Here is a 121,316-nt window from a genome sequence, read left to right as displayed (position 1 = left end):
TTGCACACTTACAGTTTCTTCATGGCTTCATAATGTGTCCCCAGTTTCAATTCCTACCACTCCTCAGACATCAACAAAAACTCCTAATGAGTCACAAAACAGCAACACAAGAAGGGTAATTCCTAACAGGAAACCAAAGAGAAAATCAGTTTCGATTCCCTGAGTTGTTTAATTGCAATCTAACCACAAATATTTCTTGAGGCTATATCTTAGTACATTTGAGATGTTGTGACCTATTATTAAGATAGTGCTTATATGTAAAGAGCTAGCAGCTTTTTGGCATTCTCTGCAGGGTTATTAACAGCCTTTTAACTTTGACTCTAGAAAGCTGAGCTGTAGTAAACATGGAAGATCTAAATCCACTTTAAGGAGCATTAAGGAGATGATATTTTCATTTGAAGAATTGGTGAAATCCCTCACCCGTTCAGCAACCAGGATGGTTTGCAGGTCTGGAATGCAAGAGCCTAATTTCTGTGTTCAGGCTGCTCATGATGCTGTCCCCCACTGGCAGGCTTACCTGCAAAGGAAGTTTACAAAGACAAAAATCAAAAGCCATCCAGATTTCACAGCTACAACCCTCTTCATTCCCTTGCCTGGTAACTAATCCTTGAGTAAGATTAAGGGACAAACAAACAAAGCTGGTGACTACCATGGGGCACATAGCCAGGACCATGACACTGAGGAACATCTGTAAATCAACCACCCTTGTCAGTGTCCGACTTCAACTTGCCAGATGTTAACTGGGAATGCCACATAGCTGGTACAAACTAGTCCAGAAAATTCCTAGAACACTTGGATAACAACTTCATGGTACAAGTAACTAAGGGAGCCAACCAGGAAAGGTGCCCTCCATGATTTGTTGCTAGCAGAGAGGGTCTTGTAAGGGGTGATCAGTGGCTGCCTTGGCCAGTTTTAAATAACTGGAGGAAAAGTGTCAGTAAAACTTCCACCCTGGCAATGAGGAGAGCAGAGTTCAGGCCACTCTAGGAGTTAAGTCAATAAGGTTCTCAGGGGAAATGCTTTTGAAGGTGCTGGGGTCAGTAATTTTTTAAGCACCACGGGTGCTGGAAGGGAAGGGGAGGGGAAGGGAAGGGAAGGGAAGGGAAGGGAAGGGAAGGGAAGGGAAGGGAAGGAAGAAGGACTTCCCTCATTTCCTTGTTCCTAAGGGCACAGGAACAGGCAGTTCCCACACACCTGAAGTCAAGAGGTAAGGCAGAAGGCCAGCTTGGCCAAGCAGGGAATTTCCTCTGGAGATAAGGCAGAAAAAAAATATGGTCAGGGTGAGCAAACTTGGTGACATGGGAGTGTTCTGCCAATTGGCAGGGGCAATTTAAAGAACACAAACACAAATGAAAATAATGGTCTTATTTTAGTATGAATATTAAGGTAACACAAAAGTAAAATTATACATTCAATAAAACTACATGCTTAGCTTTAGCAATAGGCAAAAATAAGCAAGGTAATGCACCTAATAATTGCTATTCGAGACAAAGGATAGTGACTGAGGAAAATACATCACAAATTGCCTGAGTACTCCGCCACCAGCCAGAGTCCACATTTGCTGGAGAGCCCTGGTTTGCAGCAAGGACCTGGAGAACCCTTCCCAGCAATTGGGGAAATCCTACCTGCTGTGTCCACCTGTAGCTGAGCTCTCTAAATTTGCCCCAAAATTGGATCCAGCTTTTAGGCCCAAGTTGGCAAGTCAAAATGACTTGATTATATTTTTAGCCCAGAAACACCTGGATCAGATGGCACACTTCACGACCAGCAGGGGCCAGAGCCCAGGCCTTGGAAAACCCAGGGAGGGTTTTTCCCTGGAATAGCCTACAAACAAGCCTCTGTTCATTTCAGTTGGGAAAGTTTCTTCAAATGATACATTTCTTACAGATAGCTACACAAGGTTATGTGAAAGTTTCTAAGGCAGCTGGTTTGGTGTTAAACTGCCTGCATAAGCATCTCACTCATCTATTTTTAGCTAAATAATACATATGGTTTTAGTCACATAGTGCCCAGAATTCAACTTTTAAGTCAACTCTGGCTGAGGCCTGCTGCTCAGACCCAAACACATCAGGGTGGAACACAAAGAGACAGGCAATCACCAACCACATGAAATTTTACAAAGGATAGTGCCAGCTTCTGCACCTGGGACTGGACAACACTGGGTGTGTTGTGAGGTGCCTCAGGGAGGCAAGGAGTTAGTTTCAGATAAGCATTGTTAATGTGAGAGGCATGGCTGTAAGCCATGTGTGTGAATTTTGACTCCCTGTGTTTGGGGATGGGCATGTGAGCCCTGGATGAAGTTGTCCCACTCCAAACCCCTTGTGAAGGGCGCCCCAGGAGTTCTGATTTGGTTTGAGTCCCTGGGGGTTTCTCCCTTGCTGTGTTTCTAGTGGTCCCTAACCCTGAACTCCACCCTCAAAGGTGGAGACCCTCAAAACCCCTGCCCTGCTTTTGTTTGGGGCTCTCTGTTCTGGATCTGAGTTGTTCTCATGCTGAATAAATGGTTTCATGAACAGAGGCACATCTCATTGTATTACATGCTGGTTCCCAGAAAATAACACCCCTGGAGCTGATCCTGCAGTTGTGGACTACAACAAAGGGTGTGCAGACAGATTGGGGAATAAAAGGCTGGAGAGCAGCAGTGGTGAGACCTGGGAGTTTGGGCTGGGGGCAAGTGGAACAGGAGCCAGCAGTGCCCTGGCAGCCCCAAGGGCCAGTCCTGTCCTGGGGGACATCAGGCCCAGCATTGCCAGCTGAGCAAGGGGGTGACTGTCTTGCTCTGCTCTGCACTGGGGTGGCCTCACCTCAAGTCCTGGGGGCAGTTTGGTTGCCTCCAGGTGTGGATATAAAGCTATTAAAGAGCACATACAGAGGCCTACAAAGACAGTCAATGGCACAGAGGGGCCATATGAAGTTCCTTGGTTTGGTCAGCCTGGAGGAGACTGAGGTCAGCCCTCATCAGGTCTGCAGCTTCCTCCCAAGGGGCAGCTCTGATCTCTGCTCCCTGTGACAGGACCTGAAGGAACCGAGCTGTGCCAGGGAAGGGTTTAGGTTGGATCTCAGGGAAAGGTTCCTCATCGAGAGGGTGCTGGCACTGCCCAGGCTCCCCAGGGAATGGGCACAGCCCCAAGACTGCCAGAGCTCCAGGAGCACTTGGTGAATGCTCCCAGGCCCAGGGTGAGGAACACGATGATGTTCAAGGTGCTCTCCAAACCAAGCCATTCCATCATTCTATGATTGTTGGGGTGTCTTGTGCAGGGCAAGGAGTTGGACTTTGACGATCCTTGTGGGTCCCTTCCAACTTAGAATATTCCATAATCCTGTGATTCTACAAACTACAGATTAGTCTTTTAAAATAAAAGCTCTGACAACAAAGGCATTACAGCAGAATCTGCACAATTTGGCCTCTTTTTTCCTTGTAGAGCAGATAAACAGCAGTTATTTGAAAAGCTGAGTTCATGCCAGCTTTATGCTTGCCTCGAGTGACAAAACAGCACGACACCAGCTGGTACAGATCTGAACCTGTCCAAGGCTGGTTCTAAAACGTATTTGGGAGGGACACAGGCAGGAAGAGCACCTGCAGTTCATGCCTGCACTGCTCAGAGATTAATCAGGAGACAACAGCTCAGCTGTTGGAGTCACACCTGCCTGTGTGGGAGCATCACCTGTCACTGCAGGGTTCTCTCCCTTTTGGTGCTTTTTGGTGACTCCATGCAATTTATTACTCACCTTCTCCCAGAATCCACACCTGACTGAAGCACAAACTGTAAAGAAACCTCTGGAGGAAACTTCACACAAAACACATGAAATACACCATGAATTCAAACAGAAAAAAAGTCCCAATGAAATCTGAGCATAAAAATTATGAAGGTCTTTGGTATTACAGAAAATGCAGATAGAAGGCATTGTTTAATTAATTAGCACAGCAAAACAACAGGAAATACAGCAACACAGGTTCAAATACTTTTAGTAGTTTATTATAAAATACAGATTTACATGTGAAGGCACTTTGAAACTGTTACAAAACTTCCATGTAAGCTATTGTTTTCGCTGTTCAACAAGCCTAAAATAGTTTTTAGATCACCTAAAAAAGGTGAAGAATTTTGAACTGGATCCAGTTGTAGTACATTCATTTTCCTAATATGAAAATGAAGAGAACTATGAAGAATGAAGAGACACTAATGAAGAGACACTACACCTAACAACAGTTAATAAGGATTTTGGCTCCATGAGTTGTCTGCTGTCAGAGAAGGCACTGACAGTGTGGGGAGCAGAGACGCCAGGAGATTTGCACGGCATTGAATTAAAACCATGTTAACTAAACTCTCATCATACCATACTGTGGAAAGACTGATGCTGTCATGCCTAACCATACATTTCCTATCCAGAAAGGTTGCAATCCTCCACTTTTTATCTCAAAATCTGAAGACAAACATTAAAACTTGAATAAAATTAAAGGAAATCAAATATCTACATGACTCCTCCTCCACTGTATGGCCATTTCTTCATACTGCAGCTCTCCATGGGCAAGCACCTTTTTTTTTAAAGTAAAAAAGTTTTTAAAAAAAAAACAACAAATATTCAAGTAACTAACAACTCAAAACCAAGTTTGTAAACTTTCTACTCCTTGCTGAGTAGCATCCCTGCACACCTACACGTTGTAATAAATTTGTCCTTCATCACTGCTGGCTAGATTCATTAGCTGAGGCTGTTCAAAACCATGGCAGTGTTCTGCCCTAGAGCTGTGGATCTCACAGCACATACTAACCCAACCATCCAATGAAGGGAACAGAGATCCTCAAGTAAGTCCTATGTAATCGTTCCTTTTTTTTTTCAGTTCAGTTACACAGAAACTGAAAATTACAGTGCTGAGAAGTTTCTCTATGGCTCTAACCTTAAATACAATTACAAAATAAAATCAAACTATTGATTTACAGTAAAGAGTAAACACTGACTTTTCTCCATTTTGGTAAAACAGACCCTACCAAATCCTCAGCATTAAAAATTCAGTCACAAGAACTAGATGCTGGAATTTATACATTTCCAGTGAATCCAAGCCTTCAACAGCTATAAACCCTCACACATACACACCTCCTTATGTGATGGGCTTACATTCAGTGTAGATACTACACAAGAGGCTAAAGGTCTTCAGGAAAAAATAAAAGAGATACAATTTGTTAAATGAATTTGTGCATTTGAACAGCTTTGAGACAGCCAAGCCCCAGCTGCTGATTTCAGCTTTAACTGTATTTCCTCATGGGTGAGCTGCCATCCATATGAACAGCACCTAGGGCAGGCTGCTCTGTGGCTTCCAACGTGGAGCACCACTGGCTCAAGAGAAAGGGAACTGAGGCTCACAGAACTGTACCTCAGTGCTTTACCAGAGTCCAACCTAAGTCACCACTATTTGTATTAGATTATTGTCTTTGTTACTGCAAAAGCTGTCAGATACATGTCATGACCTACACTTTAATGGAAGTTCTGACAGTTCAAAACTGCTCAGTTCTTCTTGAGGTTAAACAATTATTTTCTCCTCCCTCCAGTTACTCCAAAGTAAAATAATGTGTAAAATTCCATATTCTTTTCAAATAAGGCACTTTGCAAGTTTCTTCTCCAAATACTAAAAGCTTGAGGAAACTTCACTGATTTAACTCATTTCTTTATCACTCTTATTCCAACAATAAAACTGGTCTTACAAGCTGAGTTACACTCAGAACTCATGATGCTCTCAATGAGGCAACATCCAATATGGCTTTCACAGAACACTCTTTTGCTAAAACAGCACAGAGTAAGTCATAGCACAGTGTGGTCTTTGGGAATGAAGACCACTGGTATTTCCTACATAACTCTTACTTTTTGCATCCTGTGGAAGTCAGGTGAAAGTTCAGTGTTGAAGGAACTTGGCATAACTTAAGAGATCCCACAGAAAACAGAAGTTTTTTTAGTGATTTGCTCTTTCACTGACAACATCCTGCAGACGTTTTAGCAGAACATCATCATTTTCCTGGCAGAGTCTCTTCATGGGAGATTCAGTGTCACTGTCAATTGTTATTGCTCGCTTCTTACTCCTCTGTTCACCTTGTTTTATCATATTATTGATGTCCTTCAAACTCTGCGATCAAGACAAAAATAATGAGTTACTCTGTCTCCATTTCAAACTTTCTCTATGTCTGAAATATCAGAGAACAGGTTATTGTCCACCTCTCAGTGATGGACTCTACACACAGAATTCTACCTTTCAGTGCAAAGTGAGAGACTCCTCATTACAACACATCAGAACTGCACTAGACCACATCCCAAGACTAATTAACCCTTCCTCAAACTGATCACTTTCAGCCTTGTTTTTCTCTCTACCTTGGAAGGACTGCCATTGAACTTGTAGAGCAGAGCAGTTCGAGGTGTGAGGCAGGTGCTGTTCTTGTGAGGTGACACGTACACGGAGTGCTGCTGGGAGATGCGCCGCGGAGACACCGGCTGCTGCCGGATGCTGGGGAACGGCGACAGTGGAGGCGCTTCCATCTGCAAGAGAGGACATGTGTGCACAGCAGCTCAACTGGAACATCCTGAGAACAGGAACTTCACAGAAGAGAAGATTAATATGCTTCCAGGTCTTCAGAATATTTTATCTTGTGACAGTGGAACAACAGATCAAGTAACAATCAAGTAACAGAATTAATCTGCCAGATGTCTTACACAGACAGTCCACAGGCATTTGGACAAGTAGGTATAGACTCGATGCAAAGAAGCTGGAACTGGGTACACAAACTGAGCAGCATCTGCATTTGTCCTCTTGAAATGCTGTTAAAGCAAGTGCTCATACCATTACCTCCAACTATCAGACTTGACCCACACCAGGTGACAAGACAAAGGTATTGACATATGTTTAACTGCCAGGAAAAATGACTTTGTGAGTATTAATTCTAAAATAATTTACTTACCACATGATCCTGGTTTGTGACATCGTACTTCAGTGCAAACGACTTTACTCTTCCTACGTAGACTGCATTGTAAAATTTAATAAGATCTCCTCTCTCCTCTGTTTCTGACTCACTCGAGTTCTTCGCTGCAGATTGTCCCGAGGAGCCGCCAGCTTTCACAGATGAGTCTAACAATAAGAGAGCTTCAGATTTCAAAACTACAGCATTGGCAAACCAGGAACTTCAGAGTTGGACTTACGATGTCCAGCTGGCATGAACTTGCCCATAAATTGACCAGTCAATGAGAGGAATTCAAGAAAAGTGCTTGAGCCAGGAGCAGAGAGTGCTGCAGGTGCTTAAGAACATCAGGAGGAGCTACCAATTGAACAGGCTTGTGAGTTATGACTAAAAAGGCCAGTATCAACCTTTATTCCCAACCTGGAAATAGCTGTAGCAAGAAACTGTAGCACAACTGACCCCCTCTTCCATGCTTATTTTGGGGAGTGGTACAAAGCCACTACTTGCTCTTGAAACAAGTTTAAAGCAGTCTGATAGCTCCTAGCTTTTGGCTTCTCTGAGTCTTGTGATCAGTTAGTGAAGAAAAACTTGATGCTCAACTCAGATCTGCACCAAAGAAGTCATGACACCATTTGTTCAGGCATGTTCTGTAAAGTGGGAAAAGCTGCAGCCATACAGCAAGTGGATTTCTGCTGATGTTTGCTCTCCCTTAACTAAGCTGAAGTGCTATTGAATACAACTTTCTATGTCTCCATAGAAGGACAAATGCCCATCTGCCTTCCTTCTCTCGCAACACAAGCACAGCTCCTGTGAACTGGTGTCAAAAGCACAAGAGTTAAATAATCCTATGTAAAGGAGGCATGAGTCCATAAACTGAAGGAAGTCTGGTAGGAAAAGCCACTGAAGAATTCTGTAACCAGGTTTATCACTTCAGATACTCCAAATCATCCAGTAACTGTGGAGGTGTCTGACAGGATTTAAATGAGATCAGCACTTTCCATGACCCTGGTAGAATCCTCAACAGGCCTTTAAAAATTGCTCTAATACTCATTAAGGCAAATGAATCCCACTCGGAGGGAATTTGCCACAAAGAACTAAATTCCATGTATGTCCTGGCTACAGATCTGTTCATGGGTTCAGATGTGATCTGCTCTGCTCATGGGTTCACACACAGGCTTGTGATTTCTCACTTTCCTGATGTGTCACTCAAAAGAGGCATGGCACAGTTCTCAAGCTTTTCTCCAATACCACTCTTATCCCTTTTCTTCTCTAACCTAGAGCAAAGAAAGCATTACCTATTTAAAAGAAACTTGAATATAAGAAAATTGTGGTCCTGGAGAGTTAGCATTTTTATTTTCAGAAGCAAGTTTTCCCTACTTCAGTCTTCAGAATAGGTGATATTAAAAAATCCCCACAATAATATTCCAGGTACTATTTATCCTATTCTTTGTTATCAGTGCTGCCATCCAAGAAGAAACTACAGTATCATTGACACACTAAGAAAGTACTTCCACCCTGAGCAACCAAATTCAAGTAAATGAAATGAAACACTCTTTCCAACTAGGAAGTGTATTTCCCATGTCTAATACACAGGAGAGCTACTTACAAGATGGTTTCTTTTTCAACAATGCAATTATTTTTCTTTAATATATGTAAAACCATAAAACTTGTTCCATTTCTTATTACTTGACAGTCCAGTTCTTTAAAAGCCCCAAATATGTTATTGAAGAGAGCAGATTCCTTTTCTGTACTCACCTTCTGTCATCTCCATATCTGGGTTTGCATTTTTGTCCAATGGGACATCATCAGAAGTATTTCTCAACAAGACACTCCTATAAACCTACAAGACACCAGGGAAAAACACTCTTGTCAAGGAAAGCAAGGAAGTCAGGAGATGAAATCCAACTGAACAGGGACAAGTATTACACTGCAGAGGATTTGACTTCTTTTATGAGCACAAAGACTTCAAAAGCCACCTCTGAGTTTTAAAGAAAGTAAAGGAAATGCTATTGACTTACATGGCTGTTTGCTTGTGGCTGATTTCTGTAACTTTTCATTATGTCCTGAAAAGTTCTTTCCTCTTTGGTTACCTGGAAAACAAAAGACTGTTGAAGAACAAGTGCAAGCACGAAGCTGCTCAGGTCCAGTATGTAGCTTTTTGAGGAGTATTAATTACTATGAATACATAATTTTAAAATTTATCTCTGGTGATGAAAGCATGAAAACAATAAAGGTTTTTCTTGTTCAGGAATTCCTTGTTTCTTAGTTACTAAAGCTTTTTGTTGCTTATAATGCTTAGGCATTACTCCTTTCCAGACTTTTCTTCCAGTGACACTTAAAATTAAGGAAAGGAAATATTATAAAGTCAAAAATGTGTTTTGTGAATTTGGAAACTGGATCCCTTAACTTTTTCTAAACAGAAAGTGGGGAAATCCTGAACAAGACATTAGGCAGGTATGTACACACATGCAATTTCACCTTGATTTTTTGTTTCAAAAAAGCTCATTTGTTGAAGTGCTTTGTTTTTCAGCCATACATTTGTAATTTTAAGAGCAGACAAGCAACAGTTTTTGTAATAGGATCCAGGAGACAATGTATGAATGTCTCTGGCTAAACTGTCAGGTCTCACACTGCACTGGAGACAGCATTCAAAAGCCTGTATTATAAATAACCCCAAAGCACCTGAAAAATTACACGATAAAATTGTAATTGAGCATTGACTATTACATGGCTTTGCTATCAGGATTGACATCAGGTGAGCCTAACCCATGCTGCAGCAAAGAGCACAGGTAGTTACAACTTTGTAGTGGTTTAGATTTGCCAATTTCGTTTTCTCGGCCAATGCACTAAATAAATGTTGTGGTTTTAAAGCAGTAACTAAAAAAATTACTTATTTCTTGCTGTGAGATATGGATTAGAACAAGAGCAAAACAGGCTTAAAACTTAAAAGGAAATAATGAAAGTTTATTAACAAAACTGCAAGAATAAGAACACCAGAATAAACTTCCAGAAAACCCCTTTTATCCCCCATTACCCACCATTCCGTCGTTTGCATGACAACATAGAGACAAAAAACTTTGGTGTTTAAAACAGTCCCAATTCCTTGCTAGAGTCTTTTCATCAGCCTTTGTAGAGAAACAGCTTCTTCTGCTAATCTATGGAGTTTCTCACAAGAAAACTAGTTCTGTTACAGTTTTCTATTTCTCTGATGCCAGCTGCCTGGAAATCTGCCATCAGTTCACTCCTCCCATTTCACATCACTCTGAGGTGTGTATGGGCCATGAGTCTAGGGATGGCATTTTTTAAGCATGAGTTATTCAAAGGCAAAAGTTCTCTTCATCTGTTTCTGTGAGCTTCACTGGAAAACAGTTTTCTCATTGCCCTCAAGGCCTCAAATCTTCACTTCACTCTGTTCCAGCACCTCACTGTATCACAATTACTCTACTTTTTGCTCAAAATCCACACTTTGAACACTCCATTCCTCCCAATATACTCTGTCATGAATTAAAGGAGTTTTTTTTCAGAACACTATTGTCCATCTCCATACCTTTAACAGAAAAATATTTCAGCTTATTAAAGCATCTCCTTATTCTCTCTTCTCCATCTAAAACTTAACTCTTTTCTTCACTGTCTTCTTCATGTTGACTGTCTCTCTCTCTCTCTCTCTGTCTCACTGGGAAAAAGGAGTAATCTCTACGTTTTATCCAGGTAGTAAAAGAATTAAAGTCTTGGAAAGCTGCAGATGTTGATGGTGTCAGGTTTCAGTCCAGCAGCAGAAATTACAAACCAAGCCAGGCCGGCCGGCTCCGTTTCTCCCCCCGCCCTCCACCTGAGGCCTTGTCCGGCCTGGAGGAGGGGGAAGGCCAAGACAGAGCCTGTTACCTTGTCAGAAGCCAGAAACCCAAAAAATACCAAGAGAACTCTGGCTTTACATCTTAAGGTGGTGTTCACAAGTTGATCTCACTTTTCAATGGTCAAAACTGCTGTCAATTCTTAGAAATGACCGATAATTGGTCAGGAGAAAAGACTCCCGCCAGTCACCAGCAGCTTCAACTTCCTTAGCCCCTAAAGCTATCTTAAAGGTAAAGTCACCCAAGACAAACTTAAATATCAGTTTCCCTCCACACATAGTTCTCCCCTTCATTTGTCCTCAAAAAAAGGTAATCCAGCCTCCTGCATTTTGTGTCTGAATTAGGGTTAATGGACACTGTAACCACCAGCTCAAGTTTGAGTCAAACCAATAGTCCAGTTTCATAATACAATTTAACACCACCTAAAATTAAAGCTGACAAATGGAATAAGAAATGAAGTACAACAGGCAACCACCTCAATTCCTCAGCCTGAATCATCAAAAGCTAAGAGGATTTTTGGGAATAGAAACCATCTTACATAAATTTACTCCTGCAAATTTCTGCACCTGCCTAATTCTGTAATTTTAATGGAATTTTTTACTGTCAAGGTGACAAATGGGACAGCAACAAATACAGGGCAGTAAGACCACACAGTGCTTTGTCTGTGTCAACCAGTGCTCACCGTGAATGCACTTGAGAAGAAAAACTGTCAAGAATTTCCATCAACAAGCTAGTGAGCTAAGATAATATGCAAAACAAAGAAAAAAACATACTAGGACTTCATCCACTTCTTGGAAGGATCTTCCCCTTCCCTCCAATAATAGGACGTGAATGAATCAAACCGTAAATGCTGAACCTGATGTTTTCAACTGAACATAAAAAAGTCCACTAATTTATTAAAACTACATGTTACCTTGGCCATAATGTAAAAAGCACAGAGAAGGAGCTGGTCCAAATGTCTGTCTTTCATAAGATCAGCACAATGAACCAACGTGAATTCAAAACATGTCCAGATCTTCCTGCGCAAGTCATTGGAAACGTCCAGTTTTAAGCACAGATCACGCAAGCGCACACTTGCCAGATGATACACCTGGAAGGAAAAGACACACAGTAAAGAGTGAAGCCAAACAAGCTTATCCTGGCCTGCAGAAATAAAAGACCTCAAAGCAGAGCTATTCTGTAAGGGCCACCAAGATGATTAGAGGGAAGACCTCTCCCATAAGAGCAGTCTGGAGAGGGTGGAGGTTGTTCAGCCTGGAGAAGAAAAAGCTCTGGAGAGGCCTCAGAGCCTCTTCCACTGCCTAAGGGGCTCTAGGAGAGCTGGAGAGGGACTTGGAACAAGGGCCTGGAGTGCCAATGGCTTCCCACTGGCAGAGGGCAGGGTTAGATGGGATATTGAGAGGGAACTCTTCCCTGTGAGAGTGGTGAGGCGCTGGAACAGGCTGCACAGAGAAGCTCTGGCTGCCCCATCCCTGAAGTGTTCAAGACCAGACTGGATCTAGTGGAAAGTGTCCCTGCCCATGGCAGGGGGAGGAATTATTTTATCTTTTAGGTCCTTTCCAACCAAAACCATTCTGGAATTCTGGGATTCAAAGACTAAGCAGTCCACTCTTCAGCTGTTGAATCTCTAATACTTACAGAAAATCCACCTAAAAACATTATGCCTATAGTTTCTCTACTGTATCCCTCCCTAACTATGTGCATTTCTTTCAAAGAAGGAAGGGGTAGTGTCATTTTCACTTGCTCTACTGAACAGGAGCAATAAATGAAAGTAGGGCAAAACTATTATTTTGAGTATGATGATCACTGTAAATGAAAGGTCAGAATTTAATGACAAATATAAGTCAAGGCTTTAGTTCTTCTTCACAACTAAGAGGAATTATATTGTCTATGAGGTTAGTCAAAGACATGGCTACTTCTGAAGTACTTCCCAGCCGAGAGTAAAGCTTCCAAAATGCAGCATTCCCAGCTGGCAGGTGGCTGATCAATTCTTAATCCTTTCCCAGAGAAACTGCCCATCACTGGCAAAATTTAACAATAAATGGTTCAGACAAAGGATATGGCTTACAAGTGTTTCAAGAATTCTTTTTTTGTATTAAGATGTACCTCAAAGATTGTTCATGGTAGAACTTAAGTTCTATTGTATCTATACAGATACCCTCAAAGGGGAAAACCTCTGAAAATAACTTACCTAGGAAAAAAGCAACAGCAAAAAAAAAATCTAATATTTTTGAGAGAGACTTATTTAGGGATATATTCTTTGTAGTCACCTAGACCAAGTTACCCCCCCTTCCTCCCAAGACCCCTCACAAAATTTACACTGAAAATGAAATCAACTAGAATTAAGTCACCTGAAGTTTCCCTGAAGTACATGAAGTTCTTAATTTTATCTTTAAATCCTGCATTATTTCAAACTTATTCTTTCTAGAAACTTTTAGCTACTGTGTTATTCACCACTGCTTTCTGAGCCCCCAGCCCAGCAAGACCAGCACTACTGGGCAGACTTAAAAGTGGCAAAGGAGCATCTCCAGATGCTGGATCCACAGCAGTGCACCTTTGAACGAGTGAGACACAGGAAAATCATCTCATGTCAGATCTGTCTAACCCTTGCAAATGTGGAGGCAATCAAAAGAGCCAAGAGAATCAAGAGAAGTAAAATCTGAAGTAAACTATGCTTTTGATATTTATTTATAGAAGCTCCTAATTAAAAAGAAAAAAAAAAATCTCACAAGTGGAAAGGGGAAAACTGGACTCTCTGCAACACTCAATATCTTTTCCCTTCTTCTTCAAGGTATACAAGAACTGCATATGCCAAGGGAAAGGCACATGAAGGTAATGGGAGCTGCAGAGGGAGGCAGGCTCCAGCATGGCTATGAGCACAAGTACAGCATCACTCCTGAGTAAGAACACTCACCTTCCTGTAGAACAGTGCCAAGGAGCCTGTTCTCTTGGGTTTGCTGGCTGCTGGCAGCTGCACTTCTTGTGCTTGGTTCCCAGGAGGGTGGCAGGGAGCCTGCACATCCACTTTACATGGCTGGCCTAAATTAATCGAAATGGGGATCAAGGTGATTCCACCCATGTCATTTGTAATACCTGCAGAGGATACACATATCCAGAAATAAACCAGTTGCTCTCCTTCTGATGCAGTCAAACAGCAAATCAAACTAATTTATGAACATTTGATACTAAAGACATCCTCTGTACTACAGTCTAAAAAGACTCTGTCCCTCAGACTCTTCAGAAATGGTAAAAATTACATTTCTGGTAAGCTTTAAAAGACAAATCTGAATGTGAATGTTCTTTTCTAAAGCTAGTCTGCAAGTACAAAGTTCACAACCAATCACAATTTTTGTACTTGGTTTTTCACTCTTTTAGGGAAGGTGAGCATTTTTTTATTATTATTCTTATTCTGCAAAACTGGCAGCATATCCTATACAGTCCTCATTAATTTCCTCAGTAATCAAATTCTCTTGCTGAAAACCTCCTTAAACATAGTAGTGCAGAATTTTTCTTTTCATCTTGTTATAGATGGGTAATGCGATGGTTGACTCTTGCAATTAAGGGATGAATTATTATGTGTATGCTAAGAGAAGTTACATTGATGTATAGTTATGTTACTGTGATTTGTTGTTTAGACATCCTCTGTTTTCTCCATGCTCCTCTTTCCCCCTGTATGGCTGCCAAGGGACAGTGGGGACATGTGGAGGGAGGGCTGTACCTGTGCCCCTGGTACATCTGGGAGGGCAGGCCTGTTACTCAGAGGCTTGGCATGAAAACACCTCACGTCCAAACAAGCTGCAAGAAAGCAGTCTCTACCACTGGACAGCGAAGAAGAGTTGATTAGCAGACTTTGGGAGGGGACAGGGTTACCTGATGCCATGCCAGGGGTATAAAAGGTGGGGCAGCCACTTTGGGGGTGAGCACGTGGCTGCTGGTCACAGAGACTCCCAGCACTGCTCCTTCTGCTTATTCAGTCTTTTGTTGTATTTTATTAAGGTTTTTAATAAACCTTAGAAATTTTTTACAAGTGGGTATTGTTTTTCACAATCTTTAACTATAGACCCAATTTTTAAATTAAGAAATGGCTATAAACTCATGGCTCATGTATCATTTTCAGAAATATTCAAGTATCACCCAACTTCCACAAAACAGAAGTCTCACAGTGTTTTGCTAATGTTAACACATAACCCTTATCCAGAAGTTCCAGAACCTTTGAGATTATAACAGACCAAAGTAAGACAAATTGCAGTAAACCATTAATGGAGCTGAGAACCAAAGTACTGCCTAATGTGTGAGGTATAACTGTGTCTTGGAGTGACTTTATGATACTGGTATCCACAATCACCTGATTTATGTTATATCTTAAGTTCTGTACCTTTAAGGCTTTGAGAGCTAGGGAAGTTGAAACTGCTGGAGGCTGATGAGAGTTTTTCTCCTGGCCAATAACTGGCCATTTCTGAGAACTGACAGTGGTTTTAACCATTGAAAAGGGAGATCAACCTGTGAACACCACTTTAAGACCTAAGCCCGAGACGTTCTTGCTCTCTTTGGTTTCTGGCTTCTGAGGAGGTAACGGGGCTCTGGTTCAGCCTCCTCCCCCCTCACCAGGCCGGACAAGGCTGCAGAGGGTGGGGGGGAGCAGGCCCAGACCGGTCTCTGGCTCCGTTTGCAGCTTCTGCCACTGCTGAGTTTCACCAGAGACTGCTGAGTAAGGAGAGAGAAAAGCCATTGCCCTGCGGCGGGCTGAGACAGTGACCACACTGTCCAGAGCAGCCATGAAGAATCTTCCATCGCAGACAGCTCCAGCCACTGCTCCAACAGAGATCACAGAACCATCTACAAGGCCTGGGCAAGATTTGAACCTTTTCACTACCCAGATGAGACTTGCAGATTAATCCTTTTTTCCAGAGAGAGGGGAAGAGAGAGAGCATGATCAACATGTAGAGACACCATAAACTATCAAAAATAGTGAAGAAAATAATTAAGCTTCAGAGTGGGAAGAGAAATAAGGAGATGCTTTAATAAGCTGAAATATTTTTCTGTTAAAGCTATGGAGATGGACAATAGTGTTCTGAAAAAACTCCTTTAATTCATGACAGAGTATTTGGGGGGGAATGGAGTATTTCAAAGTGTAGATTTAAGCAAATAGTGAAGCAGTTGTGATCCTGTGAGATGCTGGAACAGAAAAAGAAAAGTAATAGTTGAAGATTTGTAGCCTTTAAGAGGCAAAGAAAAACTTCTGTTTCCAGAGAAGCTCATAAAAACAGATGAAGAGAACTTTTGCCTTTGAATAACTCATCCTTAAAAACGACACTCCATCTTGACTCATTGACCCATACACACCTCAGAGTAGTGTGAAATGGGAGGAGAGAACTGATGGCAGAATTTCCGGGCAGCTGGCATCAGAGAAATAGAAGGCCATGAAGAAAATGGTTTCCTTGTAAAAAAACTCCATAGATTTGCAGAAGAGGAACTCTTTTTCTCTACAAAGACTGATGAAAAGACTATAGCAAAACTGAGACTGTTTTAACCACCAAGTTTTTTGTCTCTATGTTGTCATATGAACAAAAGAATGGTTGAGTAGTAGGGAAAAAAGCTTCTGGAAGTATTATTCTGGTTTCTTATTCTTGTAGTTTTTGTTAATAAACTTTCTTTGTTCCTTTTAAGATTTAAGCCTGTTTTGCTCTTGTTCTAATCCATATCTCACAGCAAGAAATAAGTAAGCTTTCTAGTGATTTCTTTAGTTACGGCTTTTAAACCATGACAAACTGGAAAGAGGATGAACTCCATGACCTTTTCTTCAAGAGGAGAAATCCTCAAGTGTGTTTGCAGGGATCAGATGTCTCCAAAGAGATGATGTCAATATAAACTTAAACTTTTAAGTTGTTGATGGAGCTTAGGATTGCTCCTTTTGTTTTCTTTCTCTCAGGGAATTTCCTCCCAAATGTTGCTGAGACAAAAACGACCTTTACTTACGAAATACAAAAGAAGTTGCCAAGGCTCAGGGGAAGGGTGGGAAAGGGTTTGGCTGGCTACTGTCTTTACCTGGGGGGGTTTTTTCTTTGGAAAGGAAAAGATACCTCGAGATTTTGGCAGGGTGGTGAAGGGCTGGGCTCAGCTCCTTGCCTTCTCTTGCAGTGGCTTCAGAGGAGGATGGTGCAGCTGCTGTTTACAGAGGGGGTGGCGAGTTCACTGCTGACACCGGAGCCCAGCTCTGTCCTGCTTCTCCTGACATGGGTGAGCCTTTGCTCATGAGAGCAATCGCTGAACTGGGACTTACTGGCACCCTGCCTCATTGGAAAGGACACTTGCCATCTCTTCAGGTACCTCAAGGGAAAAGACCAGGACCCTGAACCCCTTCCCTGAGGGCCCATTTACCCAGCTGTGTGAGGCAGCTGCTGCAGAGGAGCAGTCGCTGCTGTTCTTTTACTGTTCTCTGAGTTTTCACTACATCATAGCCCCAGTGCCTGCCAGGACACCCCCTGCAGCAATCTGCTCCTGTCTGCCGTTCCAGCCCGCTGCTCCGAGGTTCCTGCTGCAGTCCATTCAGCTTCCCGGCTGCTTGCCGTGAGTTTCCAAAGGAAGCCCCTTGTCCATCCCTTCCGCCAGCCCGCCCGCCATTCCCGTGTGGAGAGAGGCGGCCGAGCTGGCGCCACAGCGCCCCCTGCAGGCGCGGGGGAATCATCGCGCCCGCCCTGCCCGGCCGGGAGCCAGCAGCGCCCCTGCCGGCTGTGCCCGGAACTGCAGCAGAGGGGAAGGTGCCTGCAGCCGGGAGGAGGCTGGGACTGGCTCTCTGGGGCTGTTCCTTGCTGCTGCCGGGGCTGTTGTTTGTTTGCCTTCTTACACACACACACGTGTAAAGAACTGCTATTCCTTTGCCCATATCTGTGCCTGAAAGCCCTGTAATCTCAAAGTTACAATAATTTGGAGGAAAGGGGGCAATATCCTCCATTCCAAGGGAGGTTCCCACTTTCCTTAGCAGACACCCGTCTTTGACACCAAGACAGGTGCTGTTGACAAAATAACTGATTTTTTAGAAAGAAAAAGCAATATACTTTCAAGATGCATGGTTGGTCTAAGCATATCTTAAGAGCAAAGAAAACATCCTAGTAGAGAAGAAAAACAGCAGTAATTCCTACCGTGCAGTGGTATAGTGACCTTCTGTCCTGCTTTTCCAGGACCTGTAGTGGTTGTCATGGTTAGCACTGTCTGGGCAGGAGATGCTGATGTGTTTTCAGCACCAATGCTTGACGCTGGAGCAATTGTCAGCTTAGTTCCTTTTGTTAAGACTTTTTCCATCTGCATTTCTTTGGGGCTGTCTTCTCCAAAGAGCCTTCTCTTAGCACTTCCAGCAGTAGGAGAACTGTAGCGCTCATGAACGGAGATTGGAGACAATGGCTGCATGTCTGGCATGTCAAGGAAATAAAAATAAACCCAACAAAACCTTAACAGCAGCAGCTTAATGGAAATAATTCTGCAGAGAAGGAGAAAGGATACCTTCAAACTACACCAGTAGAGATCACTTGTAGTTCATGCCTGCTCTCAGAGTTCACCATTCTGAGGTGGTTAGAACAAGATCTACAGTCTGACTGACTCCTTTTGCAGTCACCCCAGAGCACAGTTCTGCCATCAGGTATTACAAGGAAGTTGAGCAGCCACTCTGATCCAGAGACTCAGGAACACACAGGATCATAGGTACTTACTCCAGTCAGCCTAGCAATTAGTAATATTTCCAAGTGTTACTCCTGTGAACACATTCCTCTACAGGAACCCTGACCACATTCCTTGGACATGATGTCTTCCCTATGTTCTGGCTTTCCAAGTCTCTCTAAACTGTCCCCTGTGGGGACACCTCCCACTGTGAGGTGACTCCACCCTCACACAGCCCCAGTTCCTCTCAGGCTTTTCTGTTGCTTTCAAATATTTACTCCAGTAGTAAACCTGACGTACACAGCACTAAGGTAACAAGCTTCTGTTCATGGGCTTTTTGCATTTCTGCTGCAGTCTGTGACAATAAGGGTGACAACAGTTTCCTATTTCCCATGAATCAGAAATTGTCTGGATAACTGGCCAGGTAAGATTGACTTGAGACCTTACTTTTAACTCTGACAAGACGGTTCCCTTGGTACCAGATATAAATAAACATTTCCTATCCCCACCATTCTCTAACTGAATTTAGGAGAAGCCTCTAGTATCAGATTCTCATATTCAAAGCTGTGTCTCACACAGCCTTCCCCATATATAAGATACCATCTCCAGTCTGGTTCCTCTTCTATCAGCGAGCCCTAACACTTACAGCAATTGCTTGTACACCTCCTTCCTAAGGAGTATTAAAAAAAAAGACCAGTCTTGTTTGTTGGCAGACAAACACCGAAGGGGACATTACACAACCCACCAGTCCATGGTACACCTGCAAGAACATATGGACCAGTGTCTGGGATACAATGAATGCAGCAATTCCTAACTAGAGAAGCATGCAAAGGAAACAGCAGTGCTGGCACTGCTTCTGCACCCTCACTGTCAGGAGGGTTCTGTGTGTGTGAGATGCAGGAATCTGCCAAGAGCAGTTCTTCAGAGGACAGAACACTGTAGGCAAAGCATTGTCCTCCACCCCTGCACAAAAACAGTGTAGGAAGCAGGAATAAATGTAGCTCTGTCATTACATTAAAGTCACCTAAAATCCAGTCAAACTCACTAAGCATAAACTAACAGAAAGCAAAATAAAAAAACTGGAAAATCTGAACATGAGTGGACAATAAATGATTAGATGACAACCCACCTCAGAGTAAGGTCACCCTGGCATCAAACCAGGAGCAAAATCTGCTCCAGACCTGACAATGCAAAATCTGCATTGTCACAACTCTGCTGCCAGCGAGTGACAGCACTGGTTTGAGTGCATCTAGACCTTTCCCTGATAAAATAAATTTCACAATTCTGAATGCTCAATTCAGATTCAAGGTTGCTTTTTGCAATTACAAAGAAGTTTAAAACCCCTCTCCCCAAAATCACTCATTCAAATATCAGAAGCCTTGAACATACCTCGTCTTAAACTCCCACCAAGATCTGTCCGAACCTCTTTCACTCGAGGATGAATTATGGGAGATAATGGCATCATGGGCAAGTGCCCAAACCCACTTCCTCCATTGCTGGCCTCAAAATTACTGGGAAATATTACCTGAGAAATAAGGAATGTCAGTGTAAGGTAACAAATTAACTTCCCTTCTTTGTGACAATCTATTAAAAGAAGATTTTCTCCAGTAATGGTCTCATTTGAACAGTTTTCTGTATAAAACAAGTAATAAAAAGAATATGCATTTTCTAGTAACAGGAATGAGATCACATACTTCTTCACAGGTTGGGACTTTGTTATCTGAGGCCTCAAGTGCATTCCAGAGTGCTGAGTTCCGAGTCCAGGCCAGACTCTCCAGAATCTGTTCCTCAATGCTATTGAGGTGCTTCACCATGTCTCTGGAAAGTCCTTCCTCAGACCTAATCAGCACTTCTATAACCTGATGGCAATGACACAAACACAGAACAATGTCACACTGCTCATGTTTAACACCATCAAACTGTTATTTATTTCAGGCTCCTGTTCAAAATATCAACACAGAGTGCTCCAGCCTCCTCCTCACATCTTCATCTTCCCCAACTCTCTTCTGATCCCTCTTTTTTAGCCCCCTTTCCCAAACAACCCTGGAGCTGGAAGAAGACAGCAGATAGGCAATCAGTGCAGAACAATCCACTCCAGGGGCTTTTATGGCCCTCTCTCACCACAGCTAACTGTGCACAAGTGAAAGCACTGGGCACATGCAGCACTGACCTGGGAGATGTGGTCAGGTGCAGCTGCCCAGCAGGGGATGTGACAGCCCCAGCATTTCAGCTCCCCTTCCTCACAAACAAAGAGCCCATGACATGAGGAGCTGAAAACCACTGATTTAAAGTTTGATTTAAGAAGCACTCAGAACCCTTAATGCGAATAAATGGGTCTGACTGATCAGAGCTGACTGATCCCCTGCAGTATCATACTCCAACACAAGACCCACCCTGTGTTATTCCTGTGAGAGGAGCATTCAGCCTGTTTTCCTAAAGCTCCAGAGATGGAAATGCCATAAAAGCTTCCCGGAAGCCCTATTGATATGTTTAGTTATTCCTACAGAAGCTAAACCCAGAGAACAAAGTTACAAATATCACAAGTCTCTCTAGTGTGAGACCTTTGCAATGGTAATTTTTGTTCAAATAAGAGTGCTGCAAGAATATACACTGAATGGCTGAGAAAATTGAAATCAAACATAAATCTGTTCCACAAAGTTGGATGTGCACCAGTTTTGATGCAGGCCACAACAATATTGACCATCAGCCACAGCAATATTGACACATTTGTTACAGCACCAGTACTGCCCTGCAGCTGAGGAGTAAAGGAAAAAGGAAGGATAGAATACAAACCAGCTTTCCCAAAGGTTTCAATTTTTTGGTTGCTGTCATCTAAACAGAACTACTTGATTTATTCAGAACTAACCCCAGTAAGCTGCAAGGCATCCAGCAAAAACTGGAGGCACATGGATAGGTGAAAAAAAGATTGAAGTAGTAAAGAATCAAGTTACACTGGAAGTGGGGAAAATATGGTTAAATAAAGAGCAAAACCAGAGAACACCCTGGAAAAGATACTCTGTTACATACAGGAAAAACCCCCAAACTTAGCAAAGCCAGCCTGTGATAAGTAGTAGCGGCCAAAGGCAACATTTCAGATCTGTATCTGCTATTTCAGAACTGCATTGCATTCAATAAATATAAATATCAACAAAATATATGCTTGAAGGCTTTAGTCTAGTAAAAGTTGATCAGCAGTATGTTACAGATCAGTACCATTTACAAAATGTGACTTTTTCTTTATATTTCAGTTTCATCTCTGGCATTACACCTTCCAAACAATACATTTAAGGAGCACCAGAATTTAGAATAGGCCTAATGCAATTAGTATCAGTCCTTGTCTTTCCCTGACTCCCTAGGGAGGAAGAACATCATCCTCTATGACCCTCAATCCAGTTACATGCCATTTTTTAATACAGACCCTGTCCTAAGCCAATGTTTATTTACCTTATAGAAATAGAATGGCCTGAGGTCAAGCACTTCAATGATCCAGGGGAAGGTGCGAGGGGAGCTGTAAGCGAAGAGCACAATTTCCAAGCAGCACGCCAGGAGGGAGCGGTGAAAGAGATCCTGTTCCAGGAGAGCCTGGAGAGACCACAGAAAATGGCACTGGCCTCAGATTTGGCAAACAGAAGTTGGAATTTTGTGGCACTAACACTACACAGCTTATTGTTGGAAAGAAGCTGGCTTCTTCTCCCATCCACAACCTCCTTTTCACAAGAAAGTTGAGGAGACAAAAGTAGAGTAACACCACCAAAATGATCATATTTTGCATGCTACGGACAAATGAACTGGCATCCTTTGCATCACAAAGCAGAGCAAATGCAGTGCTGTCTAACATAAAGTATTGATATACTGTTCATTGGATAAAGAAGAGAATAAAGGTTATCTGTCCATAAAGTTGTGATTCTAGAAGGCAACACAAATTCAGATGTTTAATTATGATAGTTGTACTGGTTTAAATAGTAGAAGAAAAATACATTTTGGCAGCTCCCATGTATTTCCCCTTTTTAGTATTAACAATATACAGAGTGCTTTACAGTGCTTTGTTCTGGAACTGCCTGAAGATAAACTCCAAGAACAGTTAAAAAAAGTGTTCTAATGTTTCACTGATTCTTTACTTACAGTCAGATCCTTCCCATGCAGTCTCCGTGTTTCTTGCACCATTATAGTCTCCAAGATTTTATAGTACAAGATCTCTGCCAGTTTTAATCTGTTTACAGCAAAATCTGAAATTTAAAATCAACAGAGATTAAATCCAATGCCACTGACACAAACAGGGTTAAGACTAAACTGACCAGCACCTGTCCTCATCCAAAATAATAGTTATGTCTGGTAAATACAGACTTTGCAAACAGAAAAAAAAAAAAAAGTTCATAAATACACTAATACAAATGAAATTCCACAAATGTTTTAAAGGATTATTTATTGTAATATTTCTTGTGATCTTAATTTTCAATAATTGTTTTCTTACTTGCTTTCAGTTTCCTTTAAATTTTAAAGCTAACAAGAATGCAAGTATAAACTTGTTAAGAGTTGCTTTTCCATGACTTCTTGGTTATCCCAGTTTGAACTGCAGCCTTGGGATTACTCTGCCATAAATTTTTACTCTTTACAGTGTACTGTTTGACAGCAGCAGTTTTCTGCTTGGGTGTATCCTGGGACAAAACCAGCTCCACTATATTAAATACAGAAAACAGTAGAGGTATGCATTCTGTTTGCCCTGGTTTAGTATTTTGAAACACCCCATGCCTTTCACTCCATACCTATGTGAGATCCTGGCTGCTCATCCGTTGACTGAGTGTAGCTGCAACAGAAGGTCTCACCAATTTCCTTCACTCTGCTCATGATGCTTTCCAAGGGACTATGGGCACAAGACCTGAAGCCAAAGGCAAATAAAGCCTTGTTTGTATAAATTAATATCCAGCTTAAAAAAATAAATATCAAGAAACAACAACCATAAAACCAAAATAAAAAGAAAAGCCGATTATACTGAGCATTCCTTATCAGCAAGAACCTGTATTACACAAACAGAGGAAAACATAAAACACATACAAGAATCATGTCCTCTCTTTCTAACAGGGCCAGGGAGGATATGCAGATCTTGGAACAAACTCAGGAGAAAGCAAGAACCATAGCAGCACAGTGAGGAGAAAGATGAACCTGCCAGGAGTAAGGATGCTACAACAGGCACCCATGACACCACACAGGCCAGGCTGTTTGAGGGAGCACAGAAAAGCTTAAAGGAAGCTGCAGCAGCATTTTCCCATTTCCTACCAAGACTGGGAGAACTGATGAACTTCATGTTGTCACTGCCATAAAAAAGGGCCATAGTATCTCTGGCTGGAGATGCCCTTTCTGAATGCTTCTGAATTTTCCAGCAGCTCTGTTTTAGAGGACAGTGGCCTGTGGCTGGTGTCAAATTAAGACACTAAACTACTCTGAAAAGCTAGAATTAAAATCAGCTAAGGTTTCTCTTTGAACAAAGCCTTCTAATTAACTTCAAAGCTTTCTTCATGGAATTTTAATTTGAAAAAGAAAATCCTGAAAAACATAGATATTACACAGTCCAAACTACAGTTCCTCCACCTCTTTCAGGGACACAGTATATATACTCCAGTGCTTGCTGAACTCATATCCAAGATGAGCAGAGCACTCATCACAGGTCTTGCAAAGGTTTACTCAATTCTTGTTCCCATTTTAATTTTTACCTCTCTCTTGACAGTCTGGTTTATTATTTGAAACAAACACATGTTTTATTAGAGATTACAGACACATTAATGTCTTAATTGTATAGTATAAACAGTATCAGTCCTTATAAAAACAAAGAAACATTCAACACAAATGCATCCCATAAAGCACAGCTGCAAATTTTTAAGAACTAGTGCTAGCAAAACTTTCAAATATATATAACTCCAAAGATGAGAATGGTAAGTAATATTTTTCACCTGTTTATGATGGTTATTTTAAAAAAACATTGCTTCTTGCACTTCAAATATTAAGTGCTAATACTAAACATCCATTCTGATTTGTGAAAATACACCTGGAGACATTATTACATTGTAATACAGCAGGACTTTAACTTGGTAAGATATTAGGCAAACACACAGCATCTTTACAGGTATTTACTATTCAATTACTGCTTTTTATGAGCTATGCCCAGGGAGGAAGGCAGAAATCTGAAATGTGCTCAGGGAACAGCCACCAGAATACCCTGAGTGGGAAACATGACTGCTGCTATTCCAGGTCAGCACTGACAGTGACAACGCTCACAGTGAGGCTCATCCTTGTGCCATGGGGTTAGACCAACACACCCTGAAGTAGTGTGAAGGAAAAATGGGCAAGGTGTAAGCTGCTTTTAGTTTTATCTTCCCAGCTGAGGGCAAAGACTGCAGCTTGTTCACCTGACAGTTTCCACCCTCCTCCAAAACCTCTGCCAACATGGTTACCACCACATCTTTTAATTGAGAAGTACTTATTTAAAATGTAAACAAATAAAAAAGCAGACAAACAAATTTCAAGCAGACAGACAAATCAACATCAGCAAAAGCTGAAGCCCCATTAACACAATGGTGGTGACAAGTCAGATGGGTGGGTGTGTGTGTGTTCAGCCATCCTTCTCCAGATGAGATCATCTAGAAAACAGAAGATCCTTCAACAAGAAATAATACAGAAACAGACCAAAATATTCTCCCCTGAAAGGAAAAAAAAAACCCAAAAGATGAGTTTCTGTGTCAATGAGAGCAGCTGAAGTGGGCATACTCACTCAAAAATAGCTGTAAGTTGTTCACTTGGTGCATTTTTCAACCCAGCCACCATGCTCTGCAAGCGGCTCACGCTCTGTGTGGCTGAAGCCACGGGAGTGATGGCAGCTTCCTTTTCTCTCAGGTATCTTCTGCCAGTCAGTGGAGTTGAAGGTGCAAATGACCTTTTCTGTCAGATGAAAATAATAAATAGAAATCAGCCAACAAAACTGTTTCAATTACCTTCCAAATGAGCATCTCCTGCAAAATTCCTTCAAGAATTAAAATGACATCACTAATACAACCACATGAAGGCTTCATCAAACCTGTGAGCTCAGAAGTGACTGAAAACAAGCCAAAGTTTTCCCAGGACTCCATAAATATAAAATATAATGAATCTTTGTGCAGCCAAAAGTTAACTCAAAGGGATTTTACAACTAAAACACAGTAAAACAAGACCTAAAATCTTAAAACCTATAAAATTTTAGACTCATTTGAACATTGAAAATACAGGGTAAGGAAGAGGAAGCACATGCTTCCATTCTCAATCCCTGACTGCATTAGCTGACACAAGGAGTGGGTGGTAGAGCTGCCCAGAAGAGATTCACAGGAGAACATTCCTTGGGAAATGGGCCTCCCTTCATCCAAAGGATGAAGCAGCAGTGAGCAGATGGAGCTGTGTGGACTGCACTTATCTATTTATATCCTGCTCTCTGGAAGTGAAACAATAAAGTTTTTGGATTTATTTATCTGAACTGACAACATTCTGAAGATACAACGCAAATAATGAGAAAAGGTTAAGCCTGCACAGACATTATGCATATTCATATACTACAGAAACTGAAGCTCAAAATGAATAAAACCCATTCAGATTGCCTGAATATGAAATACACTTATATTTGTGAGAAAAAGATAAGACATATGATTCATTTACACTAGCACCAGCATCTTAAAATAAGAATTCTTATTTTTTAATTGACATGTAAATCAAACAGCATATAGTTCTTTCACATAGCCAGTACTATCTCTCCCCTTATCCAAGAATAAAAAGTAATCAAGCAACTGTTTTCCTGCATGTCAACTTCATTAAATACATTTTACATTTTTAAACATAATGAAACATTAACTCTGTTTATAGATTATTTTTTTAATGAAGAGAGATTTTGTTGAGGTTTTTGCATGAATCTTATTTTCCATAGAAGAGTAGGAAAGTTGACTTTTCCTTTCCTAAGAAAGGAAACAGTGGGAAAACAAATGAATTCAGTGTCAAGGTTTTGTGGTATGATTATGGCATATAAATGAAGCTTGACCAAAACTAAGTCCTACATATTTGGGTATTAATTACTTACTGATTTTTCTTGCACAAAACCAGACAATACACATGAAGTGCACTCATTCTGTTTAAGGAATAGTTATTTTAAAAATTCCACAGGAAAGGAGATAGCACCTTTTCTCCTTAGCAACACAGCACTGAAGCCTGTGTTCACCATCTTCCTCCCAGCAAGAAGAAATTTCAAGTCAACCCAATGATTCAAAGAGTGTATAAAGATGGGAAAACTTGAAGGAGAACTTCAAGTGAGCTTGCCATTTTAAATTAATCACCTTTTCAAAATGCTGCTGCAGATGACACTCCATGTGAGCTCTTGCTGCTGTTTTCTCTCCTGGCACATCTGCAGGGAATTTTCGAGTGCCAATTTCTTCTTCAGCATCAGCTCCCAGGAAAACTCTCTCATCAAAGTCACCCACAGTCAGAACATACTCTTCATACTCTTTATTCAGTGCTTTGCTGAAAGAGAGGCCCAGGTTTGATAACAAAGGTTTAACTGCTGAACAAAGAAAGAAGGTGCCCCAGGAGTGCTGGTACAACCCCAAACCAGCACAGGGTCAGAGTTTCATGCTCTGGACAGCAGTGCTGCTCCCACCTCCCTGAGCAGCCTGGCCCCAGCCATCCCTGCCTGCCCTTGGACCCAAAACCTCTCTAGGATCACTGCAGGAATCACTCTTCCACCAGCATTTGGATCTCAGTAAGAAAAGGGAAAAAACAACTTTGCTTTCACACCAGTTGTAAATAAACCAGTCTGGAAGTGCTCAGCTGCTCAGAGGTTAAGTCTGTGCACACACAAGGAGAACTGCACCCAACTCACTCTGCTGGATTTCTGGGTTTGCCACTCTGTAGCCCATAATTTTCCTAATGGTACAGAGGAGAGGAAAGTGAGGAGTTATTTCTGGGTTTTATTTCTAAAACCATCACTGACATGTGACTCCAAACAAATCCTTCATTTTCTTTATTCCAGCAAACCCATCTGGAAAAAAGGAATGTTTAATCCCACCAGGGTTGCAAAGCTTTAAGTGTATACTTGGGAAGTAGAATGGAACTTCTGGATGAAAATCAGAAATGGCTTGAATCAATAATCCTGGCTGCAGTTGGGCCAGGAATGCAGTTCCAGCATATATAATAACGGAATAAAACAATGTATTCATGACACAATCAACTCTGTGATCCCACAAGAAACCTGATTGTATCACAGGTTCAGCTGCCCCATGTCTTTTAGGAAAAAGTAAAGGTCTGTGGAAAGTTGGACAAAAAACCCCCCAGAGACGCTTACAAGTGTCTTTGAGGTGTCAGACTACTTGCAAAATAACAGGGACTACTGAATCATTCCACATGACAGTATTACTGAAGGAACACTATTAAAGTAGAAATACTAAGAGAAATTCAAAGTTCAATTATCAAATAAATGAGTTTGTATCTAAATTGAGGTGTTATCTGCATTGTTAAAACAACTGAGTCCTTGCTCAAAATTCCCAAAGCAAACCAACAAGTTAAAAGCTCACAAAAGCCAAAAACAAATTAATAGGTATTTTTCCAAAAGGCAAAAAAAGCCTGACAAGGATTTTTTATAGTTTGCATTTAAAGTAGCTTTCAGAGGTGAATTCAGACTTTCTGAAACAACTACACTTGCCTCCCAAAGAAATTGTTCACCTCTTTTTTGTGGTTTTGCAATTGTTCTTTGCTTCTTTTTCTTTTGAGTCCATCTGCTGCCTCCACAGATTTATACACTCAATTAGAAACAGAGAAATAAATTTAAGAGATTTCCCTACTTGAGCATAATACGTGTATAGAAACACATCTGTGACCTTCAGAGCCAAGGTTTTGATTTGCATTACATTATTCAAAGGTTACAGTTGCCAGAAAATCAGAGCAAGTACCAAAAAAACTGACATCAAGAAGAATCTCTGCAGCTTGAACCCCTGACATTGGGGTTTCAGCCAGAGAGCAGCTTTGATGGACAAATAATCAAAACCCACTAGTTATGGCAAGACAAAGGAATAGGAAAACAGATTTAGTACAGAAAGGTCTGTGCTTGACATGAACAAAGTCCTATGATTAAGAACAAAAGCTGTTACTTACCTATTTTCTGTAAAGTTGCAAAGATCCAACAGACAATCTCCTTTTAAGATCTAAGAAAAAAAAGCAGAAATATCTTAGATAATAAAATCAAAATTGCTTCAAGTCTGAGGGCATGATGGTTTTAGTCAAAAAGGAAATGAGATTTAGGTGCATAACTGGACTCTTTTTTTGCCTAGATCAAAGGGCTACAGTGCCATTACCAAGACAAAGAACAAAGCCCAGCTGGATCCAAGCTCCATACAAACTCACTGCTCAGAGCCAGCCCTGCAATGTGGCATCTGTTCACTGCTGGGTTAGGGACTGGCTCGATGAGCAACTACAAAGAAGCTTCTGCAGAGCTTGCAAAACGTTTCCAGGATCAGAACTGGACACGACAATTTGTATATCTGCAACCTCAACCTCTCCTTCCAATTCATTCTGCTCAACTTCAAGACAAGCAGCAGGACCCACACTCCCAGGACACATATCCCATACAATTATTTCACAAGGAGATAACTTTTTTTTGTTTGAAGAAAACACCATCCTTCATGATTCAGTTTCACACTGCCAAGAAAGGAAAGCAAAGATTCTTCACTGACATAAAAAGGTGAAAGAGAGACCTTACAGCACCCAGCATTAGAAGTGTGAGGGAATTCTGCTCCTGCTAAAATGCAAAGAAAACTGGAGCCAGCCTGAGTTCCTTTGCTCACGAACAAGTTCCTTTGCTCATTTCCTTTGCTCTCCCCTGTGGAATGTGCAGCACTTAAAAGGTCTCAAGACCACCATGAAGCACCACCAAGTGCTCATAAAACTCACAAGTTATACCTTCCTATCAAACAGCTTTGCAATGTATGGTTTGAAGTAGTGCTCCTTTATGCCTTTCGCTTCCACGAGGAGCCCGTCGTGCAGCTCGCAGAGCATGGCCACGATGCAGGGAGGATCCTCAGAGGCTTTGGTCTCCAGAGTGTAGAATTCCACTGGTAAACCTGGGAACCAGGAGGAGGGGGAAAACAACCAACCTTCAACTTCATTTCAAACGAGCCAAGAGAACAAAGCACACTTGATTGTAAATAAGCTGTCCCCACCATACCTTTAAATGATGGATTTAGCAAATCTCTTCTGTTTGGACACAGAAGGGCATTGGCAAAAACCAGGTCCAAGCAGCACAGAAGTAAATGATAGGAATTTACTAAATCATCTCCAATCATATGGAAATTACCTTTAAGAGACAGCACATCACGTCAAGCAACACAACAGAAGATCACAGCTGGGAATGTATACAAACCACGAAGGCAAATCAAGCAGCCTACCCTTAGTGTACACAAAAAGAGTCCAGCAGAAGTTGAAGAGATCTTTGACACTACATGGCACCCGCCTGTCAACAAGAAAAATGGGGGGAGAAATTACTCTTCAGTTCCAGGAAGCCAAACCTTGTTCTACAGCACAAATTCCATTCCATTTCCCTGCTCAAAACAATGGCTGGAGCTGCTGTCTCAATTCCACATTAAGGCACAGTCTAAGCTACATGTCAGTCCAGTCAGTTCAGCTCTCACTGCCTGACAGACAGTGCCCAACCTGGCTCCATGGAGTGTCCTGCACACATCCACAACTTCCCAACCCTGTTCCCAAGCCAAAGGCTGCCTCTGGCCTCTGACCCTACCACATTCTTCTCCTGGTGTCAAACCTCCCACAGAACCCTCCAGCAGCCACAGGTGGGGAGGTGACAAAGGCTATATATATTCCAATGAGGGTTTTCCCAAAATATTTTACTAAAGCATCAGCCTTCAGAGCAGGCAATTTTAGCTTGTACTACAGCTCAGCTGCTGACTCCTGTTTGGAGCAGAACTATCCAAGCCCATGGAGCTGGAAGACCAAGGAAGACATGACTCAGCCCACAGAGCAGCCAAAGCCACGGTGGCACCAACCAACACTGCTCTGAGAAAGGAACATGAACAGAGCACTTGACAGAGCACCTCCTCTGCACTCTGCCTGTGGATGTGGAGTTACACAGGAGCATTGTACCACAACAATTATCTCCCCTCACATCCAGAGAACCCACACGAACTAACAAAAACACCTTGCAGATCCACATCTTGGCTGCCTCATCCCCAAGGTTACATTCTCTCTACAAAACTGTCACAGTCACATATTCTTGCAGGGAATATGGACACACTCCTTTCAATAAGGCAGATGTTTCATGTGTGTGTGGAAAATGACACCACACATTTCCAAATTTGTCATAAAAATGTGCACATCAGCTGTAACTTCCTCCCATTTGGTGTTTCCATTCATCTGGCAACCACGGCAAACACCTGGCAGCATGGAGGCCACAGGGATGTGACAGCCCCAAGCAGAAGGATCATGGCATGATCCCAAACCCCTGCCACCACTGCCAAGACAAAACACTCTTGTGCTACTTCAGCTATTTCTGCTAAACATTTAAAGTGTACCTTGGAGCTAACCCACCTCATGGTACCTCTCCCCACCACACCCTGACAATCTCACAGCAGGACAGTTCCTGTGCTACAGCAGCTGGTTGTGAAGCCCAGATGACGTGAGCTGCACCCACCAGGGTGACTGGCTGCATTTCAGAGTCAAAGAGACCCCATCACTTGGGAAATTAATTTTCATAAACTTATACTGGGTATAACTCTTTTCAGGGAAAAGTCACATCAAATCTAAAAAATACCTCTGCTTCCTGCTTCGATGTGGTTTGGAAGTTTCTTCATAAGGGTTTTGAAATATATCAAAAAATATTGGTTCAAACTTTTTGAAAATCACAGTTGACACTTCAAAATTTCTCTCCAGTCTCTCAACTCGCTCTCGGAATTCCTGGGGCAGGTTTGACATGTCCATCCACTTCTTCATTTTGCTAAAAAACTGAATTAAACTTAAAAGAAAAAAGAAAAATCTGCTTTGAGCTTTAACTAACTTTCATTATAAAATTTTAAAAAGCCAAAATGCTTTTAATGGTTTTTTTTTTATTTACTTCTTTAATGACTGACATGATTACTATGTAGGTTTACAACTCATTTTGGTAAGACTCCCAAACTGTATATGTTATCAGATTTTTGCCTTTTATCACTCTGGGGTTTCTTTAAGGCATTGGAACATTAATTTGATGTGGAGGCTGCCGGCATGGCCGTGTGGAGCAGGACAGTGGTGGACATCAAAGTGCAAGCACAGCTCTGCATGTGCTGAGGTGGAGGCAGGACAGGCAACAAAACAAGCCAAGAGCTGATGCCTGTCAAAGTTACCTGTACAGAAACCTGTCAGCTGGGGATGTAAACAACTGACAACCACTCCAGCAGCTCAGCGAGGATTGGGGCTTTTAAATGTAACGAGCGAGATTCCAGGCTCCTGTTCCCAGGTCACAGCCACAGTGACAGGGGAGCTGCTGCCAGGGTCGTGCAGAAGGTGAGTTTTGTTATCACCAGCGCTGTGTTCCCAGAAGAACCAGCAGCTGCCAGCTCTCCATCGGGATTTGGCCTGAATCCTGAGTCAAACACACGATGTAGCGGGATGGCACGCGCCGAGGTGTTTGTGGTAAAATTAACTACAGAGAGAAACAACCGGCGCGTGTAGAACAGCTGCTGGTCCGACAAGAGGCCGTTTCCTAAAGGCTTGAAGTTGGAAATCACGTATTTGCATCTCATTTCCATCTGTAATAACAGCGGATTTACTGCTTTTACCCCGCCGCAGCCGGCAGGGCTGGGAGCGAAGGAGCGGCACTGGGATCAGCGGCTGTGGCAGAGCAGGGCAGGGCACTCCCGGCGCTGAGCGCTCGGCCCCGGCAGGGCCCAACCCGGCCCGGCGGGCGGGGCGCTCACCTGAGGCGTGCGGAGCGCAGGATGCGGGTCAGGGAGACGCCGTTCCCCTCCATCGGGCTGCTCCCCACCGTGGGCACGCGGCTCCGGCGGCAGGCGACGTACAGCGCGCAGGCCAACCAGTGCAGCGCCTCGCCCTGAGGGCACGGGAGCCGCGGTCACCGGGGCAGCGCCGCGCCCCGCGGGCTCGGCCGGGGCGGGACCGTCCCCACCCCCGCCCCCGCCCGCCCGGCCCCGCTCACCTCCAGGCTGTAGGTGCCCCGCAGCGCCGTGAAGTCGCGCAGCGCCTCGGCCGCGCTCGCCGCGTCCAAGTTGAGCTCCCGGCAGAGCCGCTCCACGGCGGCCCCGGGATCGGCGGCCCCCGGGCGGGACATGGCGGCGGAGCGCGCGCCAAAACCGCCGGAAGGGCGGGGCCGCTTCCGCCGCGGGGAGAGAGCGGGGCGGGGACAGGGACGGGGACAGGGACACGGACAGGGATAGGGACAGGGATAGGGACAGGGATGGGACAGGGACTGGGACAAGGGACTGGGACAAGGGACAGGGACACGGACAGGGACACGGACAGGGATAGGGACAGGGACTGGGACAAGGGACAGGGATAGGGACAGGGATAGGGACAGGGAGGGGACAGGGACTGGGACAAGGGACAGGGACACGGACACGGACAGGGATAGGGACACGGACCGGGACAGGGACACGGACAGGGATAGGGACGAGCGCGGGGGGGGCGGTGGAGGCCAGCCCGAGGTCACCCGGGGTCACCCCTGTGTCGGCCGGCGCTCGGGGCTGGCCGGTCCTCGCGGCTCATTTCCCCGCACGGCTCCGGCAGGAGCGGCTTTTCCTTGTCCCGCGGCGCCCTGGGACACGCGTGGCTGCAGCATCCTCTCGGCAGCCCCGGGCCCCGCTCCCGTCACGCGTGGCACGACCCCGCATCCATCCCCATCGTGGCGGGGCTCAGAGCGCTCCCTGGGGCCGGTTCCACTGGAAGCGGCGCTGGTGAACGGAGCCCCCTTGGGAGCACTACGTGTCGGGAGCCGTGGCCGTGGGGACACCGCCCGGCCCCGTGGGCAGAGGAGCGGCTCCCGGACCTCTGGAAGGGGCTCGAGTCAGGCAGCTGGTTCGGGGATAGGGAGCAGGGCTCTGGAGCCGCCTGTCACTGGAGGATACCTCAACCACCTCCCTCTGCTGGGAGGGGTGCGTGGCACGGAGCACTCGCGGAGCTCGCCCGGAGCGGGCGCGGCGGATCCCCCTCCCCGGTACCCGCGGGGATGCTCAGGACCCGGCCCCGCTCACTCGGCAGCTCTGCCCTGCCCCGACCTCCGGCACCACTCACAGAGCCCGGGGTTGGTTTTCTTGAAAATGCCCTTTTGCAAAGCGCAGGGATCAGTTCGTGGGATCTGCAGGCTGGTGTGGCTGGTCCCTCTCCGAGAACCAGATCAGCTCCGTGCTTTCCAAAATGCTACTTTCCATAAAAAACAGCCTTAATCCAACATCTAAATCTATTTGGAAATATTTGACATAAGAGAATGGAAAACTGCCTGTCATCAGCAGACAAGAAATGTGTTTCATATGGGGTAATGAGGCTATGAGTCCCACAGGCTTATTTATTCCTTCTGGGTCAAAGATGTACCTTCCTCTGGATGAGCTGAGCTTTTCTTTCTTGTGCATCTCTTCCTCTATTAGAAATCTCTGTCCTTTTCTGGAGGGAAAAGTCACTGCGAGGTTTTCCTTTAAAATTTTGTTTTCCCAAAGAGTGCAGGCAATTCCTGTATAATGTCTCCCAATGCTATAGCACAGCCAGCTGAAAAACTTGACAAGCAATGCTAGGCAGGAGCCCAGAGGGAGGAGAGGCTGGAGCATCTGTCATGGCTCACACCCCCCTCAGCTGCTCCTGCAACATGTCCAGGACATTGCTATTTCTTGAAACCCTCTGAAGGCTCACACTGAGCTTGCCTGAACTGATGTGTTCGGACAGGCTGGGATTGTGTTCCAAGTTAAACCAGTAATGTCACATCCCATCCAGACCACTGACAAATGGAGCCAGGTAGTCGTGCTGTACAGCTGTTCATGAATGAAAATCCCACTGGAGGGAGAACAAGAGCCACATGGGGAGTGGGACTGATCTGCTGGGCTGTAAGATCTTGCATTGTTTTACACCTTTTGAGGTGAAATCTTGCTCTTTTGGTAATTAATGCCACCTCTGGCACTGCACTGATGGTCTCCAGCCACCCCTGGGAGCACTTTCCGAGCAAGGGAAAGGGAACAGACCAGAAGCAGTCCTGGAATGCAACATGGCCAACTTGGGTTCATCCCATTCTGCCTGGATTTCACAACAAAGCCATTTCCAACATGGACATCCCTAGTGTCAAAGTCAAAATGCTGAACACAGGGAATTCTGCATAAATATATAAGCTGCCTTTTTTCTAATTACTTATTTTCTTTCTTTCTGCACATAGTACCTCTGAGGACATATCCTTGACTGAAAAATATATTTAGTTAAAATTTGTTTAGTTAAAATTTGTTTTTATTTAAATAGGTTTTTTTTTGCATTTTTGTTTAGTTAAAATTTGGTTTTAGTTAAAATTGGTTTTTAGTTAAAATTTTTTTTGCATCCCAAAAAGCCACATGGGAGGGTGAGGATGATGTTCTTAGGCCTGCTGTCCAAATGTACCTGGCACACTGCACACATTGATGGGAAGGGGATTGAGAGACAAGCTGGATTTCTCTTCACTTTTCCAGAGCTGCTGCTGTGCAGGTGGCTGGGCTGATTCCTGTTCTGGCAGAACTGCTCGTCTGTCACAGCCCCCACAGCCTGTGAGGTATTTGGGGACTTCACCTGGAGTGTAGTGTAGTGCTTTGAGGTTGTAAAACGTGAGGAGATTCCTATCTCATGACTCAGCCCATGCTCCAGAGTCCTGGGGCAGAAATGGCTCCTGAAGAGGTGAGGAGTAAAACTGCACTGAAAAGCTCAAGTTTTAATCGATGCAAACCAGGATGTCATTAGAGAAATTGCCTTCTCCTCACTGCCAGCCAAGATTTCCAACACCAAATCCTTTCTTGCAACTGTCAAGAGCCCAGAGGGACATCTGCACTTGGGGTAGGTAAAGCTCCCCCAACCATGGCCCAGTGCTGAGGAAAATTCTTCCCCCTTTTTGTGACTATAAAGGGAATTAGAGATCCTGTTTAAAAGTGTGATGAGACTTCTCTGTGTCCCATCAGATCAAAACCAGACAGGAACAGCAGTGGGGATGTGCAGCTGTACCCGTCTTACTCTCTCACAGTCTGGGTAAGGGCACCTGTATCCTGCAAAACACAACAGGGAGCAAGCTGTGCCCATGGTGCCCATCCTCCACCACATCCATTCACTGCCACCAGCAGGTAGCACATCTTGTCTGGAGACAAAGACCCTGCAGCCACCACTGATGTGACAGCCCAAAGCCAGCACATGCTCCTCCATGGCCCTCTTTCTGCAGATTCTGCCAGCAAATATCCTGCATTATGGATGCTGAGGTGCAAGGCTGCAGTGTGTGGAGCCAGAATTTAAAGGGAGACTCTGGAACTGGAAATTCATAGTTCATGCTATCATTTTGCCAGTCTTTCTTCCTGAAACACAATCTTTTTGTGTTTTTTTCTTTTCCAAAGCAGCAACAAAATATCAGGACAAGGTGCTTACACAAGGCAGGGCAGGTGGACAGTAAAAGCATTCATTTTATCTTTTTTTCCTGGATCTTGGAAGAATGGAGCTGCTCCTGCACATCATTCCAATGAAACAAGGACAAATGCTGTGCTAAAGCCTGAGATCCTTACACAGAGATTTAGGACAAGCACTTCAAAAAACTGAGAGGTGCAGGGAGAGGAGCCCACCACCCCCAGGACCCCAGCTGCTGCGAGGGGCTGTGTGAGTGCCAAGGGGTGTAACTGCCTGGAGGGTGGGCGTGTGTGTGATGACTGTGGAGGTCTCAGGGCTTCCACTCTTGTGGAAAAAGCTCATCAGCAGAGAGCCCTTGTGCATCCTCTGTGCTTAAACTGGCCCTGGAGCTTGGGCTGCTCCTGGCATCTTACAACCCATGTGGGACATGAATTCCCCCACTCATTTCACCCCACTCATGTTCACCCCAGGACGCTGTGAGAGCTTGGATTCGGCCCCTCACAGGAGCAGCCCGACTCAGAGTAACACACAGGGCATCAGGAGCAAGCCTAGAGCAGCGACCAGGCCACTGTTTTCAACAGCTTCTCAATAATTCATGCTGAGAAAAAGGCAAGTCACGTTTATCACTGAGTCAGGTGAATTAAACATTCACATATATTTGCTGAAAAAAATTATATACATCTGTAGCAAGGCTCTCCCAAGTCTGAAAGATAAGCATTATCTAGTCACTAAATTAAAAAAATAAAAATCTGACTTTTAAATCTTTTTCTTTTTATCCATGTTCAAGAGCACAGACAGTTTATTTTGTTAGCACATTTGGTGAAGGATGTATGTGTGTGAATAGCCATGAAAACCGGAGAAAATTTGGCGTTTGTTTGGGATACGATGGAAAAGAAGAAGCAGCCACTTAATGCCTTACAGTCTAAATAATCCACAGAGTATATCGGGTTGCAAAAGGGTCACAAAGTAGCAAAGAGAAGCCTAAACACCCAGAGACGTAGCATACATGTCAGCTAAGGAAGAACAAGGTATAGAGCATGCTGGCTTATTAAATAAATTTCATTTTAAACCCTGTTCCTTACGCGTGTAACCCTGGAAAAACCATCCCATAACAAGAAATGGACTCGGAAGAGATTTCTGTATCCATTCACAGTAAGGCTTTGAAGATATATGAAGTTTTATAGCATTTGTATTTTAAGGATTTAGGGCAAGTACATGTTCTTCCACTGAATAAAAACAAAGTTAGTACTTAAAAGGTTCAAAAATATATCAATCGTGACTTTTTTTTTTACATAAATAAATTATATTGATTTTGGATTTAACAGCTGAAAAAACCCTTTCTGCTTCCACTGGAGGCAAAAACTGAACAAAATGTTAGTTAAATAGAGATAGCAGCATTTCTAAGAAATCTGTTGATAGTGATACAGTATCTATGCTACAAGAATGTTATTAAATAGAACACAATTATTGGGGGGGAGGAGGATTGCATTATGATTGGCTACATACTTAAAAAAAAATCATCCAATCCAGTAAACTGGGAATAAATTCTGTGAAAATATAAACCAACTGTGTTTTTGACCACGGGTAACAGACTTCTTTGAGATGCTAATTTTAACATGTACATAATTTATAATCCCAAATGTATAAAAGACAATGACAAAAAGCATCATAAATAAATAATGCAAACTGAAATAGTTATGTCAAAACATTTGGACCATCTGATAAATTAGCAAAAACTGCAACAGAAAAAAAAAAGTAAAAAATACAGTAAATTGTGACAACCAAGTGTGAAACTGATGAATAGCACACTCCAACTCCCTCCCAGCCTGCCCTTCGCTCACAGCTGCACCACTGTGGCTTTATTCAATTCTCAGACCATGAGCTGCAAGTAAGAACAACCCCAAGTGAAAGAAGAATTAAAGAAGTGAGGGGAAGGAGAAATCAGAAGAGTTGCCTGTGGAGGAGTCTCAGTACCCAGAGCTGGAGCAGGGGGCTGGCAGCATTAAAACCCATCCATTTGAAATGCAGATGCTGAAATCATTTGGAGGACTGGAAATACTGTTCAACAGCAAACGGAATGGGAAGAAGCCAAAGTCATCTCTTCACAGTCCACCACTAGAAAGTAAGAAATTCAGGCTCTGAAAGTCTCAAGGGTCCTTCTCAGAGGACGCCCCAAGGAGGGAAGCTGGCCTACAGCCTTCTCCGTGTTTGCTGAAAGAACATCACTTCTGGGGTAAGGAATGGGAAATATAAAAACTCAGAAAGCCTCAGTGTTCATATAAGAGCATTAAAGTCAGTATGGTCTGTTCATGGCTGGAAAAAAAATACCTTTAGAGCACCTATAATGCCATAGCTGAGAACTAACGCCAGAGAGGGGAACTGAAGACAAGCAGAATGATGAAGGAACTGGTTGCTACAGATACAGTAACCCCAGAAAAGTCATGCAAGTGTGCAAAACCCTTCCAGCTCAAGCTGGAAAGTCTTGTAACTACCAAGGAAAGGGCAACTAAACTCCACATAACATAAAACCAAACATTGGTTTTAAAAAATACAAAAGAATGTCTACATCGTTTTTCACTCTCTGCAGTTTGTCTCCAAACCTTTGAGGTGGGGGTGATCAAGAAATTATATCACTACCAGTTATGCATTTCCTTTCAAAAAAAATGAATATATGCATTTTCAGTCATTAGTTATATACTTCTGTCTATACTACTATTCTAGTAACCATGATAAAATAGGGAAATACTTTAAATCAAAAATACACATTAGCACTTACTACAGCTGTGCTTTTAGCCCAAATATAGGCTTTTTCGTTCAGTATCGCTGTAGACAGAAATACCTTTGTCTGTTAGACCAAGAGATAAACACTTCTGCTCTTGTTTTTTGCTGCTTTTTCTTCTCAAAGGAGTGAGCAATTTGCGGGGGGTGACCAAGTACTGGATTTGCTATTGTTGGCTGGGATGATCGACTGGAAAAACAGAATGAGAATTCGGTGCCTCCCATACTAGCTAGACAACACTGTTTATCTAATAAAGTGGCAAGACCCTGCAACTATTAACATGTAGTATGTCACCAGTTTTTTCCGACAGGGAATTAGGTAGATAATATTACTCATGGAAACACAGGTTTATGAAGGTGGAGCGGGGTGGGAGGGGAAGTAACAAAGAGTTTATGGGATAAGAAACTCACAAGCCACAATCTTTTTGTGTTTTTCTTTCAATGAAACAAAAGTTCTAATCGGTATTGTGAGCTGCTTGGCGCTCCTTCTCTGCTGGTCCGTCCTGCTCCTTCTCTGCCGCCGCTGGTGGGCTCTGCTCCACACAGTTTTGACTGTTTGCATCTTCTTTTTCCGGCAGTGAGACAGTTTCTGGCTCTGGATTTGCCAATTCCCCTTTTGCTTTCTTCCTCTTGCGCTTCTGGCTCTCCAGATTTGCCACATCTGAGTGCCTGGTTTGCTGGATGCCAGGCAGCGCCATGCCGATGCCAGGGGAAAGGAACATGGAGGGATAGATCAGTCCAGGAGACATCCCTGGGATAAGAAATGGGTTAAAAGCTACAGGACTACTGGTAGTTATTGCGGATTCTGTCTGATTAGAAAATGAACTAGGACCAGGCTTATCTTCGGTGAGAGGTTCTTTTTTCCCATCCTGGCTGCCCTGTTTCTCCTCGTTGGCCTTCTCGGCGCTGGCTGTGCCACCTTTCGTTGTGCTTGTTAACGAAGTCGGAGCAGTTGCGGTGCAAGTTGTTGTCATCGGGGAGTTGAGGAGTCCTCCCACCCCGAACATCTGGGGTACGGTCGCCATGCCCGGCAGCATCATGGGCAACATGCTCAGGGTGCTCTTCACATCCTCACCAGCGGGCACTGCTGCAAAACCAGCAGGAAACCCGACCAGCCCGGTCAGAGGGATCCCTTGCATATTTCTCATGTTCTGAAGTCCCACTAGATCCATCCCAGCAATTAGTCCGTTCATGAACAATGGTCCCATTCCAGAAGAAGAATCTGCTACAACACCAGGGCCTTTAAGGAGTTCACTCCGGGGCCTCCTCCCTCTCCGTCGTGGCCCAGCGTCCCGGAGCACAGGCTCGCTGAGGATGCGATTGAATTTGTTTTCGGGTAAGTAGCCCTGAAAATGAGACATAACAGAGAACACCCGACAGTTACTACTGCAGCAAAGGGAATCTGGCTTGTCTGTGCCCACATCTGCGTCCCAGATGGTGCTGGCACAGAAATATTTGCCTACATGATATGGAATTTGAGAGGTACACACAACTTTTCCCCAAGGGATGCTGCCAAATGCAAAACACCCTTGCTCTGCCCTGGCAGGATCCTGTACTCTCAAATGATCAGGAGGGGAGGAGGAAGCATGTTTTTTACCCTGTTTTTCACCCTGGCCCTCAGCACCAGCTGCTCACAGCACAAGAAGAGCCAGGGCAGCGTGGTGTCAGCTGCCCACTCAGCTCCCTGCCCAGCCCTAATTGTGCCTTCAGCATCAGGTGAAAAATCCTGAGATGGGAAGGGCCAAATTTTCCCTGCTCTGCAGGACAGCAAAGCTCATGGGATGACACAAGAGAGTGGGTATGCTGTCTGTGGAGTTCCTGGCCAGAGCTTCACAGAGATGCCAGGGAGCATTCAGAAAGCTCTTCTAACAGAAGAGACATGGGACCAAAACCCAGCAGCCAGAAGTGGGCGAGACCATCTGGTTACACAGAGCAGTGCAGGGGGATCCACAGCACAGCTTAACATTCCGTTTTTCAGCATCCTCAACACAGACATTTAAACATTTCCCTTCGTAGTTTCCTTGGATTTCAGTATCACCACACTTTGAACCATTTTGAATAATAAATTTAGGTAGGAAAAGTATTTCCTGTTGACACCTGTAGTGCAGAAATGTGAATTAGATGTGCCTGGCAGTCTGCTCAGCACAGTACCTGCCCAAGGAGGGACAAGCTTCTGGAAGCATCTCCCACTGGCATGTGGGAGAAGCTACATGGGCCCATGACTGCCCCTGGGCTCTGTGGGGCATCCAGCCACAGCTCCTGCTGGCCTGAGAGCTTGGAGCAGCCAGCCATCCTTCTGCATCTCTCCCCTACCAGGACAGGTATGCATTCGCCAAAAGCTCAGTGTCCATGGGGTGGGAATGATCACGGGATGCAGCCACTGGAGCAGGGCACAGGAGAGGTGCCCAGGCAGTGCCAGGCACACAGTGGTTTCTGTGGCAAAGAGACAAAAATTCCTTCAAATCAAGGGAAGCAAGAGCTGTCAGCTCGCCTGGGACTGGCTGCCTGGATGGGGCCCTGATGCCAGCCTGGACATGGAGCTGTTTCCTGGGCAGGGGGACAGACCATGCCAAATCTCCAGCGCTAAGGAAAAACCAATCTGAGAGCAGTACAAACCTCTAAGCCAAAGGATTCACCCACCAGCCCTCTGCAAGGGTGTCATACAAACCACTGCAGCCCGAAACCAGGCAGGGAGAGGGACTGTAGGGAGAAGTGTGGATCAGGCCAGCCCACGGGGCAGGGCAAGGTGATCTGGCAGTGCCATGTGTGCCGGAGAGGAAAGTGCTCCTTCTCCACAGGCTCTTCCACACACCAGGGCAGGGACTGGTGGATGGACAGGGTGGATGAACCTGGCACAGGAGGCTCCATCCTGCCCCTCTCCATGCCTGTGCCTGACCCTTCAGGCCTGGTGACCCGTGGGACCTTTGGTGGGCCTGCGGCTGTGCAGGCAGAGCTCACAGGAGCTGATGAAAAGCATCAACTAGAGGTGTTTTTGAAAATTTGACCCATAAGAAAGTTTTGTCCACACCCTGCCATCCAGCTCCTAGGGCATTCCTCTTGCCCCTGCTACCCTAAGCATCCCAAGGCTCTCCAGCCAGGCATGCTGAGCCCCACTCCCGGGGTGCTCACCCCTCTCTCTGTGGCCTGGCCACAGGGCTGGTGGTGGCACAGCCCAACCTCCCGCTCTGCCCCAGGGCTGCAGCCATCCCCTCCCACATGCCCAGCCCAGGGCCTGCCTCACAGCTCCCAGATCCTCACTGGAGAAAGGTTGTGGGGATGGGGAGGGAAAAAGAAAAGATGACATGATACAGATTTCTCCGAAAGCTCTAACTTACTGAAAGCTTAACAATGTCAGCCCAGTCAGCTGCAACAGCATACTCCAAGTTTGCATCAAGCCACCTTGGCAATTCCTTCAATGCTGGTGCCGTGGCTCCCCCTAACTATAAAACACAGCAGAAGGATGACCTCTATTGCAGAGAGAGTTATGTAAAATAATACAAAAAATATGATTACACTTCCCCTAGCTTCTTGCTTTGGACTGCAGTTTGTCTGGAGTGGAGACTCTTGCCTTGCTACACTTGCCGTTCTGCAGGATTTGGTGTGTGCCTGCTGCCTCCAGACACACAGCTCAGGGAGAAAAGGCAGGTTCAGCCTCTGTGGCCCAGCCCATTGCCCTCCCAGGTACCAGTGATGGGGACAGAGCTTCTGTAAAAGCCATATTTAGAACTGGCGAAGTCCCCAGCCCACAGGAAAGGCCAACATGGGGGAAACAAAAGGGAACACAGATGTGGCTGAAACAACCTTTCTGCCTCACCCTCTAGTTTTGTTTTTAGATGTAATTAATGTCACATCACCTTCTGACCTTGTAAAGTCCTGGGTGTGTTTAAGAACTAAATTTTGTTGCAAAATACTCATGAATACCCCTTCTTGTTCAGAGAGGTGAACAAGTGCCCTGGAGATTAAACTGCAGACAAGTAACTCCAAGCTCCTTGCTCAGAAAGCAAGAATAAGCTGTTCCAACCCTTGACTTTCTACAAGCCCAGCAGTGGGATGGGTATTGGTGTGCTCTGGCCCGTACCTCATAAGGAGGAACTCACCAAAGGCATTTGCATGACAATGTTACAATTTGTGGCATATTGCAATGAACTCAAGGGGAACAATCCACATGATAGGGCTGTGCTGAGGGTGGCTTTAAAGCCAAAGGCTGTATCCCATTGCCACTGAGGGGTCTGTGCCCCCTGGCAAGGGATGACACTCCCACATCCCTTACTTCACACAGTCACTTATTTCATAGGTCTGCATGTTCCTGGGCACACATGTGTCACAGGATAATGTAGATTGGAGACCTATTCCAGACTTTTGTCTCATCCATAGGCTTCTCTGGATTAAATCTCTCCCACAGGTGAGCTCAAGGTCTGCTAAGCATTTTGGGACACTATTGGCAGAGCACAGAACAGGCCTTCGCTTACCCGCCGTCCGGTACCCTTATGTACCACCGGCACCCGCTCCTCTCCCGTCAGAGAGCTAATGTCCAGTTTGTTGGGGTCCTTGCAGCGCTGCCTCCTCTGCTTGGGCTTGTCTGAAAAATTCTGGAGTGCAAACAAGACAATGTTAATGAGACTAGATGGCTTAATGAGCCTGGCTGGCTACAAGCCCTGCAGGAGAGCAGCATGGATGGGCTCCCAAGGGACAGGGAATCCCTGCAGGCTGGACCAGGAGCAGCACCAGCAGCACAAACTGGTCCCTGCCACAGGAGCAGCTCTCAAATGTCCAAAATTTATTTTTGTAGATAGAAAGGGGTCTCCAGTGTACCCCACTCAGAGTGCTCTAGCCCCTTCTAACTCCCCTCCACTCCTGATGCTGCAGGTTCTTATAAATGCATCTGTGAACAGGACACTGCACACAGCCAGTAAAGAGAGAACAGGTCTGTGTGTGCCACCTGTGTCACTCTCACACAGCCACCTGCTTCTCACCAGCTCAGCTGTGCTGTGTTTCCTTCCTCTTTCAGCTGTTTTCACCACATGCTGCACCGTGTTTCTTTGGGATCAGAGCCCTCTGGAACTGCAACCTACAGAATTACAGCCAAGTCACTGCACACCCACTGCACACACCAAGCCCCACTGTTGATGTGCCCACAGGGATGGAGCATTATAATGAACAATTCGGATAGCGCGGACTCCTGGGAGTCAGAAAAAGACCCTGAGCGCAGTTCATCCTTTGAACTGAGCTACTGCAGTACCCCAAAGCCTCTCTCAATCCATCCTACTTGGAGAGAAGAGATACTGCAGGGCTGGCCTGAGGCTTGCTGGGAGTAAGAGCTTCATCAGAGGCATGGTCAGGACTGGGCAAGCTTCGGTACCTTCCTGGAAGGCAAGGGTGCTGGGAAGGAGTGGGAAGGCACCTCCACACCTGCTCCTGCGAGTCTGGCCCTGGGCATACAGCTGGATGTGTCTCTGGACTTTGAAAAGCAAAGGCCATCTTGCTGAGCAAATGTTGGGGTCCTCACCTCTCATCTCTAGCAAGCTTCAAACCGCTAATGTCTTGCCTGTACTCCAAGCTTCAGGAATCTCCGCCTCAGGCACATGATCCTCCAGGACCAAGATGCTGTCTTTTCCGTTTTACCACCACATTTCTTCCTGCTCTGTTTCATGGCCTGTGCTCTGCCTACCACATGGTCTAACAGGCTAAATAAGCTGAAACCTGTAGCAAACCAACCTGTGAAACCAAGAGGTGGAGGTTTATGAGACAGCAGGAAGAATCAGACAGACTGTGCACCTCACTCTGAGCCACTGCTTTCTGAGAGCATCCACGGCCACATGGCCATAGCCTGTCAGCCTGCAGCACAACCTCTTGGTCTGGCTCTTAAAGACAGCAGGTTTCCTCTTGCCTGGAAACCTTATTTAGTACAAGAGCGCTGCCTAAAATGACTCCATGTGAAAAAGAACAACATAGACAGACCTTGAGCACCTCAAATTCATTTTCTCATTTCTGTCCCCATCCATCCCTGGCACTTCTGGAAGACATTGTGCATTGGGCAGATGGATATATTGCAGCTGAAGAACTGATCTTGGGCAACAGAGCTCAGCTCCTGAAGGATGCCAGACAGGTCCATTCCCAGGGAGCCCTGAGGGTACTGACAGTACACTGTCCAGGGCATGTTTGTGTTCTGGGGAAAGGAGTTCTCCAGCAGCAAATGCTTTTTGTTGCTGTACAGAGGAACAGTGCTCACCTCTTAAACATGTCATGAATCCCTGAATAGCCCCAATGAACACCACAAACCATGTTACAAGAAAAAACCCAACACAAAGGGCAACACACAAGGCAGGCACACACACACACACACACACACACACACACGCCACTGAAGGCCACCCTTACTGTGCCAAAGCTGGGAACATCTAGTGTGTAGTCAGACTGCTGCCGGAGCCAGTCAAGGAGACTCTTATTCGGGACAGCCTTCTCTTGGCTGCCTGCAGCTGGGACTGGCTGTGGAGTTGAGGTAGCAGCAACTGACCCATCAGGGAGCGGACTGTTCTGAGGGGGCTGTGGCTGGTCATCCTGAACATCCTGCCATGGAAGGAGAAGCAGGGAAAGCTCATCAGCAGCATGCACTCTGAGAAGCACAGCTCCCAGAGCAGGTCAACTGCTACCATCACACAGACTAATCCACGTACTCCCAGTGCCTCTTCCTTAAATCACCACCCACCACCACATTACGTTTCCACTCCATCCCCAGCACTGGTGGTCAGAGGGCAGAGAGCTGGGAGATGCTTCTGAACTCACAAGGAAACACTCTAATCACCAGGAAGATCAACTTCTGCTCAGATCACTCCTAAAAGTGGTCTAGGGGCACTGTTCTTGCTCCATTCTTTGCGTGGTTCCAGAAGGAGAAAGGATGCAGTAGGATCTTGTCTTCCTCATCTTCCCAAAACTTAAACATTCCCTGAGGTAGGATAGTTGCTTTTGATAATGCTAAGAAGTATTCAAACACTCTGGAGCGCTGTAAACCAGAGGGATAACCTCCCTTCCTCCCTGCAGCATCTGCTCCTGCCTGGTCCTGCACAAACCAAGCTGTCCTGGAGGAAGCTGTGCAGTGTCATGGGCAGCAGAGCTTGGAGGCGAGAGCTGGGCCATGAAACAAACTCTGCTGACTCCACTGGGTTCATGTGAAAGGGGGGAGCATCAACCCACCTGCAGCCTGTTTGGAAGAGTCCTCTCCTTCAAGAAGATGAGGTCCATCCCTTCGACATTTTTCCTCCTGCCCCGTCTCCTCCTCATGGCAGCATCATCTCTTCGGAGGCTGCCGTTCACAATCTGTCCAGTGACAGGATGGATTAACCCTGCCTGTAGGATGCCAGACAAGTCCATGCCCAGGGAGCTCTGGAGGGCGCTCATGGTCCCCAGTTTGGGCATGTTTGTGTTCAGGGGGAAAGGAGAGGAGTTCCCCGGGGACCCATCAGAGGCTCTGGACAAGTCCACCGCTGCCTCGCGCCAGCCATTCAGCACAATGGGTGGATGGACATGGGCTGCTGCCAGCTGCTCCAGGCTCCTCTGTTTGGCATCTCTCTCCATCTCGAATTCATAGGGTCTCCTGTGCTTCCGCTCGTCTTTTGCAAAGGCAGGGCTCAGGAAACCTTCCTGTGTGTACCAAAGCCACAGAGGGTTACAGCTGCTCCTGCCCTGCCCCAGGGACCACAGCTCCTCACACCAGCACTGAGCTAATGGTCATCCCTGCCTCTCCAAGGAGCCCTGAGGGATGTCAATTCCCTGGGCATATCACAACTCTTTTCCCATGCAGGGATGGTGCAGGAGCACCCTTGCACACACTCAGATACCCAAAGGTGTTATAACCATGGCTGCACTGCCAGCTGCTGGGGCCCCAGGTCACCAGCTGCTGTCTGTCCAGTGTGACTGTTGGGGACCAGGGCACTGGGACTTGACAGAGCAGCCTTGCACCCCTTCCTTTGGGATACCAGTGGGATGTCCCCTTTGACCACGTCAGGCTGACTCTGGAAGCAGCTCTAAAGCTGCAGAAGCTGTGGAGCTGCCAACAACAGCTGTGTTCCAAGGAGCCTTCAGCAAGGTGACCACAGCACGGGGTGCACACCAGGAGCTACCACCAGGGGACCAAGTGGCTTAAGCCATGTGTCATACACCCCAACTGGCACCAAGGGGCCCCACCTGGGGAACTCCTGAGTACTTCTGGGCAATGTGTCACCCCAGAGTCCTGAGCCTGTCACTGCCCAAGGGGCCCCCTCACCTTTTGTACCCGTGACATTAAGACTCCGCTATTGAAGCTGGGATCGGGGCTTTCTGACTCGGTAAAGCTGCTCCTGCTGCCAGTGTTGCTGGCCATGGCTGGGCTTGTCAGCAGGCTCTGTGCCTCAAACTGCTGGCTGGAGGAAGGCCACTTGCCCTTCAGGATGGCATGGCAGATGTTGTCAATGCGGCTGATGATCACACGGTCCTACAAACAGAAATGGACAGTGGCAAGCTAAAACTGGAACGCCTGACCCGTGTATGACAGCTCAGGATTAAAATGAAGCCCAGCCCAGGTGATCTCAGCTCAGCAGTGAACTGCTCTGGGGGCATCTCCACAGCACAGGTGCTTGGGAAGAGTACATTGGCCAGAGCATCCAGTGCAGGTGCAGAAGACCAGAGGCAGAGCTGGACCTGTGTGAACCACTGCTGGCAGGGATACCCAAGAACACTTCAATACAAGCTGTGTTCCTTTTAACCTCACCTTAGGCCACTCAGAGAAGGAGTAAAGCGTCTTCTCCTGCAGCAGCTGGGCAATGGTTGGTGCCCGAGCATCCTGAAGATCATCCATCTCCCCAGGCAGGACAGAAGCAGAATTCTTGTTCTCTTCCTCCAAGTACTTCTCTGGACCATCTGAAAAAGCAAGGGAGAATAGAGCCCACCACCACCCTGCCTTTCTCCCTGTCTAGAGGTGGGGATCATGGCCTCACACATTCCCACCCCAATGCCCAGCTGGCTCCACAAAGGTCCCAAACAGTCCCCAAGAGTCTCCAACAGAAGCAGCAGACTTGGATCAGGGCAGGCAGCCCAAGTTGCTCAGTGAGGACCATCACTCCCCTGAGGTGAGTTTGGAGGGCTTGAATTGGAGTAGGCCTCCATCCCTGACCATTCCCAGGTGGGGAGAAGGAGGACATATGCTTTTCCACTGCTCAACAGGCAGTGCCCTATGCCAGAAACAGAAAGGCATCCTGCATTCTATGGCATGCTCTTAGCAGAAGGGCTGCTGGGGCTCAGGGTGAAGAGTTCTGGCAGCTCCAGTGGCAAATGCAGCCCCCAACACCTTTTGCTCCCTACTGCAGCAGCTAAAAGGACCTCAGCTCCTACAGATGGGAGGCCACTCCATGGGCTGGCCAGCTCCAAGGTTTGGCTCTGCAGGGAAGAGAGGAGGTCCCTCCCACCATAGCCAGAGGTGACTCTCTGAGGGAGCTCTTAGGACCATACCTTGGCTCTGGTTACTGCTGGCTTTCTCCTCATCATCCCTGTTCTTACACTCTTCTTGCTTTATGCCCTGAGGCTCAGGGTGTGGGGTCTCTGTGCAGCCTGTCTGCCCCTCAGCATCTTGGCTGAAGGGCTCCCCCATGACACAAGGGGGCTCTGCCCTCCGAGGTTCCCCCTGAAGCAGAGGTGTGGGCAGGCTGAAGGGCTGGCTCTGAGCCTGGCCTGGTGAGTGCTGCTGGGTGCTCTCCTCGTTCAAGCCACAGTCCTCCCTGCCCTCTGCCCTGGGAGACTCCCTCTCGCCGTTTACGTCTCCTGGGCAAGTGTCCTCAGGTGTGGGGAGACCAGAGCTCTGCTCCTCACCCCCCAGTTCATGAGCCTCTGGGTCACAATCAGCCCTGGTCCTGGGACCATTCAAGCCTTCCACAGCATCTGCTGCTGCCTCAGAGTTATCATCATCCTCTTCGTCCTCCTCATCTTCCTCACTGTGGCTCTGACTCGGCCCCAACTTTGCCTCCAGTCCTTTCTCCTGCAGCAGACTGATGAACCTCTGCTCAGGAGGAACCTTCAGTTCATAATTATGGAGACTGGGACTGTAGAGCCCCACACTTAGGACCCTTTCCATGGTGTCGTGCTCGGGCAGCCCTGCTGACGGGCTGGCAAGTGCTCCTTTCTGTTCCAAGCCTTTGCTGAGCTTGGTTGGGGCACTCTGTGAAGGATTGCTCTCGGGGGTAGAAGGCAAAGCCTCAGCTTCCTCATTCTGATTGTCCATTCGGTCAGAGCCCACCTGCAAGCCCTCAAGGAAGGGAGCCTCTCTCACGGCATCTGCATCACAGCTGGATGGATCCTCATCCCCCTCCAGCTTGCCCTCAGAGAGTTTGGCAACGCTGCTTCCAACATCTGTGCAGCTTGGGCTGTCCCTGGCGAGGGAGCTCTGCTCGCTGGGACAGGCCTTCTCATCATACATCATGCACACCAGCGAGTCTGGCAGCGAGCTCTCGTCATAGTTACTGGAAATGATGTCCCGGACCTCAGACATGAACGTTTCACAGTTTGTGTCCAGTGGGCTGCCTCCAGCCTGGGACATGGTGCTGTCCACAGTTTCTAGCTTGATGTGACTCTCGGCTTCATTCTCCAGGGTTTCACAGGTCTGGTCCATCTGGCTGTACACAGGGGAACTGTAGAGTTCGGAGTTGGACTGGTAAAGGCAGCAGAGAGTTTCTGGGCCTGGGAGCCCTGTTCTTTTATGCTGGGCATAGTTTCTGTACGCGTCTAAAAAAGACAGCTGGGGGTCATTCATGATGTAGTAATCTGTGCGGTTCAGGCCATGCTTGGCGGTGCCGATCAGCAGGTCCCGGTCGTGTTTGCCACACTCCCACCACACGGGCAGGTAGAGGCTGGGCCGGCACAGCTTGAGGCGCTCGTGGAGCTGGGGGCACTTGAGCACCTGCTCGCGCACCTTCCGCAACAGCTCAATGCGGTACAGGGTCCTGGCAGCACGCTCTTCCGTGATGGGCTCCACGTAGATGTCAGGGTCTGGAGGACCTACAGCAGGGACAGAAAAGCCAAGGACACATTACTTTGGTTGGCAGGAGTTCCTCAGAGGCAGTGACAAGCAAGCTGTGTTTGCTCATACTGCAGGTGAAATGGGGCCAGTGCTTGAGGCCACTGTTGAGGCCTCTTTTTCCAGCCTCAGTACCTTCCAGTCAATATCCCACCAGGTGGACACAGGGAGTAAAACCCCTTGACTTGAGCAGCTGGATCAAGAGCAGCACCAGCTGCAGAGGATTCAGAGTCTTGTTTGAGCTCTGCTCGATCACCAGTGCTGGAGCTGCCTGAGCCTGCAGACGGAACGGCACCCGGCACTTTGAGCCTTCAGCCCTATGTCAGGGAAGCACAGCTCATGCAGCTCGTCTGATGAGGAACACCTACCTAAGGCACAACATACATGCAACTGTGCCTAAGGCCTGACTCCATGACAGATCTGAGGCAGAATGTTTTCTGCTGTTATTGAAAACAAATTGTTTTGTGCCTCAATAGCCTCTGATGTCCTGTCTGGTGCCAATGCAGGGCCTCTGCAGAGCACTCAAAGAAAATGGATGCCCTGTGTGTTGGCCAGGCTTTCTGAGCCTCCTGCAGTGGATCTAGGCTTTACCATGCAGCAGAGCTCCACAGTCAGCACAGGCATAGATGGAGTGGACTCTGTGCAATGGTCAGCAGAGGGAATGCTCAGAGAGCAGCAATACAGCTCACCAACAACCCCCAGCTCCAGCACACAGCTGTGCTTTATGTGTGCTGCTTCTCTACTTGTTTCTCACATTTAGAAGTTGCTGTCTTAGATAAAACTGGTTGTGATTTCCTGTGAGAACTCCAAGAGATTTGTGAGAGCAGGGGCAGAAGGCACTATGTGGTGGGGACAAAGCAACCAGAAATGCAGGACTTCTGCAAGCCCATGGCCTGCCTGGCATTTTACTGCTTGCAACTGTCTCTGAAACTCTTCCCTTGCTCTCCTGCTCCACAAGAGCAGTGGGATCCCTTCAGCATGACCTAGCATTACCCCTCCATAGGCCATACAATTTCCACTCACCATCCTCTTTCCACAAAGGGAGACCACAGACATTCTTGCACATGGCCACAAAGCTGTAGAAGTACTTCTCCAGGCTCTCATCCGTCTTCTTCTCCAGTCGAGAGATGGCTCGGAACTGGGCCCAGTCAAAGATTTTTTTCTCTTGGTCATAGATAACCCCAAAGGAGGAGACAGTGCGGTAGAAATCTGCCTGCTCCCTCCTGGTCCACCTGTGGAGCAGGGAGAAGACAGGAATACCACTGAGACATGTTGTGGGCCCAGAACAGGCAAAGTGGCAGGCAGAGAGGTTCAGAGAGCACCGTCCAGTTACTGACCAACAGTTTTGAGGGAGGTGTCAGGGGGAGCACACTGGGGAGACCACCACAGCCCAAGACACACAGGGAGGAGGAGCAGCCTCTGGCTCTTGACTCATTGATGAAAAAACCATCTTGGCTGTTTCAATAAAGCCCTGAGTGCAGCTCTGGGCTGTGCTGCCAACAGGGCACAGGCTCCAGCAGTTTCTGTGGAGGCACAAACCTATCCCATCTACTCCCTTCTTGCCACATCAAGCTGTTTCACTTCCATGGGAAGGTCAGTCCTCTGTACCAGGAATTACAAAGGAAGGATATGCAGACACAGTTCTCATCCAGCCTCTTCCAGAGAGAAACTGAGACTGGGGCTTGCTGCTGTAGGGGTCCCAGTAATAAACACCACCCACCTTACTGACTCCTGTGGACTCCTGGATGCCACCCCCTCCACACCAGAGCAGAGCAGCAGTGGTGATGGAGGGGTTCAGTTACAACACTCTTAGAAAACAACTTTCATGCTGGCTTGGACCCTCTGAGCTTTCACCTTGTGGGACCACTCATAGACAGAGATAGTGAAGTGTCCTGGGCAAATACAGCCCCAAGCAGTGCCCAAAGAAACAGCCACAGAGAACAGACCTGGCTGCACACAGCAGGGCAAGGGCAGAAAAAGGGGAGCACTGAGGCCTGAAAAAAGGCTTCCAGTCAAATCTCAGCCTCTAAATTGCAGCTCTGAGCCAGCACCAGCAAGCAGCTGAGACATGTCAAAGGAAAGTAGACAGGGTGACAACACTCACAGCACTCCACAACTGCCCAAAATACACCTGAGCCAGCATTGTCATCTCTGATCCCAGGGGCTGCAGTCATGTTTCATTTCAAAAATGGGAACAATAAGAAACTTAATAAATATATTAATGATCCAAATCAAGGAGCTCAATGGTGAATTTGTCAAAAGGCCTCAAATTAAAGGCTAGTGGCAAACTCCTGTAAGGTAATCTCCCCTACAAAAAGCCCAGATAATTAAGGAGCAGAAGATATCAGGCTGCTGTGATGCCCACAGCACAACCATTGATGCCCCCACCTTAAAGAGGGGATGGTATGACTGGAAGAAGTCCAGGAAAAGAGGAAAGGGAAGGTGGGCTGGAGCAGAAAGAGGCCAAGAACAGAGCACAAGGCAGCACACATACCATGTGGTTATGTGGGGTCCTGCTTCAGGTTCACTGGGAGCAAAACCATTGAGGGCTGGTGACCACAGAGAGTCCCAGGCCCAAGGTGGCATGGGAGACTGGCAGTGATGGCAGCAGCATCACCGTCTGCACACCTTCCCAATGGCTGCAGAGAGACACTCAGGGTGCTGGGACAGTCCCAACCCCTTCCCACCTACTGAGACACAGATGAAATGAGAGCACAGTGCAACCAGGATATGTCACCACAGGGCTCCAGAGGCCATGAGCAGGAGGCGAAGCCAGTGGTGTGAGAGCCACAAGGGTTGGAAGGGCAATGCTCATGGGCTTTGACAGTGATCATCTGTCACTCTCATCCACAGTATACCCCAAGGACACAGCTCTCCTCTGCTGAGGCTGACCCCTAGCCCAGCAGACACTGGATTTGACCCTGAGGAGCTGTGCCCTCCCTGCTTTCAGTGTCACCACCTGCTACCTATGAACTCCAGCTTGCAGTGGAAGCTGCTCCCCGGCTGGGCTGGCTGCTGGAGCAGCAAGGCTCCCATGGCTCAGAGCACGTTCCCTGCCCTGCAGGGACCCATGTGATTCCATGCCCTGGGCAGCTGGCAGCACTGAGAGCTCTGATGACATTTACCTGGGTCAGCTCTGGGGGCCAAGGAATTCAAGTGGGCTAAATCAGCTTTGTAAAGGCTCCTCTGCTGCATTACCTTTTCTGTATTTCTTTGTTCACTGAGTCCATCTCAGAGGCTCTCCGGAACATCTCATCCTGCAGCCAGTAGCCATGGTTACCAGGCACCAGCATCTCCGTGCGGGGAGGCACCTCCTTACGGTTGCAGCGCTGGTAGACGGTGACGAGTCGCCGCAGTCTGGCCGTGAGAGCAGAGGAGACAGGCCAGCAGGATCTGTCTGAGTCGGAGCCATCCTGGGCTTCAAACATCAGCAAGAACATTACTATTTAGCACACAGGCAAAGCCACAGGTTCCCACATCCTCTGGCAAGCTCCAAGAGCTTCCTCCCACCTTCTGCCTCCCATGGGGAGCACTGGCAATCACAGTCATGAGTAGGTGGCCATGTGACCATCCCTGAGCCTGCTGGCTCACAGCCTCACCATGTCTTAGGTTCCTTCAGAGAGAGTCCAGAGGCTGAGATCAGGGTAGGAATGATGGCTCCAGGCCAGACCATGCATGGGAGAAGGCTGCAGCTCCCAGCTCAGCAGTGGCACTAGCCAGCCCATGGCACGTGCCAACACTGCCCACTGCAGAGACCTCACACACTCAACTCATGCAGGCAACTGCATGGATAAGAGCAGGCTAATGGCTTCCAGTCACCCTGGGTAGCTTTGGCTGGAATCACTCAGAACCCTGGCTGCCCTACCACAGGGCCCATCCATGGGTCACCTGTGAGTCTGTGCAGGGAGGGCCCCTGGCCAGGTTGAGCTGCCTCACACACTAACACAGAGGAGCATATTCCTCCAGCCCAGCAATGTGTTCCTGCCACCAAGCAGTGCCTGGGGTAGCACTGAGATTCAGCTGTGCCACACCCAACCCAGGGAAGCCATGGACCACACTGCAGGAGACATGGCCTCACCTGCCGCTGGTTCGTCCCGCTTCTCACTGGCTTCACCCACCCCAGAAGCCACGATGTCCTGCAAAAGCAAACGATCAGAGAGGGCTCAACCCCACACAGAACCCCCTGTGCCCACAGCCCACCCATCCTTGGCAGGGTGCAGGGTGGTGGGATGGGCAGGGTTGTGTGTCCAGTGCCCTTGGGCTGCAGATGTTGGCTGTGCTCAGCACATGGGATCAGAGGTGACAGCTCAGATGGGCCATTTTGGGCCTGGAGGGAAGGATCACCACAGTGACAGAGGCTGCAGTACCACTGCTCAGGACAGTAGCAGTGTGACTGCCTCCACTGTTCAAACAACCCCTGCATTCTCCTGTGCTGCCTCTTCCCTGATCTTCCTCTCCCCCAAGGCCATTTCTTTTGGGACATCCCTGACTCCTCTGCCAGGGCCCCACGTGGCTCCTGAAGCCAACCAAGGCTGAGAACCAGCATTCTTGGGCATCCCCAGACCTCAATACCCCTCAGCTCCCCATGAGGAAGATGCTGTCCAGGTCCACAGGTAACACAGAGGAGCACAGTAGAAGCTGTGCTCCAGGGAGCAGAGGCAATGCACTCAAGATGGGGCTCAAACAAGGCAGACCAGCCATGCTGGCTCCCTACTGCTCCAGAGCAGAGCTGATGGAGCCAGGCCTGCACCACAGGGCAGGCTGGGCAGCATCAGATGTGTATCTAACAATGTGAATCCCACTCACCTCCTGTTTTGACAGTCCCTCCAGCTTTTCTCCACTGCTCTCTTCTTTTTCCACACTGCCCCTAGGTGAGAGTGAACAGTCCGTGGTAGTGGCAGCACAGCCCCTGTGGCTGTGCCAGTTCTCAGCACCAAGAAGCAAAGAATTGGTGCTCATGCCCTCCCTCCACCTCATACTGGGGACCGGCTCCCTTCTGCCCTCCCCTCTGCACTCAGCAGCACAGCCTGCTCCCTCCCTCCACTGCCCCAGGAGCGAGCCAGCTGCAAGAGCTCTGCTCCATCCCCTGCCCACCTTTCGGCAGCATCCTGTGCCCCATCGCTGACGCCCTGCTCGGCAGAGAGCAGCTTCTCATCTGGCATGCCCACCTTCTCCAGGAAACACAGCGCTGGGTCCGCCCGCATGGCGTTGTACCGCTCGTAACCTGCCACACCACCAGGACAGACAGACAGAGCAAGGCCTGAGCCTGGTTCACAAAAACCTCCTGCTCCTGGGACACAGCTCCTCACCTGGCTCTCATTCCCTCTGTGCTGCCATGAGAGCAATTCTCACACCCAGAAATTCACAACACTTTCCCAGATCTGCTAATGGCTCTGCAGCCCCCGGGCAGCAGGCAAAGGGAAAGCCTTCCCATCCCACCCAGCAGCAGCACAGCCACCATGCAGGGTGCAGCTGGGGCAAACAGCCCCATGTCTCCTGGAAACCACACCAGGACACCATGATGAGACCAAGAAAAGATCTGTGCCTTGCCTTTCTTCTCACCCTCACACAGCAACTGCACACTGTGTTTGCACCTGGCAAAACAGAGTCTACCACGAGATCTGGCATGGCCACCCTGGGCACTGTGGGGTGCCTGTTCCCCACCCAAACATGCTGCTGGCACCTGGGGAGAGCTGTCCTGGTCCTGTGTGGCTGTGGAGCATGGCCACAGTTCTGTCCCTCGCACTGACATGACATCCCCTGCAGTGCCAGAGGTACTCATTCCCCCCCACACCAGCACCCACCAGACAGCTGGGTACACACCATGCTTGAAGACGCCAATGAGCAGGGATTTATCAGCTTCAGCATTCCACCAGTCCACTGGGATCTCCACGTAGTCAATGTCTGGCAGCAGCACATCCAGCTCCCTGTGGCAGACATGGTATGAACACCCCCTCCCTCAGCCTCACCAGACACTGAGGGGCACTGGTCACTGCTCAGAAGGGACAGGGGGAGGCAGGAACCGCTGACTGCTGGATTGGGGACAGCTAACGAACACTGACCTGGGGCCTGCTGTGACATGGGTACACATCTCCCTGGGGTCAAAGAGCTGGAGATTTGGTTCCACCACAACTGCTGCCCTCCTACTCCTCTTTCTCCAGGGCAGTGGGTGCCCCCAGCCTCATTCTCCTCCCACCCAAGTAACACCAGAGGACTAAAGATCCCGTCTGATCCAAACAGCATTTCATGGGGTAAAACACTTCACACCTACCAACCCCAAAAAGAACAGTGTCTCCCCACATACACTGGTGCTGACAGAGCTGTGCTGGGGAATGTAGCAGCCTCTACCTGAGGAAATCAGGCTTTTAAGCTCAGGAGCTGGCAGGCTGCAGGCTCAGTGCTATTACAGAGCCTGTGGGGCCCACGGTTCCCAGTGCTGGGAGGGACTGCAGGCCACAGCATTGGGGCATACTCTGCTCTGTGGCCCGGCCCTGAGACTGGGAGTAGTCTCTGTGGACTCCCACTTTGATAAGGGCCCGTTTGTCAAGCAGCACACAGAACCATTTCCCTTGCAGGGTGTCCCTGTAAGTCCCCACCGCCCCCCGGCTGGTGCTACAGTCTCAGAGCTGCCTCAGCAGGGCTGCCACAGCTGCAGTCTCTGCACAGGCAGGGGGACTCCCAGAGGGTGAAGTTTTTCCTGAGGAAGACCTGGGGTCTGATTCATCTGGAGCTGCAGAGAGCCCAGAAGTGGTTGGGTCACACACCCGTGGCAGCGCTCAAGCCCAAGAAGCCTCGCAGGGGTTCACTGTGAGGTCCCTTACCTGGCAGGGGTCCCCTCGAAGGCTTTATCCGCAGCCTCCCCCAGCACTTCAGCCTTCAGGTAGTAGAGCATTCGCACCCGCAGCAGAACCCTGTCCCGGGAGGCAGAGAGGTCAACAAGGCCAGTGAAACCTGCCTGACACCATGTTTTCCCAGGTGGAAGGACCCACTTGTGTAAAGCAGGATGGGCAGTGTCATGCCACACTGCCCAGCCCTGTGACCTACTGGCCAGAGGGTTGCTGCTCAGGATACGGCTTCCATGAGCTGGAGGGGAATGAGGGTGGTCCAGCAGTGGGAGCATGGTGATCCTCTGTGAGATCTGAGCCCTTCACAGCTCCCTCCCACCCTCCCAACACTAAAGACCCTCAGCCCACTGTCTCCTTGAGCCAATAGGGGCTCCCACAAGGTGGGGGTTTAAACTAAAAGGGGAGAAATTTAGATATTAGGAAGAAATTCTTCACTCTGAGGGTGGTGAGGTCCTGGCACAGGTTGTCAGAGAAGCTGTGACTGCCCCATCCCTGGAAGTGTTCAAGGACAGTGCTTGGAGCAGCCTGGGATAATGGAAGGTATTCCTGCCCTTGGCCAGAGTAACGTATTAAGATGTTCCTTAAGGCTCCTTCCAACCCAAACCACTCCATGATCCTGTGACTCACTTGTTACAGTGTTGTTTGAGGTGCTTCTTGTAGCTGTCATCATGGAGCACCACCTCGGGGTTGCAGGTGGCGAGCCAGTCTGCATTCTTTATCTCAGGAAGCAGCATCTGGTTCTTTGTCTTCTTCCCCTTCCTGCCTCTGGGCACAGGTGCTGACAAGCCTGTAACAGCGAGTGGCAGCCAGTGAGCACCACGGGCACCATGGGCCCAGCACTGCCACCAGGCACCTCTGGCGCTGGAGGCAGCCTGGGGCAGCAGAGCTGGGAGCTGGAGGGGCCCATGCAGAGCTTCCAGCTGCAGCCTGAAGAGCCAAGGAGAGGAAGTGCATGAGGAAAACACAGAGCATGGGAGAGTCCATCTCTGTGAAAAACTTGGGGATCACCACAGAAACTGAACTGCTGTGCATTCTCAGTGCAGTGCCGAGCCCAAATGACAACATGGCCCTTCAATGTGTAAAAATATCACAGAAAAGGGGTGAAGCATGGAAAGGACCTTGGTCCTGGGCATAGCCCTCGGAGACTTAGGCACTACAGCCACCTCTGAAGGTCACTTATGGGGACAGTTATTTGGGACAAGGGCTCAAACAAGAAGCTCCCAAATGATCAAAGAGCAGCAAACCTGCTGATCTCATCTGTAAGGGCTGTTTCTTATATCATGCATCTGGAGCAGGGCTGGGGGGAATTGGATCACTGCAAGGGGGCTAAGGTACCAATGGGAAAGGAAATGCGGTCCCATCTGTCTGACAAGGATAAAATGAGATCCAGTGGCTTGAGACGAAAATTAAACACATTTCAACCTTGAAATAAGTTGTGAGTTCACAGCAGAACATGGAAACAACTCCTGGTGGGGTCACTGTTGCTTGGAATCTCCAGAGAGAGATAAGCTGCCTCCCTGGGCAGCTGCTCTTGTGGTAGGAACTGCAGCCATGAAGGAGAAAGGATGCCTGAGCAGTCCCATCCCATCTGTCTGGTCTTGTGACACCAGTGAAGAGAAAGTGTCACCATGTCATCAACTCCTGCATAAAGTCTGCAGCTCCATGACAGGACAAGGGCTGTGACCCAGCTGGCTGCTGCAGGCCTGCAGTAGGCACCAGGCCTCCTGAACCCAGCAACAAATCAGCCTGAACTCTGGGCAAATGGCACTCAGCAGCTTGGCCTGTTCCAGGATGAAAGGCAGGATGGTGCTGGATCAGAGCAGAGCTCTGAGTTGGACTGTCTGGGTGCTGTGCTCACCCCTTGTGATCACACAGATGTGGGATTGAGAAGAGCTCCAGGATGCCTGCCCCAGCAAGGGCTGAAGGTTGCTGTTCCCTTCTGCACGTCAGGGATGGGGCAAGACTTGCCCGGTCAGCTCTCTGCAGACATGAGTGGTACTGAGGATGCCTGTGGAGCCACAGCAGTTACTGCCTGACTGAGGAAGGAGCACTGCTCTACACTACAGTGTTCTGCTTCTTCTGCTCTCCTCCAGCTCCTGTCAGGCGGAGATGTGGTTGTTCCTCCGGCCCAGACAATACAGAGGTTTCACAGGTGGGAAAGACATTCTAAAGAGTTGATGGAGGAGCTCCTGGTCGCTTTGCTGGTCAATATTCAATGCTCTTGCACTAAAGCAATCCTGACCCTCCGCTGAAACCATGGCTTGTTCGTTACTTGGCATTATCTAAATCTAATAAGCCCACTCATACCAGTTGATTTGTTTCTGACTCTTGTTCTGCTTCCCACAGGACTCTCAAGCCCACTCTCAGATGCTCCCAGGGCAGGGCTGCATGGCAAGAGCAGGAAGCAGCACTGCAAAAGTGACTCCCATTACAGGAGGTGACTGGAATAACTTACAGCAGCCACCAAAAGCCACATCCTTGGACCTTACATTGCAAAAGCTAGTTGGACACTTCCAAGCAGAAGGAAATGATGACATTGGGTATTAAGCACCATCTATGATGCACTTGGCACTCAGCAGCATCACCACTCCAGAACAGCCTTCCCTGTGCTCCACCATGTGGGAACAGAACTCCCAGATTTCAGCTCAACTCCCTGATGTCAAAAGCAGTCTGGAGAGCTCCAGCCCCCTCACTACTCACCTTGTGCCACAGATCACAAGTACAGAACAAGCAGCACATCGCTGCTGGGCTCTGACTCCCTGAGGGACACTGTGGCCTCCCCCAGCCCCACTCAGTCCTGAGAGCCACAGGATGCAGGCACTGTGCTGCAAGGTCAGCCAAAGCCCTCTGGCACAGCAGGCAGCGACCACATCGCAGACCACAAGTCCAGATCCAGGGAGCCAGCAGCCACTCCGAGCTCAGAGGTGAAGCCAAAGGCTCCGTGGCTGCCTCATTCACAAGGTGGGCTTTATGGCAGCCCCAGCCCCAGCAGAGCCTACAGAGAGCAGTTACTGTGCTGCAGGTGGGGAGGCCAATCTGCAGTGTCCATCACTGAGGCAGAGCTAGAGCCAAAGGGAGAGCAGGGCTCTGGGTGACCTGTCTGAAGCTGAGGATATACTGGGAACCTCTGCATAACAGAATACAGACAACTCTAGCCAACAGATGCAATTACAGATCTGACATGTGACACATGAACCTCGGACACACTGACTCTGAGTAGAGAGAGCACAGCCAGGCCTAGGACAAGGGTCCTGCTACACAGAGTGAGAAAAGGCAGCATCACCTGGGGAGCACTATGCATTGTGTGAGTCTCAGGACAATACAACACTGCACCTCCACCCATCAGGGCAGGCACTGCAGACCAGTAGGTCTGGGACAAGCACCATGACAAGGGGAAACAAAAGCTGAAAATCACAAAATCACAAAATATTCTGAGTTGTAAGAGACTCACACGGATCATTGAGTCCAACAATTAAGTGAATGGCCCATATGGCGATCAAACCCACAATATTGGTGTGATGGATGCTCAGCTGCACCCCTAGTTTTCCCTGGTGTAGTTGCCTGTGCTGCCCAGAGGCACAGGCAGGGTCCTGCACCACGTCCATGCTGTGCCCTGTGAGGCTCTGAGGAGCAGCCTGAGGCATGTCCATACCCTGAGTGGAATGAGCACCCTCATCCCTATCACACCAAACATGTTTATACAGTCACTGGTGCTCACAAGCCCACTGCCCAGCATCTCCCCGCGCAGGGGAACCACGACGGTATTCACAGGCCAGAGAAGACTTAGCAGCATCTCTGCTCCCACCACAAAGCTCTCTCTGCATAGAAAGCCAGAAAACAGCCACCCTCACTCAGCCAGCCCCTGCTGCTGGCTGTGATGGTCAGTGTGGAGGTCAGCTCCATGGAAGTCCCTTTCTCTGTGCAGTGAGAATTGCAGTGCTGAAGCACAAACACTTGCAGACTGTTTCCATCAGTTCTGCTTTGAATTCTGCAGCCTCAGTCCCACAGGCTGGCACAAGGCAACAGGTACAGATGCAATGGCAGAGAGAACACGCAATACCTGAGTGATTCTGCAGAGCCTGATTCTGGCCATCCTTCGTTGGTGTGATGAGATCCCAGATAAAACTCTTAATCTTCTCATCCCCCTTGTAGTGTTTGACACAATACACCAGCAAGGCCCGACAAATCATCTCCATGTCCTTCTCATTCAGGTGCCACTTGAACCGTCCATGGGTCAGGATATCTTTCCAGCGTCCCCAGCTGAAAGAGCAGGAACACAGAGTAAACACTCCTGTGCAATTAGAGACCTTGCTGGCACCTCTCTCCAGGAGCTCCTGGGAGGGCACAGCCCTGCCAGAACCCCTAGATAGGGATGTTTTGCCAACATATTACAGAAGCATAGAGGGAGAGAGGTTTACAGGACTGAACAGGGCAGAGGCAGGAGTGGCAACTGCCAGCTCAAGCTTTGTCCTCCTAACTCTTTTTCCATCCCAAACATTTGCTTAGAGCCCAGATCCCACCAGACAGGTCACTGCTGCAAGGAGGCAACATAGCAAGCAGGACAGGCAGGAAGTGGCTGGTGCAGCCAGTGGCCTACATGGGCACCGGGGCAGCTGGAGGCTGTGGCTGTGCTCTCACAGGGGTGAGACTCACCCAAATATGAGCAGGTTCTTCTCCACACGAAAGCACTCAGCCCTCAGGTACCGTCGTGTCTTCTCGTTAAAGCGCCGTGAGCGTGTGGGTCGCTCATCTGAGTCACTGTCCAGCTCGGAGAACTCCATCAGCTCATCCTCTTCAAAGGAGTTGTAGTGTTTGGTTTGCTTCCTCACCCGGGGTCTGTCGATGACCAGGCTCTCCTGTGATGGACAGAGCAGAGTGTTTTCAGGTACAGGCAGAAACACTTATTATGTGCTCTTCTGGACCCTGTCACCCAGGCTTTGCTCAGCCTCTGGCTCCTGGCTTGCCAGTCCTGTGGCTGACAATCACATTCCCACTAGGATACCTGCGTCCAGTTCTGTCTGCACAAATGACAACTGGCCAGCACAAAATTCAGGCTGAAAATCATCCTCTCTGTGTCCAAACTGCTGACTGCCAGCAGCTGACTCAGCTCTGAGTCACTCCTGGCCCTCTCTGCATTGCCTGTGCCACGTGCTGTGCTGAAGATAGTGTAATCTCTGTCTCAGGGCGACAGGTGGGCTACAACAGGAAAGGCAGCTTCCAAGAAGGTGCAGGAGGGAGCAGTATAAAATTAAATAGCAGGTACCTGCCCCCTCTTCTTACTCTGCCCTGTTGAATGAATTAATGCCATGTAAATCTGCCTGATTTCATGCTCATAGGACATACACTCTCTCCCATTGCTCCAGCTTGAGCAGTGAGCTCCGTAGAGCTGCAGGGCCGCCCTCCTGCTGCAGTCTAAATCTCTTACAGCACTGCTGCCTTAGCTGGAATTATGGCAGCCTCAGGGCTGCACTGGAGCCAGTGGCAGCACCCTGTGCCTGATGGAGGAGCTGGGAAGGGAGACCTGAGCTGCAGCTGAGCCCATCACCTCAGCAGGGCCAGCAGAGGGCTGGGATCCCATCTGTCCCCTTTTGCCTCCTGACAGGCAGAGGCACCAGTCTGACCTCATGAGAGGCAGCAGGGGGGCAGCTTCAATCTCTGCTCTCTGTGACCTGGTACAGGACCCACAGGAACGACTGGAGCTCCATCAGGAAAAGGTTCTTTCCTCAGAGGGTGCTTGGGCACTGAACAGGCTCGCCAGGGAATGGGCACAGCCCCAAGGCTACCAGAGCTCAGGGAGCATTTGGACAATGCTCTCAAGCAGAGGGTGGGATTGTTGGGAGTACCTTGAAAGATCAGTGAGCCACAGACCAGAATGTGCCCAAATAAATCAGGACTTTAGCTGGCATTTGTGGGTCAGTCTTCCCTTGTAGTAATTCTTGGTGCCCAATACAAACCTCTTCAGGAGCCCAGAGGAAGCATGCAGCTCCCACCTGGACACCAGGCCACATAGTGTCAGATCAGTTGTAGGGAACATGGGCCAGAAACTGCATCCTACCTTTTCATTCTTGGCATCTGTATCGAGCTCTGCTATCTTGGCCCACTTCTGCCAGAAGTTGGGGTCATCTAAAGAAATGTCAGTTCTGTTTCCTGATGCTACAAAGCTGGCCTAGGAGAGAAAGAAGAGGAGTGAACAGGGTGCAAGCCACCATCCAGATGTGCTGTCCCCCACACACCTGTCTGAGTGCACGGTCTTGCTGCGGTAGAACATTACACCCTAAGCTGATAAATGCCAGAGGGTTCTTTGTCTGCCTAAGGGAGCTGAACCCCTCTGTTCCATGCCTGACCCACTGTAAATGGAGCCTGGGCTGTACAAAAGGAGAAGGGACAGACGGCCCTTAGTGACCCCAACAGACACCAGCCAGAGCATAGCAGGGAGCTGGCTCCTCAGGCTCTATCTGGGAGTTTTGTCAGGACCCACAGCACTCAGCTTCCATGGCCCAGCAGCACCTGGCTTTGGGCACCATGCAGCCCAGCAGCTGGGTCCTGCCACCATCCTGGAGTCCCTATGCAGAGCCAGACCTCATGGTTGAACCATATTAGGCAGCCTTCCACCACCCACCAGGCTAGTGGCTCCTTCTCAATGTCCTGTTGACCACCAGAGAGACAGGAGACCGTACCAGCTGCAGCACTCCAGCAAGCTCACAGTCCTGGGCACAGCAGGACAGCAGAGCTTGGTCTCCATGAGGTCGTATCTCCACACCAGGAAGGAGGTTGGACATCTCTCCACACACAGGTAGAAGGTTGGCTGACCACTACTGCCCTGCATGTTCCCCTTCCTCCACCCCCAAAGGAAATCCCCCTTCCCCCGCAGTGGAGCACAGCACACCTTTGCAAATGTGGAGCCCTTCCCTTCAGACTGGATCGTGATAGTCTGTGTCCTGCGCTGGAGGATCTGATCAATGTCTTCCTCACAGAACTTGGACCCCTCGTCCTCCTCATCCATGAGTGCGCCATAAGCACCCTTCCGCAGCAGGTCCTCCACCTCCATCTTGGAGAGCTGCTGAACCTGCCCAAAGCACAGGGGCATCACCAACCTGCCCAGCAACCATGACTGCTGCACAACAGGAGAAGGCTCCTCCCTCTGCTCCTGGAGAAAGGGCCTCAAGCCAACCCAGACTTGCTGCTGTTAAAGCAGAGGTCACTTCCAAACCCTTCCTGAGGGACTGTCAGGAAATTCAGTCCATGCCACTGTGGACACAGCATCACATGTCCCCTATCCCCATAGCAGTGCAGGAACAGCCTGGCAGGCCAAGGAGCAGCACTGCGAGTGTGTGGGACTGGACTCTCCCCCCCTCAAAGTCTACCCAGTCCCTGCTCTGACCTGGCAGTGACTTGCAGAGGGAGGAGGAGAGATCTGCAGAGGCTCCCACCTGGCCCTGCTCCAGCAGCCAACCTACCCCATTGGTGCTGCCCTTGCGGTTGATGTCCTGCAGCACAGCTTTATCCAGGCCCAGCTTCAGGCTGGCCTTGTCAAACATTTCCCGCTCGTAGGAGTTCCTGGTGATGAGGCGATAGACCTTCACGGCCTTGCTTTGCCCAATCCGGTGGCAGCGAGCTTGAGCCTGTCAGTGCAGAGGGCACAGCGTCAGTGCAGGGAGCCCAGCTGGATGAGGACTGTGCGGCTTGTGGCACCCTGCATCAGCATCTACACTCACTCACCTGACCCACAGTCACCTCCCACCCACCACAGCACCCTCACTGCCTGCTTGTGGCTGACCTGGCAGGGCTCTGGCACAGCCTGCACAGCTGTGGAGCAGGAAAGGGAGATCCCAGCACCCTCAGGCAAGGACACAGGGCTCAGGCTGGAGCTTTGGCTCTCTGCAGATGTGTAACACAACACTGCACCGCACAACACAAAACCAGGTATGGACATAGTGTTGCCTGCTCTGCGGCCCGTCTGTGCTTTCAGAGCCACAACGTGATCTCTCCCATGTCCTGTTCCCTCTGCCCACATTCCTGCCAGCTGTCCTGGCACGGCACCTCGTGCCCAGTACAGCTGGTGCTGCTGCCCTGTTTTCCCTGCCTGGCACAAGGGATAGGACCTGCGCCTCAGGACCTCCTGACAGCCTGGCCCTGCCCAGCCCATTACCTGCAGGTCATTCTGTGGGTTCCAGTCGGAATCAAAGATGATGCAGGTGTCGGCAGCAGTCAGGTTGATGCCCAGCCCGCCTGCCCGTGTGCACAGGAGAAAGACAAAGCGGTCCGAGTCTGGCTTGCAGAAGCGGTCGATGGCAGCCTGGCGCAGGTTGCCGCGCACCCGCCCATCGATACGCTCATAGGTGTACCTGCTCAAGAGGGGAAGAGGTTAGAGCAGAATCACAGTGGGGCCTGAAGAGGCTGTGGCTTTCAAATCCCTTTCTGCTGCTTCCCCCAGGCTGTGTGGGCATACCAGCCAGGACTTACTGGCAGGACCTGTGCACTGTGGTTGCTCCCAAAAATTGTGCCTCTTATGATGACAAAATCATCACAACCCCATGCATGGTGCATGGATATGGGGTTCATGAGAACCAGGACCAAGGGAAAGATCTACTTCCATCAGGTCACTCTGAGGACTAGTCCTAGACTACATAGAATGAAAGGTCTAAGCTGCTTATCTCTGGGGTCTCCGCACCCACCAGCAGTAGATGGTAACTCGGATGCATTGGTATGTGGGCATGGAATGGCCAAATCCCCACCCTTTGTTGTTGCCACTCTATGTGCAGTGCATGGAGGTAGTGTGGAGGAGCTGTGGTGAATGCTGGAGTCTGTACTAACCGTCTCTGGATGAGATAGTCTTCCAGGATGTCAAGGCAGCGCACCATTTGTGAGAAGATGAGCACCTTGTGCCCACCAGCGATCAGCTTGGGAAGCAGCTTATCAATGAGCACCAGCTTCCCAGCTGCCTGGATCATGGCCTGCAGCTGGAAGTCTGGTGCCTCTGGGCAGTGTGTTTTACGGAAGTCTTCCAGGATCTTCTCCTCTGCCCCTGCCAGGTGAAAACGGATGTGAGCTCTTGGCAAGGCTGGCAGTGCAGCTGCCCAGGGCAGCAACAAGGGACTGCATGAGCAACAGAACCCATGCAGTCAGAGCTAGGGAGGCTGGCTAGAGATCTCCTGCAGGCCCTCCACTCCTGGGACTAAACTTCTTCAGGGCTCAAATCAGCTCTTGGCAGAACAAATCAGGTTGGGACGTTGGTCCTGTGTCAGAACACCACCGAATACGGTGAGCCTCAAGAAACCCTGAGGTTCCCATCAGCAAGCAGCTCTTGGAGGGAACTGGGCTGCCTGGGAAGGCAACAGGACAGAGCACTGCCACGCCATCAGCAGATGGCACAAGGCCTGAGCTGGCTCTCCAGCTGGGTAAGTTCTGCTGGGAGTAAATGTTCAGTGATACCTGAGTGTCCCCCCATACAACTCCTGTGCACAGCCCTCACCATTGATGAGGTACGGGTGATTGCAGCACTTGCGCAGCTCCATCATGGTATTGATGAGGTTGGGCATATTGTGCTGGTTGGCACCCTTGGAGAGGAAGGAGAAATTCTTCTCCAGGATGGCCCGATAGTATTTCTTCTGGATATTGGTCAGCTCCACCTCAATGATGGTCTCCTGCTTGGGTGCCAGATTCTTCTCAACATCATCCTTCAGCCGTCGCAGCATCATGGGCTTCAGGATGGACTGCAGCTTCTTCACCTGCAGAGCAAGTGCAGACACTCACTGCCCTTCCTGCATGGCAAGCACATGGGCCCAGCAGAGGGGTCTGCAAGACTGGAGCCTCCCCACACTGCAAACCCACTGCAGGTGACTCTGGAGCAGCTGCTCAGCAGCCAGCCAGGACAACTTCAGGGGCTGGGCTTCTTAGGGCAGGCATGACCAGTCCCAGGCTATGAACTTCACATGCCTCTGCTGCCAGCAGCCTTGGGTGTCTGATGCAGGAGGAGAGCTGAGAGTTTGGATGACAGCTGAGATGGTGGTTGCTTCATGTGCCTGTGCCTGCTCCCACAGAATGACCACCTTTGTGCAATTTCCACATTCAAAAGGCAGCGGGACAGCCCAGGCAACTCAGCGTCTTCCCACGACCCATACCCAAGGAGAGCTTTGGAGGAAGGCTCTCCAGGGGAACCTGACAAGGGTGACTGACACATGGACTTACTGGCCTCCCTACTACCCCTGCACTTTTGTGGGTCTCAGGGACAGACCAGGTGGGAGAGGCAGGTGAGCTGTTCTACCCAGGCATGTAAGGGCAGCAGGGAGTCACCACTGCCTTGGCAGGGGTGGGTCTCCTCTCCCCGGAGCAACTTTGCTTTTCCTGGTATGAGGAGTCCTATCCACTTCAATGAAGCACATGTCTGAAAGCATGCCTGGTTTGGTCACCAGGTGTCCCAGCAGCCCGTGCTAAGTCACCGGTGTAATTATTCCAGATACCTGCTCCTCTGTCTTCAGGTCTCCAAACTCTTCCAGGAAGGCTGTCTCTGAGGGGAACTGCTGTGGCTCCAGAAAATTTAGGAGGCTGAAGAGCTCCTCCACCGAGTTCTGCAGGGGGGTCCCTGTGAGCAGCACCTTGTGCTCCTGGGAACACACAGAAAACAGGTTGAGAAGGTGTCCCAAGAGCACAGTGCTTCTTGCCTTCAAGCCTAAGAAGCACTCTGGGTGGCCTGGGAGCACACACACACCCTGAGAGGCTTCCCTGGCCATAGTGCCAGCCCTGACCGAGCCACTGCCATACAACAGTGTCTTGTGGCTCCCAGGACACTCCTGTGCACATGTTCCAGTACAGCTCTGTGCAACAGCCAAACCCAAGATTTCACACTGCTCCCAGGCTTCAGCCCTGGCACAAGACCCTCAGGTAGGACTGTGCTGGTACTGGACAGGGACACTGACACAGCCTCTGTGCAGCTGGGGGCAGGATGCCTGTCTTCAGGGCTCAAAGAGAGCAAGAGGGAACATGTCCCAGAGCCATGGAACATCGAGGGGCAGCAATGACCTGCTGCTAGGGCCAGTCTCAGCAGGGCGCTCCAAAATTGGCAGGGGCAGGTATGACTGTGCACTGGGAACAAAGGGGAGCTTTCCTTAGAGCTTCACCATGGAGGTACATGTGCAGTAAAAGAAGATGGGGTCCAAACAACCCCTAGGACCTGGGGGTCTGAGGACCAGATGATCCCTCAAGGAGAATGCTCTCCCTCCCATGCCTGACAACATGGGCTTGGGTTTCAGGCACCACCAGGTGCTGGTCCTTGGTGCTCCAGCTCCTCTGTCCCAGCACTGTCAGAGCCTTGGGCTCATTACTGAGGCTAATCCTCCTGCCCAGTCTAGTGCAGGAAATGTCCTCGGGAGTGGCCAGCTAGGAAAGAAGGACAATTGTAAGGTGAGAGACTCCCATAGGACTTGTACAAAGGAAGGTGATGGTTTAGAAGGGGGACCAGTAGCAACCCTGCTTTGACGCAAACTCACAACCCAGCAGGGTCCTGCACAAGACGCAGCCAGGGGAAACAGCAGGGTCTTTTGGAACTTGTAGGAGTCACAAGACTAATTATTTTCAGAGTTCTGGCCCAGCTACAGGTGAGTGTGATGGAAGATGGGTACAGTTGGAAGATCCAAAAGACCTGTTGGCACTTGGTCCAGATAACAGCAGTGCTGCTTTTCCCAAGACTGGAAAGGAGCTGGACATTTAAATAATTTTTCAGAGCAGCTCACTGATCCCTTTGTTAACCCAGCCCTGGCATGGACTGGTCCTATGTTTGCACAGCAGTAAGAAACCAGCTCAAACACCACAGCCTTGTCCAGTGTAGGGCACAAGGCACACCATGGCCAGGGGTGCTGTGCAAGGCTGGCCAGCAACTGTCCCCATGTGCTGCAGCAGCTTACACTGTGCTGTAAGGCTGCACAGGGCTCTGGCAAGGACCACCACCAGGTGGGAAGGCACAGAGGGAGTTAATATTCCACTCTGGCAAAAAGAAGTTTCTGAAGGCTACAGGGCACCAGTGCCCCATCCATCAAGCAGCCCCCTGGATGGTTTTCCTCCAGCCTGGCACAGGGCCTGAGCAGCAGAGAACTGCTGGCATCTGACTGCTCAGCATGGCCATCTCCAGCCCACCCCGCTCCCAGGTGAACCTGGGCAGGACATGCTCACCAGGGCCATGAGCTTCAGCCCCTCCAGGAGTTTGCAGTTCCTGTTCTTCAGGCGATGTGCCTCATCAATGACCACACAGCGCCACTGAATCTTCTTCAGCTCTGGGCAGTCAGCAAGGATCATCTCAAAGGTGGTGATAACCACCTGGAACTTGAAGATCCCAGGGAGAGGGTTACCCTAGGGAAACAGAAACCAGAATTTGGGTCCCGAAGGGCGGCAGCACACTGTCAGACCTCCTGTCTGACAGTATCAGTGTGAGCATCTGACTCTGAGCTGGAATTTCCCCAGAATCATCTCTCTCAAGCATTGGGCAGGTTTTTGCAAGCCTCCTTGATGGCCACAGGCTGTGTATCTACAAACCAGACACTACCCCAGGGCAGGCACATAGGCCTGAACACAGAGCTATGCTACACCCTCCCTGTTCTGCATGAGCTGTGCCTGTTCACTCATAACACAGTGCAACCTGAGCCCATGCCAGCAAACGGGGCTGTAAAGATCACCTTTCCCTCTCCAAATGAACAAGCTCCACAGGCAGCTCAGCGCTTCCCAAGTAAAGGAAGCCAGGGCTGGGGGTGCATCCTGGGAGGGCTGTGTGCATCAGTCACCTGTGTGTCCCTGTACACCATCTCGTACTGCTGGATCATCTGCCGGCTGATCTGGCTGCCGTGGTACACGATGGCGTTCATCTCCGTCCAGGTGCGGAACTCCCTCTCCCAGTTTGTGATGGTGGAGAGAGGTGCGATGATGAGGAAGGGGCCATGGATGCCCATCAGGAATATCTCTGAGAGGAAAGTGATTGACTGGATTGTCTTCCCCAACCCCATCTCGTCAGCCAAGATGCAGTTCTTCCTGCAGAGATGGACAGGGTCAGGTCAATGTGGCTCATGGGGGAAGAAACCACTCTATTACCAACTCTTTGATGGGATGTCAGGCACACCACCTCTGCCTACACTTCTCTGACCCTGCAGCATGGAGCGTGGGGGGACTTTGGTATAATGGCCCAAATCTGTCTGGGTAAGCCAGCCAACTTCTTGTAAGATCATGGATTCAAAATCAGCATGAAAGATGCTGTTTTTCAGGTACACATGAGCCAGGGAAAGATGCATTTAATGGCCTGCTGCAGCTGAGAACATGCATATTCCCACTTGCCTGCCACACAATGGGTCACCAATAGCCTGGTCAATACAAAAAAAAACCAGGTGTATCTTATAACCATAGGTAAGCCCTATTATCTCCAAGATTCATCAGCATTTACCAGGGAGAAACATTCCCAAAGACTCAGTTGCAAAGCTAAAGCAAATCCACTGTTTTTGGCAGCTGCCTGACAGCTCCAGCACTCGAAGGACTCAGCTGCTGCTCTGTCAGGCCCGTGTTTGACTGCTCTGCTGCCCACCTTCGCTGTTCCCATGACAGCACACACAGGGCCTGCTGCCAGCAGAACTGCTCATGGCAGCACTGGGCTCCAGCCCCTCCTCACCTGTTATACCAGTTAAAGAGCAGCCAGTTCATTCCCTCCAGCTGATACTCCCGTAGCTGGTTGCTGTTCTTGTACTCCCGGGACTTCTCCAGCTTCTGCCAGGACTCAGACGCTGGGCGTTCCTAGGAGGGGACAGCAGCAGCAAGGTCCATGGAAGATGCTAATGGCCAGTGAGGCCAGATTCCATTGCTGGGACTGCACATCAGGGACACTTCAAAGCAGTCACTGACAGCTGAGTCACAGCAAGGGCCTGGCCTCTGGAACCAACCCTCAGACCTCCAGAGGGGAGGATACAGGGCTTGCACTGCAGCACCAGGGACAAGGTCAACACTGCTGGACTGTGGCAAGACACAGCCAGTCCCTGCACCCAGGGCAGCGAGCTGCCAGCCGGGTACGTTACCTCAGGGTACGTTACCATGTGCTTGATTTCTGGAGGGATTTGGAGGGCTTCAAACTCCTTAATCTTCCCTGGGTCAACATCCTCCTCCAGCTCCCAGGTGCTCTCCTCATAGGGCAGTGAGCACCACTTCACCAAGTAGTGAGTTACCTCCTGCAGCACAGAGAGAGACAGACTCAGAGACCAGGAGGGTCAGCAGCCCTCCATCCACCCTGTGCCAAGGGTCGTCAGGGACAGGGAAAGCTGTGCAAGGGAAGGCTGGGAAGGTTCAGGGTGCTCAGTGGTGACCCACAATGTGCGCCATGGGGCCGGGCCTCCTGCCAAGCCTCCCTCCTTCCCTCCATGGGGCAAGCAAGATTTGCAGCTTCTCACCTCCCCAGTGTCAGGGTCCTTTGTGTGAGCCACCTCCAAAATTCGATCTACCTCCACGTAGTCCGGGTTGAACAAATCCTCATCAGGCTGTGATGGCAAACAGTAAAGCAGGAGGCAAGTTCAAGGTGATTCCAGGGTTAAACAGATGGGCACAAGTAAACAGCTGTGGGGCATCTGTCCCCAGGATGCTGCTAGCTGTGTGCAACACACCAAGTGCCCTGGACACAGGTACAGACATCTGTCTCTGGGCAGGGAGGATGCAGGAGCCCGGCAGAAGGCAGAGCTCTTTCTTTAGAGCAGTCACATGCTCCATGCTGCCCTTGCTGGGAAGCAGGAATGTCCTCTCCACCTATCTGGCTCCAAGGTACAAGTCCTAAGCTGTTTGCTCCAGCTGATGTGCAGCATGCAGAGCTGTGATCGCCAAAGTGCATAGCACCCAATGAACCCCATGGCTGCAAGGGGTGACACCTTGGTCTCTGTCTCTGCCTCCCTCTTGCCCCACCTACCACAGCCCTTGGGGAGACATGGCCTAGTGCTTGGGAAGGAGAAAAATCAGGCTTCTATGTTCACAACTCCCCAAGCCCCAGTTAGTTACAGCAAAAGAGCATGTGCTCCTTGCTGAACTGTCAGTGATACAGACTGTTCCAACACATGGGTTTTTTTTGCATCCTGAGAAAGACCCCAAGCAGACTTGTGAGAAATTTGACACACACCCCCAGCTTTGCAGCTACAATGGAGACATTTTCATAGCCTACTGGCCTGATTTACACTTGTAAGGGGCAGTTTGAGGAGATCCAACAACTATCTCAAGCAGAGAAGCAAGATAAATTATAGAACACCTTTCATACTAAGCAAGATTAATCTGCTTATAGAGCAGAGCAGGCAGGAGCTGCTCTAAGCCCAGATATTTATAGCTCACTCTCTCCAACAGCATCTCTGCTCCACCACAGAAGCACCTCCAGCCCTGTATGCTGCCCTCCCTTCCACCAAGCAACTCTTTCAGAGCTGGTAGTGCCCAGCAAGTGACACTTGTCACCCTGCTCCTGATTCCACCAGTGACACTACAGGTGTCCGGGGCACAGTCATGAACTCTCAGCTCCAGTCCTGGTGCCTTAGGCCCTGGAGATGGACTGGTCTCAGCAACAAGGTGTCAGGGGCAGCTCCTGGCCTGCTCAGCCATGGCACTGGGCTCAGGGTCAAAGCACCACTGCTCACGGTGCTCCACTCTCACCTCTGTAAAAATATGTTTCATCTGAGCCTGCTTGTTCCTGAAGCGTTTTATCTTCTGCGAGATCCTGGGGTCCTTCTCCAGTTCCTCCAGAGTTGCCCATTTACAGTGGAGGTAAGAGCTGTAGGGGGAAAAAAAATCAACAACACATGACCAAGAGGCCTTTAGTCTCAAACCCATCCACCACAAATTGCAGCATGGACCTCCCAGAGATCCAGAGAATGCCCAGCCCATCCCTATGCCACCCCAAACTGGGGAAAGCCATGCCCCAGGACCAGGACAAGACCAAGCACTGAAACTGCAGCAGCTTCCCTGCTTCCCACTACCATAGCTGGCTCAGGACAACAACAATGCCTTACATTTCAGCTTTCATATTTTCCAGATTCTGGAATTCCAGATACTGCATTAGTATATAACATTGAACCTCATACACAAGTTCTGTTCACAGTTTAGTTAGACAAAACAATCCTTTTCCAGCCTGAGAACCAGTGACACCATTGTGGCTTCAGGGCCAGAAAGTATAAACAACAGCAAATTGAGGAGAATGGTCAGGGAGAATGGGACTTCAGAACCTGAAGCTGTAATTGGACAACTAACCTCAATATGTAAATGGACCAAAACTTTAAAAATTGTGAAAACTCGTGACTGGTTGTCCATCTTGGGTGTAGCCATGGCTGGGTTCTTGAATTGCTCAAGGTGTAGCATTTGAAGTAATTTTTAATAAATACCCACTTTATTCCTTTAACACTGTCTAGCCTCTGTTCTAAATAGCCTCTCAAGGCATCAACAGGGGCAAGAAAACAGGGATGGTGGGGCTGCAGTTAGGGATGGGATGGAGGTGGGAAGGCACAGTCCTTGCTCCTGCATGCACAGGACCCACAGAAAAAAGCACCACAACACTGCACGTACAAGTTCCTGTATTTGACGTAGAACTCCTCTGTCTCAAATGCCAGGCCTCCAGGATGAGCCTGAAACCAAGGGAAGGAGAGTCAGTGACAGTCAGAGGCTGTGCAGAAGCTGGGGGGGCATGCTCAGCCATCTCTTCCCTGGCCACAGGCTTTAGGGACTGAGCTGAGGACAGCCAGGCACTCGTGCTGCTGCTCCAGAGATGCAGTAGCTCTGGGGAACATGATGTGAGACCACTCTTGAGCATGGGGAACTCCAACACCTCCTGGGCATCAGCCCAGGCCTGACTCCTCTCCAGAGGCCTTCTGGTTCCCAGGACAGACAGGCACCACACTGATCCACAGCTCAGAAAGGTGCCAGCCCGGGCATACCCCAGCACCCCACCACAGCAGCAAGAGCACCAACTGCTGCTACAACTCATGTCCCTGCTGCACAGGGCAGTCAGGTCTCATCCCTCCTCTGCTCATGGACTTCCAGCCCCACTGACATCTTTGCCACTCACCTCCTTCTGCACCATCCTGGAGGCAAGGATCTTCTCAATGATATTGGCATCATCCTCGGGAGGCTCCTGGGGACAGGAAAAGAGAGCCCTGTTTCTCTGGATCATCATGTGCCCCTGGCACTCTCCCAGCACAGAATGGCTGCTTACTCCTCTCCCAGTCCCCCAGATGGGGAGACAGAGTTGGCACTGGGAGCTGGGAGAGCTGTGCTTGGGGAGCCCTTGCTGGGTGCAAGGGTGTAAGCGCCACCAGCCCAGCTACACTCACCCTCCACCTGTCCTCTTCAGGTCAGCCTGGCCACAGCAATGTCAGGTTTGCTGTGTGGGTCCTTCCAGCTACACCAGGGTAGCCAGAGAGGGTGGAAAGTCTCCCAGAAAAGAGGAGGGAGCTTGGGCAATTCTGCCCATGGACCCAAGAAAGGAAATATGCCAAAATGTGCACATTCCTGCTCCAAGGCACTCTCCATGCCGCATCCTGGTCATGCCTTGGAATTTATACTGCCCCATAGTGCTGGATGCTCCAAGGGCCTCAGGAGGGCAGGCAGCATGTCTGTCAGGCCCTGCCACAAGTCACCCACATGCTGTCATCTGCCCATGGCCACAGGACAAGGGCAACACCTCCTCACTCCACCACTCTCCATGCAGCTCTTCCTGGCAGGCTTGAAGTGCTGCCTCCTTCCTTCTGCAGGCTTCTACTCTGTCCCCAGACTCACTCATTGATCCCTCTGCTGGCACCCAGGGGCTCCCAGCACCAGCCCAGCCCCTCTCCCTGAGCACAGGCTTTGCTGCAGGTGGCCCTAATGCTGTCCTGCTGCCAGCTCTGGGGAGGTGGAGGCTCCCCTGGCTGTGGCTGTGCCAGGACCAGGGACACCAAATGCCAAGGGACAAGAGAGCCAAGCTTGGGCCTCTCTGTGCTACAGAGGAGACACAGACACAGGAACATTCAAGGGAGATGACAGGCACCAAAAACATGTAGCCTGCTTAAGCATTAGAAATATCAGTTCTGCTTTGGCTGGAAGATAGTACAGCAGAAGGAGGAGCAAAGTGCAGAGCAGAAAGCAGAAGGACTCTGTTCATTCCCTTCTAACGGAGGCACAGTATGGACCAAGGCAAAGTAGCCCTGAGGTGTCACTTTGCAGACTAGAAAGTTTCTCAAAGAAAGGCATGGGACAGGCTGGGGAAGGACAGACAGACAGCGTATCCCACATCCAAAAGTTCTGGGAAAGCCAAGACCATGGCCAGGACAACAGCAACCCTTCCATCCCCAGCCCAGAGGTGACTGCTGCCTTGGCACTGTCCTCGAGTGCAGGGTGGGATGTTGGACCCAGCACCACAACACAATGAGCAGGGAACAGATCTACCTGGGCCTGCTGGCTGCCATCTGAGGCCCAGAGCAGGATTTCTGCCCTATTTGGGGAACTCTGCCCTACACTGGGTTAAGACAGCTGAAGGGAGTATGCAGAAATGCTCCTGCCACAGTCACTGTGCAGTGCCTGTTTCCTCATGCCCAGGCATCCACCCTGGCACTGCTGGGCTCTGCTGAACCCTCCCACAGTGGGTTTGTGTGGCCATCACAGCAGTCCAGTGCCCTGGTTCTGGGAGCTCCCATGCTGATCTACAGCCCTTACACAGGCTTCCACTGGTCTGTGGCTCATTGCTGGAAGCCTGAAGGCTGCTGGAGGAGCCCTGCATTGCCCAAAGAGCTGTTTAGGACTATGTCCAGTATGCAGGGGGAAAGCTGCAAGTCCAGGCCATGGAGAGAACAGCCCTGAGGCTGCAGCACTCACATCCTGCCCTGCCTGTCAGTTCCAAACCTGGGAGCAGCCACAGGCAGTCCCAGCTGGGTAGGCTGGCCAGGCCTCAGAGCAACCACCCAGCCTGGCTGCTTTGGACTTCAGCCTTAATGACCCATCTGGAGCAGGACAAACTGAGGTAGAGGTTTAGGACTGAGAGGAGAACAGGGTGGGAGCATGGACACATGCCAAAGGCAGCTCATATCTGCTGCTTTGAAAATCTTGGAGAGATGATTGCCAGGAGCCCAGCTGAGACACAGCCTCAGGCAGAGCTGGAGCTGCACTGGCAGCATGTCCTGTGGGTGTGTGGCAGCCCCAGGCCAGGCATAGATCATCAGGTCAGGGATTATTAACAGAGATAATACCCACCAAAACCTTGGGAAGAGGGTAACAGAAACACCATGAAAACAACTAGTGCCCATTATTAATATCTGGCAGCTTTGACCAGAGAGTTGGATCCAACACACAGTCACAGACAGGCAGGAAGGAGCTGCCAGCACCCACCAGGAGCCAGCACTGAACCAGTGGGCAGAGACAGAAGAACAGCAAGGCCCAAACTGCACTGGCACTGCGTGGTCCCTGCCATGCTGCCCAGCAGATCAGCTCAGCTGGCAAGGGTCAGGCTGGCATCGCTGTGGACTGAGGCACTGATGGAGAGCAGCAATGCAGGCAGAAAATTATGACCTGGCGCCTACAAAGTCCTCAGCTGGCAGGGACAAAATAATAATCATGGACAGGAACTACAGAGACCATAGCCAAAGGTGGACATGGGCAGTGGGTAGGACATGTCCAGCTGTGTGACACATTCCAGAGGCTTTAATCTCCAAGCAGGAGCAGGTCAGTTGGACCAGTACACCTCTTGTCCATCTCACAGTTCCTAAAAAGCCAGCCTAAACCCTCCCAAACAGGCAGTCTCTCACCCCATCCTTAAGCTGGGACACGCCACTTCCTCAAGCCTCAGCAGTGACATTTTGGGATACCCTGCATGAGGCAGATCCCCCCACCCCCCAGTCCCACATGCAGCACTACCTCTGCCTGCCATGCCAGAGTAGAGGCAGAGAGCGCGGAGGTTCGCCCAGCTCCCAGCACAGCGATTGTCTCGCCGTCATCATCCACAACCTTGAAATCCAGGTCCTCGTTGTACTTCCTCCTCTTCACCTGCCGTCCTGAGCGTCGTTTCTGTATACAGAGTGAAAAAAGGCAGTGCCAGGAGGCATGGGCAAACCAAGTACCTCCGCCTTGCTGAAGTGGCAGAGAGAAAGCCCCAGGGCTGCCAGAACTCCTCCCAGGCCCTCCCCTGCCCCAGCAGGATGGGGGTAGTAGGAAAACAGGCACTCCTTGAGGTGCTGAGATCTCCATCCTGGCCCACAGAGCCCCATCAGTCCCCAAGATGTGAGGCAGAGGAGCCCTGTAGAGATGCAGGGCATGCAGCCCCCCAGGCTCTGAGGTCAATATGTCCCCCTGTGCTTTGCCAGGAAAGGGAGCTGCCCAGAGCTGTGGTGGAGGGAAACACTCAAGGCTGAGACACGCAGAGCCCAGGGCAGCAGCGTGCACCCAACTCTGAGCCAACAGCTGACTTCAAGCTGATAGAAGCTGACCACACTGCTGAACATGCTCTCTGATTCCTGTGCCCAGAGGCCCTTGTTGTGGTCCCACTGAGAGGCAGCCAGCCGAGGGCTTTGGACATACCTGGCTGTCAGCTGATTCTGCAGACTCCTCTGGGCTCTGTACAGATGGGCTCAGGAGATCCTGATCCAAATCCAAACTGTTCACTGGTATCTCATTTTTCCTCTTCCCTTTCTTCTTCTTCTCCACAGGGGTGTCTTTGCTGCCGAGGCAGACTGACAGTTAGATCATGTCCTGGGGATCCCAGAAGAGAGGCAGCAGGCACCCATACAGAGAGAGCACTGTTCCCACTGGGTCACCCAGAGACAGCTCAAGGCTCCTGGGACCTCCCCCAGCACTGGGGATTCCCAGTCACTGATGCTCATTAAGGACACCAAGTATTTCTCCATCAGTTCCAGAACACTGGGATGAAGGGGTCCACATGCCCTGCCTGGTGAGGAGGCTGGGAGCTCTCACCAGCCAGGGGAACACAGGGGCTGTAGGATCTGAGGTTTGACTCATGGGGTCTGGCACAGGAATAAAGAGGATCTCTCCACTGACAAACTCAGTATGCCAGGGCAGCAAGGTGCCTGCTTTGATCACAGCACTCCCAAACACATTCTGTTCTAACCGGAGTCAGAAATAAAAGTTCAGCAGCCCTAGAGGCAACCCATGTCCTGGCACCCTGGAAACAAACCTTCAAGGCCAGTCTGGAGAGCACTGGCCACACTGCTGGCCACCTTCTGCATGTACCACAGAGCTCTGCCAGACCCCAGTAAACCTTTACACCAAGCACAAGCTGCTCCAGTTCATGGTTTGTGCTCCTGAGTCACAGCACAGAGCCCCCTCCCGAGGCAGCTGAGCAGACTGGCATGAGCCTTCAGCTGGAGGGAGTTAAGCCCTGTGATTGCCAGGGACACAGGAGGATGCAGATCCAACTCCCACAGGTGCAATGACCCATCATTGCTGACTGCGAGGGACCACTGGGAAGCTCTGTCCCACCAAGGAACTGTCCTCCATGCTCAGGTCATGGAGGGGATTTGGGATCTGCTCCCATGAATCCCACCACCTTCCTGAAAAACATGGAAAGACAAGCCATCCCACAGCATGTTCTTGGGGTAAGGGCCACCTGCACCCCTGCCTGCACAAGGAAACAGGACCAGGAAGCATCATGGTAGAAAAAGCAACTGCTCCCAGCATGCCAGTCCATCCTTACTCTCTGCAAGGAACACTTAAGGGAATGGCTCCAAAGAGCTGGTGCTTGTCCCAGAGCTGAGCAATACCTCCTTCCTCACTTCCAGCCCCACCATTTGTCCCCTCCACATCCCAAATCTGCACAGTGGCACAGGAACCATTAGTTTCAAAGCAATGTGAAGGTTTCACCTCCATTTAATGAGAAAAATCTCTGCTTCACTGTGATTAGCAAAAAATAAAGGTAAAAAACTGTTGTTCAGGCCAAAAATGCCTTGGCCATGCATATATGCCTAAATTAGAGGCTCCATCCAGCAATATTTCCACCAAGCAATAACTCCCAAGATATTGATTTAGTCACAATTAACAACTGCTTCATTCATGTGTCAGTCATTGACTATGATTAGAAATAATTTAGAAGAAATTATGCCACCATTATCTGCCACTTAGAGGACTCCCAGCAATCATTCCATCTGCAGAGAGTACAAACTAACTAAAGCCTGCTGCTCACCTCTCCCCTTCCTGTGCTGCCAGGGCCCCCCAGGCACCTCCCCAGCTCCACGTGGCCAGGGGCACAGAGGGATACACAGCCCTGCTCCCTGCAGAGCTTCCAACCTGACACCCATGGCCATCCCTCACACAGAGGGCGTTTCTTGGTGGCTGACCCAGAGCCCAAAGCAAGTCTGAGAAAAGGCTCAAGGAGGGGCTACAGAAGCAGGAAAGTTGTAAGGAGGACCACCTGGACTTTCCAAGCAGCAGAACTGGAACTAGGTCCTCCTGGAAGGTGCAGATGAGCAGAAGGCAGCACCACAGGCTCAGGCTATACTAGGATATAGCATCAGGAACGCAGAGCTTTGTGGAACTCCCACACACAGTTTCTTCTGGTTGCATGATGTGTTACAGTAATATTACATTGTTTGGTTTGCATGAAGTGGCCTCTTCACCAGGGCTCTGCTGGTACCCAGAACAGCAAGTTGGTTCCCTTTCAGCCCCTTGTGGTATGCCCAGAACCTGCTGTACCCAGGTAGGAGAGCCAGGGTTTCCAAATCTGCAGCTGGGGTTACCCTGCCATGAGCCCCATCTCTGGCAGAGTGATCTGTGCACCAGGTACCCACAACAGGTTACACCATCATGAGCTGCCCTGTATGTAATACTCAGCATCCTGTGAAAGCACTGCTGGCAGTCAAAGGACCTACAAGAGCCATGAATGCCTCCAGGAGCACAAGCCTCCATGGCCTGGTCTTCCCCAGGTTCCCCTACTTTGGTCTGGTCCCACAGGTCCTGCTGCAGGGGCAGATCTCTGTGAACTGCCTGAATGGCAGGTCCTTACTGGTGGAGCAAAAGTGTTGTTAGGAAAATCTGATGGCTGCATCCTTCATCCCAGGACCCTCCTTGGGGCCCAATGCTGCATTCACATGGGCATCATCCTTCCCTTCCTTGCCTGCACCCCCTCTCCTTCCTTCTCCACATCTATCCCTCTCCTGTAGTCCACCTTGGGGCCTGGAGGAGCCCTTCCCTCACCTTCCCAGCATGTCCACTTGATCTGCCCATACCCATCTGCTCTGGCTCACCAACCCATGACAAACATCTGCAGAGCCCCAGGCTCAAGGAAGAACACAAGTGACAGCACAGCATGGCTCAGGGATCTGCTGGGGACATGGCAGTCAGCTCTTGTCCTGCTGAGCCACCCACATCTCCTCTTGTCCACAACCAGCCCACACCAATGGCACTAAAGGCCAGCCCAGTGGCAGCTGCACAGCCACAGCCCCTCCAGGATCCAGCTGTCAGTGAGCTCTGAAGGAATAGGGCTCTGGAAGACCAAACTACATTGGTGCTCTTGAGACCTGCTCTGCTCCCTGCATATATTCTTCATTAAAAAGAAATCAGAGCTTCTGGCCAACCAGCCTGTTAATTGAAGGCTGAGGAAATTACCAGAGGCGGCAGTGCTGGCCTGTGCAGTACAAGGGAGACCTCAGGCCTCCCCCCACTGCTGGCTCTGACTGCCAGAACAGCTCCACAGCTGCCAGGAGGGACAAGCCTTCCAGGAAAGGGAGAGGGGATAGGATGTGCTCCACTATCCTCCCAAACCTGAGCCAAGGGGAGGCAGGCTGCTGGCCCTGGGTGTGCCCTCATTTGCGTACAGTCCAGGGCCAGGTTTTTCTCACTCACATACCCTCTGCCCGGGCCCCAAATCATACAACAGGCCATACAACAGGTGCCACACAGCACCTCACTGTCCTGGTGGAGCACCTCCCTAACATCCCTTTTGCCCCAGGACACTCGGCACAAAGGCCAGACCAAGGAGAGGCCGAGACTCTCCAGTCCTCTTATGGATTTGTAGTCTCTCAGGGACTCATCCACAAAAGAGCACTCGCCTGTCCCATCTCTGCATGGCCAGAGAGCTCATCCTGGCATCCCAACCAGTACATCCAGCCTTCAGACCAAGTGTCCTGCACACCCAATGCTGCTCTCTCCCAGATGCAGCTCCCTCAAGTCCACAGCCCTGTCCACAGCAGGCACAGGGACAGGGCCACACCACCACCCACCTGCTCTTCTTGGGTCTTGATCTAGGGGCTGGCTCAGAGCCACTCTTCTTGTCTTTAGGCTCCTTCGGGGCTTTGGGTTCCCGAGGCTTCCGGGGCTTCTTAGCCACCTCCCTCTGCTTGGGCTCCTTCGGCTTCTTGCACTCCTTCACCTTTTTAGGCTCTTTTGGTTCTTTAGGTTCTCTCCTCCTCTTTGGTTTCACCTCCACAGCTGCTTTATCTCCCCCTTCCTGCTCTCCCAGATCCTTTTTCTTCCGTTTCTTCTTCACCCCTGTGCCCCCACTGTCCTGCATCCCGTTCTGGGTGCTTGTCCGCTTCTGGGGAGCCCCGTTGGGCTCCTCCTTCGGGCACTGGCACTGGCCACCTGTGTTTGTGGCTGTCACTGTCACCTGGTGGGGCACCTCGTTCTGCTCTTCACTGCTGGCAAAGGTGTCCTGAGTCTTGCAGTCCCAGGCAGACGACATTGGGGAGAGGCTCAGTGCTTTTAAGCTTGGTGGCTGTGGAGAGAACACGAGGCAACAGGTGAAGCAAATGCTGTAAACAGCAGGTGCCCCAGAGAAACCACAGTCCTACAAGGCTCCAATCACCCAGTGCAGCATCCCTCAGCAGGCAGGGACTACGGCTAACAGCCACCATGAGCAGACAGAGGTTAACAGGAAGACACCTCCCCTGCCCCCCTTCTCTGCCCAACTGAGGCCTTTTGGCTCCTGCCCAGCCCATGCAGGTCTGAAGCAGAGGTGGCTGGCCCCAGTGTGTGCCCCATTGTTCCGCCCTCAGTTGAACACTCCAGACTCCACTTGGCTAAGACAAGAGCAACCTGGGCATCCAGACCACTTCCTGCCTGTTGCTCAGAGCCAGAGATTGTCTCAGTAGGGACAAGGAGAGGGAATTAGGGATACCTTGCAGCCTATAAACAAAAAGTGGGCTCCCAGATCCATCTGGGGCGGAGCTTGAGGCAGAATAGAAGGGTTAGACCAGCACTGCTCATGGGAGCTTCTGGGTGCTGGGGTTCCCTCCAGGCCAGGAGAGAAGAGAGCTCCTCTTCCTGCTTCAGCACTTCCTTCTTTCCCCAAGAACTTCCCAGCACTGAACACCAAAAAGAATTGAGCTGCTCAAGCAGCAAGCATGACCAGACAGCAGCACTCAAGGGTGCTGCTCTCTTTAAGCAGCAGCAGGAGTGCCTGTGGTGAGGACCCATGCTCTATGTGCAGCAACCTTGGCTCCAGGAGAGCAGCCCAGGGTGGCAGGGCTGGCAGAGGACAGCCCAAGGAAGGGAGCTGCGGGTGACAATTCTCAAAGCGAACCAGAAACATCCCTTATAGCAGCTGGCAGAGCAAGAAAGAGCAAGGGATGCACAAAACAGGCAGAAGTGCAGCTGTGTGCTGCAAGGATGGGGAGAGAAACGTATCAGGTTCCATTTCAGCTGCTCTAGCAGTCAGTTCCCATCCTTAGCACCCCAGCTCCCCTCAATGCATGGCTCAGTCGTGACCAGAGGGAAGCAGTGGCCATTGCTGGGCCTGCTCATCACTGGGTGGCTGGTAGGGCAACCAGCACCAGACTAAACCCAGTGGCACAACTGGGGCTGGAAAGCTGGTTCTGCAACTGGGGGCTGGTGGCTGTGTCATGAGACAAGACATGGGCCCTTCCCACCAGTCTGGTGGTGACAGCTCCTTGTAGGGAAGCTGTGGAGCAGTTGGAGAGTGGCCCAGGAAGTGCTGGGCAGCATCTCCTGTGCCTGTGGGGACAGGGGCAGTGTTTACCCCGCTGCCTTACACACACGGCTGCCCCAGGCCAGGAGTGCTGCTTCTTTCACAAGCCCCTTCCCTGGTGCTGAGGTGGAGGTGCCACTGGCTCTGGCAGCAATGACCTCAGCACCATCCAGGTCCTCAAGACACCTCAGAGCTGTGGGAGAGAATGCAAATTTTTCCATCTTACAGGCTGAGGGCTCGAGCCCATCCAGGGTTGTCTGGGCACAACTCTGTAACACTCACACTTCTGATATGGATTAGATGGAAGCATTAAATGAAACAGACTGCAAGTGGAAAGGCCCTGATGCCCCTGCAAACACCCATGAGTGGGGCTGCAGGCTTGGCTGGCATCAGTCAAGCAGACTGCACCAGCATCCCTGCCCACGTGCAGCCACCTCCACCCTTGGCCACTGCTGCCATCTGCACCAGCAGCCTGGGATGGGGGAGCAGCCATCCTGCCACATGGACCAGCTATCACAGGGCACCTAAAGAATCAATGGGAACCTATTCATGACCAGGTGAAAATCAGCACTATTGATGCTGCTTCTGAGACCACTGCCTGTGCAACAGGATCAGTCACAGCCTTTGCATTCTTCAGCTCTTGCAAGGTGGGGATCAGCTTAACAACTTAGAATCATAGAATGGCTTGGGTTGGAAGGGACCTTACATATTTTCTACTTCCAACACACTGCCATGTACAGGGACAACTTTTACCAGGCCAGGTTGCTCAGAAACCCATCCAACCTTGCACTGAACACCCCCAGGGATGGGGTAGTCGCAGCTTTTCTGGGCAACCCCTTCCAGTGCCTCACTACCCTTACAACAAAGAATTTCCTCCTAATATCTAATATTATATATATATATATATATATATCTGTAATTCCTCCTAATATCTAATCTAAACCTATTCTCCTTCAGTTTGAATAGATTCCTTCTTGTCCTGTCACCACATGCCCTTGTAAAAAGTCCCTCTCCATCTTGTAAGTCCCCTTTAGGTAGTACCCCTGATAAGGACAGTAGAACAGAGCAGCATTTTACTCACTTGATAAGGATAGTAGAACAGAAGAGCATTTACTCTTGTCAAGGACAGTAGAACACAACAGCACAGCCTTGTAGAAATAGATAAAGGATGTAACTCAGGCAAACAGAAGTCATGCAAAACACAAGCAGGATGCCAGCTCGGCTCTACAAGGCTGACAAAGCACAAGTTATGGAAAACAACAATGTTGCATTTACTAGAAAACAGGGGTGAGAAACAGCCACCTAAAATGGACACCAGAAGTGTCCAAAGAACCATGCAAGGACTTCTGATAAGATGTGCAACCATGCAAAATAAAGCCAAGGAAGTGGGAAGAGCTAATGAATATGTAATCAGTGTGTATGATAAAATCCCTGTTCACCCAACACTCTTCAAACTGGAAGAAGGATCCCCCCAAAGACACCAGCACACTACAATAAAGAATGCCTGCTTCTAATACTCAAAACTGTGTTGTTACAGTTACACAGTTTCCATCCAGACAATATTGCTATCACTCCTTTAGGTAAGTCCCCTTTAGGAACTGGGAGGCTGCAATTATGTCACCCCTAAGCCTCCTCTTTTCCAAGCTGATCAAACCAAATTCTCTCATCCTTTCCACATAGCAGAGGTGCTCCATCCCTCTGATCAACTTGGTGGCCTCCTGTGGACTGGCTCCACCAGGTCTGTGTCTGTCTGGCGCTGAGGACTCCAGAGCTGGATGCAGTACTGCAGGTGGGGCCTCACCTGAGGGGAGTAGAGGGGCAGCATTGCCTCCCTTGACCTGCTGCCCATTGTTCTTTTGATGTATCCCAGGACATGGTTGGTTTCTGGGTGCCAGCACACATGGTGTGCAGCCTCTCATCCACCAGCACCCCTAAATCCTTCTTATCAGGGCTGTTCTCAATCTGTTCCTGCCCCAGTCTGGATCGATACTGGGACTGATACCCAATCCACACTTCCTTAAAGATCCGCCAGCTCTGTTCCACTCCCTTGTCCCTTGTCCCAGAGGGCAGTCTCACAGGGAATCCCACTGACTATCTCCCAGAAGAGCTGGAAGTCTGTTTCTCTAACACTTAGTGTCAGCACCTTGGCCTGGAATTCCCATGGGCAACAGATGTCACAGCCTGCCGTGTCCCAGGAGCAGTGCTGGTCCCAGTCAGCAGCAACTGCCTCCATCTGGAGCAACCAGGAGCTTCTGGTGCAGGCCCTGCCATGAACGGGCCATCAAATGCCAGCCTGTGGGATCCAGGTGCACAGCCAGGCAGCACATGGACAGAGGCAGGGACACCAGGCTGCTTCCCCACCAAGTGCTGCCAGCCCAGAAACCATACTCCCAAAGCTGCTTGCTCTGTCTTGAGGGGAAAATGCTTTGTGTTATGTTCCTGAAGCCCACAGCAAGCTCTGGCCATGCATGTAGGACTGTGCTGCCAAGTACAGTCTGCAGTGAGACCCTGGCGCACTGCCACGAGCCAGGGAATGGGTTTTTTCTACTACCCCTTGATGAGGTTCAGTTTATCCTGGCTTCTCGTCAACAGGAAAACCTAAGAAAGCAGTGCCAGCTTGTGCTCCTGCGTGGCTCCAAAGCACCCTCACTGCTCTGCCTGTGGCAGCCCAGGTGGCTCCTCGTGGCAGGCAGGAGCTCACCATCCCCATGCAGCTGTTGCTAGAACATCAGCCACTGTGCCACAAGGGAAATTGCCTCTACTTCCAAAGGGTGAGAGCCTGAAGGGCAGGTGTCACACTGATGGCATACAGCACTCACTGCAGGGAGCTCTGATGGAGCAGCAACCTCAGCCTGAGTGGCCTGAGATACAGGTGTCCATGAACCAACAGGCTGCCCATGGCTGTGACTGGGCTACCAGCTGCTGTGTGTGTAGCCACAGCCATCACTGACACACCACCACATTCAGACCCCTTTCACAGGGGAGAAACACATGCAGGAACCTAAATCCGGCAGTCATAGCCCTGGGACACACTGCAGCAGGGCAAGGCAGGCTGCTCTAGACCAGCCAAGGAGCTGCTCTAGGCAATGCTGACCCTGAGGGGCAGGAGTGGGGCAGGGCAGGCAGTGCCTCTGTACCCATCTGCCCAGGCTGGCCCATAACAGACTGCACCCACTCCACAATGAACCCACCTGTAACCCTGGCTGCCAAAGCACCTGGGGGCATTCAGTACTACAAACTAAGGTACTGGGGAAAACCACTAATTCTGGTTAAATCCTGCCACCCTCCTAAGTGGCTTCTAGTCAAGGTGTGAAGGGGTCTCCTTGTCACACGCTCTGTACAATTTAGCTTTGCCATCCTCCCCCTGCAGAGATCTCTTAGCCCAGCTGAGGCATAGGTGACAAGTCACCCTCTCCTTGCAGGTGGGCTGCCAGCTCTCAGACCCCCTGCCTTATCCTGCTCAGCACTTCTTCCAACCCCACTGGCTATGGGGTGGCAGTAGGAAGCCACGTAGCATCAGAGGTATCACGTAGTAGGAGGGTTTCTGCTCTGCTCCTTTTCCCTTTACAAACAATGGAATGCATCTTGGGACAACGTGTAGGGAGATGCCAAACTCTGGCAGTGCTTTACAGTGTCCTCCAGGAGCAGGGACAGCCCCCAGTGACGACACATGCATGGCTGGTTCTCCCATACTTTACCGGGCACATCTTGAGACTTCCCTCAACTTTTCAGCCTCCATGTCCATTTCAGCATCTCAGATGACTGCAGGAATCAGCACCTTTCTTCCCCAATCTGTGCTGTGAAAGCAGCAATACCTTCCCTGTATTTGGTTCCCTTTCCTTTAACTAGTCACTAATTTACAGAAAGACCTTTCATCAGGACAATGTTTCACATGTTTACAAGCATTCAGTGAGAAACTTCTTCAGCTGCTGGTTGGGAGCCCACGAGCCTTGCACCAGCCCAGGCCAACTTCAGCCCTGTGACCCAGTTATCTTTAAAATCCCCAAGAGATTGCAAGCACTAACTCTGCTTTGCAAAAGTCATGTTGACTCTTCACCAGTGTAGCATTTTCAGAAACAAAGTGTTTATTATAGTTCCTAACTACCTAAGTGAATATATTGACCTTTAGTTTCACATTTACTCCCCTCACCCCCTCCATGGCCCTAACGGGTGATGGTGGCAATACTATTTATTACCAATTCCCAAATCCCACAGTGTTCCTTTACAATTCCAGAGTAAAGATCCTCAAAACAGATGACTTATGTTACTTTGCTCAAAAATGTCTTTACCATAGCCTTCAAGGGCAACCTTCTGGGCCTCTGGCATCAGAGATGGCTCTGGGTAGAGAGCCTATTTGACTGAGCTGTTCTGCCAATGTTCAATTTCCACGAGCCCTCACTTGACCTCACCATATTTACTCCATGACTCCTCTTAAAGGCTTTTTAAATCCTGAGAGAGTTGGAAAAAGATTTCTTATTAGACTCCATGTCTTTAATGGTTCCTAATTTGATGCTCTGCCTTGTTACAGGGTTACTTTTAAATTCACAGAGTATGTGTCCTTTTTCTTACTATCACTTTTTAAAACTAAATAGAAACATATTTTTCCATTCAACTGCCCACTCTGCATGCCTCTTTACACCTATGCAAGCAGCTTTGTTGCTTCTGGGAATTTTGGAGTAAGGAAGAAATAAAGACCATGACTTCCACATTTTGGTAGATGATGTCCATCTCTCAACCTCTGGTAACCAAATCCAAGCAGCCTCTGCTTCTCCAGAACACTTTTTACCCCTAGAACTATGCCTTTGCACTCCATCTGAACTGGCTTTTTTTTGGTGATGGTTGTAATGATTTCACATTTCTAGAATACATTTTTATATAATGGGGTTTTTTTATTCACAGAGGAATCTTCTATAAATTACATTTCATACAGTCTTTCAGCATCAGCTGACCATGAAGTCTTGTTCCATGTGCCTAACTACTGCCAAATAGAAGGTCAGGAGAAAAGAATGTTTAAAACCTCCCCAGAGAGCTGTGGAGGCTAACAGAGGGCACTTATAACTATAACAACCCCATTCTAGGGCAAAGCCAAGCTCAGGGTGGGCCTTAATGGTGTGGTATGTTTCCTTAATATAAATTGTTTTGTTTCATTTATAGTCTCAATTTGAATGCCAAGTCTTTGTTCAGGATTTGGAGGAAAACACCATCAGGAGGTGGGAGATAAAGCAGCTCCTGTTACTCAAAGGGCTCCCTCCCCTCTCCCAAACTGGCTGGAGGATGCACTGGCAGCTCCAGCCCACAAGGCTCACACCGCACCCCTGACCCTCTGCAAGCCCTCCAGCAGGGCTGGGTTCACAGGGATGAAGGGGCAGTTTACAAACGCCCCTTGGCACATGCACAGAAGCTCAGGAGCAGTGAAATTCAGCAGTGTTTTCCCCACACCTGCTCAGGGCAAGGCCAGTGGAAGTGTCTGTCGTGAGCCAGGGACAAAACCTGCAGCCTCACCTGCCTGCTCCAGGTACCTGCAAAGGGAATAACAGCGGAGAAGAGGAAACTGCAAAGAGAAGGTGGAGAGGGGAAGAAACAACATCTGCTGCTCCATAAAGGGAGCACTGATTTACAGAGCTTATGCACTTTCAGCAGCAGAAGCAGCAGCAGTAATAATAATGATAATGATAATAAAATAGCAATAATAATAACTGTGAGAGGCAGGAGCAGAGAAGCTCCTCTGGACTCACATGGTAGAAGTCACATGCCTGCGCTGCCAGGAGATGTGATGGGGATGAAGGACATGTTGCAGCTGCACTGCTGGGTGTTGGAGCCTGATCCATATCCAAACCCTGCACTCTCCATGAGTTTGGGTGTAGGAAGGAGAAAAGAGCAGAAGCTTCATGCCCACCCCATAATCCATCCTGCAAGCTTTCCTCTCCAAGAGCAGTGCTCCCAACAGGGCAAAGCTCTGCCACAACCTCAGGATCTGAATGGCAGCTCCAGTAAGGAGGCCACAGATGGGTCCTTTCAGTGGTCATAACACCAAAACCAGATCCACCTCCCTGGGCAAGCAGGCTCAGACAACATCCACACAACCCAGCCTCGCCAGGCAGCGTGACCACAGCCAGCAGCAGTGGCCATGCCACATGAAACCTTGAACCCAAGTGCAAGGCTTGGCAGGCTTGGTCAAGTTTTCCTGCAGTGCACCAGGAGAGCTCTGCAGAAGCCGGTGTTTGGGTCTAGGACATGCATCATACCCCACAGCAATGTGTTCTGTAGGTGGAGTGTACACAGGGACCCTGACTGCAAGGGTCATCAAAGGTTTCCATGCTCTTTAGGCAGAGACTGATGACAGGGGGCTGCCCAGCAACTCCACAACAGCGACAGCAGCCCAGGATGGGCACCATGACACAGCTCTGCCTCCCTGAGATGGCCAGGCTGGCCATCATCAGCCCAGTCTATCCACACAGCTGGCTGCAGAGCCCAACAGGAGCAGAACAGGCAGCTTCTTTCACACAGAGGTTTTGGCAGGCTGGTGAGCCAAACACTCCAGCAGCCCCATATCCACCACTGGTGTGCACAGCATGGCTATTGTGCTCTGGTTGCCCAGTGTGTGCACCCCTTGTTTCCAGCTCTTAAACCAGTGCAGAAAGAAGCTAAAAATATACAAGTGCCACCTTCTATCATGTCTCTGAGCAGGCTCTGCAGTCACCATGGGATGTGCATGACGGAGGTGGGGCCTGGCTCTGTTCCAAAGATGCTCCACCATGATGCAAGCTCTCAACAACTACAGCTAGGAACCTCCATCCAGTGCCAGCCCTGGCAGCAGGCACACATGTTCCCATCACCCTAGCAGAGGGAATGGGTGGGGCAGAGGGCAATGCTGCTGCCCTGGGCTGTCCAGGCTGTCCTCCCACCTCAGTTCTCTCTAGCAGTGAAGAAAACCTGTGTAGCCCATGGAGCCTGGGGGAGATCCAGCACTCGTGGCTGTCTGTGCAGGAGAAGGGCACCCTGGCAGCTCACTGCTCCCCCTGCCCTTCACCCTTACAGAGCAAGTGCCTGAAACTCCTCAACACACCCAGCACTGGGGCTCATCAGAACTGACAGTCTCAGCATGACAAAAAAAAGTCCACAGACAGCTTGGGACAGAGCTACAAGTGCTCTCAGGCTTGGACAACCCCACCCCCTGTCCTCCCACTGCTCAGGAGCCTGCTCCAGCCTCAGGGAGCTCTGGTAAAAAACCCCAACTGCATTTGCAGTAGGTGAGACAGCAAAACTCACTTTCACATAAATAGACCCATAAAATTCAGGAAAATCCTTCATTTTATGCAGTGAGTGCTTGAAGCAAAGGCAAGCATAGCTCCCCCTGATGCTCCCAGGGGCCTCCCTCTTGCAAAGGCTGCCCAGCAGCCACAGAGTGCCTTGCAGCCCTGGGCTGTTCCCCACTGCTGTCCACACACTGCAGGGAATCCAGCCATTCTTGCCACTTCCAAGCCCAGGCTGGAAAGTCAGAAGACCCCTCCAGGAGAAGGCTAAGGCATCACAGGGCTTTCCATCTCTGTCTCCAGTGCAATTCTGCTCTGTTCTCACAGTCCTGGCAGGATGGGAGTACTTCCATGGCTGTAGAATAAGGAGATTTATAGGAACTGTGGGATAACTGCATTTATTTTAGTTCATTATTTCTCTGGTTATTTAAAAAGTCAGAGTTTGGCAGAAATAAGGAGTAGAAGACCCTTCAGTGCCCAAGGACAAGCAGGACATAGACAAGAGAGGCAGGCCAGGGAACGATGGTGCTCAGCCCTCAAAGGAAATCCATCACTCGTCACTGGTCTCAGGGGTAACCAGGCACTCCTGTCCCACCCTCCACCAGCAGACAAGGCACCCTGGCATGAAAACTTGTAAGTCATGAGACAAGTGACAGGTTTCACGAGTTAGTCACAGCTTGGTGACAAATGTACCAGATTTTTGTGCATTACTAAGGAAGAAGAGTTGTGGAAACACAGCCCCTGCCTTTGTTAACAACAGTCCCTCAGATGAGTGAACCAGTTGGAAGTGCCCTGTACCCCAATCCATCATAATCTGCACAGGAAGAGAGGCAGTGCTGCAGGGGGCACAGAGGGAACACAGAGAGCTCTTCCCCAGACAGCCCACTTTGAGACCCCCATCTCTCCAGCCCAGGTTTCCTAATCCACTGGCAGTGGATTAGGCAGGACAAAGCATTTGGGATAGCCAAGGACTAGAGAAAGAAGAGAGCACATCCAATACTTTTCCCCAAAGGCAGTTGCCAGCTCCCCTGCCATCTTCACCAATATGAAGGGCACCAGCATTTTGTCAACCTTTTCATCCTTGGGCCTGATCCTACACCCACATGATGGGTTTCACCAACACGGAACTTCTGCAGGTCAGAGGTTGACAGTGAAACACAGGACTTTTGAGAGCCTTGGAACCACGTAAGCATCTCATCTTCTCCAGAGAGACTGTTCAATGGGAGGCAATAGCCCCCCTTGGTGCCATGAGAAGTCTGTTTACAAAGTGTGGGCGCTCCTGGGCTCAGGTGTCCAGAGTGATGTGAAATGCCACCCCTTGCTCATTTTTCCCCAGTGCTGCTCATCTGAGCATTACAGAGAGCCACCCACCCTTCACCACCTCAACCAGGCACCCAGAATCCCCACAGGAGCCCTGCTTGGCCAGGCTTTCTTCCAAACACTGCATTTGGAAATGCTGCACCCCACCCCATGATATGCTGCAAGGTTTGTCCTACACTGCTGCAGGCTCAGGAGATAAGCAGCTGGAACTACCCCTCCTTGCTCACACCACATGCCTTTATCTCCCTCCTAGATTTTATCTGCAGCAACAGCTATAGAAAATAATTTGTCAGCTGAGCCCTCTAAAATCTCCAAATGGTGGGGGAGGATGGTTTTGCTGTGCTTAAACCCCAAGTCATTTCAGTAATCCTATTTCCAGAGCACTCAAACCTGCTGTATTAGCCCAATGAGTGGCACCAATTTCTTACCTGGGCTTTGCTGTCAGAGGAGGGAGATCACAGACCCACACCACAAAGCACCAAGCTCTCCTCCAGGCCTTTGCCCTGCCCCATCAGGAGCAATCCAGCCATGCTGGTACACAAGACCTTCCATGATCCCTTCTTCCTCCTCACCTTGAGGCTGGCTCTGCTTCTTTACAGCGTCTTTAGGACACACTCATGACTTCCTACAGTACTGGTGCTCTGAACACACTCCTTCCAATATCTGCAGCGTTTGCCTTGCTGCAAACCCAGAACAGCACAGTGACCTCTTTGAAACACTTCCCTCCCTTCCTCCTCCCATCAACCTGTCATGGCAGTGTGATTTGGAGTGCCCTGAGCAGCACACACTTGCTTCAGAGCTGGTTAGAAATGGCACAGGCTTGTGCTCTCAAACAGATTTATCCTTTAGCTCAGTGTTCACTTTAATGGTTTCCCATTAAAAGCAGCTTGGACACAAATTAGCTCCAGGCAGACCAGTTTGTTTTATACCTCCAGCCATATTTCAGCCCCACAGGCAGAGCAATACTCCATGCATGTAACAGGTCCTTTCCCCTCAGCAGAGTGCCAATGGTCAGACTCTTCCCCTGCACACAGCTAATACAGAGACCACTGACTCATAAATCTCCTCTGGGAGCAGCAGGTTGTTATGATCCAATGCAGCAATCCAGAAATGACAGCTTTGTGAGATGTGATCTTTTCTGAATAAAGGAAAAAAATTCTTCTCTGTCCAAGCCCAGATTTGACCTTCCCAAACCTCCTAGCTGGTATTAGTCTTTGTGTATCATGTTAGTAACAACAATCACAGCAAACATGTGGTTTTGTAATGATATTACAGCAAGAACCAATACTATGGACTTTGAGACAAAACAAAGGGCTGTTCTTCCACTGGGGAGAGCACTGAGTCAAGAGCATTTCCACTACTGAAGATAAATCCCACCTGGTTCAATGGGCCCATCAGGCTTACCCACTCTGGGATGCAGCTCAGGTCAAATTTCAAGGAACTGAGCTGCACCCCTGTCTGGAAATTCAATACAACACTCTTCCAGCCTCCTTCCCACCACACATCAGTTGCAACAATTTCCACATGAGACATGGTCCTCAGGCCTTGACAGCTGAATTGGGAGAAGGAGAGAGGGTCACAAACCTGCTTTTCTTTTTTCTGTATTTTCATTATCATCAAATCAGGGATGAATGTTATTTCTGCAAGACACAACACAAAAAAAATTCACAATGATGAGACTGCTGAGTCTGAGACATTCCATCCTTCCATTCACCCCTCTGGGAGGCTGAGCCGACCCCAGAGCTGCTGAGAGGAACAATGCTGCCAGAATGAAACTCTCAGGGACAAGCTTGGGGACATCTGTTCTGCTGAGCCACGGCAAGAGCCCAACCACAGATAGGGCCACAGCTCAGCGTTGCCTGAAAGCCACTGGCCAAGACCAACATGACAGCCACAGTCTCAGCAAGAAGCAGCATGTCTGGGGCTTGCACAGAACACACTCCAATTCCTCAGAGCCCCACGTATAGCCCAGGCCCTGCTGAGAGACTCTGCCAGCCCTGCAGCAGCAGAGGGAAGTAAACAAATCAACCTCTGCCAAGCAGCAATGACAGCAGAAATAGACTGGAGAGGATGCAGGAACTTGATACGGGCTGCAAGCCCTATGACAGTGACCACGGAAGAGCTGCTATGGGGATGAAGATGGGACAAGCAAGGAGGAGAAGAGCCATGTCTCCCCACAAGCAGCCCCAGGTGCAGTGCTGGGGCCAGGCTGGCTGTGTCCCCAGGCCTGTGTCCCCACAGCAGGGATGGCCCTGCATGAGGGGCACCCACCTTGCAGCCCATGGGGAGGATGGACTGAGGGAGGGGTCATTTCCAAGCAAGTCCCCCACACCAGGCTTGATCAGAGGGGCTGCAGTTTCAAGTCCAGCTCTTAGCAGCATCTTAGTGTCAGGTGTGACCAGGTCCCCACGCTGTCACCCTCCAGTGGACAAATGAGGGGTCTGTGACAATGCAGCACCATGACAGCTCTCTAGGGCAAACAGAGTGTCCCCTCAGGTTCCCTGCAACAGTGGCTGTGGCCCAGCTGGGCCAGAAGAACTTTTTAGCTGGTGTCAGCCATAGCTCCCAGGCACTGCCAGAGTAGCTAAACCCAAATGCAGAGGAAGTGCCCAGCACCCCCTCCTGGGTTTCATGCCCTCTCAGGACCAGGCCAGATGGTGAGCTGATACACACCTGCATAGGCCTGATTTGTCTGGGGACTGGGCATAGCTTGGACACTGCCAGATGCAGGAGAAAGCTGGTCTCACTGCTTCCCTCTCACCAGTGCTGTGGTAGCAGGAAGGCCAGGAGCAGCCCTGCCATAAGAAGGGTCAACATTGGGAACAGCGCCGATCCTGGGTGGATGGGGCATTGCTGCAGCTCCCCAAGATAAACATGCTGTGACAGTCAAGGGGACACGGTGAGGTCATGGTCTGTGCCCTCCCCACTGCAGCTCCAGCCACACAGTCTCAACAGAGCTGTCAGCAGTAGATGCTTTTTGAGCAGCCAACCCTCAGCAGTTGTCTGCTCCACAGTACCAGCAACAGGTGCCAAAGAGCTCAAAAGTATTTGACAAGTGTTCTAAGACAGAAATCCCACAAACACCTGCCTCTTTTCCCTCCAGTACCATGCAAACCCCACTCCATGAGGCATGAGCTGTCAGACTCGCTGGCATAAAGGCACAGTTTGCACTACTGCCAGCCCACAGGCCACCCCCAGTAACCCCCCGCCCCATATCCCCACCATCTCTCCCTTCCCAGCAGGAACACCCAACAGGTCCTACACATGGACAGTGCTCAGGCCAGCATGACATGATGTCTGCATTCTGATGCTGGTCCATGGCTCGTGCCACCAATACTGAAAAGAAAAAGCAAAGGCTGCTAACTCTGATCCTGTCCACATGGCACAAGCCAGGTCATCCTAGCCCACGTCTAAGTCAAGCTAGGTGGGAGCAAGTAAATGCATGACATGAGCAGGGAGGAGTTTCATGACATCTGTGAACAGGATGACACAGGACTTCTTTCTCATGACTAAGTGTCTTGGGGACGGTTTATTATCCTATGTAATTTTTGGAGTTTTTAATCTGTTTTGTCCCTGCCCCAGGCCCATCCTCCCTGGCTCTGGGACTATCACCATGAATGGGAGCCAGGTTGGCGTTTCCAGAGGCAGCTGGGGGCAAGGCAAGGGGTAGTTCTTCCCTTTTCCACACAGGCTGTTGGACTGATCATGCAGCTGGTGTCTCTAACCAAAAACCCTGCTGTTTCTTTAGGGTTAGTTTTTTTGGTTTTGTTTGTTTGTTTGTTTTGGGTTTTTTTTTGGTTTTGTTTTGGGTTTTTTGTTTTTCTTTTTTGCTTCAGCACTGTGACTACACTTGCCAGCTTGGTTTTTCTTCTGCTCTGCTCCAGCTCCCAGGATGACATGCCATTCCAGTGTGTGGAAGGCTCCTCTAAACTGTGCTGGCAGGGGCCAGAGGAACTGTGGCCAGCTGTGACCCCAGACACCAGGGAGGGAACCTGTGGCAATTAACACACTTTGCTATTCATAATACTCAGCTGGTTGAAGCATGGTGTTTATAATGCCAAGGCTGTGGGTCCAATCCCCATATGGCCCATTCATTTAAGGGCTGGACTCAATCAATGATCCTTGTGGGCTCCTTCCAATCAGAATATTCTGTGATTCAGTGATATTCCTGTGGAGCAAGCATCTCTTCCCATCATGTCCCCTAGGGGACAAGCTGGACAGGAGGAAAGGGACACAATCATGTCTGCCCGATGCTGTGGTCTGCTTTTGCCTGCTGCATCGAGAGCATCCTGCCTGGCCTCAGAGCCAGGAACTTGTCCATCATCCTAAAGGGAAGCAAACCACCTGCTGAGGAGCACCACCGCACTCGTGTGCAGATATATGTGCACAGAGAACCCCACTTAACAAGCTATTTCCATACTAATTAAAAATTTGCAGATTAAAGAGAAACTCTAATCTCAAATGAGACAGCCCAATTTTCTAAATAAGCTTATGGTTTTCATACAGAGATCAACATGTTCTCACTAAAACATCATGCAAGTGCTGCAGGTTTATCACCACGGTCACAAGTGGGGAGTTTTCCATCTCCATGCTCAAGTTTTTATGCCTTTTTACATCTTTTAACTGATGCATGCCCCACTCCTGTGCTGCCAGCCCACAACACCCCTGCACCAGACAAGCATCAAGCACTTTCAGCAGCCAAGGACAAGTCCTCCATGAGGTCATGGCACAACCTCCTCAGCAAGCCCCTGGTGCCAGGCACCACACACGTGCAGTGAGCACACCAACATGGACATGCTGGCAGGCTGATCACGCACTAGGAGCTGTCTTGTCGCATTGCAAGAGACAAGCAGAGCTGTGCTGAAAGCTATGCTTTGTCCCTCTCCATGAGCAGCCCAAGTCACTGTAGCACAGCCTCTACACAGCATCTGCTGCTAGCAATGACGTTTTCAGTTACACAATTTGAGGCACATCAGGTTACTATCCTCCTCCCTTGGATTTATTTTTATTGTTCTGAAAGCACAAGCCATCCCTACACCAGACTGAGTCCACACTGTGCCATTATTTCCTTTTGCTCTTGCCTGGGCTCCTCCAGGAGATGCAGCATCCATGCAGAAGCCAAGAACATTATCAGAAATTCCACAACTGAGCCAACACCAATCCAAGACTGACCATGTGCTCTCCCTCTTCTACCAGCCTTCCCATGCGAGTGGCCAAAGTCTCCTCTGCAGCTGGAGAACTGATTTTCCCGATTCAAAGGCTGAGGCTCACTAACATGTGCTCCTAGTATTCTGTGGACATGCACAGTACTCCAGCCATGTACCACTACCACAAGCACTCTGTGAAAGCAACCACAGTTCCCTGTGAGGAGCAATCTTCTATCTCTCTTGTACACACACAGCTCCATCCAGCACACATCCTGCAGAGTGGTTCACTTGTTTTCTCTCAGAAACGGGAGAAAATCCTCTCAATATGATGTTCAAAGAAAAAGGGGCACTGAAAATGAGCTGAGAGGAAAGGCACAGAGAAGCCACAGTGGCTCTGACTAGTCAGCCTGTATAGGGACAAGATCTCCAGGGCTTGGGAAGAACTTTTAACAGGCATTGCAGAAGCCCGCTTGCCAAGTCTGGGAGAAGAGGTCAACACATGAAGAAAAAGGAATAAAGCTCTAGAGTGGTAACAGGGATAACAGGGCAACAGGGATATGTACCCAAAGGCACACACAAACTACTACTCTCAGCCTGGCTTAGCCACAGTGCTTGCAGGGCATCTGAACTGGAGCCTTGGCAGTGCAGAGCCTCGGCCAGGGTGTGCTGCCCAGCACCTCTGCATGACATAAATTCATCCACATAAGCAGAGATGAAGGAACACAACATTTGGAAGCCACAGCACTTGGGAGGTAGCACTGCCTTTTGGAACTGTCACAGACAGCTGTGAGCAGTCCCAAGGACTGTCCAGGATCAAGCCATCACAAATGGGCCACTGCTGAGGATATTTTCCAAGATCATACCTGATGGAAAGACAGACTGCCACTGCCTACATCCTGTGGGATGCCAGAAGAAGGCGTGGATGCTAGCATGAAAGCCAAACTGTCTTTCCAGACTTTCCACCATACAACGTCTCTACACCAAAGTATCCAATTTCCTGCTTACTCAACACCCCACCTGCTGAAAATCTAGCTCTGAATAAACAAAACACACACTTACCCTCAAGTGCAACCTGACTGATGCATGTGCTGGGCAACAAAAGCGCAGCACCAAGGACTCCATTTGTACATGCAGCCGCTACACCACTATCAGACCAGGAAACTTGTGTTTGAACAGCCATCCAGCAGAATGAGGGCATGTGGAGGAAGCCAAGCCTGCAGATGTTCTGAGCACCCTTCTGCACACAGTGGGAGCAGGTATCAAGTGTATGGCACCCAAGGAAAAGCTGGATTCAGTTCAGAGCACAATGAACAGGTACTAATGCACACCCCAAGTGCAGGATCCTGGCAAGCAGGACTCATGGCTGGCAGAACTCTCTTGCTCCTACAGGGTCCTGCGCTGCCCTGATACATGCAGCACCTTGCTATCACTGTCCTGGCTGATAGCAAGATAGACAGATTCCTTCAGCAACCCACAGCAGCATACAGTTCAGCAAACACAGCCTCACACATGCCAAGCAAGGATTTAACAGCTACACAGGCAACACATTCTTCTTGACTTCTATAAAGCTCTGAAGCACGGAAATGAAGCAAGAATGAAGCAAGAATGGAGCTCTGACAATACCTTGACAGCACCAAACCTCCTTGAAGAGGCCAGCTCACATGGGCTGCAGCTCTCCTCGCACCTTCCTCCATTGCTCTAAACCACTATGTTCTCCTGAAATTCGCTGCCCAGGTGACATCCCAGCATCAGTTCATGATTCTTCTACTCAGACATCTTCCAACAGCCAAGCTATGGCATTCAATACCAAAGCTACTACTGGGGCTGTCCATATGCCACACAGCATGGCCCTGCTCTTCTGTGCTTCAGAGAAACTCCTCTCCCAGCTCTGTCCTGAGCTCCCATGAGAGACAGTGCTGGAACAGGAAGTCTGGCTTTCTGCACCAACTTTGCTTCTGTCCTCATATTGTTTTATATTGCATTTTTATTTCTATCCTGTATAGGTGGCTGAAAAGAGTAGACAGACAGCCCCACAGTGCAAAAGCAGGAGGAACGCTGCACGTGATGGACCCCAGCTCTCCTGCTGCTCTGAACACCGGGGGCTATGCTTTTGGGAAGGCCAGCCTGACATCAGAGAGGGCTGAAGGTAGAAAAAACACGGCACTCGCCCTTTCTGCGTTGAATCCTCAGGAAAATCCAAGCCAAAAGTCTGCTTGGAGTGATCAGCAGCTCCACAGCACACATCCAGTGCTTGCAAGGGCTGGCATGATTTAGCAAATGGGGAAAATTCATGAGGCTGGTGAAGGCTCAGAGTAATTGGTACCCTAAGGAAGAGCTCCTTGCCAGATCAGTTTGTCCAGCATGAGGGATGCTGGGACCCACTGCACCTCACTTCAGAGCCCCTTGCCGAGAGGAGGTACCCAGCCCTACCAAGAACAGCTTGCAGCCTCTTTTCTCCAATTGTGCTGAGCTCCAACTGTGCACTCCCAATGAGAAAGTATCCCTGGCTTATTAACAAGCCTCTGGAAGCACATTGCTGGCACATTGAAGCCACAGTGCCTGCCCAGAGCAAGGACCAGCCCAGGAGAACATTTTACAGCCCCTCTGTGAGTCTGACTACCCAGCAGTTACCACAGCATCAGGCTGACCCAGTACACTTTGTTCTCAGGCCTGCATTCACCTCAAGAGCTGAACATGTCCGAAATATCACTGTTACCTTCTGATCTGAGAAGTCCTTGGGCCACAGCAGGCTGGGTGAGAAGCATCTGTGGCAACACCCTCCAAGCAGGTCCCAGCACCCCCATGTGCACCCACTCCAGTGTGTCCCACACGCTCACATGGCAGGCGTGTGAGGTCCACAGAGAAACCCCCAATGCCACTGTGACCATGAGCTTGTAAGAACCATTGTAAAGTCACACTGCTAGAAGCAGGAAATCTAAGACAAACTGCCACAGGACACCAAGGAATTCCTAGTATGTGGTTTGCAAAAATAGTTACAATGCCTGCATGCCTGCAACTTGTCACAGCATGGAAACAACAGCTCTTCAGGGTCCCCCTTGGCCCACAAACAGATCTCAGTGAACCTCAGGCACATCCCACAGCAGTCTCAAATCCACAACTCAAAGAAATTCCCTGATTTAATGTGATACACATATTCTTGGCCAGGTTTTGAAACTTTAAAGACAACAGAATCTCAAACAATACTCTCTAACATTTAAATTAAGTTTACATACAGCATAGCTAGCAATCTGTAACCACAGTAAGTAGCATTCATTGTTTTGCTACTTCAGTCTGGCTGGGAAGATGCTGCAACATACACCTCCTTTGCCTGCAGGCTGAGAGCAACCAGAAGGAAATTCTGATGGATCAGCTCCAGCTGCACAAAGCTCCCAGGCAAACACTAACATGTCAGCCCAACAACCCGGCATCCAAAACTGTCAGTGTTTAAATTACTGCAGAAGAATAAGTAATTTCTAATATTTATCACCTTGTGTGACAATGACAGTGAGCCTTGTGTGAAGGTTGCCCAGATCCACATAATATTGGGAATGGCACCACAAGTGAGCCTGCATAGCTGGGGACATGGACTGCAGGAGAGGATCCACCACAGCCAGCCCTGCACTGACGGCTGCTAACGGGGCTCCTTCCAGAACACAGCCTGGGTCCCCCAGCCTGGGTCCCCAGGACCCTGCCCAGGCCAGCTGTTAGCTCTGAGAATAGCTCAGATCAGCTGCAGAGGATCAAATAATTGCCCTGGGGATAGGAAATACCAACTATTTTCAGTTTTCTGGGCGCGCTGTTGGGCCAGGGGAGGCAGGGTGCTGGCCGCCCAGCCCGGGAGGAGCTGACAGCTTGTTATATGCTCTCATTGTTGCTTATCCCAAAGAAAGGAAAAGGTTTCCAAACAGGGTTTAAACCTCAGACTTACTTTTTTGAAACCATTTCCCAGACTGCAGTTTTTATAGGAAAATATAAAATACGCAGATTTTCCACCCGAGGCTCAATCCTGACATGTCCCACCCCTCCTTGCAGAGCAGCAGGAAGCAGGTGCAGCCCCAGTGCGAGGGGCACACAGCACTGCTGGCCAAAGCTCTGAGGGGCAGCCTGGATCAGAGCTCATACCCCCGTCACAGGCACTCAGCAATGTGTTCTTGGCTCCTTTTCCCTCAGATCTTTGCAGGGTACCTTTAAAAGCCACATGAGATCCCTAAAACTGCTTTACAGGCTGAAAAACTACTTGTGTCCATAAAGAAGTTCCTGATGGCAGTATGAGATGTCAGATCCAGACACTACTGCCTCCATGCCAGAGCATTAGCAGAAGCATCTACTGCCCACCTCTCAAAGCAGCACCTCTGCCTCTCTCCAGAAGCCTGATTCCTGGGGTGCCCATGGACTTTGCTGTGTTTCAACCACACCATCTCACATCCCAGGAGGATATTTAAAGGACGCTGATGGAAACACTCAAAATGAAAATATCCCAGTAAAGGTCTAACAAGCACTATTAACTGAACTTCTGTAGGCAGCTTTCCCACAGGAAAAGTCCTGCCTACCAATGCTGCATGCTAGTAGCAATGCTAGAATCCAAATCTGAACCTTGGATGCAAAACTGGGAAGGAGCAGCCAGTCTGTGCTAACATCCCTCAACAGCCCTGCTGACAAAAGGCACGGCTGCCTGGAATCCCTGTGGAGAAAACAAGAAGGAAGGGGGAAAGTGGTTAATGTTTCCCAATCCCAGTCTGACTGACTTTGAAACAGCAGTTTTCCGACTTTAAAAAATAAAAAATCCAGAAATATGCACATAAAATTTTAAGGAACCCCAGCTCAACCCTGTTCTGCATCACTGGCAAGCCTGGGGAACAGGTCCTCCATGTGCACAGGACAGCTGTGGGAGTGGGGCTGTAACAGCACTCCCAGGGCACAGAACACCTGGCCTTGGGAGAAACCTCCCCCAGCAGCCCTTGACTGGGCTTCAGATGTGAAATTAAGATTAGGGCTGAAGGAAAGCCAAAATTCATATCCTGAGAGGGGCAAGAAAGAGGAAAGTAGGGGCTGCTAAAGACCTGAGTTTGCAGACACCTTCCTGAAAAATGACCTTGGCAATAAGATTAGGGCTGGGATAACACTGGGACAAATAAAGTCCAGAGCTGGAGCTAGAGTGGAGCTGCAAAAGTACATGGCAGCTTCTAAGAATGCTGGGCTGGGAGAAAACACTGGCCCAGGCAGTTGATAGAAAACTTCTCTACAGCTTCTCAGGAAAATCAGGGCTCTGGCTAAGAAAAAGAAAACCCAGAGGTGCAGAGGCATCAGAGCTTACATGAGCAAAGAAGAAACTGCATGGCACCTCACCTGAGAAAAAGCCTTCGTTAGGAAAAGGGCTGGAGAGCTCAGCTAAGGCTCTGCTGGAAAACCAGCAGCAGGGTCTGGAGTCTAACACTCATGTAGGGCTGGAAAGGGATGGCAAAAGGTAAAGAGGACATAGGCTGGGACATAGTTTAGAATGTTCCCTACAGCTCAGCTGGAAAACAGATCAGGTCAGGGTCTGAGCTGAAAGGGAAGGTTACACCACACATGGACCTGGGGAGAGGGGCTGCCACAAGACCCATGTGGGACACCTTTTGCTATCACTTCTTCACAGTCCACTCGGAAACACAGGTTCAGGCTCAGAAGCAGAATGCCTGGTGTTACTGCTGGAGCAAAGCTGGAAAAGGGCTGCCAAAGACAGGTGAGAACAGCCCAGGGTCTCAGGATGAGTGAAAGTTTCAGTGTGAGCCACGGGTTAGGGGTCTTTCCTGCAGTTCTTCACAAAAAATAAGAAGCTTGAGTGAAAGACAGAGCTTACAGCTGAGACGGGGCTTCAAATGCCAAGCGGGAGCTGGCTGGGTCAGTTTTCACCCAGGCAATGGTCGTGGAACCTTTTCAATTGTTTTGTGGAAATGTGAGAGCCAGTGCCAGGATTAGGGTTAGGGCCTTGAGAGGGATAAAGCCTAAGGCTGCACTTGGACTGTGGCAGGAAAAGGGCTGCCAAAACCAAGTGGGGGCTGCCAAGATACATGGGCTGGAAGAACCCTATCTGGATTTCCAGCTCTAAGGCTCAGATGGAAAGCAAGAACTACAGCGAAGGCTGACAGAAAGTGAAAGCTTAGGGTTGCATTTGGAACAGGGATAGAAATGGTATGCCAAAGATTATTTTAGTTTGTCAGGAGCCCTTGTATGGGAATCACCTTTTGTGCAACAGTTCTTGTCAAAAGTTCAGCTATAAAATTAGGTTCAGAGTAACACTCATGGACAGAAGAAGCCTTGACATACAACTGAAAGAGGATAGCAATGGGCTGCCAAAGCAAATTGGGGGCCTGCAAAGAAGCTGTGGCTTAGAGAAACCTATGGTCTGGAAAATGGCTCAGAAGCCTTCTCTAGAGCTTACCCAGAAAGGAAGAGCTAGGGTTGAGAGAAAGTCTGGAGTTGCAGGCAGAGCTGGGAAGGGGCTACCAGAAGGAAATGGCAGGAGACCCATGCTAGAAAAAGTCTCAGGTCTGCCTATATGGCTTCCATTCCCAAAAAAAAGGAAGACTAGAGACAGGACTGAAGGATGAACGCTGCCATTGGGATAGGGCTGGAAGGTGGCTGCCAAACACTTGGGATGTAGAAATTTTTATCTGTGCAATGTCTGGAGGTCCATGTCTCAAGCTCAGAAGGACAATGAGGATGAGGTTTCAGGGAAAGACATTTCTCTGTTTAAGGGAACACAAAGCCTGTGGCGGTGTGTCCTGGTTTGAAAGACAGGTCTCTGCCTAGGAAGGCAGGAATCTCCCTTGGAATGGAGAATATCACCTCTTTCCCTCCAAATTATTGTAACTTTGAGATTACAGGGCTTTCAGGCACAGATACGGGCAAAGGAATAGCAGTTCTTTACACGTGTGTGTGTGTAAGAAGGCAAACAAACAACAGCCCCGGCAGCAGCAAGGAACAGCCCCAGAGAGCCAGTCCCAGCCTCCTCCCGGCTGCAGGCACCTTCCCCTCTGCTGCAGTTCCGGGCACAGCCGGCAGGGGCGCTGCTGGCTCCCGGCCGGGCAGGGCGGGCGCGATGATTCCCCCGCGCCTGCAGGGGGCGCTGTGGCGCCAGCTCGGCCGCCTCTCTCCACACGGGAATGGCGGGCGGGCTGGCGGAAGGGATGGACAAGGGGCTTCCTTTGGAAACTCACGGCAAGCAGCCGGGAAGCTGAATGGACTGCAGCAGGAACCTCGGAGCAGCGGGCTGGAACGGCACAGGCGGGCACAGCCGGGGTGACAAAGACTCCCGAGCCGTGGCAGGAGCCGCAGGGTGTCTTGGCAGGCGCGGGGTGCCCGCAGCAGCTGCAGGAGCAGCGGGGCTGGGCACAGCCAGGCGGGCTCCACACGGAGGCAGCCGGAGACGCTCCCTCCGGGAAGGGGCCGGGGCCGGGGTCCCCTTCCCAGTGAGGTCGGATGTTGGAAAGGTCCCAGTTCAGCAGCTGCTCTTGCGAGCAGAAGCTCACCCACGGTAAGGAGAAAGCTGTGCCGGACAGAACTCCGCAGTGGCAGCAAAATCTCCCAACAGCAGCAGCCTGCCTGTCTCACCTCTGATCCCAAGGGCGAGAGGGAGACAGGAGCTGAGCTTTCACCCAAAATCTTGTGGTAATCTCTGCCCTTTCCAAGAGAATTCCCTACAGCCAGCTGCATCCCTCTCCCCTATCTTGGCCACTTCTTTTAAGTATCCTTTTTATCACATCTTAAGCAACAAATGGCAGAATATTCCCTAAGTGGGGGAAAAAAAATAAGAAAAGGAAAAAACGTCCAACATGGTGTCAGGCTCCTGCCCTCTTTCATTCAGGTGCAAAGTAAAGAAACAAACAGAACTTTTAAAAATCAAATGTTTGTTTTCAGAGGCTGATGGTGCGCTGAGGCTGACTGAATTTTTACAAGGATGGGTAAAAGATCAAAAATCTGTAACCTCTTTCTCAAAAACAACACCAATTCTTGCTGAAACCTTTAAAAGAGCCAGCTGGAGGCACTGCAAAGATTTGCACTGCAAAACAGTGAAAACTAGACAAGGATTATTCTAGCTGCACAGAACAGCTTCATCACAAAGAGCACCAACACCACCTAAGACTGAATTACGTTAAAACATATCTTGTGGAAAGGAGCTGTAATTAGACTGATCCACAAATCCAATAGTCTCCACAGCCAGCAAGCTAAAAACATGGCATGTGTTAACCTGTACTCACAGGTTATGTATTCCAAGAGCAGCAAAGGGGAGGCCTCTGCACCATTCAAGCTGCTCTCAGTTTGTCCTACTTGTCTTTTACAAGATCCTGCTGGTGGGCTCTCACATCTCAAACTCCATCTGGTTTTTGCAGTGCATCTCCAAAAAAGGCTACATACCCAATGTAATTCCATTGATCAGCAAAATACCTGACAAAAAGATGTTTCTCCTTGTAATATAACACATACACACAGGCGAGGGTCAGTCAAACACTACCGATTCTCAGGGTCCTAACAGGATGACCACTTTGGGGGAATGATGCAGGGGAATGGAACTTGGATTCAGTGGTTGGGCCCCTTGTGACAAGTAACACCTTCAGGGAACTGTTCCAGAAAAGGGCAACAGAGCTGGGGAAGGATCTGAAGCACAAGTCTGATGAGGAGTGGCTGAGGAAGCTGGGGGAGATCAGCCTGGAGAAATGCTCAGGGAGGACCTTTGCTCTCTACAGCTCCCTGACATGAGTGTGGGGCCAAGGTGGACTCTTCTACCAAGTAGCAGGATATGAACAAATGGCCCCAAATTGCACCAGGGGAAGTTTAGGTTAGAGATTAAGGAAAATTTCTTCACCAAAAGGGTTGTCAAGCATTAGCACAGCTGCCCAGGGCAGTGTTGGAGTCACCATCCCTGGAGGGCTTTAAAAGACATGTGTCTTGAGCACCTGGGGACATGGTTGTGTGGTGGTCTTGGCAGTGTTATGTTTACAGTTGGGCTCAATGATCTCAAGGGCCTTTTCCAAACTACTTTGATTCTATGGTTCACAGGAAACCGTCAAACAGCCCCCAAAACCAGTAAGGCACATGGCACAGTCAGAGGCCACCCCCATCTTTCTCCTGGGGACACATCCAGACTTGTTTCAGCCTTTCCATCTCTCCAAAACCTGCATGTGCTCCCAAGATCCCCACACAACCACTGCCAAAGACTGGCCCCACAGATAACTTCAGGCACACAAAATTCAACCTCTGAGCACAATCTCTGACATTCTCCCATTGCAGACTTCCACCAATATCCCTTCAAGCATTCTTTGTCTCAAGATGTTCCAACAGCCCCTCAGTCACAGACACATCAAGGCACTTCAGAAAGGAAGTTTTATTCATAGCTTTTATCCTAAGAGCAACTTTCATTTCCTGAAGGGAAATCTCATCCGCAGCATGGTGAGGAAAATGGGAGTCAGCAGCTCTGAACACAGTCCCGATTTTGTTTTGCCTTTACTTCCAGGGTCCATATTATGGTCAAGCCTTGTCCTCCCTTCTCTTCTTTGACAGTTCAGGTGCCCCGAGGTCCCCCAACCCACAGCATAGGTGTACATGTCCACATGCCTTGGCTACAGCTTAGAAGCTCCCTCAGGCCAGCTCAGCCCCTGAGCTCCCCCGGGGCAACATGAGCACAGCCCTGTCTGTCCCTCCAGGTCAAGTCCATAGACTTGTCCCTAACAGGCAAAATGGCCACAAACCCAGACAAAGCAGAGGCACCAGCATCTGCAGAAACTAATGGCATTTACCTGAGAACACACCTTACAGCAGCAGCAGCAAATTTTTTTACTTTATTAGAGCACATTCCTGTAGCACAGTGCCATTTTCAGTTGCCTGCAAGAGGCAGGTGACAGCCTTCTTCAAAGGGGAAAAAGCAACAATTTTATCTGTGGAAATAGGCAGCAGCTAGGAAACAAGTGCAGTTAAACAAAAATGAACACTCCAGATCCTTAATGATCCCCTTCAGAAGGACAAATAAAAAGGGGCATGTGGTTTTCTCCAAACACACCAGGACCTAGGATTCAAAAGAAAGCAAAGCTCGTAAGCCACCTCTGGAAGGACAAGGGGCACCCACAGGCCTGTGTGGGCATGTCCACCTATGTGCCAAAAACACTGGTGATAACCCATTTGGAAAACCTGCACTCTTTCTTTGCCCTTGCTAAACAGGAATTTTGCACTCAAGTCCCTCTAAAGCTGCTACTGCAAAGAGCAGAACCAGGAAACAGCCTTGGACATTGCAAACTTGTAAGCAGCCACACGTCGCTACACAGAATCCCAGAATGGCTGGAATTTAAAGGGATCTCTTCAGATCATCTTGTCCAAGTTCCCTGATAAAGCAGGTTTCACCCTGAGCAGGTCTCACAGGATTGTGAATAGGGAGGTTTTTAGTATTTCCAGAGGAGACTCCACTCAATACACTTCAATTCTGATTTTCAGCTCATACCTGTGGCAGACATTGAATGACACAACCAAGCCACTCAGCATGCAGCACACACACATCTCAATGAAGTGATAAAAATACAGCAAAGGGATCACACTTGCTTTCCAGCAGGTGTCTTGAATACTCCAGTCCCAGGCCAGAACTGAGTGCCCCTGATCCCCTGAAGCACAGCAAGCTGGGTCCAGTGGAATGACAGTCTGCCTTGCACCACTGCTGAGGTGAAGAGGTCTTCCAGCAGATACTTCTGCAAAGGACTGCCAGCCAGGACCACACAATGACACTACAGACACACAAACTGGGATCTGTGCCTCAGCTGTCCACCCTGACCTAAAAGTACATTTTAATGGAAGGTGTTCCTGCCCATGGCAGAGGGATTGGAACTGGATGACCTAAGACTCCTTCCAACCTATTCTATGATTCTTTGATTTAGACATCAGCAGCTTTTTCAGCTGCTTTTCCTACGTAGCAGAATGGAAGCCTCTCTTGGTGGCTTATCAGTGACATTCAAGAGGAATAGGAACCCCACACTCCAGGCTGGAGACCCCTCTGTTTATTACAAACCAGAGAAGTGCTCTAATACAGTACACCTACTCCACACAGCCTCACTCACCCTCCAAGCTACCTAGCACTAGCCCACTGGATAATGACCTTGTCTTCCAGCCCCCTGAAGCAAGAGGGTTCCCCTTCCCAGGTGCAGGAACAGCACCTGGCACACCCAAAGCAGGGTCAGGGAGGGGAGGTGACAAGGACAAGATCTCACTGCAAGCAGCTCTTTTGAGATAGAGGGAGGTTAGACACTTCTTGATGCATCATCAGTAGACTGCTGGTGACACTTCCTTCAAGGTGAGGGACACAAGCCTTGCTTACCTCCTCAACATCAAATAGCCCTTCTCTCTCCTTTCTGTAGTTCTAATTAAAAGAAGGACCCCTTGAAAATACAGATATCAAACAGGCACAGCACTTTGTATGCAGCCCTGAAGGACAAGCAGGAAGATAAAGAATTGCATAGCCATGCCATGAAATTACTGATTTTCAGACAAGCAGGTCTGCTCTGCTGATGCACCTCAAGAAGTGCCTAGGCACAGCTTGAAGGAAAAGAGATTAGTCAGGGGTGCCAGGTCCAAACTTGTTGCCGAGGCCTACAGGCCTGTAGCAAACCAGGCTCATGGATGGCAACTAGCCCAGGGGAAGTTGGGTGGCTCAGCACTGCCTTACTCCTCTGGTACCCGAGGATGTAGTAACCTGCCCTGACACAAACAATGACAGAGGTCAGAGTACAGACTGATGAGGAGTCTTTGAAATAAGAACTGCAGCAGATCCCACAGACACAGCACAAGAGTCCTGCTCAGTCCTGCCAAACAAAGGCAGCGACAAAGGGCACCAGGCAACAGGGCAACTGAGAGCTTTCAGAAGCCTGTCTTCCAAGTAAAGAACCTTGGTCTGTGTTTTGCTCCACACACCAATACCTGTGCCAGTGTCAGCAGCTGTCCTTGTGTGTTCACACCATTCTGGAGTGGTGGGGACACCCCACTGCATCACAGAAGCTGCAGAGTAGCTCTCTCGAGGAAGAGCTGCTACTCCAGGCCTGGCTGCCCATGACTTGCTCTATTCTCCACCACCTGCTGTCATTGTGGGAGCAGCCCTTGGCTCAAATACAGAGCAGTGTCTCATGCCTGAGAACAAACCCGACAGCCTTGAGGAAATGAAGTAGCCAGTAGCCATTCTCTACCATACAGGGATGACGTGAGCTTTGTCATTTCTCTGTCAGCGTCAAGCAACACATTGCCTTTGTAGAGATGAGACATCAGTACTACTGCTCTGGCAGGAACTCTGAGAGTCCTGATTTGAGGTCAGAGGCAGAGGAATAGTCTCAGTATCTCATGGTGTACCCCATCCCACAGCTTGGACAGCCTCACACCAGCTTACTGCCCAAAGCAGGTGTATGGGATCAGACTTGACAAGCAATTGAGAATCATCCCCAAAGAAGCCAGGAAGGGTGCCTGCATCTGCCTGAAGTCAGCTGAGGGACATAAGGACTGGTCATTGCTTGCCAAGAGGTTTGCTGTGTTCCCCTGCTACTCCTTGCCAATCACCGAGAGAGCTGTGGAGTAGCAGACAGCAGATCAGAATTGATAGGATCTGGCAGGCTTTGCCAGGCGAGCCGGAACAGAACACCCCAGGCCCTGGCAGCACCTCCCCATCAGAGGAATCTCCTCAATAGCTTTGTAGTTGGTAAGGCACACAGCAAGTCCAAGGACAACTAAGCAGGGCCTACGAATCAGCCACCCTCCCCACCTGATGCATCCACATTGCAGGTGAGCAGCAGTGAAGGACTCACAGGTCCAACTGGGACAGACCAAGAGCAGAACCTGGAACCTGTACTGCTCTCCCTGGCTTGACTACCAGTCTTCTCTGAGACCAAACAGCAAAGATACACATCTGAAGCCCTCTGGTGCTGTTTGAGCCTTGTTACCTTATCAATCCCTGCTCCTAAGCAGGGCTGCACAGGCACGTCTCAGCCAGCAGAGCTGCCGGAGCTTGAAACTCGAGTGTCTGCTGCAATCCAGAGGGACTCAGGGAACTACATTCCTGAGGGCTGCATGGAAAAGATGCTCTGCAGAAACATCTCCCTGCCAGCAGATTTAGAGAGATGCTCCCATCACTCGGGGAGTTCCAGGCAGGGGAGACACGCACTGACAACGCAACCGCCTGCAAAACACTAGAGGCAGAGCTAGGGGAGGGGTGAAAGAGAACCAGGGCAGGAGAGCGGCACTTCTCTCCCTGGCTCCTCCCCAACAGCTCTCTGCAAGTTGAATTAAGGAGCGCTGCATGGTTCAGCAAAGCCTCCCCCAATGGGCAAAACAGCAAGCCGGCTGGCTGCTCCTCCACAGCACACTCCATCACCGGAGAGCATCTCTGCAGGATACTGTCTGAAGGAGGTACCTAGTCCCCGTCAGCAGCTACCTGTCTGCAGGCTGTCACGCAAGCAGCCTGGCAGGCAGAGCACAGCTCTCTCCTCACAGCCTACTGCAGCAGGATTTATTTATGTGTCTGCAGCAGCTCTGTGCCTTCACCATGGGAATCCAGGCTGAAGCTCCATTCGTGCCGAGTGAGAAGAAGCCTCACCACACAGCCTCAGTGCAGCCCGGCAGGCACAGGGCTGCGGGGGGCACAAGCCCCTGGAAACGGGCCCGCTGGAGCGGCGAGCTGCATTCCCAGCCTCCGCAGAGCCTCCCCCACATCCTTCCTCCAAGCCCTCCACTGGGGGTAGAGAATGCCAATCTCGAGTTGTAATTTTTCCAAGTTAAAAATAACCCAGTAGTTTAGCAAGAGAGGAGCAGCAGCAGCGATGCAGGGGGCTGTGGAGTCTGCAAGCTCACTGCCAGGCAGCAGAGCATACATTCTCCTTCCCAAACACAGGCTGTGGAGAAGCATCTTCCCAGTTCTGATCACACAGCTATAGAAAACAAGATTCCCTCAGCATCTCATCTGGAGAGGTTTAACCAAGCAGTCAAGCAGTCCTCATTTCAGAGCTGCTGTAACACTCCGTGGTACCATGGGCAAAGAAGGCACAGGCCTCACATTCCTAGCAGAACCAATGGTAGGATGAAGAAAAAAGGGGAAAGAGTACACAGAGGTCCAATTAACCCAAAGTAAGGGAGAAAACATGAATCAGGCAGGTACATATGTCCAGGACAGGCACCATCACACCAACAGCCAGCCCCAAGGGACATGGCCATCCTGCAAGTAATTTTCTGTTCTCAAAATATTTTCATCTTTATAAAAAGGAGGGGGTTAATGAACTGTGTTCTCTGTGGGGCCGGGGGAGCCCAGAGATCTGCTGATAAGGACACCAAAAGCACATGGCAAACCTGCAGTACCTTCCAAGGACACCCAACTCCGCCACCCCACAGGTGAACGGGCAACAAGATTTTGACAAGCAGGCAGTAAATCAACAAAACCTCCTTGCCACTTGCTCCCTTGGAAAAGGAATATGGTGACACTGCACAGCATTCCCTTCCAAAAAGCCTGTTCAACACAAACACTCTGCTCCCAAGCTCTCAGCCCTACAGCAAGAGCCACATCAGAGACTCCAGGGAGACACCTGGGCTTGTGCCATTGCCTGTCCACAGAGGATGCTCTGTTGGCATCCAGCAAGCAAGAGAGCACATGCAGGCTGGATACAGCCCCCGGTAATGCAGCTTCAGTCAGTTGCACTTCATGACTCTCATGACAAACTCACGTGGCAGAACCAGCAATAGCTCCTTTTTGGAGGGTTTTCAAATGCAGCTCCTAACCCAAGACCATAACCATTATGACCTTCAGCAGCTGCACAGTGCCAGAGGGCTGAGAACCAAGGGCTCACTCAGAGTCCAGTGAACAGAGCAGTGAGCAGGAACCAACAGCACAAGGGAAGAGAAAGCAGAATGGCTAAAGCCCCTTCAGTTTGTTCAGTGAAGGCACATCATGAACAAAAAATCATGCCTGGCCATTCAACATGCAAACAGATGCTCATCAGCTTGCTGCTAAAGAGAGGGAAACCACATCTGAGCTCATCATAAAATGTATTTCCCTCATCATCTTCATGAACAGCCCAAAATGAGGGAATACACCATTCCAAAGTGGCACAGGAGTTGCAAGGTGACTGTCTGCAGGGCAGGGATGCACCCAGCATCACTGTACCCCCTTCTCCATCATGGGGGATGCACCCCCATAAGCTTTGTGCCCTTTCCCACATCATCATCCTGTTACCCTGGTATGCAGGAGCTACCAGGACCAAGATAGGTTTTTCAAACCTACTATGTTTGTTGTCTTCTGATCTGCTGGCCAAGAGCCTGACTCCAAACAGTTGCTCATAAGCCTCAGGCAGTGGATTTCAATCCTCAGCATCAGCAAGGCAAAAAAAAACCAACCCAGAGAAAAACCAAACCAAATCTCTACAATGCAGTTCCTACACAGTCAAGGGAGAAAGGAGACAGGCACAGCTTGCCCAGGCTCGTAGCCAGCACCCAGCAGGTTGGGCTCCCACAGGGGAGGCACTTGACCACCCTCAATGCCAAAAGGCATGATTTCATGGGCAAGGATGCACTGGTGCGCAAGAGCATGTGCGGCACTCCTGCACACACAGGGTCCACAGCAGCTCCCTGCAGAGCAGTATCCCACCAGCACAATTCATGTGCTTTATCAAGAGCATCCCCAGCTCAAGCTCCTTACACATCAGCAAGGCCCATTCCACATCACTGATGTAGCATTTACCAGACCTCTGCTACCCATAAAACACAAACATGCTCCAGTGTGGCATCCAATCCAGGCCACCACACAGCCCAAATTAACTGCCCTGTCTGCCAAATCTTAACAAGCCACTCCTCCACCACCAGTGCCAAATCTTCCTTCCACTTTATTCACCAGCCCCAGAATGCACATCAGCAAGCCAAGAAGAAAGGACATGAATTCCAGTGTCCAGGCCTTCCCACTTTTTCCATTACACTCCTAGCACCTAATTTCCTACTTTAAAGTAAGAAAAATGCAACATCCACATGCTACAGGATAGTCCTGAGCTCCAGAAGCCAATAAAGCCTATGACCAAGTGTCACTTCCACAGCATCCAGCAAAGCTCCCCCATCCCTCTGGCACCCTGCTGCAGGCCAGAGGCAGCCACAACCACTCTTCTGGCCTGTGGGAGTCAGAAGCTCACTGCTCACAGCAGCTCAGCACAGTGGCATGACCAGCTTGCTGGCAACCAAAAAGGTGCCTGGTGGGCAACTCCTCTAAGCCTGGGACAGTCCACCCAATCTGCTCCTCCACAAGGCAGCTTCAGCTGCCAAAGAGGCTGTAGAAAGCCTCTGGTCAGAGTGACAATGTTTTAGATGGAAGTGTGCAAAGAAGCTCTGAGGACACACTCTCAGTGCTGGAAGCAGGCTCTCTTCCCTGAAGTGCCTGGCTGTTACCCCTGGGTAGAGAGAGAATTGTAGGCTTAGCTCCTGCTGGCATCCTGAACCAGAAGTAACGAGGAGCCAGACTTCCCAGTAGTGTAAGAAAAAAGTCTCTGAGGAATTACTGGGCTCAAGGGAGCACAGGGGTTACTATCAGCTGCTTCAGAGGCTTCTTGCATCAGGGCAAAACACCCAGCTGCTCTCCAGCTACCAGCACAGATGTAAAGGTTTCAACAAAAAACAGTGCCCTGTGCATTCTGCACATTTTCCTGCTGCCTTTTATGTCTCACACATGAGTGTTCAAAGCTTAGCTAAGTCCAAGGTCACTGTCCCTACAAAGAAGCCACCAAGCACATTATTTAACATTTATTAGTAAGAAAGGTGTACAAAAGCCAGCCCAACCAGTAGGCCTTGGGATTGGAACATTCCAACAGCCTATTCAATGAACATTTTAGAAGGTTTGAGAGCTTTACACCAAACTGCACCAAACTCATACTATCTCAAGGCAGATGGCCAAAAAATGAGATGGCATTCCTGAAAGTACAGATTTTCTCCTCTTGCTGTTGTTAACATCCTGCACAGCAAACTCAAGCTGTCAGAAAACAGCTTTGCCACACTACAAACAGCTCCTCAGAGGCAATCATAGCCCTCTGTGCCTCTATTTTCTAATGCTAGAATAGAGATAAAAAAAATCAACATTGACATCAGGGCTACTGAGAAGGTGAACAAACATAATGCACCGCAAGAATTGCCTGTAGACATGTGAAGGACACATCTGACATCCTGAGCAGATTTTGTGCTGAGAAGGCACAGCAACACTGGCCACAGCCCCAAATAGTGATGGAGACCCCACGGCAGAGTCCAGTCATGCTGAATATCATTTATTCAGGAATTTCTGCAATTGAAGCTCCCTGCCACAGACTTCCACAGTGGACCGCTCTTACTCCTACTAGTAATTCACCTGATGCCCCCACATCTTTGTTTGCTCCTGTAATCTGCTGACTAAGGTATTCCCCATTGTTCTCCAGCTATAACAATGGTAAAGAAAAAGGGTGAAAGAAAAAGTTGGGGCACTCCTTCCAACCTCCTGCTTCATCTAATGACTAGCCCATGAGAATGTACCCAAGGAAATGCATCCAAGGAGCTGAATGAAACATGGCCAAGTCACCAGCAGCTGGGCCACAGGAACAAAGTTAGCATTTTAAACATTTCCAGGCCCTCACAACAGGATGGATGCCACTGCTTTGCCAAATACCTCATCTGTGCATGGGTGGCAGAGTGGCAAGGGGTGTACAGTGAGGGAACAGAAGGGAACTCGGGGCCAGCCTTGCTTTGCCTACCATGGCAACATCTCAGACCACAGTTCAAGAGAGCACGGGCATTGAAGGCTGATCCCAAGGTAAATCTTAGTGTGAGGTAAGTGAGCAGCTCTTCCTTGGGCCAGGCAGCACTGCATCCTGGTCCTAGGGATCTCAAAAAACAGGTGATAAAGGAAACTCAGCTTGGTCTATGCTTTCATACACTGTGAGGGCTGGGGGGGCCTAGAAGGGATCTCCAGGAGCAGAAGGATATTTTGCTACACTGCTCACTCTCCAAGCACAGGACAGCTCCAACATCAGCTTACAGAGGCCCCTTGATTGATGCTGCCCTGTTAGAAAAGAGCCCCTGCACCCACACAGGCTGTACCTGTCCTGCTAGCACTGCAAACCCAGGCCACCCATTCCAGGTCAGGGCAGAAAGGTTGCCTGGCAGACCCCTGCCTGCAGCAGGGCCAAGTACTGGGGGAGCCAAGCTCCCAGGAAAATAACATGCCAAATAACCATGGTCTGAGAGTTTTTGTATGCTGTAGGGAGGTCCCACAGCTCGTAGCATTTGTTCTGCCTGTACATCCTGACAAAATCTAGCAAACGTCTCTCCAAAATAGCAACAGACAAAATCTGCTGTTTTCCAGGCCTGAGAAGGTACTTTGAGTGAACAGTCTCTAGAGTTCAGATGCTATCTGTAATGAGACATTCTTCTCAACCATCTCTGTTTCCTTGCATTTGTCTTTTACACCATCCCAAGAAAGACTAAAGTATGGAAGGCTGAGAGCAGCACCAAAGAGAAATTCTTCAATTCCTCTTGTGCAAATGCTTGGGGTTCAGTGATGCCAGCTCCTTAGCTATAGGCAATATATATATTTATAATACATAAATATATATATATAATATATATAATACATATAATATATAATATGTAATATATAATATAATATAATAAATATAATCTAATATAATAAATATATAATATAATAATATAAGCAAAACACTTGGCTAGCCCTTTTAAATTGTGAGCACACAAAGGCCTGCCCAGACACACTGCAAGTGTGCACACTTGCAATATGCAACATGCACACTGTCTAAAGTGCATATAGAGAGGTAGCTCCTTCTTGCCTCAGCTCATAAAACGCTTTAGTCAGAGACGAGCTCAGAGAACAGTGAAGAGAGCATCAACCTTGTCAGGCTGGAGAGCCACAGCTGCACGAGTAGGGAATGCATGGGCAGGAGGGGTTCCTGCCTGAGGCTGCCAAGCTACTGTCACTAATGCTGGCTGCATAGTCCCATGTTTGCAGAGTCCCTCCTTCCAAACAGAACAGGAACCCCAGACCACACCAAGCTTTTTCCAACAGCACACAGACAGAGCTGCTGTGGCTCTCTCCTGGACTCAAGCTGTATTTATTGAGGAAACAGATACAGAAGACACCCTGGACACTCCTGGCCAACCAGCACCATCATCATGGGGTCAGCCAGCCAGCAGGCAAGCACCTGGCATCAGCTGCATCAAGCTACCAAGACACCCTTGCCCCTGTCTGCCTGGCAGGCCTGTAGACATCAGTCTCCTCTGACATGTAATAATGTGGGAGCTAGGTAAGCAAACCCTGGACAGAGCAGAAGAGCACAGCTCCCACAGACCCATGTCCTAGACCATTCTTACTGCACATACCTGTCCAAAATCCAAACCAACATGGTTTCCACATCTCCTCTCCCTCTGTACTTGGATAAGCCACTCACATTCTGAACCCTTCCTACAGCAGGCATCTCTGGAGGAACAATCATGCAACAAGGTCCAGAAATCCACTTCTGCTCTGTGTCTGTCTCCCTCTTCCAGGTAAGGGTGACAGAAAGAGCAGGAAGTAGAGCTGGATAAAGGAAAGGGTTTAAGAACACTGTCCTCAGCCCTAATGCCATGATCCACTCAGCAGAGCAGCCAATGGAGAGCCTGTCTAGAAACCAGACAGCAGTATGTGCAGATACCCACATTTCCACACACACAGCATGTCCTGTCAGATGTGGGTACAACCATACCTATTCAAACATATTGGTCCTACAACCTGCAGAGCCACACCTCAATTCAGGGCCCTTAAAGAGGGCCCTGAATTGAAATTACAAGCCTCAAAGAGCCTGTGCCCACAGTGACACATTCCTTCCTTTGCCTTCAGGATTCAGGACCCTGGTCCTCACACTCAAAGCACAATGTGGGACTAGCACAACTCCAAACCAGCGACTTTGTTCCCAGACAGAAACACTCACCCTCCAGAGCAAGGAGGTGGAAAAGTCAGTGTGACTGGCCCACAAATCTGCAACCGCAAGCCTCAGCACCTTCACAGAAAGCACAAGCCTTGCTTCAGCCAGCCTCCCCGCAACATCACTGCGCAACAAACAGAGCACAGTCTCTGCTGTCTGCGGTGGAGGAGAGAAACCTGCTTTTATATATGCACCAAAGTGCATGCCGGGAAAGGCTCAGATACTCTAGTGAGGGGCACCCTGCAGGGACTGAGAAAGATCACTGAGAAACAGAGCTTTGCTTGCCCTAAAGCAACAAGCAGAGAAGCATACAAATAGGAGGGATCGGCTGTGCATTCGCACACCCCACTGCACTCCTTCCGAGGCTAAGCAAGCAAAGGGTACAGCAAAGATGCACCAGGCATTTAAAGAAGTCATCAAAAATGGCTCTTTTCAGATCCTCAATTAACAGACACTGAACACTCAAACTTCATTTTATCTAAAGTATATCCTAAGTTCAACCAAAGCAGATGAAAGATTGTGGGTTAAAAAGTGCTCTGTGCACAAGACCTAGATCAAGGCAGTGGCTCACACAAAGACAGCAGCTTTCACAGCACATCTATAGCAAAGCACTAATCTAGGACTAACTTTAATTCTGTCTCAATGCACATATATAACAAGGCATTAATGTTCCTTGAAGAGCCAATATTTCACCTATCTATATGTCAAAGAAGTGGAAGTCCCCTGTAACATGTTCCTGCATGTAGCTAATTGCTAGTGGTGAAATTCACCTTCCAAGGCAGCCATACAGTGTAAACTGAAGTGCAAAATGAAACTATGTCCACAAAACAAATACCTGTTCTCAGTGCAATAGAGAGAAAGCACAACTCCCAGCAGCGGTTGCTAACAGGGAGGGCCTGGTAGCTAAAGTCCCTCAATTAGCTAAAGTCCTGCTTCTGCCTTCAAGGAAACACAAACAAGGGGAAAAGAGGTTACATCCCAGGAGGTTTTAACCCTAAAGACAGTAAGTTCTTTCTCCACACAGGTCCACTGATAGCCACAGGGACACAGCTCCCCCCAGCCTTCTTCACCAGGCCTTTGCACAGGCCTTTTGCCCTTCCCACCTCTTTTCCTGTGCCAGGGGTCCCAGGCTGTAATTCAAACAAATAATTTAGGACCACATCAGATAAAGAAACAACCTTGCCCATTCACTGCCTACCTGTCCCTCCCTTGCAACAACAGGCGTGTTTAGCAGGACATGAAGCCAGCTCAGGGGCCTAGAGTAACACCAGACCCCTGATACAGTCTCCTACTCTAATGCAAAACAGGGCTCCACCAATCCCACACTTTTAAAGATACATTTAGAAAATACTCTGAAAATTGACACTGACAAGCATAACTTTTCCCTGCTCTCACCACAGTCACCCCAAAAGGAAACAATTAATTAGCAGCATTTCAACCCAGATGTCCCATCACAACTGGGCCAAATGGCAGAGAGAACCAGAACCAGACAAGTGTCAGAAAGCTTCACCAGAAGATATATAAACTTAATCTTACCAGGAAAAACACAAACTAAAAAATTCCCAAACACCACAGTAAAACAAACCATCCGAAAACAACCAGCATAAAGCTTGGGAAAATGCGAGCCTTCAGAAGGCATGCTGTACCTCAGAGGGCAGACATTCAAAGTATCAAGAAGCAGCATCCCTCAAGGGGAAACCAGGGCTGGAAAATATGATGGGCACCCCACAGCCAAGCCAGCATCTCACCCTCACAATAACACCCGCACTCCTTGAACCATACCCAACACGCCTCTGCAAGCACATTTCTAACACCCACACAAAAAGCTAAGAGGGACTGGGACTTGGTTCCCATGCTTCTCATTTTCTTTTCTGGACTGAAAAAGAGTGTTTTGCTCCTGTTAGAGCAAGATTTATACTCACTACAGGCTGAGAATGCCTTGAGATAACAGGCTGCAGTATGGAAACAGCATGCACCCCTTCACATCAAGGCAGTATTTCCTCCACAGAGAGAAGGTCCTCACACAATGGATGTGTCAAAAGCTCCAGTGACCCCCACCTGGTACTAATACAACTCAGCACCTCTCTAAGCACTGGGCTCAAGGGAAGCACAGAGTTGGAGTGCTATACTCAGGCACAAACTTCTCCAGCTTTTAGCTGACTTCCAAAAGAGCCAACTGTGCTCAGGCATTCCCTAGAGCACAGTCATAACCTTTCCACAGATATCTGTCAGGGACTGGCCTTAAATATTAAAGCCCAGCCACAGTGTCTCAGGTATACCCTAATTCTTAGGCTGACTGGACACATCCAACATAACAATGCTAAAAATTATTAGCCACATATTGGAGGATTGCTAGGCTGCATCCCAGATTTTCCCATATAAGGGAAAGTTGAAGGCATTGTCCTATCACATGGAAAACATATTGCACCAGCCTGAGATATTAGGAACAAAATCAGAGTCTCCTCGTGTCACAAGCTGACACCCAGAGAACCACAATTTTCCCTTTTTGCTGCCGGGTTGATCAGCTTTCCCCAGCTCTGTTATTCCACCAGGGGCTGGTGCCAGATGATCACTGGAGGCTGGGACAGGCGTTACCTGGCGTTGCACACACAGCCCGGCACTGTGCAGGGCTCAGCACTTCCTTAGAGGATTTTGGTCCCACCACCACCATGCTTGGCGACACAGGCACTGACACCTCTCCCACAGTCAAGGGTAATTCTGTTTTCATGGGTTTTTAGGGTGCTGAGAACCCACCACACAAACCCTGCACGTCACTAACACTGTGCCACAGCAAACATTGCTGCCTCACTGCATACAGACCCTTCATCCTCATCATCTTCTCTCCCCTTGACAGCAGTTGTTGGCCTCCAGCAACCATTCTGCCTCTGATTTCATAGATCAGGGTAGGACCACCAACACCAGAGACTCAACTGTCCCATGCAGGAAACTGGGGATGAGCAAGGAGAAATGCATTCACTGCTACTTGCAGGAGCAATGAAACAAGCCCTCTCAAGTGCCCCAAGGCCCAATGAGATGTTCAGCCACTGAGCTTTAAAACAGCCTCAGAGCAGCCTCCCCATGCTGCTTTCCAGACCCAACACTGGAGTCTGCATTCCCACACCAAGGGCTCACTCTCAGCACGAGGCTGATCAGCTCTTCCCCCTTACTGAGGGTAAGCTTCTCCTGCACACTGATGAGGATGATATCAGCTCTTATCTGCACAAAGCCCAGACAGGCCAGGACACCATAGCAAAACACAAAAGCCCAGTCTGGCAGCCTCTCAAAAAACAAGTCTCACAAAGTCGCCCAGCTCACAAAAACAAGTTCACATGCTTGTACAAAGCCCTCTTGAAATAACACAAACCACTACAGTGAAACTCTTTGTATTATCCACCTGTAGAAGTTTATGTGTTTGGAGAAATTTCTGATAAAATATTAAAGATCACTCAAGGAAGACTGGATCTTAAAAATTATTGTGCTTACACTTTTGGGGGGGAAGGGAGGGGCAGAGATCTACTTCCAGCTGAAGAAACACAGTAAAAAGAAGTAAGGAAAACTAGACACTCTTCTGAAAGCCTCTTCCACCAAGTCACTAGAAATCAGCAGACCCCAAAAAGACCCACAGCACTGACCCCTGGGTCTGACACTGGAACACCTAGGGCCAGCTGCTCAAAGACAAGCAGCGTGGTCCCCTAAGGTCACCATGCAGCACAACAGAGGAAGAAGTAAACTCAAGCCATTAAAAAGGCATATACTACTAAACAAGACAGCAGCACTCAGAGCACAGTAAAAAGGTCCCTGACAGCACTTTCCATGAGAGATGTGCATTATTCACAGCTGCAGCATGGATAAATACTGCAATAGCTGCCTTAGTGTAAGATTCACACAGGGTACCCACACTGGCCTGCAGTAAGGGGCTGCAACTGCCTCCTCAGGGACAAGGCAGCCCGTGCTTCTGCTGGGAAGAATGAGAATAAAGGAACAGGCAGGAATAATCAGCCATGGCTGTAGGGTGGGCTTCAAACTTCATCAAAGTGCAAACAAACCAAGATCACTCATTCTCAAAGTCCTCTCCTTGACTTCAGCGTTCTTTGAAGAATAAAAACATGTACTTTCAGTTCTGCTGCATAAGGCACAGACATACATTTTGACAGGATCCAGCTCTCCCAGTTACTGTGTTTTTCAGCTTGACACACTTGAGGGGCAACATTCAATGAGCTTCACCCCACTGCTGTCACGCAGCCCATCTCTGCAGTGAAGGCAGTGCAGCAGTACGTCCAGCACCCCTGAAGGACCTGCAAGAACAGCTAGCTGTACCAATTCAGAGACACAGGCTGAATTAGCATTCCCAAAGACAAATTTCTACTTTGTACTGGAAAAGGAAGCAATTTTCCAGGAAGGAACCATGGGGCAGCCCTAAAACAAAACCAACCCAGCTCAAGGCCAAAAGCCTTGAGAGAGAAACAACTTATTTACTCCAGGAAGAATTTACTCCCAGAGCAAAACATGCTGTTATTGCTTCATACTTCAACAGTTTTGACCAAAACTTCAATTTCTCTGCAAAGGGTAAGCAGAGTTCCTGCATGAAGAAGCACCTTTTCCAATCCCATCACCTAAACGGGGCCCAAAAGCAACAGCAACACTTTACAGCAGAGAAAACACTCTGAGAGCTCAACTGACTCCACAGCATTTAAAGGGATACACTGCAAATGATGGGGTCAGGGATAAACATCTAACAAGACAACAGCACCAGTCTGTCCCCCAGAAGCCCTGTATCAGGGAGTCCTGTGACAGCTGCAGGTGCTGGAGGCTTCTGCCCAGTCCCTCAGACGCTGCACAAGCACAGCCAACCATCTCCATCCGTCTCCCCTCACTCTCCAATCTCAAGAGCATTTGCTGCATTTCCTGAGCAGGATGTAAACAAGAAAAAAGACTGGGCTTTTGGCTAGAAGCATCCCGACTTCCTGAAGAAACAAAGCAAGCGTTTTTCATAGCAAAATTACCAAAATACTCTACCATATCAAAGGCCAGCAGAAGACCAGA

The 121,316-nt window shown here is 49.3% G+C and overlaps 2 protein-coding genes across 14 annotated transcripts; both read right to left on the bottom strand.

Annotated features, from left to right (window-relative positions):
- Positions 1-3,955: 3,955 nt before the first annotated feature.
- Positions 3,956-32,789, bottom strand: RBL1 (RB transcriptional corepressor like 1). Of its 5 annotated transcripts, XM_015647745.3 has the most exons (22): positions 32,637-32,789; positions 32,398-32,531; positions 31,257-31,457; positions 29,878-29,942; positions 29,658-29,786; positions 29,393-29,553; positions 28,589-28,638; positions 26,779-26,962; positions 25,200-25,366; positions 23,200-23,312; positions 22,559-22,662; positions 21,881-22,018; positions 20,131-20,295; positions 19,826-19,961; positions 17,926-18,192; positions 13,701-13,879; positions 11,700-11,876; positions 8,954-9,025; positions 8,691-8,775; positions 6,939-7,105; positions 6,355-6,519; positions 3,956-6,112 (listed from the first exon to the last, which is right to left on the bottom strand). In XM_015647745.3, the coding sequence occupies exons 1-22, from the start codon at positions 32,766-32,768 to the stop codon at positions 5,942-5,944; spliced, it is 3,162 nt and encodes a 1,053-aa protein (XP_015503231.1). In that variant the 5' UTR covers positions 32,769-32,789; the 3' UTR covers positions 3,956-5,941. The 5 variants fall into 5 exon arrangements, with proteins under 5 accessions (XP_015503231.1, XP_015503232.1, XP_015503235.1 ...); XM_015647746.3 differs by lacking the exon at positions 29,658-29,786; XM_015647749.2 differs by lacking the exon at positions 32,398-32,531 and having other exon boundaries at positions 32,637-32,705.
- A 3,885-nt stretch (positions 32,790-36,674) lies between these two features.
- Positions 36,675-93,155, bottom strand: CHD6 (chromodomain helicase DNA binding protein 6). Of its 9 annotated transcripts, none has more exons than XM_015647527.3 (37): positions 92,747-93,110; positions 80,884-81,377; positions 77,231-77,369; positions 76,571-76,720; positions 73,752-73,817; positions 73,253-73,311; positions 72,347-72,464; positions 71,116-71,202; positions 70,747-70,896; positions 70,347-70,468; positions 69,475-69,718; positions 68,870-69,046; positions 67,165-67,308; positions 66,177-66,432; positions 65,519-65,729; positions 64,854-65,049; positions 64,162-64,326; positions 63,591-63,770; positions 62,760-62,870; positions 61,358-61,560; positions 60,762-60,964; positions 57,332-57,491; positions 56,681-56,770; positions 55,683-55,786; positions 54,954-55,083; positions 54,666-54,726; positions 53,938-53,995; positions 53,058-53,277; positions 50,883-51,091; positions 48,302-49,840; positions 47,565-47,713; positions 47,082-47,288; positions 46,013-46,459; positions 45,200-45,388; positions 43,291-43,410; positions 42,157-42,261; positions 36,675-40,167 (listed from the first exon to the last, which is right to left on the bottom strand). In XM_015647527.3, exons 1-37 carry the CDS (start codon positions 92,777-92,779, stop codon positions 39,277-39,279), a joined length of 8,187 nt encoding a protein of 2,728 aa, XP_015503013.1. In that variant the 5' UTR covers positions 92,780-93,110; the 3' UTR covers positions 36,675-39,276. The 9 variants fall into 9 exon arrangements, 7 of the variants coding, with proteins under 7 accessions (XP_015503013.1, XP_033374950.1, XP_033374951.1 ...); XM_033519059.1 differs by having other exon boundaries at positions 60,765-60,964; positions 92,747-93,108; XM_033519060.1 differs by having other exon boundaries at positions 70,762-70,896; positions 92,747-93,104.
- Positions 93,156-121,316: the final 28,161 nt, after the last annotated feature.

This window comes from Parus major, chromosome 20 (assembly GCF_001522545.3).
Source record: "Parus major isolate Abel chromosome 20, Parus_major1.1, whole genome shotgun sequence".
Classification (NCBI taxonomy): Eukaryota; Metazoa; Chordata; class Aves; order Passeriformes; family Paridae; genus Parus; species Parus major.
The sequence above is the reverse complement of the archived record's forward strand: the minus strand, read 5'-3'. Positions and strand labels throughout refer to the sequence as shown.

Coding starts and splice junctions, on each gene's coding strand:
- RBL1 (XM_015647745.3), bottom strand. CDS start 32,768: ATGTCCCGCCCGGGGGCCGCCGATCCCGGGGCCGCCGTGGAGCGGCTC. Junction 19,962..20,130: donor AAGTCCCAACCTGTGAAGAA/GTATGTGATCTC, acceptor CTTATTTCTCAG/GTAATATTTCCCAGTAATTT. Junction 18,193..19,825: donor TGGTGGGAGTTTAAGACGAG/GTATGTTCAAGG, acceptor TTGACATGCCAG/ACATGCAGCCATTGTCTCCA.
- CHD6 (XM_015647527.3), bottom strand. CDS start 92,779: ATGATAATGAAAATACAGAAAAAAGAAAAGCAG. Junction 69,047..69,474: donor TGGTGTACAGGGACACACAG/GTGACTGATGCA, acceptor CTGTTTCCCTAG/GGTAACCCTCTCCCTGGGAT. Junction 54,727..54,953: donor GCACAGGATGCTGCCGAAAG/GTGGGCAGGGGA, acceptor ACTCTCACCTAG/GGGCAGTGTGGAAAAAGAAG.